Source organism: Cibotium barometz, chromosome 38 (assembly GCF_041138505.1).
Source record: "Cibotium barometz isolate CiBa-2024 chromosome 38, ASM4113850v1, whole genome shotgun sequence".
Taxonomy (NCBI): domain Eukaryota; kingdom Viridiplantae; phylum Streptophyta; class Polypodiopsida; order Cyatheales; family Cibotiaceae; genus Cibotium; species Cibotium barometz.
Genome location: NC_141083.1, coordinates 9,564,170 through 9,708,348, shown reverse-complemented (window position 1 = coordinate 9,708,348; position 144,179 = coordinate 9,564,170). Strand labels below are relative to the sequence as shown.

Below are 144,179 nucleotides of genomic sequence, written 5' to 3'. Positions count from 1 at the left end.
TCAAAGAGAGATATTTCCAAATCGACCGTCCACTTCCAAAGTAGTAACGCTGAAAGTGATAAAAGAAGAAGAAGAAAATGGAAGAGATCTACTCCACCTGCGAGATGAGGACATCTGGCGTTTTTTAAGTGGGGTAGAATGTAAGATTCCTCCCCAGCCCCTCAAGATGTCCAGTTTCTCCCCCTGTAATCAATCCCCTTTCAGAATAATAACAAATCTTGTTACTATCTATTTTGGCTTGGAGTGAGAAAATGTCTGGAGGGAGGTAATTCAAAATTGAGATATTTTTGGATATAAAAATCCTCCTAGTGTCTAAAATGATTTTTCCTAAAACAGAAATTCAAAAAGAACTTTCCAATGTGCAATTAGAATTAATTAAAAATAGGTATAAAGGACCTTAGCCTAAGGGTTCAGATTTCAAAAAATTTTGAATTATGCTCCAATTAAGGTTCCTATGGACCAATAAGATTAATCCAAATGTAGGGAGGAGATAAATTGAAGAATAAAAGACAATCCCCCAAAAATGAGTAAATACTCACATAAGATGAAGAGTTGACTAAGGAAATGATGCATTTTTGACACCTCAGTGTGGGGATCTCCCCTCATGAAGGAGGCACCTATTTCACATGTGTGGAGGAGTTTTAAACTCATAAAAAATGAGATATTTTCATCTCTCTTGTTTCAACTAGATCCAAAAAGTAAGCTAAACTGACCCAAAAATGATCAAAAATTGACCAAACTGATCTGGAAAATTCTAGAATCAGTTTGCTTCGTTAGAGGCTCACTTTTTCCTATAAATAGAAGCCTCCCCCTTTGTAAAAGGTCAATAGTGTTTATGCACTATTACCCAGAGCTAAATACATTGAATTCACTTGATAATTCATTTTTTTTAAAACTAAATCCTCTCCAAAAGAATTGGTGGCCACTCTTGATCCAAACAATAGTAGAACCCTCAATCCCTCAAGCCAAAGGAAAGCTCACAAAGCTCCATGTAACCTAGAAATTCTACTTTTTAATTTCTAATCTATGGTTTTCTGATTTCTTTGCCCTTTTAGTTGATTAAAGTGAATCTTGATGTTATGCCTTGATGAAAAGGCCACCCCCTTCTCTTCCTTGATGAAAAGGCCACCCCCTTCTCTTCCTTAAGAATTCAGCCTTTCTTTATCCTAGATTGTGTAACAAATAGATTGATTAAACTTTTCTTATTGTTTACTCACTACAAAGTGAAAAGTGAGTAGATTAGAGTACTTTACCTAAAATTGGGATTAATTTTAAATTGATATTAGAATATAAAAATTGAGAAATGGTCAGCCATACAAAGGAGGTTATGGTAAAATTTTCTTGCATTTTGTGGAAAATAAAGTTTATTCTTATGTTATTCTAAAAGAGTAATCCCCACCATTTGTGCATTCTAAAAGGAATTTTTTATTTACTCCATGTACAGAATATGCATGGATATCATTGATATTCATCATTAAAATTGATTTTATGCGCATAGAAAGATGCATAAAGGATTTATTTTTATTTTGAAAGTGTTATTCTCATTAAAATTGATTTTATGCATAGAAAGATGCATAAAGGATTTATTTTTATTTCGAAAGTGTTATTCTCATTAAAATTGATTTTTTGCATAGAAAGATGCATAAAGGATTTATTTTTATTTTGAAAGTGTTATTCTCATTAAAAATGATTTTTTGCATAGAAAGATGCATAAAGGATTTATTTCGAAAGTGTTATTCTCATTAAAGTTAATTTTTATGTATAAATAGATGCATAAATAATTTTTATATCAAAATTAGAATTCTCTTAAATTCTATGTTTAAATTCTATGAAATGATGTGAATCAGGTAGATGTGAATGAAGGGATGAATAGATGTGATGTGAATAGAGGCGATGAGATGTGAGATAAATAGATGTGATGAGATGTGTGATGTGAATCAGATAGATGTGAATGAAGGGATGAATAGATGGGATGTGAATAGAGGTGATGAGATGTGAGATAAATAGATGTGATGAGATGTGTGATGTGAATCAGATAGATGTGAATGAAGGGATGAATAGATGGGATGTGAATAGAGGTGATGAGATGTGAGATAAATAGATGTGATGAGATGTGTGATGTGAATGAAGGGATGAATAGATGTGATGTGAATAGAGGTGATGAGATGTGAGATAAATAGATGTGATGAGATGTGTGATGTGAATCAGATAGATGTGAATGAAGGGATGAATAGATGGGATGTGAATAGAGGTGATGAGATGTGAGATAAATAGATGTGATGAGATGTGTGATGTGAATCAGATAGATGTGAATGACGGGATGAATAGATGTGATGTGAATAGAGGTGATGAGATGTGAGATAAATAGATGTGATGAGATGTGTGATGTGAATCAGATAGATGTGAATGAAGGGATGAATAGATGGGATGTGAATAGAGGTGATGAGATGTGAGATAAATAGATGTGATGAGATGTGTGATGTGAATCAGATAGATGTGAATGAAGGGATGAATAGATGTGATGTGAATAGGGGTGAAGAGATGTGAGGTGAATAGATGTGATGAGACATGATGTGAATCAGATAAATGTGAATGAATAGATGAGATGTGATGTCATGTGAACCAGGATGAATAGATGTGATGTGAATAGGTGTGAAGAGATGTGAGGTGAACAGATGTGATGAGACGTGATGTGAATCAGATAGATGTGAATGAAGGGATGAATAGATGTGATGTGAATAGGGATGAATAGATGTGATGTGAATAGGGGTGAAGAGATGTGATGTGAATAGGGATGAATAGATGTGATGTGAATAGGGGTAAAGAGATGTGAGGTGAATAGGGGTGAAGAGATGTGAGGTGAATAGATGTGATGAGACGTGATGTGAATCAAATAAATGTGAATGAACAGATGAGATGTGATGTCATGTGAACCAGGATGAAAATGAATGATATGGGATGTGAGTGGATGTATGTGAAAGAATGGATGTGAATGTATGTAAAAGAATGTGATGTGGTTATGTATACAAAAGAATGTGATGTGACATGAATATATGTGGATGTGAAGTGATAAATATGAATGTATGAATATATGTGGGTAGTCGTACAGGTGAACGATTGGATGGATGTGTATGAATGAGATATGATGTGGATAGAAGTGATGTGATATAATGTGGATAGAATGTATGTGATGGGATGGTTATGAGAATGTATGTGGTGGGTATGAATGAACAAATGTGATGGATATGAATGAATTGATGTGATGGGTGTAAATGGATGTGATGTAAATGAATGTGATGGACGTCAATTGATGTGATGTCATGTGAATCAGGATGTGAATGAATGAGATGTGATGTCATGTGAATCGGGATGTGAATGAATGAGATGTGATGTAAATTGAGATAGATGTGATATGTGATGTGAATGATTATGATGTGATGAGAATGGGAATACAGATGAAATAAATGAGGATTGATGTGGAACAATGTGGAAAGACGAGAGTTCGCTATAGAAACTATATTTATGACACATTTTTAAAATGACTGTTTTATATCAAGAATGCTGGGGAAGCATTTTGACCGTCTTGTGAGTGAATAAGGTCGTGGAGACCTAATCTGATAAAGTTGCAAACAACTGACGGAGAGTCAATGGAGGACGTCTCGCGTAGCAAGGTCGGCCAAGGTCTTGACCAGCCTCGGTTTGATTAAAATGGTAAGCTTCCGGTACGGTGGATGAGGGACCAAGGAAGCGGCCTATGAGTGAAGCGCTAGGTCACCTGCGAAGGATCCTAGAGGGTGCTGACCATACGGTGCTCGGGCTCTGGGTCACCGAAGATACCCACACGTGCATCGTGGAAGATATTGGAATAACGAGTAAGAGTTGTTTTCTGAATTCGGGCATGGATCTGGTTGATTGACCTTGCTGGTCCTCAACAGATGAGTCCATGGCTCTTTTATATGGACTCGTTGGTTCATCTTGCTGATCTTCAATGGAGATTCCATTTATATATGTAAAAATATTGCCAGTTACTGTGAGAGCTGCTATAGGAACTATTGAAAAGGTCCCTGAGTGGACACGTGGTGAGCGTTCTGGTTGCCAATGATGCCATAGGTACACCGATGAAGGAAAAATTAGAAATTAGGATTCAGCCAGATATTTTGGAGGATTATGATCAGTGACACTATGTTTCATTAAATGATTGTTTTAAAGACAGTTGATTCTGTGAAAAAAGGCAATTTCATATTGGGTGTGTAAGTGGTGTGACTAATTTTAAGTTTGCATGAATATCCGGCTAGGGGGCCTGGGAACTCTTTTCCCTGGTATTCGGGACAAAACCTAACCAAATTCTTAATTGGATCCCATCACTACAGTGGTTGGGCGGTTGGCTAACCCACGGGACTATGCTGGACTGATGGATCCCTAAATTGAGAGTCAATTCTATTATGGTACGATAGATGAAGTAAATCCCAGATAAAAAATTATTCTATGGAAAAGAATCAATGGCTATGCCTCTCAATGAGGAAAAAAGTGTTGGTCTCTATGATCCAAGTGTAATCCCTGATCTGACTATGGGACTTACGGGTTCAGTCAGATCAGTTCAGTTAGTTAAGGCTTTTGACTACATTAGAGAAAAATTATCCTGGAGGAATCGCTCGTGCTTTCCGGGCAAGGGAAGTTTTTTCTGGGCTCGTTTGGAAGAACCGATGAATTAGTCTCTTGTCCGGATATCCGTGGTGGGCGAGGCCCCGAATGAGGGATCCTGCCCCGTGCAAGAAGTTCTACTTCCGCTGCTAGCACCCCTGAATTCGTTATGCGGTGGGGACAGGGATCTTTCATTGATGATGATCTCGTTGACTTCGACACTATGGATGTCCCTCCACAAGTAACTGAGATTGGCTGATACAATGGCACGAGCATGGATGATGTCTCTACAATCATCCACATCCAAAGAAGAGTTGCAGAAGCTGCTCTTGACTATGATATCTCAGATGGAGAATTTGAGAGGTTGCAGGAGGAGCTCTTTGGACCTCGACCACGCATTGACCTCTTGGACCCTCTACATGGTGATAGAGCGATCACTGTGGATAGACCTAGATGCACTAGTCGGGAAACAGAATGATGAGGCTGAGAAGGTACATAAATTTTTTTTAAATCTTCTTGAAAATTTTGGTGCGGGGCCTCGGGGAAATGGGGACCCCACACATGTTATCTGGCATGCATCGGGGCCCTCCAAGCATGGAAACCAAAAGGCTCGCAAGGATGGCACTGATTCTGCAGAATCAGGACCATCCTCGCCATCCTGCGAAATCAGGGCCATCCTCGTGCCAGTCAGGGATTTCATTAACGTCTTCACAATTTCGTGATCACGTTAACAAAACCTATTGTTAACATATTAAAACTTGTGATCACATTGTATATTCACATGACCTGAGCAATGACCTGCCAGAACCCACTAGTCCCGTAACACCTGCGGGCTTTTAGCTTTCCCGGCGGGCCCGTCGGGAAAAATAAAGAATATCGGCGGGGTACTATTGTGTATATAAACACTGCCATCGTACAACTTTTGGGGAGATAGTCCTTGTTTTGGGGGCGTGATATCTCTCCTCAAAGTACTTGTAGAGCTCTCGAGTTGCTAGAAGTGTCCTCTTGGGAAGAACGTCCTTATCTTAGGGGCTGTCGTCTTTCCTTGTAGGCACTCCTAAGGCTATTGAGCCACTCGTCCTTAGTTCTTTGAACTGGGGGCAGGGTGTGGTTCGTAGCTAATACTTGCGGAGATTTAGGGACAAATTTGGAGTCATTCAGCTTTGCATTTGAGCCACGTACGTAATCTACCTCATTCTGCTTTATGAATGGTTTGATGGAGCCAAGAGTCCTGCTTAGGGGCTTGTATTGGTTCTTGATACTTGATATAGTTTAGAGTAGACAAGGGTCTATTGTCCTATACTAGAGTATTGGGCAAGCATAGATCTTTGATTTTCTTTGTGAATGTTAGAGAAGGTCTATTGTCCTATACTAGAGTATTGGGCAAGCATAGATCTTTGATTGTGTAAAGTATCCTTAATTGGGTACAAAAGGCATCCTTCATTGGGGGTGCAATGTGCATGATAGTTTCGAAGTAGTTTTGTAGTAAGACCTTGCAAGATAGTTTGAAGTAGTTTTGTGTTATGTGATGATCTTTTGTATTTGTCAAGATAGTTTCGAAGTACTTTGTCTGCTAATGTATGTTTTGTAATACATGAGTGATTTGTTGTTTTTTCATTTGTGTATTCATTGTTATATGCTTGGTTGAATAGGTTATTTGTTGAGATGGAGGACAATGTTGGATCCAGTGATACCTCCAATAGAGTCCAAATTTCAAATAGCAGGAAAAAAAAGGCACCTGGGATAGAGTGGCAATATGCAATTAACGTTGGTGATCGATTCATAGATTGGGAGTGTAAGCTATGCCATGCAGTAAAATCAGGTGGGGCGTCTCAACTAAGAGAACACTTTTTAGGCGGACCGAAGAAAAAGTCATGTACCCACCCCTCTGCACCTATAGTGGCCAAACGCATAAGAGAAGAAATTCAAAAGAAAGATTCAAGAAAACATGACACTCCTACCGTTAATGTATCAAGGCAGCAAGAACACTGTTGTTCTAATCATCAAACTCCCGCTACATCGCCTACTTGTACCCCGAACGGCAATGTGCAACCAGAAAGTAATCTACCCAGTGCATCTTCCTGCAAGCGAAACTTTGACGTAGGAAATATACCCATGCGTCAAACTTCATTGCAAGAAAGCCTACGTCAAGGTCGACTCGATGATGCACAACTCGCCCTTGCTGAAGCGATTTACTTTTCTGGGAGTGCTATGATGATGGTGGACAGTGAGCATTGGAAGAGAGCATGGAAGAAAATTAGTGAGTTTGGACCAGGGTTTTCACCGCCTACGTACCATGCTATGCGAAATGATCTATTAGAGAAATGTTATGCGCAAGTAAAAGAACGTGTACAAAGAATAATTCTTAGCAATATAGAGCTTTCTGGATGTAGTATAGTAAGTGATGGATGGTCTAATGTGCTCTGGTGAACTCACTGAATCTGAAGGGAACCTTCATAAGAGTATCACCAAGAGAGCCGCCATTATAGTACGGGAAAATAGTGATCCAAGGCGCTTCTTTTGTAAAGGCAATACACCTGACAATCGATGGGTGTAGAACTTGCATGCCCTGCTCTGCCTGGAAGCTCTCGAACTTGGCGCTGCCTTCTCCTTTGTAGTGCTTTCCGCAAAAAGTAATGTGCTCCGGTAAAAATGATATACCTTTAGCTGTATACTCTTTTACTGTGCCAAAAACACCGGAGCCTATTGTTCGCCCTTCGAACAGAGCCTCGTGTGGGATGCCAATGAGATGTGTGCACATAGAATTGTAGATGGTACGATTAATGACACCTATACCACTTGCATCTGCCTGGCTGGACGTTGCAGCGACGTCCTGGGCAATGAACACTCTTTTGGGGAGGGACTCTGCATCCAATGCCTTCATGCGCTTGCTCTTGGCTCTTTGCTCACTCCATACAACGTCCCATAACTATAGACGTTGCATATTAGCTTCAGGCGGGGCAGCATCTCTAAGATCACTGCATGCTACACGCATGCTCCCCAAAATGGTTCGTGTTATATGTTGATGGTTGAAATCTGCTATCTTCTGTCTATCAAGCAACTCAGCGTTGCCTCCGCTTCGAAGCCGACGCTGTGCATTTTCCCATATCTGGTCTATTAGATCTCGCATGAGTATCTCAGACTCATTGATTTTTTTGACGACATCATCAGCACATTGTGACACTGTGATGATGCGAATTGCTCGTAGAACGATTTTACGCTCTTCGGGGGAAAGCATGTTGGTCGTCTTCGTAAATCTAGCAAATATCACTAAACACAAAAAAATAGAATATCAAACATTACTGAAATCAACATCAAGCAAACGTGAGAGAACAGCAACAAGTGTATCATTACTTATCAATGTTCAAACAAAAACGGAATATCAAATAATTTTAATGAACTCTACATCATCCAATACATCATCAAACGTGAGAGAACAGCAACAAGTGTATCATTACTTATCAATGATCAAACAAAAACAGAATATCAAACAATATTACTGAACTCAACATCATGCAATACATTATCGAACGTGAGACAACCGCAACAAGTGCATTATTACTTATGAAGTGTATACATTATCGAACGAGAGAGAGAGAGAGAGGGGGAGGAAGAGAGAGAGGTGTGACAGATAGAGAGAGAGGAAAAATTAAATGACATTTTTAATAGTTTTGTGAGTTCCTAAAGAGAGGAAAATAATGTTTTGTAATCCTAAAGCACTCCTCATCTACACACCTATCGTGATAGAGAGAGAGATGTGAAGTGTATCATGAGAGAGAGAGAGAGAGAGAGAGAGAGAGAGAGAGAGAATTGTGAAGTGTATCATGAGAGAGAGAGAGAGAGAGAGAGAGAGGAGAGGAAGAGAGAGTTGTGACAGATAGAGAGAAGAAACATTAGATGACATTTTTAATGTTTTTGTGAGTTCCTAAAGAGGAAAATAATGTATTGTTTTAATTTTTAAGTAAATAGAGGGAGAAAATAAAATTATTCGGAATTATGTATATTTTAAGAGAAATAAAAAGAAATCCTTATCTACACATCTATCGTGTTGTGAAGTGTATCATGAGAGAGAGAGAGAGAGAGAAAGAGTTGTGAAGTGTATCATGAGAGAGAGAGGGGGGTAGGAAGAGAGAGATATTCATATTTTTCGAGTTACGAATCACGATATTATAAAATAAAACGTTTAGACAATATGATGTAAACTTTGATCCATGAAATACTCATGCCGCGTTAGCAACCAAGTATCGCATGGATCAAACACAATAAAAACAATACAAGTCAAATCAAACAAATTTACGACATTTTTTCGACCGCGTTAACGATCATATGCCGTAATATGCAAGAAAATTTACGACATTTTTTCGACCGCGTTAACGATCAAATGCCGCAATATGCAAAAAACAATTTATGCACTAGCGGACGACACCAACTTGCCGCGTTAACGACAAAATACCACCCGGTTCTATGGGAATACGAATAGGATACGAACACACACTGGCCGCGTTACCGACCATATGTCCGCATTTGACAAAGGGAAGGGAAGGGAAGGTGACATCACCATAACGATACTATGCTTGCCGCGTTACCGACTAGTACCGCTACGGCGTGCCATACTTACCATAGGACACAGACTAGCTGCGTTACCGATTAAGTGCCCCAGGGTAAGCACCATTCCGAAGAATGGCCTTCCACACACACCTGTCGTGTGTGGCGGACCACCCACATCTTGCCGCGCATTGCGACAATGGGCGGCTTCCCACACGAACACACACCCACACACACATCCCTCGTGTGACGGACCACCCACATCCTGTCGCGCATTGCGACAGTGGACGGCTGTCCGCACGAACACACCCACATACACACACACACACACACACACACACACACACACACACCAGACACACACACAAGTTTCATTACCTGTGTATGCTGTCAGCAATGAACTCCCAAAGGGCCCCCCGGGCCCATATATATAGAAAATTGTACCCCGCCGGGCTAGATGACGACCCCGCCGAGACCCGCCGGGGTTTCCTTTTCCCCGGCGGGACCGCCGGGTATAGCAAAAGCCCGGCAGGATTTTATCCGGTTACCAGGTCGCTTGCCACCGGCTTTTACATGTTAACATGTTAACATGTTAACACATGTTATTAACAAAAAAAAAATTGTGATCACATGAATATAAAATCATTGGTGCCAGTCTTCAGCTTGCATGCCAGATTACATATGTGGGGTCCCTAGGCCCCTAAGGCCCCGCACAGACCATTTTAACTCATTTGAAAATATCTTCTTTCATTCAATTGTATTTTGGAATAATTTTTTATATTTTATTTTTGCATGCAAATATTTTCTTCAGGAAATTGTATATGTCAATGAGTTTGCATCAAGAGCTGGTGAAACAAGGGGTGGTAGAGGAAGAGTCTAGGATGTAGCTTTGAAGGAGTATATTGGCAAGATCTTCCAATACATCATTGTCTTTCACAAAGTATGCTCCCCTGATGGACAAGTCTCTCTCATGAAGATCAAGACTTTAACAAGGGTGCTACATTCAAGTCCATGCCTGTGAAATCAAGCTTAGAGAAGGTGGTTCTTTGGAAGCGCTCCAAGTTCCTATATTTGTTTGAAGCTCAGCGTGGAGGGAAGATTCATTCACTTGTTGGCGTAGGCCTTGCTACTGGGAAGATTGATCTTCATGCTATCCAACTCGAGCTAGATGGAAATCTTGTTGTAATTCCTTCGCTTAAAGCTCCTACTGACTCTGTTGAGCCTAGTACTAAGAGGTGCAGAGTTTAGGGTTTTTGTACTTGCTTCTATGTCATGATGTAACAATTTCTATATTAATAAAAATATATTTTTGAAGTTTTTTTGTATTCGTGCGATCGACAAATAATATTTAATCACATTAATTTGAAATTGAAATCACAATACAATTATGATTGCCAAATATAATCAAGTAGACACTTGGCAAGGATCAAAAAAAAATATTTTCATTAAGTAAAGCATTTACATCATGATCACATGACATAACGTTGTGGCATATACATGAGATTACAAGATCTCCCTAAAACTGTGGCTTATCACCATAATCTTCCCTCCACTTCCGCATGCGTAGAACTAGATGCATATCTTTGTCAGTGATGGTGACTCTCTTGGCATGGACTATTGCGTACATTGTGTCACCATACATGTCTACCAAAAAAGCTTCAGCAGCCTCTTGAAGACCTTCCAAAGCTACTGTTTTCAATCGTGTGGGAGCCTCACTATTGCCGACCCGACGATGCCATCGAGATATCCGGCTCTCGTTCAAATCATACATGATCTCCATAACAATGAGGTGATGAAGAGGTCTCCTCGGGATAAGAAGGTCTGTCATCTTCTGATACTTTCTTATTTCTCAAAGATCGACAGTGCCAAATCTCCACCACTAACGTTTGCGATGTGTGGGCGGTGCTGGGGACCTGACCTTCACGAGATCAACTCTCCTAGCAGTCTGCTTGGTGTGAGCCATGCTCTTGAAGAAGATAAAACAAGAATAGAATGAAAATGAAAGACTCTAAACTTATATTTATAGCTTCAAAAACTAAAAATATAACTTATATTTATATTTTTATAGAATGAAAATAAATAACTCTTAAATTTTTTAGTAATTTTTATTATATTTAGTAGTTTCCTTATTTATAAGAGCCCCTCTGATGCAACATCTCACTAATTCCCTAAACTTATATTTATATTTTTATAGAATAAAAATAAATAACTCTTAATTTTTTAATAATTTTTATTATATTTAGTAATTTCCTTATTTATAAGAGCCCCTCTGATGCAACATCTCACTAATTCCCTAGGATTTCTAGAACTTCCTTCCATGTTTAAAGTAATCTAATTTTTAGAGTAATTTTTATTATATTTTTTTAGTAAAGACAAAATCTTAAAATTTCTAAATTCATTGAAATTTTATACACTTATAGTCTTTCATGCATACATGTGTGAAAAATCCTAAATCCATATGAGTCCTATGAACAAAAAAATAATGCTTTCGATAAACTTGAAAAACTATACAAGAGAAAAAGATAATAACACCCAAGATATTGAGAAAGAAACATCAAATTGTACTTGTATTAAAAACACTTCTCATAGATTACAATTACATTGAAACACAGATTTACAATGCATCATATGATTTACTCAAATCATATTATCCATGTTCAAACTTAAGGCATCGCCATTATTACCAATCCTTCATACAAGTCTCAAATCCTTGTCCATAAGAGTGATGCACTTTGCATGAATAGCTGACACAACTGACCATCATGCATGAGGTCCACTACTACTGAATATGCCTCAGCTGCTTCTTGAAGAGCTAACAATGCCTAGGCTGATCATCATTGCACATTGTTGACTGTAGAACTACGTCTTGCATAGAACTTATTATCGCTGGAGATCTTGCAATATCTCTCTCACCAGTCTTGCAAATGGCACCCTCGATATGATTAAGTTTGTGCTTTTCTGATACTTCCTTGTTTCTCGAAGAGCAACAATGCCTGGTCTCCATCTATGTTTCTTGTGAGGTGGCGGATGTGGATGCGTTGTACCTGTAGCAATGCCTCCTAGATTGTCAAATTGAGTGTGCTCACTATCAGCCTCCGTTGGTATATTGACCTAGGGCTGTGTTGGGCGAGTCTTAGTAGGGTCCCTCTTAGCACTTTGCTTGGTGTGTGCCATGCCTTGAAAGCTATAAGACTATAAAATGTGAATGTCTCACCACTTATAAGCACTTATAATAAGTAATAGTTTAGTCAACTTTAAAAATAACACAACTGTTCACACACAAGTATGTATATACTCTCACACATAAAATCATTTAATATTATGGTTATAATTAGTGAGATTACGGGTGATATATCACATTGGTTTTACAAGCTCTATATGAAAGCCATTTTGGTTTAGTAGAGTAATACTTGCATCAAAAAAAAATTACAGAGTTTCAACTTGCATTTTCTCATTTGAAACACTTGACTCTCAGGTTTCCACTTGCTTCCCTCTCTTTCTTGAGTTCTCAACCATTCAACATGTTTCTCTCTACTTAATGAATTCTCAAATCATGCCTTTCTAACCTCACATATGACTCTATGTATTGCCTATGATCCATTGAACATAGGTTTCTTCTCCTCTAACCTTATTACTATCTTTCTATACCACCATAGAAGTAATTGTTTCATTGGATTGACATCATAGATTCCACCTGCATGAGCAGTTGTCTTTTGGAAAGCACATCATGCTTGCCAATGAGACCCCTCTGTGCCCTATGTAGACCATATTGCTAAACTTCCTTCATTTGCAAAGTAAGGACCATGAGCATTCAATATATGCTACATCAATAAACAACGTAATCATAGTTAGTGTCTAAAACCATATAAATTAATTGTAATGTCACACTTACCATGTAATGTGTTATACTACTTGAAGTCCAAGCTTCAACAACTGATGCATAGAATATACCAACCTCCTTAAACTCCTTGGAATCATCTGGTCCAAATGGCATCTTTTGCAAAATCACTACCAATTTGTCAAGAGCAATCCAGACATTTGCTTTTGCTACTCTAGTCTTTCCTCCATTGCTTTGATTAGGAACGGCCATATGTAACTTTTCCCATGTTTCATATTTCTCTTGTTGTTGTACTAGTAGTTCTCCATTTTCATTTCATGGTGCGCAGAGAGGAATCTCCTTGCTTTTAAGCCGCCAAAAGAAGGCTTGTCTAACCAGATCCACATCACATCCATTCACATCCAATTATATCACATTCATATCTCACCTCATCCACTCACATCCATTCATATCCATCACACCCATTCACATCTACCACCCAAGTCCATATCACATCACATCTCATCTATTCACATCATATCTAACCAGATCCACATCACATCACATCCATTCACATCTCATTACATCACATTCATATCTCACCTCATCCACTCACATCCATTCACATCCATCACATTCATATCCATCACACCCATTCACATCCCACATTCATTCACATGCATATGTATCACATCACATCTCATTCTCATCCATTTACATCACATCACATCCTTTCACATATCATTACATCTTATTCATATCGTTTTCTACTTTCGATACTACTGATAGGACTTTTCTAAGTTTCTGCCAATTGCATGGCCTAGTTAAAGGTACTTTTTCTCGATGGATATTTTCATATTCTTTCTCCAATTTCTCAAGTGAAATATATTCAATATTCTTCTTTTTTGAGTAAAAGATTCATGGGATTTACAAAAAATAATTCTACCCATATTTTCCAATAAAATTAATAATGCTTAAAACTCCACTTTTGATAAATACTCATAATTTGAACTATGCCAAAAATCCCTCTTTTACCATTTAATTACTTGGATCTCAAATATCATGGGAATTCCTCTTTTGCATAAAAATAAATTTACCAAAAATTCCTCTTTTTGCATAGAAATAAATTTACCAAAAATTCCTCTTTTACCATTTAATTACTTGGATCTCAAATATCATGGGAATTCCTCTTTTTGTATAAAAAATAAATTTACCAAAATTTACTCTTTTCTCATAATCAATTAATTATTTATAATTATAAAAAAAATTATTTCTCATGAATATGATGAAAATTATTCTTTTTGCACAGGATGTCCAATCCTAGTCCTCTTTTAGAATTATGCATAAAAAAAAGATATGTATTATTTTCAAAAAAAATGCCATAGCTTCGTTGCTATTACTGATCATTCTCAATTTTTTTCTAAAGAATAAAAGCTTGTAAGAAAAATATGATAGTAGTTCCTCTTTTATGCTTAAAATCAAACTATGAATTTAAATCATAATTTTAACCATAATCATAAACTTAATTATGAATATCCCACTAGATTAAGCTCATTCCATTATTTCTCTTTTCCTAAATTGAAAGGATAATCTATTTCTTATTTAGAATCAATCAAAGTAGTTTTTAACTACTTATAAATAATCTAAAAGAAATAACCATTATTTTGTTAACACAAAATTATAAAAATACCATTTTCTTAATCTCTAGCTTAACAAGCCTAGAGTTTAGCTTTGAATTAAGAGACTATCATTGAGAAGCATCCTTTTTCAAGGGATTTAGCCATAAAGATGGCTATTCTTTTAGAGAGAGAGAGAGATTTACTTAAAGAAAGCATTACAAATAAGCATAAAGATTAACTTTCTCTTAATTAAGCATTAAGACTTTAAGGGAAAGCTTGATTTGAATTAAAACAATTATTTAGAAAGCTTCTCAAGCTTGAGAGGGGTTGCGAAGAAGAAAGTCATTGAGATAAATTGGAAAAAACCATAAAATTTGATTTTACCTCCAAGTTTGGCTTGGTTCTCTATTAGCAGTGAAGCCCCCGACCAATCAATTGGTCCACCAAGAGGAGAAGAGCAACTCCAAGAGTTGTTGTAGAGAGAAAGAGCTCCAAGCTCCCAAGAGAGAGGAAAATATAAAGGATAATAGAAAATATGATTATTTTAATAAATACTAGCATAGTATAGCTCCAATATTTTAATACAAATGAGTGAGGGTCTATTTATAGGTGAGGGAGGCCACTAACCAAGTCCAACTAGGTTCTAGAAATTTTCACGTTCAGTTTGACTCAATTTGGACAAGATTTGGACCAGTTTGGCTCCCTTTTTTACTTGGTTTGATCCAGGAGAGAGGAGAGATAAAAATATCACAATTTTTTTGAATTAAAAACCCTTCCAAACATGTGAAAGAGGCGCCTACCTCAAGACTCCCCCTTTCCTTACTAAGGTATCAAAAAAGCATCATTATTCTAAAATATCTCATTTTTTAGATAATTCTGAACTAATAAACCTTGTGCTCAGTCAACTCTTCATCTTATGTAAGCATTTACTCATTTTTGGGTATTTTCTTTTATTCTTTGGATTTATCTCATCCTAATATTTGGATTAATCCAATTGGCCCATTGGAACCTTAATTGGATCATAATCCAAAAAATTTTGAAAATGTAGATCCTTAGGCTAAGGTTCCTTACACTATTTTAAATTAATTCCTGAATTCTAATGGACATTAGAAAGTTCATTTTGAACTTCTATTTCAAGGGAAACCATTTTAGACACTAGGAAGATTTTTATATCCAAAGATATCTCAATTTTGGATTATCTCTCTCTAGATATTTTCTCTCTCTAGGCCAAAATAGGGTAAAACAAGATCTTTCTTTTATTTCAGAGAGGGGAATTATTACAAGAACAGAAGGGGAGGTTCTTACACCTTTACACCTCAAAAGCTGGAGGGAGAAATCTTACATGCTTGGAGTTCATGAGATGGAGTTAAGCTTGAGGGAAAGTGTTGAGATGTCAAGCTCAACATGAGCTGACACTCACGAGGCGCCTGCATGACCGTTCGACATATATATCACTGACGGGTTTGGTAGTTGGCACCGACATATCTTTGCCAGAGATTCTACAAGTAGACTACAGCAAACTAGTCCACACCTATCCACTCCAATTAGCATGTTCATATCATGGACCGCTTGTATATACTCTATTATGTGTGTTAGTCACTTTATATTCTTGGTAGACCTCTTTTGTTGTGTGAAGAAGAAGAAGAATTTTCAGCCTCTCACCTTGTGTGTTCTCTTCTAGGGTTTGTGTGAGTGTGTGTGTGCTTGTTGCAAGAGCTCAAGCTCTCTTTTCCTCTGCATCTTTTCACAATTTTCCAAAGTTAGGAGTCGGCTCCAATTTGGTGATGGTAAGGTGGTGACGTCCGATTCCTGGGGGGGTACAAAGGCTAATGATAAGGAAGTACCTGAAAGTGAAGAGGGTGGCAATGGTTTTGGAGTACTCCGAGGTAGCCTTACCATAACGGGGGTAGGAGTTATCGACATTGAGAGTATATCATGGGTAAGGTCTATCGACCCCGACGGTAGAATGTGGGTTAGAGTGTCTTTGTGAAGCTTCTGCTTTCCTTTGTCATATGCAGTCTTTGTGGCAGAGGCCACCTTGGGTTTCCATTAGAAGGTCAGTGATTACTGAGTGACACAAGGTGGGAGTTGGTGTTGGGGTGATTTGGGGATCCAAATATGTCAATTACCTTCATAGAAGTGTTGGGCTTGCAGTAGAGGTTTGGGGATCCACCTGAAGGTTGGTTTTGGGCACGACGGAGGGTTGGATTAAGGATGGATATGCTATGGAAAATGTTTGGGCCAACATCTGTTGTCCAAACGAGGAGCAAATTGGTTGTCTGTGAGGTAGACGAGGAGCTCTGGATGCATGTGAATGAGGGTGAGAGTTAGATCATCGGGGGATCCATAATGTAGATGTTCCCTCATAAAAATCTTGTATGATTAGGGGCTTCTTAGGCACTAGATTTGGAGAAGGCATGCCTATGCATATGTTAGTATGGTTAGGAGTATTAGTATGGTTAGTTTTTGGTGGTGGGCCAACAGCTTGTGTGATTGTGGATATGTTAGAGTGGGCTATTGCCGAGTGTGTTGGTGGTGAGGTGTGAGAGGCAATGATGTGGTTGGAAGTATGTGCGAACTCTTCTTGAGTGGGATGGATTTGTGGTGGTGTGAAGGTGGAATGATGGTGGGGGGTGTACGAGGAATGCCTTCTTGGAATACAGGAGCAGCGGGTAGTACGGGCTCTTCATCTGTCTCATGAGGACCGTAACTTGGCCAGAGGCCAAGTTGCCGAGATGGAGGCCAGCTATAAGGTAGTCGTCCTTGCGTCCCAATCGATGTTGCACCTATTATGGCCCATCCAAGCTCGTCCAAGGAGTATTTCCTCTCGCATCATTCCTACAGGCATCACATAGAACTTCCCTTCCCACCACGGATTATTTCCAATGTGGAATAAAAGTATGAATGTGCCTAAGCAGTGAATATGTTGTGATGCCACTGTTGTGACTATGGAAAGGGTATCTTTTAGTGAAGGTACCCCAAGGGAACTCCATGTTTCACGAGACATTAAATTGTAATTAGCCCTTGTGTCGACAAGAGCTATTTTTTGGACAAATCTCGTGAAGGTGGTCATTCCTAACGGCGGCAATCAGGCAAGCTTCACCTCCCATTCTTCTTCTTCGAGGTCAACCACTTGGGTCATATGGACCATGATTTGTTTTTGAGGAATCTTGGCTTGCCTCGCCTTGGCCTCTTGCTAGGCGGCTTGTTTCATATTCTCATGGTCCTTTTTGCATTGTTTTTTATCATGGATGGCTCTTAAGGTGGCTTCAGTGAGAGGACCATAGTAGCATTTTAGTTTGCTACCGTTGAAATAACCAACCATTTCGACACCATCAAGTGTCTCGATGCGCACAGTACCTTGTGGGGTTATCTCAATGACTAGGAAGGGTCCTAAGCCTCTAAGCTTGAGTTTCTTTTTGTGCATCTTCCTGCTGAATAGGAGGACCATATTGCCCTAATTCATTTGTTTGTCTTTTAGAGCTGGTCGCGTCGAGCCATTGTTTACACCTTAGCTTTTTAACAATCATGCTCTATACAGCTAGAAGGTGTGTTTCATCAAGCTTTTCGAGCTCAAAAAGGTGATAGCCTAAGACATTTCTTGTGAGATTTTCTTGTACTACAATGCATAAGCTAGGGACCAAGAATTCCGTTAACATGATTGCTTCAGTACCATAGGTTAAATTGAAGGGGGTGGCATTGGTAGCTGCCTTCTTGTAGGAAGTTCTATAACCCCAAAGTGTTGCTGTAAACTTTTATTCCCAATCATTGCACCTGGCCTCCACAGCTTTAGTTAGAATGGCACACAAAACTTTGTTCATGCTCTCAGCTTGGCCATTCAGTTGTGGGTAATAGGGGGAAGATTTTCTGTGAGTGACAAGTAACTCTTGCAAGAGGAATTAGATTGCTTCATTAATAAAATGTGTCCCATTGTCGCTCACAAGCTCTAGGGGGCAACCAAAGCATGTGATGAGACTGATTCATAAAGGAATTTGGCAATTGATCACGCATCAGCTGTACGAGTAGCCCGAGCTTCAACCCACTTTAGTCTGTGGTAGAAATTATATATCTACCTTGAGTGTATTTGGCTCTGCTGGATTGATGGGTCCAATGAAATCGATGCCCCATTTTTCAAATGGTTACAAGGACACTATGGGATTCAGGGGCATACTGTCCTTAAAGAGCGGGGAATTTTTGCACGCTAGCACTCATCACACTGCTTGGCATACTCTATTGTTGCATCCGCCATTAAGGGGTTGACCACCATAACCTGGCTTAGTAATAACTTGCGTCGTGCACTAATATCTACTGCAAAGTGCCCATCAACATAGGTAGAGTGAGCCTGTTCTAGAAGGAAAACATATTCGTCTTCACGGACACATCTAAGAATCTTGTCCTTCCCCTACCTATAGAGTTGCCCGTGTAATGAGTTGGTAGGGGGCTTCATGTTTAATTAGGTGATGGGCACGGTCTTTGTTTAGGAGGGGGTCCACTGGTAAGCCGTTGGCTAAAAAGAGTGCTACCTCCTCGCCCTAGTTAAGAATTAAGCATAGTTGGAATAGGGCGGCATTTGGTAAATCATCTTCTACTCCCATGGGTGGTTCGCTGTTAGGCATGTGGTATGCCAAAACATCCTAAGAGCCTTTACTCACTATAATAGTGAAGTCAAACTCAAGCAAGATAAGCAGCCTTCTAGTGATTCTGCTTGTCATACACAAGGCTTGTTTACTAGGTAGAGAAGAGCTTGATGGTCCATGAAGAAAATGAACTTGGTCGCCTAGAAGATAATGGTGAAACTTCTTAACAGTGTAGACCATAGCCAACCCTTCCCTTTCGGCTGTGGTATAACTCCTCTCAGCTTCATTGAGTTGGCAGCTAGCAAAGATGATGGGGAAGTCCATCTTGTGTTCACCTGGTTGGGCCAACACACATCCAACAGCAAAGGCGGAGCCGTCGATGTGGACATGATAGATAATGTCCCAATTGGGGACCTAAGAATTGGAGCACTTGACAAGGCTATCTTGAGAATTGTATAAGTTTGTTGGCATTCCTCCATCCACTCGAAAACTATCAGATTCTAGAAAGAGGTCTAGTTATATCAGCATACATACAAATGAATCTCCTATAGTAGCCAACATGTCCCATGAAGCGTTGGACTCCTTTAAAGTTAGTGGGTGGGGCAGCCGCACTTTTCTATCATCTGTAAAGATTCCGTGTGCTTATAAAAACAATGTAAGGATGTTGTATGGTATGTTGATTCAGGTGCTTCGAACCACATGACAAGTCATGGTGAGTGGTTCAAGGAAATGAAGAGTCTTGAAAGACCAAGTTTTGTCGAAACAGGGGATGAGATTGCTCATCCAATTGTCCATGTTGGAGATGTGTCCAAGTGTTGATCGACCCAAAGGATCAGCACAAAACAGCCTTCGCCACACCGAATGGGACACATATGCATACCATGTCATGCCCTTTGGGCTGACCAATCCCCCTAGCACCTTTTAACATTTAATGTGCACTGCTGCCTACAAGGAATATCTTCGTAAATTACTAGAGGTCTTTATGGATGACCTTTTTGTCAACTTCTCCAAGAAGGCACACCTTGACTGTTTGCCTAAGGTGTTAGAAAGATACATGTTGTATTGCATCTCATTAAACCCACTCAAATGTCAATTCTAGGTTAGACATATGTCAAGGAAGTTGTAGGCTTCCTTTCTTGCTACTCATTCTAGCACATGTTCTGTGAAGGGTAAGGGGTAATGGTCCCTTATGGTGGCGCCATTGACCTTTTTGAGGTCTACGCACACTCTAACTTTCTCATTTTTCTTGGGCACTATCACAATGGGTGATACCCATTCCGTATGTTCTATTTTGAATCTAGCATCAATGAGTTTTTCGATCTCTTCTCGGACCATTTTGGAATATTTTGGGTTTAGAGGATATGCCCTTTGTTTAACCAGCCTTGCTCCATTTGTGTAACGTGCTGTGGAGTGTCTGAGGGCATGGCCTGTGTAGTAGTGGTGGGTTGCGATGGCTGCGCAAAAGTGCCAGCGCCTCCCCCAAAGTAGGCTTGAGCCATATCCTTTTATCAAGGCTCATCTGCGGACATGAAATGATAAAATTGTATCGGGGACATTTCATGTGGTGTAGGCAAGGTGGAAAGATTGGGGTTATATGTGGGTGTGTCATTGGGTGTACGATCCATGGTCTACACGCATACCATCACAACAAACACAAGTAAAACAAATCATATTAGCTACTTTTGAAGCTCTATGAATCAAAAACATTAAGCTCTATGCATATAGCTTAATCTATGCATGCATTAAGCTCTATGCATAGAGCTTGATGCATATATTAAGCACTATACATAGAGCTTAATGCATGCATGCATGTATGCATAGACCTTTATGCATAAGTCCTATGCATAAGAGCATAGAGGTAAACCTAAGCTAAACCTAGACCCAGCACCCAAGGGAGCAATAAAGAAAAAACATGATGTAAGCAATCAAAAGAAGAAGAGTTTACCGCTCGTATATGAAGCTGAAAGAGAGGATTAGTGTAAGATCTACAAAACAAAAGAGGTAACAAAACAATATGCAAGCTCTATGCATAAGCTTCATGCAAGCTTGCAAGAATCCTATGCATAGAGCTTGCAAGAAGCCTATGCAAGATCTATGCATGCTCTATGCATAAGCTTCATGTGAAAGCTTGCAAGAAGACTATGCAAAGAGCTTGCAAGAAGTCTATGCATGAGCTTCTTGCATAAACTCTATACAAGGAAAACAGCCTATACATATCATGCTTTATCTACCCACCTCCCCATCTTGGGGCCTCTTGTATACAAGTAAAAAAAGAGAAAAAATAATAAAAGCAACAAGGGTTTACGGTCCATACTTGGAAGTGAAGAGATTGTGTGTAAATATAGGCAGAACTACAAAAACACACAACACAAGCAAACCAATAAGCAAATCATACCATTAATAGAGCTAGGGAAGGCAAAGGAAACAAAGGACTTTGCATAAGCTTGAAGCTTCAATCTCTTTGCAGCTCTATGCATAAGCTTCAATCTCTTTGCCTAAGCTTAAGCCTTATGCATAGAGCTTGAGCATAGTTCTTAAGCTTATGAATAAGCCTTAAGCATAATGCTTAAGCTTATGCATAAGCCTTAAGCATAGCCTTAAGCTAAATGCATGCATGCTTAAACCTAAGCTAATCCTAAACCCCAACACCCAAGGGTGCAACTATCAAAAGCAAGGCAAATAAACAAACAAAAATAAACGAAAGGTGAAGGCCTATCTAGAATCTCAGCAAATTAGAAGCTACAAAACAAACACACAAAACAAGTTGCATATTAGAGACACACATATACAAAACAACAAAATTAAAACAAGAAAGGGATGAGGGAAGGGAGAGGAGAGAAACTACAAGTTTTTGGGGAGTTTGGACAAGCAAAACTAGGTTTTGAAAACGTTAATAGTGAGGCGCTGTGGTTCTGTTAATAATTCCCATAGTCGAAAATAGACGTCGAAATAGGTGTCGAAATAAGCGTCGAAATAATCGACAAAATATGCATTGATAAAACCTATTTTTGACGGTTAGATGCCCACTCTAGTTCATTTTTGAATTCAAATTTTGCTTTTTTTGGCGGCCCGACACCTTTCCATAAAAAACAAGAATATACCCGCGACGATGACTAGGCCATGCATCAAGTATAAAAGAAGCTCCACCTCCCCCTTGGACCCAAATTCACATGCGTATTCAACATACATGGAGGTCGTGAGTTCTCTAAACCTTTCAAATTTTATCAATTTAGAGGAGAAAACGATGTGACCATGTAGTCACTCTGCAAGTACCAAAGTTGCGCAACATCGAAGAATTTGCAAACGAAAAAATGGGGCGTATTTTCAATAGAGCACTTGCAACATCTACTTACTAGCCTCAATGTTCACCCAGACAATAATGAACCAGTGGATATCCAACCTAACCAGAGCAAAAGACAAGGGCAGAGGGAACCTCGATGAGATTGGAACACAGGCAATATTTTACAGACTCAGATCAAGTTCCAGAACATGACATGGCTGACATGATAGATGCCCTACATGATACAAGCCACGGAGTAGATGATCATGATTCGGAGCATGCAATGGACCAAGAAGTAGAAGACATCAGACAACGTGTGGAGCATGCTTCTCAAGAGGAGAAAGAGCTATGTAGGCTTGCCCATCTACCACTTTACCATGGAGCACGTGTTTCAGTTCTCCGCACTTGTCTCTCCATATTGAACTTGCAATCAATATATGGGTGATGGTCTAATACGAGCATTTTAAAACTTATGGGGTATGTGTCCCTTCCCATCTCTATGTTTCACATGCTTGCATGAATGTCTTGTCTTTCTCCTTTACTATTTCCTTCTATTATATGTAACAGGTTATTGAAGAATCAAATTCTACTAGAAGACAATGAGATGCCTTCAAACCATGCACGAGCAAGAGAAATGTTACACACCATAGGGGTGGAATATAACACACACCATGTTTGTTTGAATAATTGTATTCTCTTTTGGCATGAGTATGCCACTCTTTAGGAGTGTCCACATTGTGGTTCATCGAGATATAGGCAAGATGTCCAAGGACAATGGGTCCCTCCTAAAGTCTTATGACTTTCCACATATTCAAACAATGTTCAGATGCAAATCCATTGCATCTTTAATGATGACTTGGCATTGAAACACCAAATCCATAGATGACGTTATGCGTGTGCCCCTGCTGATTCTCCAGCATGGAGACATATCGAAGAGAAGTGGGTGGACTTTGGGGACGAGCCTCGTCATATTCATCTCAGACTAGCAATGGATGGAGTCAATCCATTTGGTGTACGAAGTTCATTATTGAGTACATGGCCCATTTTCCTAATGAATTATAACCTACCACCATGGTTAGCGATAAAGAAGGGGCACCTTTTACTTTCCTTGTTAATAGTTCCACAGAAGTACAAGGTTAAGAACATGGACATCTAATTGGCTCCATTAGTTGACGAGCTACACACAATATGGGATGGTATCCAAGTTCATGATGCATCTAAGCAGTTTGGAGAAAGGGCTACAGTGCAAGGAATACTTATTTGGACCATGCATAATATGGAGAGTGCTCTGGTAAGTTAATTATTCTAAGATTTCTTGATCTGATTTAATTTCACAATTTTGATATTTTTATATTATTTACATATCTCATCACGTATTACCATGTAAGTGAGTTTTTATATGTACACAAGAAACTGTAAGACATAGTCTTGTATAAGTTTTTGTTCTTGATACAATTTCATGATCTTCTTTTACTTGTAATATCGCAAATTTGGTGCACTTTGGTCACACAGTCGTCACTTTCGAGTGGAGCGAATAGATAAGAAGAGAACAAAATTTTATTGCGGTGTCAAAGCAAATTTCATGCAAGAAAGTCATCCAAGTGCAAGTGATCTAAGTCATGAAGTTGGCATGCTTGATTATTGTGGAACGATACAAGACATTATCAAGGTTGGGTTTTGAAAGTTTTTTATGTGAAGTGGTTCAAGGTAGTGACTCAAGGACCACAAGCAACCATGCTCAGAGATAAGAGTGGATTTATTCAAGTAGACTCCACAAAGATATGGACAAAACAAAGGGACACATTTGTGCTACCAGAGCATTGTGAGCAGGTCATCTTCAAGGTGGATTCGAGAGATCATAGGTGGTCGTTTGTAATCCAAATTTATCCACACAGTAAACAAATATTGGAAGATAGGCAAATATAAGATGAAGTAGAGGTGGGAAGCACATTCTTAGATGATACAAGGATTGATAGGGTGTTTTCCCCTTCATTGAGGACGCTTGGGAGGATTTAGCCAATGTCAAGTCAAGCGAGCCATGGTTACGGATGATGTACTATTTAGCCAATGTCATGTCAAGCGAGCCATGGTTACTAACATTCATTACACTTTATGGCATTGTATGGCTTCCCACATATTTGTCTATTGCTCTAGGGTCATGTGGATTTATTCCATGCACATCTTCACATAGATTTACTTTATTTTTGACCTTTGCATTGCTTCATCGCTTGAGGTCACATGGGTTTTATCAATGTCACTTTTTTTTTACCTGCATCACTTGTCAGACCACATTATGGTGCATCACGAACGAGGAGTTCCACATACCCCTTATGGCCTCATCTTTAAGCTTTCTATCGCCACATCTTGAGCCTTGGGGGGAGCCCCTATTACCTCAAATATCCTTGCCATCGAGCATTGTATCCGAGCATCTGCTTTCTCTTATTGAGAAGGATCTTTCCCCTAGCATCGCCACATCTTTTTTGGGGAAACCCTTTCACCCATGTGATTCCTATCACCATTCGAGGTGCATGAACCACACTTCCATCATCATTCGTTGCCCTCATGTCGTATGGCTCACACTCATCACTTACATTTGTGAGAGCATCCATTTCTTAGCACTTACATTTGGGATCCAGGCCTCTCGAGTTTCCCATTCAGATTTAGGATCATCCCGATAGATGGGATCAACACCCCTTACTTCCTCGATCTACTGTCTTGAGGTGGGGCAGTCCCTCATTGCTTCATTTTTTATTGCATAAAGGATCCTCTTCATCGACACATCTTACAGATCCTTGGGATTGGGTCATGCTCTACTTTGTCATGATCCTTTTTGGCTTCATCTACTTTATGTCCTTTTTTTGTTCCTTCCTCCCTCCATTTTTGTACTCATTGCCATCTCATCTAACTACATCCATGGGATCGGGTGTGTATTAGAGGTGGGGGGATGTTAACACCTTTCCATACATCATAGCCTAGCCTCTCCACATGATAGTGTACATGCACCTATACATATCCCATATTATTTTCCATAGGATACTTGGGGGTAACATTGAGCTTCATGTACACCATTTTGTGGACTCACCATATCCATATATTTTAGGGGGTACCATGGCAAGCTTTAATCCAAACAAAATAACTATAGGTTTTAGCTTAGTGATAGACCCATTAGGCCCTAATAACAAAGTTTTGAAAATGGAACCTACATCAAGTAGAGGGGGCATTAAACCATTTTGGGGTCAACAAAAGCGCCCACATACAGGAGGAGTAATAAGTGCCATGAAAAAAACCTATAAAAATTGTAATTATTATGAGAAAAGATGACCATAACCAAGCTTATCTAGTTAGTCCTTTAAGTTTTGAGTTCCCAAGTGTGAATGATGGACATATGTATATAAGTCATTTTCTCATAATGTAAAGACACAATCCCTAGCTTGAGCCCTTGTCATAACCTGCAATAAAACTTCCTTTCCTTTGTCTAAAGAAGAAGATAAACTTGTCACACTTACAATCCCCAACCCAGTGGTGGTGGTGGGAAATGGTGTATTCATTGGAGGATTTGGATTTGTTGCCTTAAGAGGGAAGTCTCACTGATCAAATGATCACTACCACACTTCATACACCATCTATCTAATGGAGGTTGATTATGTGTTTATGCTTGTGGTGGGTGGTTATCATTGTGGACAATCGGTAGCTACTCTGTGAGGGCCTTGACGTTTGAAATATGCTAAGGGAGCTCACCTTTGCGAATTGATATCCCTTGTTCATCAGTAGGATCTTGATGCTATTTGCATTAATGTTGTCAATTGGTGTGTGTCAAATCATCAACTGTCTTAGCTAAGCCACATGGTGCTCACTTCTTGGAGGAATTCCTATAATTAATTTTGGGTATTCTACATATAAATCTAGTGGGCTAGGAGGTTCATCTATGATTGGCTTAATCTCAACTAGTCTCGTAGTTGGAGTTGTTCCTGGGGGGTAGCGCTAGTTAAGGTGACAACATTGGAGGTGAAACCTCCATATCATAAGGACTCTTAATTATGATTAGGTTTCTGTTGGGATAGACAGCACTAATACCCTTACCACTAGGAGGTGGTGCTATGTGGCAAGGCTATTGGATATTGGCCTCATAGTGTTAATAGGTTCCCACCATTCTCACCATTATTATGGCATGGTAGCACTTAGGTGATTTGTGATTTCCATACCTTTTGCAATATTCACACCATTGAGTCTCTCTTGCTCTTAGATCTAGACATTTGTGAGCTATGTGTTTACTTTTATAAATAATACGTCGTATCATTTCTTGACTATAGGAGCCAAATGAGGATGGCTAGTCTCCTTGGAGCTTCCTTAAATACCCATTTGAGTACTTGATCACAGTATTTGATGTGTCTTTTGCAGACTTGGGCTCTTTAATCTTCTTTGAATCCTAGCTTTTGATGTTGGGCTTAGTTTTGATCAATGGGTCTAACCTTAGACTATCTAAGATTGGTAATATGAACTTGATAATAATCTGAATTTGGGATCGCATGATCTAGTTATCAATGATCGTGAAATTCTAGAGTAAAAAACATAATTTTTTTAAGAAGTTTTTTTAGCTTTTTCAGAGTTTTTCTTCATGTTTTTGGGTTTTTTTGGCATGATAGTGATGCTTAGCAAAACATTTCATAGGCATGCATATACATAGACATGGATATGCATAAGCCTACACATAGACATGGCAATGCATAGACATGAGTATGCGTAATCCATAGCCATGCATAGGCCTTGCTATGGAATTAGCATAACTTTACGTAGACATGGTTATGCATAGGCCTTGCTATGGAATTAGCATAACTCTGCTTAGACATGGCTATGCATAGGCCCTACTATGGAATTGGCATAATTATGCATAATCCATTAGCCATGCATAGGCCACGCTGCGACATTGCAAATTCCATAGCATGGCCTATGCATGGCCATGGCTTACACATAACCATAGCTATGCATAAATATACCTATGAGTAGCCTATGCATGGCCATGGCCATGGCTTATGCATAGCCATCCCTATGCATAGGCTATGCATACACACGCCTATGTGTAGGCTTATGCATAGACATGTCTATGCGTAGGCTATGCATGGTGCAGCCTTTGATGCATAGCCATACATATGCATAGGCTATGTATAGCTTATACATAGCCCATGCATAAGAAAATACATTTGATCATAATACATAAGCAAATACATTTTATCAATGATCATAATGCATGAGCAAATGAAGAGAATGCACATGTTCATGGTCATGGGTACATGAACATGATCATGGGTATTAACCTAAGCAAGTAAACGGGCATGAAAAGCCAATTAATGGGCATATGCATGCACTTTGAATATTAAAAAGCTAATCATATTAAATAGATTAAGCACAAGACTAGTGGATTTATCTTCATGAACGAGGGAGGAAAGACACCCATTATTTTATTTCGGGATATTTTATTTTGGATGTGCCATTTATTTATATCACTTGCCAAGATTAATGTGTTTAATCAACTATGTGTGCTAGTATGATATAGTCAGGAATAATGTGTTTAATCAGTTATTGCACTGACTATATTATTTTGGATGTAGGTGATGATTAAGTGAAAAATTATGTATTAATCGTGGATGGAAGATGAGTTGGACCACTATGAGATATTTTGATAGACATGTGAACACCTTTTATGGTTTCATATTTAGGCATTAATATTTTCGTAAGATTAAGGCCTCAAACCTTTGTACATACCAATTAGTATTTCATACTTTTCGTCGACCCAAGACTTTATATTTATAGCTTGCTACATTTTTGTAAAGCTTTTTTACGCTAATATTTTGAAAAGCACTTGTGCTTTTTTTAAAAGAGTTATTGTTTTGAAAAGCAAGATTTCTAATACATATAAATATGGATGAGTGGTACAAGGTGCACATTCATCCAGGGGAGATTCAACCCAATCTTATCTTGATGGTGAACTCTTTTTTATTCTCTCTAGCTCTCTTGTTTGTTTAATTTTTATTTATTAAGGTTTATGCTTTAAATTTATGCAATTCTATGTTATGCTCTAATTTTTGTGCTTAAGAAATAGAGTTTCTTCTCAAAGGGTCATAAAGGTCCCGACAGTGGTATCAGAGCTTCAAATAGAAGGATTTTTAAAGGAAAAATCAAAAGCAAACTTTACGTAATTATTTGGAGCAAATAAGGCCAAGGATTTGATTTTTGATAAATACTAGAGCTCACCAACCTTGTGGGATGTAATGGTGCTCACACAACCTCAAACCAAATCCAAGATTATCCAAGACTCTATGGATAAAGAGAGTGATGACATCTTGCACACCTCCACAAAGAGATCTAAGGGACAAAAGAAGCAAGAGAGGAAACAACGTAAGAAGTCAAAAACCTTAGTTGAATAGATAGCTAGGGGTAAAAAAGAAGGCAATGTAATTATTGAGAGTCATGATGGGAAAACAAACTTTAAGTCTTCTTCCTCATTAGAAGGAGCACCTAGAGATGGGATTTTCAACATGGCTCAAAAGGTTGTATAATTGGAAGACACAAGTTGACTCAAGCATCACTCAAACTTCCAAAGAAATCGCCTTAGTAGCCCGATCCCATTGATGAAACAACCAAGTCTAAGGCTGCTCAAGAATTGGTGAAAGAAACCTAGATCCGATTAGAGAAACCTTAAAGGCCGGTTCATACGGATTCATATAAATTTGTACCTAGAAGAGTGAAATGGAGTGATCATAAAGCTGAGATTAAGGACAATCACCATGGATTAATATAAGATTAAGATATAATCTCATACAATGGCCATGATGCCTAAATTAACCTCCCACCAAGAGGATAGAAATAGCCTTCCACCCCCACAAGTCAAGGTATGAAAGCCATGAGGCTCCACGAGTCAAGATCACCAATGTTAAAAGATATCAAAAAGTATCAAAAAGCTCCAATAGTAGTCCATGAGCCCCCTTTTATACTTGAGCCCATGACCAAGGTCCTACACCTAATCTAAAGTTGTTGTTTCATTACAAACCATCCCCTCCTATAATGATTTTGTCCTCGAAAAATCAAAGATTGGTGAACTCACTAGCATAAGACTAACCAAGTGGAGTGTGCTTTCCTTTCACACTTACCTTTCTCTTGTCACACGGAACTTGGAGGCTCACCCGCATCTTAAAGAAGAGGCAACCATGTTGTGACTAGCTAGCACTTGAGAAGACCCACCTTTAAATTAGAGTCTTGGATTGAAATCCCGAACGTCCCAAGCCTTACAATGGATTAGAGTGTGAAAGTCCATGGGGATCGTATACAATTGGCTACCGCGTTCTTAAGATGTCCAAGAATTGAAAATAGATCAAATCCATGGTTGACATACAAGAGTTGACCTTGCGATACATAATTGGCTAAACCCATAGTGAATCCTTAACCGATTAAATGGAATCCATGATACTTCTGGGAACATACATTTTTGACTTTCTGATTGATTTTTGACTTTGTGAATTCAACTCATGACAGAAGAGATTAATGCCAAAACCAAGGGATTAGAGAGAATATAACTCTTAAATACATGAACCGACATCTTGCACAACATACCATTAAGCACCATTGACCACTGTTCAAATGTAACAAGAGCTAATATTCATTCAATTGACCATACAATCTAATTTTGATGCATGAAAATGTCTTTTACCTCAAAATACATTAGTGAGAACCAACATTCCAATTTTTATTCATCAACTTTGAAAGTGTGCAGTTTCTCTATTTTTATATGTGTGGTATCGCCACAAGTGAGAAACTGCAGTAGTTCTGGTTGATAGGGGACTGAAATGCTGCCTGTAGTTGTAGTTTGGATGTACAGAAGATTCTGAGTATCTTCGCTACCAGTGTATGTACATCCTTTCTCCATAGACTGATTTAGCTTTGATCTCTTTGGCTGATGAGTAGGGTTCTCAATAAGATGACTTTGAGTTTGTCTGCACTGACATGCGCTTGGCCAGCCTGCGTGTTTCAAGGTAAAGCATAATTAAACAGGGGAGAATTGCGTTCGAAAGATGCAAACGAATCACATCTGATTAAATGTAGAGTGCACGTAATAATGAAGATCACACTTCGCTAATAGAGTTAATCCCTCTTACCGTCGTAGTAAGAGCGTCTAATTCGAAATTTGCGCCTTCGCTTGACACGTTCAGATTGTCAAGCACGAGTCCTAATCCTTCTAACAGAACTAGAAGATCACCCAGCAATCCTGGCCTTTTCTCACACGACAAGTGAATTCTCAATCCTTGCCCTAAATTTTCCACTTCCACCTGTACACAACGTTTATAATTAAGAAGGATCTTAAGATAATGTGTTCGGCCTGTTGAAATTAATTAAGAACATAATCACTGTAGCCGTTCGAACACAAGAAACATCTTAACAACCAAGATAATGTGCTCCAGTTGACACTAATCATGTAAGTCGCTAGTTATTATGATCCACTTGATACTAATCTATACTTTAAGTTCACACAAGCACCCTCTGACAGCTGAGTTCCCATCTAAGCTTAAACTGAATAAGGTCAGTCTCAAGGTGAGTGAAAAGAATCTTCCCACTGGCTAATTCCACTTGCATAGGTTTCCTTGATTTTTGATTTAGGACTAATTTACACAGACATCCTGGGGAAACAAAAGAATGAGTACTGCCTGAATCAATCAAAAGCTTGAATTTCTTACCCTGGTACTCTGCTGGAGTCTGGAGGACTGAGAATTGACGGTTATTTCCCTGATGCTCAATTGCTGCATAGATCTGTCCTTTCTCTTTCTCCACTTCCTCGACCATGGTGACTGCTCTGGCTGCTGCAGTCTGAGGTGGAACTCTCTCTCTTTGGTTATTCCAATTCTGGGAGGAAGTTCGAAGACTGCTTTGCATGGAGGCTCTGCAGGCTGAGCTGGCACTCTTCGGGGGTTACCCTAATTTTGGCGCTGGGGACCCTGATTGGACTGATATGAAGGAGTCTATCTTGGAACTCTAGGACCCTGGCTTCCTTGGCCCACAGAAGGAGATGGGCAATCCTTGAGCTAGTGCCCAAGTCCCTGACATCCGAAGCATCTGTTCTCGCTTCAAGGAATGTACTTCGTGGAAAAGGTCTTCCCTTTGCATTCTGGAGTTCCTGAGAATGTACTTCGAGGAAAAGGTCTTCCCTTTGCATTCTGGAGAGAGCCGGAGTTCCTGAGAATGTACTTCGAGAAAAAGGTCTTCCTTCATTTCTGAAGCTTCCCATCTCCACATTCTGGTTAGGACCTTGGTGTCTCTTTGGAGGCAAAAAGTTGGAAGAACTTCTCGGTGTCTAAAATCTCTTGAAGGATGAGGGAGCTGGCTTTGGCGGGACTTTTACGATGAAGGCTTTGGCAAAGTCCTTCGCCATTCTGACAGCTTCTGCAATGGACACTGGCTTGGCATTTTTGACCAGTGTATCCAAGGGTTTGTTCATTCCCCGAATGAACCTGGCCATGAGTTGCTCTTCATCTAGAGGTGTTTTCTTAAATTCTATGTTTAAATTCTATGAAATGATGTGAATCAGATAGATGAAAATGAAGGGATGAATAGATGTGATGTGAATAGAGGTGATGAGATGTGAGATAAATAAATGTGATGAGATGTGTGATGTGAATCAGATAGATGTGAATGAAGGGATGAATAGATGGGATGTGAATAGAGGTGATGAGATATGAGATAAATAGATGTGATGAGATGTGTGATGTGAATCAGATAGATGTGAATGAAGGGATGAATAGATGTGATGTGAATAAAGGTGATGAGATGTGAGATAAATAGATGTGATGAGATGTGTGATGTGAATCAGATAGATGTGATGAGATGTGTGATGTGAATCACATAGATGTGAATGAAGGGATGAATCGATGGGATGTGAATAGAGGTGATGAGATGTGAGATAAATAGATGTGATGAGATGTGTGATGAATCAGATAGATGTGAATGAAGGGATGAATAGATGTGATGTGAATAGGGGTGAAGAGATCTGAGGTGAATAGATGTGATGAGACGTGATGTGAATCAGATAAATGTGAATGAATAGATAAGTTGTGATGTCATACGAATCAGGATGAAAATGAATGATATGGGATGTGAGTGGATGTATGTGAAAGAATGGATGTGAATGTATGTAAAAGAATGTGATGTGGATGGGTCTTCATATGGAAGTACCACAACTATATGGAATCCCTGACTTGCTTGAGGCCTAGACATGATGGTATTTACCTTATAGTTCCAAGGACTGTGACTACCATATATACGAGGGTATAACTGTAGCTCTTTATTGGCAGTATATACAAGTAAATCTAAGATCTTGAAATAATAAGCAAAAAATACTATCCAGATGATGAATTCGAATGTGGTTGATGATTTTAAAATTCTAGTTGTGTTGATTTGGATTCTGATTGAAAAATGATGATTCCTGAATTTTGGTTGAAAAGCAATAAGTTGAGCAAAACCACAATGAGGATGAATGGGATGAGTCCCTGTGATGATGTTCGTAACTGGAATGATGATAATGACTTAAGCAAATAACTATGAGATTAGTGGATTGTGCTGACAAATTGCTACTGTTAACACTTGACCCAGTGGATCAAGTTAAGGGATGACAAATTAAAAATCTGTATAATTGAAATTCCCATGGAGGACTGTTTAGATAGAAATCTCGATCTAATGGACCATTATTGTGTTAAAGATATGAATGATATGTTCTGAATGAATTGTTATCTGATAATGAGTTATATATGAATATCTTATCCCATGATTCTGTAAGGAACTGACCAATCTAAAGAATCCCATAATCAGTTGAATCTAAAATCGAATTTAAAACATAAATAAAGGGACTTAACAAGAATTTTCATATTGATAGGAGCATGGATCGAGGTCGTCGTGGTAGAAATGATAACCCCCAACTTGATGAGGAAGAGCTCGACTTGGATGTTCGTAAAACTCTTCATAGATCGCAACCTGGACCTTTCAAGGGTGAAGGGAAAAACTTGGGTGAGGATGTGGAAAAGTGGATCAAAGCAATGGAAGAGTACTTCAATGTCACTGGGCACAATGAGAAGAGCAAAATGTCTCTTGCAAGGCTGAAGATAGTAAAAACAGCCAGAGTGGCATGGAGAAACCACTGTGAGACAAACCGTCTAGATCGAAATACCCAGACATGGAATGATCTCAAAATTTACCTAAGGACGAGGTTCTGTCCTCCCGACTTTTTGGAAACAAAGATGAACGAATTCTTAAAGTTAACCCAGGGAAGCAAAACTATTGAATTATATCACCAAGCGTTTGCTCTCCTCCTCACATACTCGCCACTACTAGATGAAGAATAGCTGATGGCCAGGTTCATTCGGGGACTGAACGAACCTTTGAATATCTTGGTGAAGAATGCCAACCTAGTTTCCATGGCTGAAGCAATGCGGATGGCGAAGGATTTCACCAAGGCCTTTGATGTCAAAGTCTCGCGCCGAAGCCAGCACCATCACCTTTCAAAAGGTTTTTAATTCCATTAGGTGATTCCAACCTTCCGCTGCCTAAAAGATATCAGGGTCAAGCCCAGGATATGGGAGGTTCCAGAATGGAAGAAATGTTCTTTTCCCAAAACCCAATCCCCTGGAATTCAACTTCAGAAGCTCCACCCTAGAACAAGGGAGTGAAATGCTATAACTGTCAAGGATTTGGACATCACAGTATGGATTGCCCAACTCCTTTTGGATCAAGGTTTTCAAGGCAGGGAAATGAGGGATCAAGATTCCAGACTCCAGCTCCTTCCTTCTAGAGTAATAATCAGGTTTCTTTCCGCCAAAATCAATGAAATCCCAAAGGTAGACCCTCTAACCAACCCATAGTCTCAATCCAAAGTAATGCAAGACCTCCGCCTTAGAATAGGGGAAGTCAAAGAGAGATATTTCCAAATCGGCCGTCCACTTCCAAGGCAGTAACGCTAGAAGTGATTAAAGAAGAAGAAGAAGATGAAAGAGATCATACTCCACCTGGTGGTGCGAGATGAGGACATCTCGCATTTTTTAAGTGGGGTAGAATGTAAGATTCCTCCCCAACCCCTCAAGATGTAGAATGTAAGTGGGGTAGAATGTAAGACTCCTCCCCAACCCCTCAAGATGTCCAGTTTCTCCCCCTGTAATCAATCCCCTTTTTAGAATAATAACAGATCTTGTTTCTATCTATTTTGGCCTAGAGTGAGAAAATGTCTAGAGGGAGGTAATTCGAAATTGAGATATTTTTGGATATAAAAATCGTCCTAGTGTCTAAAATGATTTCCCCTGAAACAGAAATTCAAAAAGAACTTTCCAATGTGCAATTGGAATTAATTAAAAATAGGTATAAAGGACCTTAGTCTAAGGGTCCAGATTTTCAGGCACGGAGCAGACCTAATGGGGAAGGTGATTCTCCCTAGAGCACCTTGGGTCTTAACCAAAGAAGAGCAACGGCATGTAAAGAAGTGCATCAGTGAGTTTTGTACTCCCATTGGTTGTGTATGCATTGCTTGAAGGGAGAATTCACAAAGGATGAAGAGCTTAGTGGCTTGAAGTCTCATGACTGGCATAAAATCTTATAGTTTGTGTTGTCAATAGCCATTCATGATTGCCTCAGTGAAGACATAAGAGAGATAACACAAGATTAGTGCAGTGGTACGGTGGATATCAAAGAAGGAGATTACAAGAAATATGTTGGAAGCAGCTCGTCTAAACTCCATTGAAGCAGTTACAATGGTGGAGAAATTATTTCCAACAAGGTTCCTGACCATTCAATTGCACCTACTTATTCATATGGTTGACAAGGTTGCTATAGCAGGTGTTGTTCATAGCCGATGGATGTTTTTCCTCGAGAGATTTATGAAGACATTGAAAGGTTTTGTTCATCAAAAAGCTTTCTCTAAGGGTAGTATGGCAATGGAATGGCTTGTTCAAGAATCTATTGTATACATAACAGATTTTCTTAGTACGTCAAACCGAGATATGCCATGATTATGGACACAAGAAAAGGATGATCAGCTCATTGGGGAAGAGCCTCGAGGGACAAGGGCTTTAGAGAACAATGGATAGGGCATTGCAAGAGAAGATTAATAGATTTTGCATCCTCAACTCAAGTGCTATGGAGAAATGGATCAAGAGGTATAACCTTGAAAAGAGGGAAAGACACCAAGATCGTTTAAATTTTAAAAAGAGTCGAACAACTAGAGCATTGCCATACCTAGATTCACTCGCTCAACTTCTAGAATTTCCTTCGTAGTGACTAGCCAACACTTGAGAAGACCCCCCTCCCATTGTCACCTCGAGAGTTGTCTATGTAGAGCTTGTGAGCCTTAAGAGAGAAGAGACCATGCTAGCCTCTCAAGACACTCATCTTCTCGTGCACTCACACATCCACTCATACGCAAGCCAAAGAAGGGCAAGAAGGCAAGTGCATCACACACATTCATACACACTCTCACACACAAGTAATAATAGCATCCACACAAAGAGGCAAGAGGATAAGAGAACTTGGACACAAGGAAGCAAGAACACTCTCATTCAGTTGATGCATGTGGGTGGTCCTAATTAACCCTAGGTTAACACACATACACCAACCCCTTGTCAACACACAACACCATTGCACACATGTTCATTTTGCTACATGCATGACCACAAACCCCTGAGACCTCACACACCAACCCCTAACACCCTTGCACACATCAAGTTGATTTTCCTACATGCATGACCCAATCATGATATAAGATGGAGAAATTGGCACACTTATTCAACTTTAAATTAGAACCTTTGTTAAGAATCCACATCACCATGAGTCTTGGATTGAAATCCCAAACTTCCCAAGCCTTACAATGGATTAGAGTGTGAAAGTCCATGGGGATCGTATACATTTGGCTACCGCGTTCTTAAGATGTCCAAGAATTGAAAATAGATCAAATCCATGGTTGACATACAAGAGTTGACCTTGCGATACATAATTGGCTAAACCCATAGTGAATCCTCAACCGATCAAATGGAATCCATGATACTTTTGGGAACATACATTTTTGACTTTCTGATTGATTTTTGACTTTGTGAATTCAACACTCATGAAATAAGAGATTAATGCCAAAACCAAGGGATTAGAGAGAATATAACTCTTGAATACATGAACATACATCTTGCACAACATACCATTAAGCACCATTGACCCACTGTTCAAATGTAACAAGAGCTAATCATTCATTCAATTGACCATACAATCTAATTTTGATGCATGAAAATGTCTTTTACCTCAAAATACATTAGTGAGAACCAACATTCAAATTTTTATTCATCAACTTTGAAAGTGTGCAGTTTCTCTATTTTTATATGTCTGGTATCGCCACAAGTGAGAAACTGCAGTAGTTCTGGTTGATAGGGGACTGAAATGCTGCCTGTAGTTGTAGTTTGGATGTACAGAAGATTCTGAGTATCTTCGCTACCAGTGTATGTACATCCTTTCTCCATATCCTTTCTCCATAGACTGATTTAGCTTTGATCTCTTTGGCTGATGAGTAGGGTTCTCAATAAGATGACTTTGAGTTTGTCTGCACTGACATGCGCTTGGCCAGCCTGCGTGTTTCAAGGTAAAGCATAATTAAACAGGGGAGAATTGCGTTCGAAAGATGCAAACGAATCACATCTGATTAAATGTAGAGTGCACGTAATAATGAAGATCACACTTCGCTAATAGAGTTAATCCCTCTTACCGTCGTAGTAAGAGCGTCTAATTCGAAATTTGCGCCTTCGCTTGACACGTTCAGATTGTCAAGCACGAGTCCTAATCCTTCTAACAGAACTAGAAGATCACCCAGCAATCCTGGCCTTTTCTCACACGACAAGTGAATTCTCAATCCTTGCCCTAAATTTTCCACTTCCACCTGTACACAACGTTTATATTTAAGAAGGATCTTAAGATAATGTGCTCGGCCTCTTGAAATTAATTAAGAACATAATCACTATAGCCGTTCGAACACAAGAACTATCTTAACAACCAAGATAATGTGCTCCAGTTGACACTAATCATGCAAGTCGCTAGTTATTATGATCCACTTGATACTAATCTATACTTTAAGTTCACACAAGCACCCTCTGACAGCTGAGTTTTAAGAAGAAAGCTTGCCTGGCATGCTGGTTTTGCGAGCTCATCGAGTCGCTTAGTAAGTTGATCTAAGTAAGCCATAGCATCCGCGATGACACAAGAATCTCGTCTCTACATGTATGCAGCACAGCTCGTCAGATGGTATAATGAAGGGATCAGAGGAATTAGACAAAGAATTAACAAAAAAAAAAAGACGTTGTTTTAAAGAATTAAATGAAACGGGTGAATGCAGGCGCAGGAGCTGTGAAAAGGGCTGATGATACCGTGCTGCTGTATGGAACAAGGTTTCGCAGGCATTTGAGCTGGGTGAAGAGAGGCTGTTTTAAAGATCCACGCTTCGACGTATGGCCGCGCTCTTCCTTCATCATGGCTTTGCTAGCTCGTGCTACTAGCTGGAAGCACGCCATTCTGCTTCTCATACGGAGATCAGGCGCCCCGGTTATTATTCTTCGCTTTAGCACGTGCCCAGCTTGCAATCTTGCCGACTTCATCAGCTCATTATCGTCATCTGCAACCCGCTTACCTTCTAAAGCAGCCATATCTAGCAATAATTAAACCAATTAATCAACGTACCGTGTGTTAATGTGCGCAAGCCCTGCAGCTATTAATCATCCCTTGAAGATCTACCCCCCCCCCCCCCAAAATCTCCAGAACAACTATACCTAGCACTGATTAAACACCCGCCTAATCATCATAACCTCCCCGATACCCTCTAGAACAACCATATCTAGCACTGATTAAACACCCAACTAATCATCATCAGTCGTGTGCGTTAATGAGCGAGCCCTCCTAATCAAAAAGCTTCCGCTTCATTCCTTTCGGATACCTTCTAACCAGCTAAGATCTAGCAACGATTAAACCAACTAATCAATATCAGTATTGAATAAATGACAAAGCCGCTGCGCAGCCCTCCTAATTTTATGTATAAAAAAAAGGCTTCTGTATGGTCATCCTTTGAAGAGAAGAGAAGGCTAACATAAAAGCTCCTCAAATCGACACATCTAAAACGTTAACGAGGGGCTACTTTATAGACAAAGAGAGCCACCATAGGTACAAGCGTCCACAAGGGTTTATCCTGACATGTGATATTAATATACAAATTATACTAATAATTTTTGGCGGGGTGAAGCTACAAATGAATAGACGTTGAGATATGTGAAAGCAAAAATCTCGTCTGGAATGGAGGCTCGAAGCTCGTGGGGACGTGAAAAGGAAATGCAAGAGGAGGTGATGGACCATGGGTGGTGTAGATTTTGTGATTGTGTGTGTGCGCGCGCGCGCGTTTATAAATGGGTGGGCAGGCGGTGTAGATTTCGTGATTGTGTGCGCGCGCTTATAAATGAATGGCAGAGAGAGAGAGAGAGAGGGAGAGAGAGAGAGAGAGAGAGAGTGTGTGTGTGTGTGTGTGTGTGTAGTATTCACGTGGGGCGCCTTGCCATGCACAATTCAGTTACTTGTGGAGGTGACAAATGGAAACTCCACGAGAACCGCGTTCCCTTTACTCCCCATTCTAGGTGTTAACTAATTGCATTATATCCGTTTCATGCCTCCTTTTCGAAACTTTAGCTTTTTGGGACGAGTGGTCCAAAATCAATATATATTACTCCCTCTATCCATGGTGCTTGAAAAAGTTTACCTTTCCCCCAAATCTCCTTGACCTGGTTAATTTTTTTCTCCCTCACTCTATTGTCGTCTCATCGTCGTCATCATCACAATGCTCAAAAAAGTTACATTTCGCAAATCAATCAAAATAAAGGCAGCTCAACTTCCCCAAATCAATCAATGCTTAAATCTTGTACTAAAAAATAGAGCAAATCAGAGGATATTACAACTGAACTATATGATTTATGTTCCTTGGAAATAAAGGCAATGCCGACTTTCAATCAATAATTTCAAATGTCAACTAAGACAAATCAATAATTTCAAATGACACCACATCCGTTTAAACTACTCATAGTTAAAACATAGACAAGAGAAGAGCCAACATTATAGCTAGCCAACATCATATTCATCCCTCATGAGTTCCTACAATACACATAGTTAAAACATAGACAAGAGGCAAGCCAACATATTCATTCCTCACATGAGCTCCTACACAATACATAGACTATCTTTATCCCAACTCAAAGAGGAGTCTATGCAAACCACATAACTTGCTATTTTCATCTCTAGGGATGGAGCCCTCGTGTGTAAGTGGGCTTTACCCCTAAAGAAAGGAATAGCAGGTTGTGTGGTTTACATCTCCTCTTTAACCACACAACCTGAGAAATTCTCGTCTCTAGGGGTTGAGTCCTCTTATATAGTACACACATTGTGCACTATATATAGGCTACAACACACATTGTGCACTATATATAGGTTACAACCTCCTCGTAACACCTTCTGCGCTACCTCAATATCCACACTTGTCATGATATTTATTACAAAAAAGATCTTCTGATCTAAAGTCCATCAGAGAAGGGGAGATAGTCCTCAGTAAAGATCTCCCCTCACCTTTGGAAATGGAGATAATACATTGAGGAAGGGGTGATAGTCATCAATAAATATCTCCCCTCAGCATAAAGTCCGTTGAGGAAGGGGCGATAGGCCTCAATAAATATCTCCCCTCACCTTTGGAAAGGGAGAGGGAGATAGTGTTCTAGAGAGATCTCTGCTCAATCTCTACTCACCTTGGGAAAGGGAGATGGACATAAGAGCCTTGAGTAGCCTAGTATAATGTGTCCATGCACATCATCTCACGGCACATGATTGCATCGGCAGAATTGGGAAAGGGCGGGGGATGTATGAGGCTTGAGTACCCTAGCCCAGTGGCCATGCATGTTGTGAGGCAGCATGGTCTTATCAGTGGACTTGGTGGCCAAAGAAGTCTAAGGGCACATGGTTGTCGGTGAACTTGGTGTGTCAGAGAAGTCTAAGGACACTATTGTGGGGTGAAGATAGAGGAGAAGGACAAAGAGCTCATAGAGAACTTGCGATGGTGGCAATAGTGAGGTTGGAGAGCTCGGAAGAGCACCAAAGATGGCATCGAGTAGTGAGGTCGAAAATCTCAGAGACCACCAATGTGATGATGGTAGTAGAGCCAATGAGTTCAAGAGGTCGGTGAAGATGGTAGAGATAAGGATGGAATGTGGAGGACCTAGTATAAGAGGAGAAGCAACATCATATTCATAAACAAGAGGCAATACAACATCATAGCCAACATCATATTCATCCCTTATAGTCAAAACATAAACAAGAGGCGAGGCAACATCACAACCAACATCGTATTCATCCCTCATAAGCTCCTATAATATGCATAGTTAAAACATACAACATATGTTTTAACTACTCATAGTTAAAACATAAACAAGAGGTGAGGCAACATCATATTCATCCCTCATAAGCTCCTTAAATAATACACATAGTTAAAACATAGACAAGAGGTGTAAGGTGACCCTCACCCCCTTCATTATATGCAATGACCTATAGGAAGTTTTACTTTCTCCTGAAATATATCCGGCCCAGCAGCTTGGTCACGATGGAAGATCATAGGCGTCTGTGAAGAAGCCCATGTCGGTGATGATGATGGTCATGAAGAGGGAGCCCTGTGTCTAATTGGCTCTGTCCAACGTCGCCAGAACTTTTTATGTGAAGACGACGCACAGTAGACGCACTACAAAAAGCAAACTCTATTTATGGCAAGAGGTGAACTTTTTGTAGCAATTTGGATGTTCAACACCCAAATTGCTATAATAAAAAAAACAACAAAAAAAAAATTGAAACATAATGGATGTTGGACATCCAAATGGAAACAAAATGGATGTTGGACATCCAAATTGAAACATAATGGATGTTGGACATCCAAGTTAAAACATAATGGATGTTGGACACTCCTCCAAGAACTAGTCTGTTGGTACTTATAGATGTGGATATTTTAGTTTATGACTTTACTCTCACAAAAGCTAGTTACTTATGGAAGTCTACAGTATCAATTCTCAAGCAAAAAATTCATGCTTTGAATGTTCAGAAGCATGCAAACACTTCATCATCTAATGTGCCACTTACACACCAACGAAGTAGTGGAGTTCTGCCTCCAAGAGTTCACTTAGAGGAGGAAAATATACTTGTGGTGGATAGTGAGGAGGAGTACACATCATCAACTTCCTCAGGGGATGAGACTGCCATTAGTGATAGTGGAGGACTCTAGTAGTAGAGAAGAATAAGTAGTGTGGGAGTTGCACTGAGCAGAGTATGGTTTTTTATTGGCATTCCAATCGTTAATGTAAGACTCCAAATTATGGCATGAATTTGTACTTTTATTCGTGAAGAAGTCTACTTTTCAAGTAACATTTTGTAAAAAAATCCCAAATTTTTAAGTCTATTTATCGTTTTGTATCATGTCAAATTTGTACACAGTGGCCAAAATTTTGTCATTTTTTGGACATGTTTTACTCATGAGTACAATGTTTTCGAAAAACCCCTTAAAAAAAGTCTTTTTTGGAAGGAATCTTTGAAATATGCCAAAAATTTCTTTTTTTAGAAAATATTACATATTTTACTCGCAAACGTGTTTTCATGTAAAAGATATGGGATGACTGAGATTATGACGTGTAATGCCGGCCATGAACTAGAAAGCCTAAATGTACATAGAGCTAGATAATTAGTTTTCGGCCCCTAATTGTCAAATGGGTGGTCATTGGAAAAAGTGAGCTCTTATATATAAGTAACTTGAATAAATATACCAAATGTTTCTTTTTTTAGAAAATATTACATATTTTACTCGCAAACGTGTTTTCATGTAAAAGATATGGGATGACCGAGATTATGATGTGTAATGCCGGCCATGAACTAGAAAGCCTAAATGTACATAGAGCTAGATAATTAGTTTTCGGCCCCTAATTGTCAAATGGGTGGGTGGTCATTGGAAAAAGTGAGCTCTTATATATAAGTAACTTAAATAAATATGAAAGGATACAATCCCATTATCACATTTGAGTTTTATCTTCCACTTACTCTCTTATGTGGGGGGGGTGATGGTTGTGAGCTTGTTTGCTTATGCATGCTTCTTTCTTGATTGTGTGCCTGCTTGTAGTATGCTTTCCATCTCCTCTCCTTTCCCTCCTCCTCCTCCTCCTCCTCCTCCTCCTCCTCTCTCTCTCTCTCTCTCTCTCTCTCCTTACACATATAAAGGTATTAAGGTAGAGGTTGAGCTTTCCATAGCTCCTTCCCTCTTTGATCTCTACCTAGCACATGGAAGCTCCATGTGAGTGACACAAGTGATGGTGGAGTGAGTCCCTAGTGGCTTCACATCCAAAAGTTAACCCTCAAAGGATTAGCTAAGTGCATGCCCCTCGACGATCGACCCTTGCATCTTCACTTCTTCTCTCCTCATGCAAGGTTAGTGTTCATTTTGGTGAACACCCACCCCCACCATTGGCAAGGAGTTATAATTGATTAGAGTGTCAGGTTGGCAGTTGAATATAACAGTCACGCTTGAGGTTTATGGTTGTTAACACTTTGTTTTATTGTAATGGTGTGAAGGAATATTTTATGATGCCATGTTTACACATTTAATTTCTTCATTTACTTCACATTGACATCATCACAACTATCATCTCTGACGGTGGAAGTATGGATCCTACCTAGGTTCAAATGGGTCACCTCACGGGCGTGAGCCTCACAGACTGTTAACTTAAGGTTAACACGGATGTCCCACATGCATCAATAACATACACAACTGCATCTATGACAAGCTAATGGAAGTGTGCATTGGTCATAAGTGGAGAGGAGCCATCTACAACAAGCCAAGAGCATGCACAAGCAGTGCGCAGAGTCACCAAAGGATGAACACACATAATGGGGGATCGCCTAAAAGATCCTTGTCAACCGTCACTTATGTGTTATATCCACCTAAGCAGGAATTAGTGACTTGTTCCAATCATTATATTTAATTACACTTAATGATGTACTAAAAGGGATGATCGAGCCAAGTGAACGAGTCAATATCCACCCAATGTGTGCTTAGACTAACCTAGATAAGGTTAGACAATAAGTGGGCACCCAAATAGTTATTGGGTGTGGATGCCGAAACTTATACTCCCTTTTATATAACTTGTGAATTATCTAATAAGAAAGAGACATTCCCTTGAGTCTTAATTGAGAGTGTGATCTTGCTCCTTGTTCTCTAGCTCTCTACCCTACCCTCTTTCCCTTTTAGTAGTGCTTGTGTGCTAGTGAGAGCGTGTGTGTGTGAGAGAGAGAGAGGGCTATGTGGCACGGGTGGAGCATGGTCTTGCCACACTTAGGAGTTCCAAGCTCTACATAGAAAACTCTTGTTGGTGACAATGGAAGGTGGGTCTTCTCAAGTGCTAGCTAGCATCTTTGTAGTTTTCTCTTCTACACAAGATGGCAACGGACGGCAGGTAAGCAACCAAGTTCCCCATTGACACATGAAAGGTAAGCTCTCTTCATTTGGTTAGCCTTGAGCGAGTGAGTGTGTGGTGGGTTTGGGATTTCCATTGTCACTTGGTGCATGCTAGGGAGCACGATTTCTTTGCCTTAACATTTGAGTCAATTCTTATGTAGGGCTTATTCAGCCACGTGGTGAGAAAGACCCATATGTGGGGCTTGTTCATCCACGTGACGAGAAAGACCCATCTATGGAGCAAATCTAGTGCCGATGGTTAGATCAGGTTGATGTATGGTTATCATGAGGTGTTTTGGTTGGATTTGATTTATTTTGGTTGATTTTGTAGTTAGAAATAAGTTTTAAGATAAAGTTTGTATTGGACTAAGGATTAGAGAAACTAGGATTCGTCCTTTGATTGTGTTATTTTTTGTTATTTGTTGATTTGTTAAACGAGCTTTAATCTTCTTCATCATTAGGTTAATGTTTTCAAGACTTGGATTATCATTAGTGTAGTTATCTTAATCAATTTATTGGTATTTATAAGAGTTAATATTGGTATAAGTGTTATTAGTATAGTAGTAAGGCTAGTTTAATCAATATCTAGTTAGTTAGTGTGAAGTTAGAATTAAATTAGTTACTAGTAGTTAGGTTAGATATTAACTAGTCAATTAGGTGGTTAAGGGTCATTAGTGGGGTTAGGATAAGGGATAGTGTGTGTGGCCAAAAATAGCACAAGTCAAAAAAAAAGAACCCATGTAGGGGCAAAGAAAGCAATTGGGGAGCAAAACAAAGAAGGAGACATCATCTTGTATAGTCCATGCTTTGCATAGCAAGGCTCAGCATGGCATGGCGCATAGCAAGGCTCAGCATGGCACGGCCTTATGGAATATTTGCAAAAGCACGTCTCCTTAGCCTCGACCTACTCAATGTGTTCCTCGTCATTTGCCTCATCCTCACACAACCTGGCTCCCACTGCTCATCTCTCCCGTGCCCACCTCAGAAATAGCTGCCTTCTCCCTACCTTGCCTCGCTTACCATCGCGCCTGGCTCACAAGGCTTACCTTTGCCTATACCAAGCTACGCCCCACCATTGATAGCTTTTAGCAATTCTACCCTCCAAATCAGTATACCAGACAAGGGCTTGCTCTACAAGGTGTGACTATCTCTAATGTCATGTGCTAACAAGGATAGAAATCATCACTAGAAGGCTTGCTCTTGCCTACAATTGGATGCGCCTTCTTCCCTTACCTAAAATTTGTTGCGCCTTCTTCCCTCCAAATTTGCGCTACAAGTCTTGCTCTTGCCTATAATTGGATGCGCCTTCTTCTCCTTACCTACAATTGGTTACACCTTCTTCCCTCCAAATTGGTGCTGTAAGGCTTGCTCTTGCCTACAATTGGCTATGCCTTCTTACCTCCAAATCACTGTTGCAAGGTTTGCTTTTGCCTACAATTGGTTGTGCTTTCTTTCTAGGCTACCATCAATCTACCCCAATGCACAATGTCTATCCTCACATCTGGGACAAGGCTACCAACACCCTCCTCAACAACATGGGTTCACCTACAAAAATTAAAAAATTTAAGGTGTAAAGTATAGTACAACTTATGCCAATAAAAAAAAGCATTAAAAAAAACAAAATCAAAAGAGACACTTTGGAAAGAAACAGGAGCATGAAGGGGTAAAACAACAAACTTAACCTCTGTTAGGTGGAACATGGAGCCACACTCCTATTTTCCTTAACCTTTCCTTTAGAAGAACCAAAATTTCATCTCGCAACCACCCTTGACTATGAGGAGATATCTTTGTGAGGAGGTCGATTGTATGCACTTGCATTTTGGGAAAGTGATCGTGTCAGTTTACTACTAACCCTCTATTCAAAGACAGTGAGAGTGAGGTTTCCTCATGTTCTCTTCATGATGATTTCATAGAGCCATCAATGGCTAACGAAGTGGGTCATCAATGAATGCTACTTGGACAGGAACAGTGGTCTTGAACTACCCTCGCTTTAAGAGTAACAATCCCACTCTTAAGTGGAAAAATGTTGACCTTTAACATAGATATTCTCCCTCCTACTAGATCAGAGGAATCCCATGGAGCCTCAATGTCCATTTATGGGTGGTGTATTGGCATCCTTAAACAGATGATCGATCCAATCACACATGAATATGTTGATGGCCACCACCAGATCTATGAGATCATGTAGCCTAAAGGGGTAAACCAAGAAAATGTAGTTGAATCTTTAAACCCCAAGGTGCAAAGATTCACAAATAGAGAAGGGTGTAGAGTATACATAGAAACTTATGGGAACATCTATTACCCCAAGATTCTCACAAGAGAAACCCCTAAGCCACCCACCCTTGGTCAAAGATTATTCTTTTGTGGAAGTGCCAACTATTCACAACACATTACCAAAGAATCCAACCATTCCATCAAGTCTGGAAATGCCTCATATGTCTTAACTTAGCAATGAGCCTTTGGACTTCTTGAGAAACCTAGCAAATGCACCATCACATCAAGATCCCATTATGACTGGGAGACCAAACCTTTCAGAGTATTTTGGGGCACTCACCCCTAGTTTGGACTCATGAGAGACCTAGAATACCACCATTTATGCTAAGAAGTAGCGTGGTTGTCCCTTCACCAAGGACGGTTGTTTTCATGCCTCAACAAAGACCACCACTTGTTATACCATTAGTATAGCCTATAGTATCGACCCCTCTAGTTCCACAAGCACCTTTTATGGCTCTTCTTGGACCAGTGGGGGTATCTCCAAAAATGATGACCTTTACCGAAGCTATGGGAGAAGGTTTAAGGACAGAAATGATACCTAGTGTTCCTAGAGAACCTTGCAAACAATTTTGATCCAAGGCCCAACAAGTTCAAAGATTGAGGGAACAAGTACGATAGCAAGTATAATAATAATACATATGATTATTTGGATCATTTAGAGGTCGTTGAGAAAATGTGCAAAGGAGTAGGTATCAGTTATGATGATGATCCTACTCAAATCTTAGCTTTTGGATTGACTCTCAATGGAGTAGCTAGACGATGGTTCTAGACCCTATAGCCTCCTTATAAGGCCACCTACAATGCCTTCAACGATACTTTTAGGGTAGAGATCTCAAAGACAGGACCCAAATGGAGTCATGTACAATAGCTAAACAATATCAAAAGCAACAAGAAAGTGAGTCAATATGGGAATACATTCGATGCATAAGATATTATTACTCTTGCTATTGAGTTGATGAGAAACGAGTCAACCTCGATTGATTTTACTTTTTTTAGAGGGCTTGAAAGATCAAAACATACATAGCTATTTTTATTTGCAAAGGAGAACAACCTTTTAATGAGCGCTGCATAGATGCCCTAGACTTTTATGGACCAAGTCATCGTATGCCTATACCAGCTCGTCCTGCCACCACCCAACATTTAGCACTCTCCACTCCACATGAAGTGGGTAGCGGGGAGGAGACCCCATGTCCCCCACTAGGAGGATGAATTATAACAATATCTTAGTTTACATTTACAGAATGTCAACCTTTGGCACTTATGGTTGTGGGCAACCAATGGGCTATAAGGCACGAGAAATGAATTCTGCAACCCTTGGCAACCCTTAGCTTGCTATACTTATGGTGTTTTGGGGGTACATACCTCAAAAGGGAGTTCCCACATGGAGTCATAGCAGAAGCTACCCAAAAGCATCTCAACATTGTCATGATGGTGTCTAAGTTATGGCACAACTCACCTAATTTAGGATTGCCGAACAAACTTTCCCCAAGAAGTGATCAGGGACCCCTACCATCTAATTAAACATGCTGAGTGCCTTGAGAGAAAAAAGATCTTCAGATTGCTAATGCACTAGTCCTCACATGAGCCTAAGCCAAAATGAAGAGAAGACAAGACGCTGAAGACAAAGAAAGTGAAAGGTTTCACACACATCTTTAAAAAGATTCAAGGGATAGAAAAAGAGAGAAAGGAGATAGCATAAAAAATCAAAGTTTTGAACAAGATAGATAGTAACATGAAGAAGAAGGGTAGTGTAGTCATAGAGAGTGATGATGGGGAAATTGAGTTGTCTACTTTATCTAATGAAGCACTTAGAGATGGAATTATGAACTTGGCTCAAAGAGCTCTAGCTAGAAGACCTTGGTGGAATGGACTCTAGGACCTTCCAAAGAAGCTGACACAATATCCCAACCCCATTGAGGAAAAAATTAGGTTCATAGTTGCACAAGACGTGGTGGAGGAGACACAATACCCATTGTAGGGACCTCGAAGCCTAGTTTACCTCAGATCCTTATTGTGCCCAAGGTAGCCCTTGACCTTGTAATATAAGGATCCAAGGAAGGGAGTGTGTTATCTCCTCCTCCAAAGATTCGCTTTAAAATAGCAAAATTTGTGACCAAGCCCATGGTGGAATTAATGCAAGCTTGGGAACTAAGATAACAAAGGAAGAACCCAATGGAGGGAAAGATCGAGGATCCAAAAACTTAGACAAATATCATTTAAATGACTAACTCAAAGAGAAAGCCAAAACTTATGCTGCTTCAATATCCAAACAATTGAGAGAATCCATACCAAACTCCTTGAAGACTCTTCCTTCCTATTTAGGTTTGGGAAGGAGAAATCACTTCAATGAGAGTGCCTGTCTCCAAACATGCAAGAAGACAAAAAGATACGATAGGAATGAGTGCATTAATGTCTGCTCTGATTACACTCACATTGGGCGAATTCCTATCAAGAGACCCAAGCCTTTGGCAAGATAGAAGAGAGTGGATGCATGCAAAATTCGACCAAAACCCTATAGACGTGTTAGACGTGTTCGACCAAAACCCTATAGACGTGTTAGACACAGAGTCTGAAGAGCATACTACTAATGAAAATCCTAGTATCACCTTTAAAGATGTATGGGGCCAATGGAGTTGAAAGAGATACTGCTTGATAAAATCCCAGAAAGACTGAAATCCCTTTCCAGTCCACCCAAATTCAAGAACCGATGAAACTTAGTCATTCGTCTAGGTGAAAATGGAAGAAAGCATTAGTAAATGAATGCCCAAGAAGCCAAGGCTAACATGTTTTGGCAAAAGAGGAAGATAAAGGGAACAATAGATGAGTTTTTGAGCATTTTTGCAACTATAACATAGGCGACGGATTCATTGAAATTGACAAGGCGAATTGGTCCCCTGGTGAAGGAGGTCTTTGAAGGACATGTGGACATTAAGGAGGTGGACTTAACTGAACCTGGAGAGCAGCCTATGCCGGTGTACATTGCAAAAGAGGTAGCCCCTAAGGATAAGGGAGACTTAGTTTGCCTCCTCAAAAAGTTTTTCAACATGTTTGCACGGTTTTATACAGACATGTGAAAGGTGTGCATCCTTCAATTGTTATGCACATGATTCCCAGGGTGGCTGAATCAAGGCCAATCAGACAAAGACCACACAAAATGAACCCAAAATATGCTCAGCTTATCTAATAGGAAATTCAAAAACTCTTGGATGTATGGTTCATCTATGATATCCAACCTTGGGGGGGTGCACTATGAAGAAATCCTATGTATCACGTGTGTTCAAGGAGTATTAAAAAAACCACTTGCACCTATATAGTTTTGTGAATAAAATGACCCCTTTTGCTTCATAAACTTATGGTTTTTTTTTCAAAATTGGTTTTAAAAACCCCTCCTATAAGTGTAATTCTATAACTTTTTAAAATAAATATACTCCTCCTGATGAACTCACATGCTAAACTAACATATTTTTAGGTAAAGCCCTCACGGATCAAACATACCGAGTGGGTGTCTCCGATTGTGATGATGATGAAGAAGAAAAACGACAACCTTACGGTTTGCATTGATCATAAAAAAGTAAACAGTGCCACAGTAAAGGATAGCTTCCCACTTTCTTTCATGGAGCATGTACTCAAGAGATAAAAGGTAAGGAAGCTTATAGTTTTCTTGATGGATTCTCAAGATATAATCAAGTCATCATTGATCATAAGGACCAACATCATAAGATAGCCTTTGCTACTCAATGGGGCATTTTTGTTTATAAAGTCATGCCCTTTGGACTAACCAATGATCTGGCGATGTTTCAAAGACTGATGCGTACATCCTTCAAAGAACTCCTTAGAAAATGTTTGGAGGTATTCATGGATGATCTGTGTGTGAATTCCTCTTGGAAAGAACACCTAGCTTGTCTGCGAAAAATATTTAAACTATGCAACTTGTGTCGCATGTCTCTAAACCCAAAAAAGTGTCAATTCATGGTATGCCATGAAGTAATTCTTGGACACAAGTTGCGACACACCATCCCGCACGATAATCTTAAAGCATTTACTGATGATACCATTTTGGATTCATTGTCAACTGTAGAGTATGAGGGGTTCATTGTCAGCTGTTGCAGAGTACGAGGGGTTCATTCGTGCAGCAATCCTCTTTTGAAGCTAAAGTTAATGTTCAAGGTACTCATGCAAATCATTCCATTTGAACCCACACACCGAATCATGCCAGAAGAATATTCAAAAATCACTCCAACAAAACAGCATAATTTACCATACCCTCTCACGCCCTGACTTAGAAAAACTACTTCCATTAGCCAGAGAGGGTACATTATGGGCGAATGTGGCAAAGCACACAAAGCTGGCAAATCCTTAGTTAGCTGATCTGATGGAGATACGGATCGTTACATTTATGATCAGATACTGTTTCCGCAGGTGGAGAAAAGTAAACCCTGTGCACACACGAGGTGGCTACGCCACCATAGTCACCATTGAAGAGCACCCCTGACTAGACGATTGTGGAATTCAGCCAAACTGGAGAAAGGAGTACCTGGCGATTCCGGAATACACCCGTGTACATGAACGCGCCACCAACACTGCGGGTCGATCCATTATACATGCCAATTAAAAGAAGATGGACACCGCTGGAATTTCAAGAAGCGAAAAGGCGTGACTCGCATGTGTGCTACAACTTCCCCATTTTTATACCAGCAACATTTGCACACTTCCAGGAATAAAGACAGCAGATACTTACATGGATCAGGGCATCGCGCAGAATTCCAGACCTCGCTATTGTAGCTAGCGTCAAATTTTTGAAATTGGTGGTGGTGTTGATAGACCAACCAAAGGAGCCCTATGATGACTATGACGTAGAACACTTGAAGTGCGACATGAACCAAGGGCCATCAAATAGGGGAATCATGCTTTACTACCACCGACTCCGATGTCTTCTAGGCTACATGCATATCACTTTCGAAGACATGGTGGATACAAGATTCTAGAGATCACATTGAGCATTCTGACACACACTCAAGAAGCTCCAATCCAGGAGAAACTTCTACCGACATGAGTTCAGTGACCGGGTATTTAGACCTCGGTAACAGGTTCTGCAGACAGAACCTACTTTAGGAAGGAGGGGATGTTAATTCCATTTTGGATTAACAAATATGATCCTCCAATTGAGGACATTAATAAGTGTCATGAAACGGCACTATAAAAGTTGTACATTATGAGAAATTGACCACCCAAAGCCTAGTAAGTAAGTTTTGGGCACCCAAGTGTGAATAAGGGCCAAATGTATATAAGGCATTTTCTCATAATGAAAAGACACAATCCCCTTGTGTTATAGAGAGCTCTCCCTTGTGTCTTGAGAGAGATTGAAGGAGAGAGCATTCTAGCATTGTTCCTCTTTTATGCTTGTGTGATTCATGCTTGTGTGAGAGTGAGAGAGAGAGTGATTGCCTTATGCGATGGTGCGAGTGACTCTACGATGACAGCGTGGAGGTGGAGATTGGAGATTGGAGATTGGAGATTGGAGCTTAACAAGCGAGCTTGGAGGCCTCAAGGAACTCAAGTTTGAAGCATTGGTAAGTGTCCTACGACAGTTGTGATCTATCGCTCATCCTTTAGATGAATGTGTAGAGTTCCCTCTTGGAGGTTTGGTAGCCCATAACAACAACGTGACAAGGATCCAACAATTGGACATAATGACCCCTATCATGAGGTTGACCTTAAAAGCCTCTATTCTCTTATTATAGAGAGGAGCATACTCATTATCTAAAACCACATGTATAAATCGCTTCTTAGACTTGTTTCTAATGGTCTACAAACCATAAAACAATATTGAAATTGTAATTAACTCCTTTCTTTGCAAAAATATAAGTGTAGTAAAACATTATCATTAATTTCATACACTTGAATTTCAAATAACATAAAATTAATTCCCTTTAAATATATCCATACCTCCATTAAGCATTGTAACAACACTTCCACTTGATGGCACTAGATAATCAAATCTCTCTTCATTGTTATCCATGCATAAATAGTATGTGAGGAAAGAGGAGATTGAGGTGAAGATTTGAATGGAGAAAAATTCAAATAGAGGCTGGGCCAGAAGAGTGGCTATTGAATGAGAAAAATCCGTCTAACAACAACCACCATACCTTCATGAAAATGCACTAGAATAGAACTTAAGGTGTTTATATGTGTTGAAAAAGAAAATCAAACAACTAAGTTTGCTTCAAGATATATTTGAGTTATTTTTAAAAATGCCACTTTTTCCAATCGACATCTTTGAATTCTGTATTGTACGTGAAGTTACATAGCTACTTATGTTAGAAGTATTCTTGTACTTGTTTTCTTACTTTATAGAGTACTAGCTCTTCACATTTATGAATTTTGATTCATAGTGGTTGAAGTTACGTGCATTTATTAGAATAAAATATACATTGAATCTCTTTAAAAAATATAAAAAATGAGAATTTAGATTCTAAAAGAAGAGAGAGAAACCCAATATAATAATATTATTATTACACTTTTCCTAGATTCTAAGAAGAGAGAGAAAGCCCTTAAATGACTCATTTGGAACTCGAATTTACGCTAATGGTGATGTACACCACGAAGATGCCCAATCTCTAGATATCATTGCTATGAGCTCCGAGTATAACATCATATCGCAACCAACGAGATCCAAATTGCCATCTACCCATGCAAATCATTCCATGATAGTCCTGGTGCTCATTCTGCCAAGGTGCGGACCACTTCTACCAACTATCCAATTTTAAAAGATCCGAGCCATTTCCACAATAGGAGGCCTTGCATGAAGAATGTCTACATCGCCTATACTCTTCTCTACTCTTGCTTGCATGTGCTCTATTGAATCTTGCATGCTTGATGAATGCTTACTAGATAGGATTGTTTGCACATTTTTTGTTGCATTAGCTTTATCTTCTTCCCTTGCCTTTTGAGAGAGACAACCATCGTAAAGGACCATCTCTATTTCCCTCCATCTAGGCGAAGAGAGCTCTCCCTTCACCCCATCAGCAAGGAGCATTCCATTGTGACAACAAATTGCGAACTTGCTAGTGCACCCACATTGAGAAGTTGCATTTGTGGCTCTAAGGCAAAGCCCAATGACACATGCTTTGGCAAGGCTAAAGTAAGCTCTTGACTTGAACAACCTTCCGCCAACCTTTCATTGTATGAATGAAATATATTTGGACATCTTTAATGCAAAAAGAAAGAATTCAATGCTTCCACAGTCAAGTTAACTTGGTTGTGAAGATGGTGTTATTCTGCCAAAGGGCAGGACCATCATAACCATGATGACAATGAAGACCACTCAAATCTCAATGTTCTCAATTGCCTTCAAAAGCTTTTCTATATTTAAGCATGTGTGCCTGCTAGGCACCTATTTCTCTTCTTTACTTTTGCTAAAATAAGCTTTCGTTGGCCCTTGACACCTAAGCATGCACATGGATTTGGTGTTTTTCATACTTTCCACATTGCATTAGAAGCTAACATATGTATCAACCCTCAACTTTGAAGGTTGTTGAGTACCCTTCAAAGGAAATTTTGCCTTTCATAGGGAGGATAACATCTATCAAAAGAAGGGAAATCAAGTGTGTATAGGTTTACCCTTCTATCCTCCCTTCATAGTAAAAACAAATGAAGAATTAACCTATCAAAATGCTTTCGAAAAAAAATTAAGTAGGTATCTATGTTTAAAGGGATCCGAATTAACATTCGGAAAAAAGGTGGATTAAAATTTGTCTTCAAAAGTCTTACCTTCTAAAATGGAGGCCTAAGTCCTGACGTTTATCAATCAGGGGCGCGCAGCTCATTTGACTGCAAAGAACCACACAGACCCGTATGAGAGCGTATATAATTTATCACATTTAGACATTTCCTTTATAATACAAGCACTAACCAGTCCTTTCCACCGTCCCGGAAGCAACTAGTGTGTTGAAGTTAATGGAACATTCAAGTTAGGGTGGCCTCCAATTTAAGGTTTGGTTTTAATGTCATGGAGGTGCTTAAGTGCATTTGTCTATTTCTGATGATCTTAGGCTTTGGGATTTGAGTTACCCTGTCATTGAAAGTAGATATAAGTGTATAAGTGTGCATATACATAGTTAAGGCGTGTCACATAAATGTAAAAGGCTTTGTCGCTCCTAATGAACAAACAATTTTTCACATAATACAAATGCTGGGAGAAATTCCTAAAGTTAGGGGTTGCATGCCTAAGGTATCACAACTACTTCTATGAGATAGACATTGATGTGAAATTCTCCAATGGAAGCATTTCACTCATTTGAAAATTAGTCAATTTCATTTTGATTAGGAAAAATACTGTAACTCCATATTGGATATAACAAATCATCCACCATGAGAAATCGAGTTTGTGTCCTCATCTACCCCTTAAGCCCGCAACAAGTTTCCCAAAATGAAAAATTCAAAGCATGTCGTCCGCGAGTTAGTGGAGCAGTTAAGATGGTTCTTGAGAGTCCCGAGGTCATGGGCCTCTCTGCAAAAGCGGTGGCATGTAGGGCGTGTGTGTTGTTCTATCTAATTCCAGCCAAACTTTTAAAAAAAGAAAAATTCAAAGCATATTTGAAAATAACCTTTAAACGAGATAGCGTTTTCTCTTGAAGCCTGAATTTATGGTCAGACAAATTACCACTTCAAAAAAAACAGTGTATATATAACAAAATAAATATATCCGTTGGTCAACCAGACAGTTCAAATTCAGAATCTCTGAGTCCCACAATTTCAACATAGATAAATGCTAATGTTGTAACAAGCCTTGTGCAATCAAGGTAGGGATGCCCTCTCTTACCTTCATCTTTTTCTGTCATTACTCATCCTCTAATTTTGGTTTACAGCCTCTTCATTCAAATTTATCCTTTTGTCCTTTACATCGCGGAGCAGTTTAGAGCAAAGAATACAACATTGTGTTAATTGATTTTAGAGCTGTATGCAGGCTTTACAATCATGAAAGCTTGTGTTGCTGCTGTGAAGTGCATACACCTTACTGCCCAGAGGGCAAAACATTTCACCCAACCCATTCAAAATACTGGCAACTGTAGCTCGGATTTAGAAGAAAGAATTGCAGTATTACATCTTCATTATACAGGGGATATACATCCTCCTTTGTGTTGTATACAGGTGGTTTTATCAAGGTGTTTGAACACAGGTGATAGGCTAGGTTTTGAAGGCTGGGATTTGAATTGCACCCTTATTTAGATGTCCAACGGTGACCTGATGCTTGATAGCTGCCCAAGCCTAGGTCACTGCCCTCGCCACTGCTGTCACTATTCCCATAGGTGTAGGAGTATCTCTTCAATTTCCGTTTTCCCACTATCCCACTATCACTTATACTCCCAGTTAACAAGGGATCATCACTCCCCCTTATGGTAAGCCAAGTGTCGTCTTTTGTTTGCTTCTTTCGATCTCTGTGCTGCATGGTCGCTTTCAGGCGCACAAACCCTTTTTCAACAGGTTCACGAACTTGTCCTACTGTAAACTTTACATCATTGAAAACCTGCCAAAAAAGAGAAAAAGATGGGCATGTTAACTGTCTCTTTGCTGTCTAGAAAACGCACTTAGCCTTCTGTAACAGAACAATAACTCACGCAAAGGAGTCCCTTCAGCTTGATTCTAATAAGGGGCCTGTTCTCGTGTTCATCAAGGGGCCCAACTAGCTTCTGCCGATACAGTTCATGTAGTGAGGGAAGATCCAAAGGGCTTAGGGGGTGGAAAAAGCCACATTCCGGGCCTGTAATTCTAGATCAGGCCGTCGCCCCCCGGGAAAGAAAGGGGCACAATTGCATGGAGGTGGGCATGGCTTTATTCTTCGAGGAGGATGGCACAGGTCTCGGGACAAGCGGAAGGGAGGAACAAGGACAAAGCAACGGATGGCGGGGTGGGAGAGAGAAAAAAAATAAGGGCAAGGATGAGCAAGAAAACTACAGGGGAGGCAGGAAGTGCAGAGGAGAGCCCAGATGAGTGTAGGATGCGAATCAGAATAAAAACAGGAAGGAACAGAAGGCTGACGCAAGGATAAAACTGGGCGGGGATGAGCTAGAGGGGCCAGAGGCCCACACGCGAGGGATGGCACACGAAAGATGGCCAGGTGGGGGGTAAGAAAAAAAAAAGGAGCAAGAAAAATAGAGGGGAGGCAGGAAGTGCAGAAGAGCCCAGACGGGCAGCACGAAGTAGAAGCGGAGGGTGTGAATCAGAATGGAAAGGGGGAGGAACGTAAGGCTGACGCAAGGATAAAATTGGGGGGGATGACCAAGAGGAGCCAAAGAAGAGACATGAGGAGATGAGGCAGGTGTGAAGCAGAGGGAGAAGACATGAGGAGATGAGACAGGTTTGAAGCACACATGAGCAGATGAGGCAGATGTGAAGCAGAGGGAGAAGACAGGAGGGGGGCGCGGTGCTGAAATGGAAGGGCGGGGACTGGCGCATGGGCAGGTGGGTGCATACAGGGGCTCATGGAAGAGGGGGGACTGCTGCAGGACTAGCCGGAGCTCTCGAGATGACCTGCTGGCTGATTTACACCCTAGGTAGGGTTCGGATGCACTTTTGGCCCATTCAGCTAGGGAAGCGAGGTGATGGTGAATTTAAGCAGCCCCACGCTGGGTTAATTCAAAACCCCACTGATGAGAATCTGGTGGCCAAGTTGTACATCCAAACTAATGCGCATGAACTATCTGGTTGCCATCCAACTGAGCTCCAGCTGCCCGCCACCCATGTCCTGTGAACAGCTCTTGAGTGTATCCAATTGACCAAGGTGGTCAGAAATGCTAGGCACGATGTGTGCAATACATGTACACAGTATGAAAAGGACCGATCAGAATAAGGTACAGTAGGTGCATTGCCTGAGCCTGAGGTGGTCAGAAATGCTAGGCACGATGTGTGCAATACATGTACACAGTATGAAAAGGACCGATCAGAATAAGGTACAGTAGGTGCATTGCCTGAGCCTTCAACTAAAAAATACATAAACATAAAAGTTAAAAATAACTGCACATGGAGGATGTGTATAGGATGCAGAGAGAAGCATATGGGCTGCATGCCTCATCCAGTCCAGGACAAACTCTGAATCAAAATATTTAATAAGCTAATAAAGCCTCGCATTCTGCTTCTTCCTAAGATTCTACATCACAGGTTGCAGTCACGAGGTTTATTTACATAAACAGGAAGAAAAAGATAATTTTTTGGTATAGTGGAAAAGGAAGTCTTTAAACAATCAAACCTTCTAAGAGAAGGTAAAAGAAAACCATGGTGAGCAAATTAGGGCATTTTTTTGCACAAATCATTACCAGCACATATCCACCGGGATGCGCTGTGTGTAGCCACTTAAGCTTTTCTGACAGGATTTTGGGTACGACTAAAGATCTTTTATACAGATCAACCACCTTGTAGGCATGTGTTGCCACAACTATCTATATTGAAGAGGGAGGCTATTGAGGGCACGCCGCTTCCTCCTGTGTCCTCAATCCAACATTTCTCTTTTGTTTTGCGGGGATTCATAAGTGTCTGCTGATACAGCTCCCCACTTTCATCTGCTACAATGTGTTCAGGATCTATCATGTTCACACTGCGCAGACAACTAGTATTGAAGGCCCACAAATCCTGCCAGGTCATAAAACCCGGCCACAGCACGAACAGTGATAATCAGGCCCAGCAAGAATTGGGATGGACAACACACATGCAATATTCGTAGCTTGAGCTCCTAACACTCAGTTCATTTGTTGGCCTCAAATATCAGTAAGTATGGGTAAGCACTGATGCAGGCTTCCAACTTCACACCCTCCATGCCCACATACCCTAAAGGCACATGACCCAAGGACAAAATAAGAACTTTTTTGTCCATTCTGGACAGGCAGACACCTGGGGGACAACTAAAACTTTTTGTAAGTGGGCCTATCAAAATTCAAACTCTCGACCTTGGCCTGAAAAGGCAAATGCTTTATTCACTAGGACCAAGTTGTGCTATTGAAGATGTACAATACGTTCAAAACTTGAAACTTTTGAGGCCTCCAGCCAAAAAGAGAGGGGATACAGACAGGCACCCAAGTCATCCCATATGCAGCCTCCATGGGACCTTTTCTGCCTAAGGTGTTTATTAACCTTCACTCAAACTGCACTAGGTGATGGAGCCTCTCAATCAAACTGCCCACTAATCACTGTCTGCCACTGCACGAGTGAAGTGAAAAAACCATAGAGAACTTGAAGAAAATAGGCCTTTAAACTTTACAGAGTCACTAATTTAAAATGAGGTGACTCATTGATCATATTGCACGCTGCCATCTAGCATAGACCATGTTAAATCCTCTCTGCTTTGATGAAAGCACTCAATTCTGAAGAAACCTGCACAGCATGATTTGATTACCAATAAACACAACCATTGGTGAGGTCAATCTATATTTGAAAAAGAACGTGTTATCAATAAACACAATCATTGATTGGTTAGGTCAATCTATATATTTATTTTATTTTATTTTTTTCAGAAAGAGACTTCTATTAAGTATGAGAAAAACATACAACAATCACTGCTATAAGCCGGAAGAGAATAGAATCACCCCAATATGTAAGGTGATTTCAACCACTGAGGAGCATCATGATGCCATGTAAGACCTGTGGTACTAGAGGAAAAGAAGATGCCATGGTCCCATTCCCGCAAAAATATCACACGCTTCGCCTGCGCAGAACGAGAGGGCCCCTGAATGCGAGCCCAAGTAGCCATAAGAGCGTGAATGATATCACCCCATATAGTACTAATGCACTGAGACCCAAAAATCTGGACACCCTCAATAGCCTCCGTGCATCTAGCTCTCCAGATCTACCATGCTGTAATACTGGCAATAATCTCCCAATTGGTGTCAATCCTCTGTCTAGGGGGTGTATAATCAGAGTGAGGAACATCCTGCAATAGACCATGCTGGGCAATACCTCTACGAATGAAAAAAACAGAATCTGTACCACTGCCCTCATAAAAAAGTTGCGGACCGGACTGGGAGAGCCAAGCAACTGCCCCCCAAGTCACATGCATGGCTCGGCCACTCAATTTGCCCATAAGTTGGGCTACAGGACCCCAAATCTGCTGTGCAATGCTGCACCCCCATAGACAATGTTGTACGGACTCAGAATCTGCCGCACATCTAGGACAGGAAGGTGCTACACCGAAAACTGATCTCCACTGATTGGTAGGGAGACCACCATGTAAGAATAAACAAAAGAAATGAGAGATCTAGCTCCTTCTGTATGAGTGCCAAAGTCTATGCCAATATCTGCGCTGTATCACTGGAGAAATATCATAGCTCTCCCAATGAGGCCTAAGAGTAGGGATCCTATGCATCTGTCGAGTGAGGAGAAGCCTAGCATTCCGAACAGTGAAACTGAAAAAAGGAAGGCTTTTCAAAGGATCGAAGGCATCAATCCACTCCCACTCTCCTGGATCCCACTGAAGATATCTGATAGGACTGCCACCATATAGCCACAAACACCAAGAGCCATGAGTCACTATCTGAGGAGAAGGGTCAATGAACCAGTGCTTCCCCGAGTGACCAACAATCCTCACTAGACTAAGCCTAGTGTTTGGTATGATCTCCTCCATACTATATCTCCTCAATCTCCCACCAGGCATGATAGAATACATGAAGAAATCTGTATCCTCCTGGCCTAGCAGAGCAATGACCTGCAGAGGTATGCCTATCCTCGAAAAAACTCCCAGCCAACTCAGATGATAGTCTCCGTGAAAGGTCCCAAAAAGCCACTCATGCGGAATAGCTGCATCAATCTTATCAATACGAATGCGAGAGCCCCTAAGATGCTGAGTGGATGCAACTCTCCGATCCTCCGGAAGACTCTTAGAGGTCTTCCAAGCAAGAACTGTGTATGCGCATCTCTCCCTTCCTGACCATTGCATATAACGAGATGCACCAAGTGGCCGACCAACCTCATCCCAAATGAACTCGTTCCACATAATAGGTTGTCGGTCAGCCTCGTCCAAAGACCTAGGAAGCCTTTGTCGCAAAAAATATCTCATGCTTCTCCATGCTCTGACAATGGCTGCAATAAGAGGGGAAGATGGTGCCCTAATATCAGCCGCTGTGAACAAAAAACGTGTGTTGGGCATCCAGTCTCTCCCGACCCTGGGTGTACATCTGAAAATCTGAGACAAGAAAAAATCCTTCCAAGGCTCAGTGCCTGGTAGGAAACCTCTGACCACAAGTTTGCAAAGCAACGCCCTGCATTGAGCATCCGGATCGATAATATTCAAGCCCCCCTCTCTTTTGGGCTGAATAACTATGAGCCAAGCTACCCTGGCACAAGTGTCTAAGGTGCCATCCAAGCCCGACCAGAGAAAATTGCAGATCAATCTCCGCAATTGGCCAATGCACGCACGAGAGAAGCACCAATAAGAGGCAATAAACCAAGCTGAGGCAAGCAAAACCTGATTAGCCACCAAAGCTCTGGAGGCTAAATCTAATCTCCTGGAGCTCCAATGGAGGAGCTTCTTCCGGATACTCATAAGTACCGGAGCAAACTGCTGTGCGGGAGAAATATCAATCCCAACTTGGCATCCCAAATATCTAGCAGTACATCCTCTGCTGATCCAAGTAAAACCAAGCTCTGCACCCCAATCAACTCTCGGTGAATCACTAACCCAAAAACCAACAGATTTGTGCCAATTAATGAGTGCCCCTGCTCCCAAACAAAACTCCTCTAGTGCTACCCGGAAGGAACATAAGCATATATGTGAAACCTCCAAAAACAGGGCAGTGTCAACAGCTAACTCAGAGTCAACCAACTCCTCATGACTACGAAGAGGCAACCTCAATCCTAAAATACCAACAGTGCAGCGGAGAAAGATGCTCATGGCCTCTGCAACTATGATATATAATAAAGAGGCTAATGGGCAGCCCTGTCATACTGAGCGAGAAATCTGAAACCGCTCTCCTCTATCACCGCAAGCAAGAACTCTACTGTGGGCATCACGATACATGCATGAAACTCCCTTGATCCATCTCTGAGAGAATCCCATATGACTAAGAGTACCCTCAAGAAAGTCCCAATCCACTCTATCATAGGCCTTCTCAAAATCCAAGAGCAGAATGGCTAAGGGCTGATTGCTCGCTTTAGCCCATTCGACGGCCTCCCAAAAGAGAAAATGTTATCAAAGATGCTCCTGCCGTGTAAGAATCCATTCTGGGTATCATGAATAACATCCTGCAAAATTGGCTGCAATCTGATGCTCACTGCCTTAGCAAGAATCTTATAGGCAGTCCCAAGTAAGGTAATAGGTCTCCACTGGCCAATCAATGTCTTATCCCCGCTCTTAGGAATAAGATAAATAAGCCCCTCAGTGAGAGAAGAAGGCATAGAACCTGTGTCCCACATCTCCTGCAAAGCCAATGTTATCTTAGCCCCAATCTCATCCCAAAAAGTAGTGAAAAAAACAGGGGAGAGGCCATCCTCCCCTGGACACTTACCATGAGGTAAGGCATGAAGAGCATGACTGAACTCTTGCATAGAAAAAGGGGAATCCAGAGCGGCACACATCTCCTCGGTGATCAAATGTGGCAATGCATTCCAAACCTTCCTCTGTGCCCTGTGTCTCAGATCAGAATGCGGCTCAGCACTAAGAAGCTGGCAATAGAAATCGGTGGCAATCTGTCTAACCATGAGAGGATCTGAGTGAAGAGTGCCATGTGAATCCTGCAACAACTGCCTGACACTATCTCTGGCATGAGATGGGCCGTGAGAAGCAAAGAAATGTTTGTTACATCTGCCACCCATCTGTGTCCAAAAGGATTCTTGGACATGGAAACGATACTCCGCGCGCTGCTCAAGAGAGTGATGAAGTTCTGCTCTAATAGTACATAAAGAATCTGCAACCCATTGAGCATGAGGATGTTTCTCATGCTCTTTCTGCAAGGCAGCCAATCTACGTCTAATAGCCCTTTCTAAGTCCAAGGCCTCTTGCCTCTTAGTACCCTGCATAAGAAGGATCCACTGCGCTCTCGCAGGCAAAATGACACCATGTCCAATGATGCAAGGCAAGATCAAAGCTGAAACAGAGATGCAAACACCACCCTTGGTACCAAGGGCCGGTGACTAAAAGGTGTGTCCCGAGAGAAGCTTGCCTGATCTCCCACACTGACTAGCATCCAATTTATGCTCTTGCAAGAGCAATATATCCATAGGTCCACCTGTGACTGCAAAAAGAAGCTGGGTTTTTACAATTTGTTTATTACTGGTCTGCCTGCAATCTCCATCCTCTAGCGGAAATGAGATCCGTCAGGTCTCTGAAGCATAACATGATCATCAATAATCGATGGATCAGGAACAAGCACAAGGACGGGGTACACCATCAAGAGTGGCGGTAACGGCCGCGGAAGCTGAGGCGGGAGAGCTCGAGAGGATTGGTACCTCTAGAACCTGGCCAAAGGATGCCCCTATGGAAGCTAAAAGCTTCCAATAGGACCGAGGGAGAGCAGGGAACCGTAGTGAGACCGGGGTAAGGCGCTGATCCTCCACCACTGGATCAAAGCCCACCTGGTACTGAAAGAAGAAAATCTTCCTAGGACCAAGAGGAAAGGGTCTGCTAGCCAAAACCTGAGAAGTAGCTTCTGAAGAATGAAAGTCCACCTGGAAGAAGCTTACCAAGTAAACGAGAATCCTGAAAGTGCACAATCAGCTCCAAAGGGAGAGCTGCTAGAAGCCATTCACGGGCCTGTGAACGAGAAGGGTGGGAACCATAAACTCTCGCAACAAGGGTAGTCTGGACCTCAAGGTCAATGTCGTGCTGAAGAGAGGTGAGCTCGTCTTGTGAAAAATTGATGATTCTCCTGGCCAGTGGGGGTGATGAGAGATTGGCTGCGGGGCAGAAAAAGCCATAAGACCAATCAAGAAAAGTGGGCGGCCGACTTGAATCTAGATAATATAGCTGTTGGGAAAATGAGAGCAGAGGGTCAATCTATATTTGAAAAGGATATGTTAATCAATAAACACACTTGATTACCAATAAACACAATCATTGGTGAGGCCGATCTATATTTGAAAAAAAACGTGTTAATCTCCATGACAACAACAAAAACTTACATGTTCACCACCTTTGAATACAAGATCGTGCATGCTTTCTTTCAAGCTCGTTCCAACCCCTGAAATATCAGAGCGTGCTAGACGTCTAATGGTAGGCCGCTCAACATCCTTGACCTCTTCTGGATCAGGAGGCGTATCAATGCAAGCATAGTCTGATAAAACAGAGACACTCCCACGCTTTTGTGCGCCCATAAGTTGATACGGTTTTGCTGGGAGTACATAGACATGAGCAACAGCAGCAAATGCCATCTGCAAAATTGCAATTAGTCTCTCTCTCTCTCTCTCTCTCTCTCTCTCTCTCTCTCTCGTGCCTTATAATATGGTGCCTAGTGCCTATCTTCTCCAATGCCTCCGGGATCTAGGGGTCCCATCTGACATGCTTTGGGGTGCCATCGCCTTATATGGGTCAGTCATTGGACGAGTGAGATGCCCAAGAGGATTATCAAAGGAGATCTTCAACACCATTGGGGTGAAACAGGGCTGCCCACTGTCCCCCACCATCTTTGGCCTTTACATAGACAAGATATGAGACTTCATTGACAAGGCAGCAGGAGGAGCATCACTAGCCGGCATACTAGTCTCTATTTTACTATATGCTGATGATATTGTTCTTATTGCAGATCCTCTGGAGAGGCACTTGGATGCTCTACACGACTTCTGTATGCAACGGGACCTCTCAGTTAACCCGTTGCATCCAGGATGAGGTTCACCTACATGGGCAGTCCAGTGGACATTGTCTGATTCTATGTATACCTCGGGGTCACCTTTTCTGCCCCACGATTTGTCATGCTCTTGAAGAGTGCCTCCACTACCATAGGAGGTGCATCAATCTCTGCCTGAATAATCTGAAGTGGGAATGATGGTTTGCTGCAGATCATGCGGGAGGGCATCATGACCTGGGGCTGCTCTAGTCGCTGCCAGGTGGCTGCTAAAAGATCTGGTGCCCAGAAGGGCGCTCCATCCATCAATGCTGGGGTGACTAGGGTGCCAAAAGCCAACCCTTCGTCCTCGGCCTGGAAACGTTGTCTTTCCATGAGAGCTATCGCTGTGTGTCCTTGGGTCAATCTACCACATCTGGGACATGCATCCCTCACGACTTCCACGGCTTGCTTTACAGTCATCCCAGCAGCTAGCAGCCCAGGGACAACCCTCATGATATGCTGCTGTTGTAAAATAAATGGAAAAGAGAAGAATCACCAACTTACTAATGAATTTGAGAGCTTTCCTTTGGCTTGATGGTTTGAGGGTTCAAGGAACCGGGTGATCCGATATGATCTACTCGGACTTAACATTCACGTTAAGTCCAAGTAGATCATATCATTTCTTAAGGCTCACAAATGGATTACACCATTAGAGCCATTGCACACAAAGATGCAGTACTACAGTGATCATTTCTTAAGGCTCACAGATGATGGCTTCATCCAGAGGCCGGGATACTTTGATATATACATGTCACACGCCATGTGGATTGTGGTTGGCCAGCTATGGGTATCTTGACACCACCTTCAGATAGAGACATGGAGAGCCGAGAGTATACCCTGGGAGGACATCTATTCCAAATTTGAGGGTAAAAAGCACTAGTCTTTTGGGTGTGTGTACAGACATGCTTTTAGGTGGAAATGTCACAAAATTCCTCATTGCTTCTGTTTTCTATTGTTCATGTGTGGCATATGGAGCCATACAAGACATACATGTGTGGCTTGTGGAGCCTGACATGGTGTGTTTGTATGGCATATGGAACAACAATACATGTATGGCTCATGGAGCCCGACATGATGTGATTTTCCGGGACTCGTGATGATTTTTTGTATATGAAAAGCATCCACATGCTTGGGTCCACTCTACCACCCGCTTTCCATGTGTTTTATCCTTTTTTGACTTACCCAGATCCATAGACTCAGCCTAGACCCCATCCAATTCCTATGGGCCTAGCCTGCCATCCTACCATTGGGCCTATGGAGTCACCATGAACTCACATACCCAAAATTCATATTCCTTATTTATTACTCACGCACCCAAATGAAAGCAGTAAAAATTGTTCACGCATGCACTCCACAGTATACTTTTCTTTTAAAAACCAAACATTTAATTAAACTTTTAATCATCTACTATATCAAAATGCACTGAAAAACATACATACTGAAACCATCTAGTTATCACATATATCAGCATATCTCCTAGCACCACGACCGTGATCCTTGGACCAAGAACGTACGCACTACTGAGCCTGAACATTTGAAACTCGCATGTGACTCGCCCGGGGGACTAGGGCCTTTGACACACTTGTTGATACCATCAATGCATATTAAAACATTTAAAAGTTGGACAAAACATCCACAAATGCTGAAAATGGAGCTTGCATGTGTGACACTGCATAGAGGCCGGAATGGGCCGACCCCCCCCCCCCCCCCCCTTGGAGTATTTTATTACCCAAGGAGAATAATATCATGTACAAGCTTTGAGGGCCTTACTCTCCCCACGGGAGATGACGGATTATCCATATACAAATGCCATAACACAGCCCAACACGAGACTACCAAGCCGGAACATAGGCTGTAGAAATGCCGAGCCAACAATATAATCCATATACCTCCGTGTGGGTACTGATTCTTCCCCAAAAACCACGGGTCTTCATGCAATAGAGTTGGTACACTCTCCATTCAGCCAGTATGGCAGGTACAATGGCTGGTACAGTCGGTACAGTGGCTGGTACAACAGGTACAGTGGCTGGTACAGCCGGTACGATGGCTGGTACAATAGGTACAACAAGTACAAATGCTGGTACAGCATGTACAGTGACTAGTACAGCATGTACATTAGCTGGTACAGCAAGTATAGAAGCTGGTACAACTGGTACAATGGGTGGTACAACAAGTACAGAAGCTGGTACAGCGGTACAAGGGTTGGTACAACAAGTACAATGGCTAGAAATCATAATAAATGATTAAATACCCTTGCCTTCAGTATTTCTTCGCGATGGAAGCCTCCAAAACAGTCCCCAACAGCCGGTATTCTTCATGGGCAGCCTTCAAGAGAGAAAGAAAGAGAGTATCCATCATTAGGGCAGCCTGTAACGGTGGTAGAGGCCAGTGTGCAGCAAGAGAGCCTCTATTAATGAAGAGAGAGGGCTCCAATTTATAGATTTGGGCCTCCCATGAGCTAAAATGGCAAGAGAAGGCTACAATGACAAGTGGAGAGCCACACAATAGCTGAAGTGACAAGTGTGAGACCACTTGTCTCACTTTGATCCACTTTCTAACGAGTGTCACGCCACTTGTCTCACTTTGGTCCACTTTCTTGCCACATGTCCCAATCTAAGAGATGGGTCCTTCCATAAACTCTCTCTCTAAAAATATCCCAACTGGTAGACATTCTGTCATAGGCACTTTGCCAACTCTTGGTATCTGCTCAATTCTAGATGTAATGACGCCAACATAATTTCCATCGGAGTCGGGCCAAAAATAGCAACTCTCCTAAATTTTAGGAGTGTGGTCCTTTGTATTCTAGGATAATCCCCCATTCCCAAAGCTTGTACTTTGCAAATATTTAGACATCCTAGAGTCCACCAGACCCCTTTCATACTGGGAAATGTCCACGCTAGTGACAACATTCCGGAACCACCATGCCGTCCAGCGAGACGAGGAGCCCATAAGTCTCACACCCAAATCCTGCAATCGTACAAAACCACACAAAGCCGCTTCTGACAACCATACCACTCCCAAGGCACAAATGCTCCGGCCAACCAATGCGCAGCAGCTTCATAGTGACTGCACTCGGTCCAAGTTCCCAGACACTCACACTACCCAATACAATGAAGCCACCTCTCGTCCATCACACCAACCAAGTCAAGGGAACACCCACGTCCATCGAGATGGGTCAAGGTCTTGGACGACCGTCTTCACGACAAGATTACCACTCAGATGACATCCATCCGGCAACACAAATGCATGCATGGTACCTTCACAAGCTTCCATAACAATACATACAATGAATACTTCGAAAACAATCAATATAGAACACATGATCAAGTAGTGATGCGTCAAACATGTGCTGACACTAAGTAAACCTTCATAAGCTCGACGAGGCATTCTCCTCTCCATCGAATCTCCAACGATATTTCTCTAGTCTGTCATGATCCTCTCGATAACTTGATCCAGTATCATTTTAAATAACGTGCCGTGACTTGCTTTTGGAATGTCTTCTAAGGTCATAATAACTCTAGGGACTCTTTTACCTTCAAGAGCTAATTCATCTCTTAGGTTTTTGGATACAAACACTTGTTCCGCTTGTGTCTCTTGATCCCAATTTTTAACCTTTGCCTTAAAGTTTCTCAAGCTTTCAGTTGGAATTCTATATATCCTTGATTCGCATGCATTTAGCTATCTCTTTTGTTTAATTCTTTATAGCCTTGATATGACTCGGAAAAAAATCTTACTGTTCACCTAAGAGAACCCATTTCTTCAATCTCTTATGTACTACACTTGTGTTCCAAATTGTTTCTCCTAGCCCAGAGTGATAATGTGGCTAGAAAGCCCAAACATTCTGGACTAGGATTACTTTATCTTCTTGTTGTTGCTTCTTGTCGTTGGAGGTAGAGGAAATGGAGTTTACAGAGTTTTCATCAACTTTCAGCTTTGCAAGCCTCTTCTGATACTCTTTGATGCCATGCCTTAGCTTGTGGCAGTAGTGACACTTTCCTTTCTTCTTCTTGGTGTCACCCTGTGATGAGTCCGCTTTGCCTTTGCCCATCGAGAAGTAGGCCTGGTCTCCTTTGCTTGCATCATCCCTAGATCTATTCTTCCTTATCTGCTCCTCTTGGAGAAGTAATCCAATCAACTCCTTAAAGGATATAGACCTCTCATAGATCCAAGTGGGTTAAGTGACACATACCGACACCTAAGGCTTCAAATATCACCTCCATAGTTCATGCCTGACATGTCCCTAGACTAGGGCTCACAATGGGGTCATGACATACGACAAATGAATCCTAAAATGGGTTCTAGTCCTTAAGGTTTTGATGGTCCTCTAGTTTTTTGTCCGTAGCAAGAGTGTGTATAGATATTCACACTATTCCAAGTATACCCACCTATTCTTATACCAAGACTATTGAATGATGGTTATTCAAGAATTTTATGTGCATAAGTTTTTGGAAGCAAGTTTTGGTTTCCAAGATTTTCTGGGTTTAGACAAATGCCTGACTGGGACACTGGTCAAGGTTGTTCTTCTTTGTGTACACAGATGATGTCTAATGCCTGGACCGAATTATGATCACTAGTCTTGTTTGGAGTTCTTCCTTTCGAGAACTTGTTTCAGTTTGTGGCACATGGTCAGCCACTGGCATTTATTGTTTCTAACAAATCGCGAAAAATCCACAAATTGGTGTTTTGTAGTAATCGTAGCACATGTATGGGGTGTATCATGGTGGTATGGGATGCCATGGTCCATCGCATGTTACGAGGCTACGCTAGATCGTCAAGACTTCATTCGGACTCTGTGCCTACAAACACAAGGCTATCTCAACATTTTTGAGGGATAGATACTTTACTTTTGATACAGACAGTTATGATAGATGCTAGCTTACGTCATAACCAGCTCTGTTGGAACAGTTGTTCCTTTCAAGTCCACTCATAGACTTTCTGAGGTCTGTTTGGGAAGTTAGACTTCTGAGGTGACGTAGTACAGATTGATGATCTTTTCTAGAAGATCAGTTCTTCTCTTGTTTGGGAAGAGACTACTATTGTGTTCCACTTGGTTCAGGCTTCAGTAGTAGGTTCTAGGTTTTCCTAGTTTTGTGGTATTCTTCCATACCAGATTTATAGAGGACATCAAGATGAAAGCATGTTAGTCAAATGGAAGATACTTCTGATTTCGAGATAACTCTTTAGGACAGCGGTTGCTTACCTTTGGTAGCATGGTGAGCTTCGAGTTAATCAAATGATCCATTTGCTCCGGATTTGGCTTTTGTGACTAGGAATTGACGCTCATGTCATGTTACTTGAGAAGGTCGATTTCTTTAGTCTTGCGAGTGTGACAACTTCTCCTTGACTTCTTTTTCTTGAGCTCAAGGGTGACCTCTTTTGAGAGGAAGGGGAGTATGTCATGTGCATAGTGGTTGAGTACTTTCGGTACGGTGCGGTATGGTAAGTGTACGGTACGAGTACGTAAAGTACGTATCAAGATAAATACTTTAAGTACGCTCACGTTTTTTACTATATATATATAATATCTAGTAGAGTAAAATAAGGAATATCTAGCATCCATACAAAAATAGCATGGAAGAAAATGGTAATGCTAAAGTGAAAACTAATCTATTAACTACTGAGCAATGACCACTGACTAAATAATTAAAAAACAGGCCAAATAAATGTTGTAAATTGAACCTCATTTTTGGTACGCAGACCTTATCCGTACGAGGTACGGTACGTATGGAGTGGTACATAAAGTACTGAAGGTACACATCGGATGAGTAATGGTACGGAATGCAACTATGGTCATGTGCACGCTAGGGGCAAGCAAATTGGCAAGCAAGTGTGATATGTTGTGGGTGGACATGTGCTTTTTGGTCCGCTATTGATAGCGTGTGCTTTTTGGGCGTTCCTTCCCTATTTATTGGGGGGAGGGGTACCAATTGGACACACACCGACGGATGGAGCATAGGAGTGCAGAGCGCATGGAGCAAGAGCACCATTACGCAAGAGACCGTCGTCCTTGGGGGACAACCCCAGGTGGTAGAGGACACCGGATAAGGACGATGGCAGGGCACTCACGAGAGCATGACGCTCTAGCTCATGGCTCGGTGGGGACGGCCAAGATTGAGAGCCTCGCTCACGGCTATCATGATTGGGTGGCGAGTATGCCTGCACCCCCTTCATGGTTTATGGTTTGTTTTTGTAGGTTTGCCTTACGGGGAGATCCTGGAGGCTTGACACCGTGACTTGCTTGGAATGTCTTCTAAGCTCACAATAACTCTAGGGAATCTCTTTTACCTTCAAGAGCTAATTCATCTCTTAGGTTTTTGGATACAAACACTTGTTCCGCTTGTGTCTCTTGATCCCAATTTTTAACCTTTGCCTTAAAGTTTCTCAAGCTTTGGGTTGGAATTCTATATATCCTTGATTCACATTCATTTAGCAATCTCTTTTCTTTAATTCTTTAAAGCCTTGATATGACTCGGAAAAAAGTTTTACCAAAAAAAGGCAAGGAGGGATCTTACACGAAGGCAAGAGGCTGAGGTGGAAGGGACGGGCATAAGATTCCCTCTTACACAAAGGCAAGAGGCCAAGGTGGAAGGGCAGGGCATAAGATGGCAAGGCAAGAGGCGATAAACTGGTCATTATACCGAGAAAGGGCGGAGAAGGCGTAACGGGGAGATCCTGCACGTTGGGTAGGGGAGGGGAGAGAAGATAGGCGAATGACTAAACGCGGGACTGGGGGGAGGAAGGGGGAGGAGACATGCACTACAAGAGCCAAAGGTCAAAACAAACACAATCGAGTGTTGCATCTGACAACACTCTTTTTTGAATGTGTTTATCAATCAATTGTAATCAGATAATGCAAATGAGCCAGCTGCCACTAGTATGATCGTGTAACGTGCAGGCTTGCAGCAAGGCCTTCTTTATGTCTTTTCTTTTAGTGAATTTAAGCAATCAACTTTAATATTTATACACATGAAATACAGCTGTAGAGATCGACACCAGATTGGATCATCCCAACTAACCACTTAACAGCGCCACCCCCCCCCCCCCCCCCCCCCCCCCCCCCGCCCGCCCGCGCAAGCAAGAGTATTTGCTTTATTAATTTGAAGAAATTTACAATGCAAAAAAATCCTCCCACAAGCAGGAGTATTTGCTTTATTACTTTGGAGAACTTCTTTACAATGTAGAAAAATTACTCATGACGGTTGCCTGTGGAAAGCCAAACCCAAGGACGAGATAGACCAAAGGCTAAACCATCAAGCAGTCTGTAAACAACTTAGAAGACACATCGGGAACCAATATGCACACCCAGATCTGCTAAGGGCATACGGGACTGTTGGCAAGCAGGAGTATTTGCTTTCTTAATTTGGAGAACTTTACAATGCAGAAAAATTATTGATGACGGTTGACTATGGAGCCAAACGTAAGGACGAGATAGACCAAAGGCTAAACCATCAAGCGGTCTTTAGAAGACACTTCGGGAGCCAATATGCACACCTAGATCTGCTAAGGGGATACGGGACTGTTGGCTGAATGCTGAAGATGACTTCTTCGCACAATGAAGTGCTCTTGCTGAACATATATGCACAAGTCAGAAGACTATGTTTCACTGCTGAAATATTGAGAGAATGAGATGATTTGAGATGGGACTGAACGTGCCTTATATAGGTCCCTATATGCTGGTCTGGTTTGCTATCACGCTGCCGGCCTATTGATAATTCTCACGACTTGCTGAAAATAGACATTTATGCAATCGCTTCACATGTGTGGCCCTATGAGTCCTTAACTTCTCACCAACTGGCTATTGCTGGGCTGAATTGGCTGCTTATGCTGCCCAACAGGCCCTTCTACTGGCCAACGGGCCTATGGGCTGGCCTATAGGCTAGCCACCATGCCAAAGCCCAAGTGTTGGCCCCTTTTGTGGCTATTGGTGGCTCTTTTGAGAGCCCACCTATGGCTGGCCAAAGGCTAGCCTAAGCCTTTGTTAACTACATGCTTCTACAATGCTTCTACCCTAAGATCCTACATGATTTGTTCTCCAAGTGGGTTAAGTGACACATACCACATAGCAAATGCCTGACATGTCCCTAGACTAGGGCTCACAATGGGGTCATGACATACGACAAATGAATCCTAAAAAGGGTTCTAGTGATGTACAAATGTAGCACTAATGATGCGCCAATGTGTCACATAGACCTCAGAGCTGGATGCATGTGACATTACATCCAGCTTAGCTTGGCGGCAGTTGTAGGGAGTCTACCAAAATCTAAGGGTACTCTTCGAAAAACTCCTCCAAACAGTTTCATGAGTGCCTTGGTCCTTGAGTTAGGTGTAGAATTGTCTGAGTCTTCGATCGAAACATGTTTCCACTTGTGAAGGAGAATCTGATCGGGCTTGATTGCTTCTCCCTTGTGTCGACCACTTCAAGTTGTCGCTCATCCGCAACCTCTTGCAAAGATGGTCCAACATAAGGCTTCAACCATGAGACACGGCAGACATCATGCATAGTCCAACTGTATGGTAACTTCAACTTCAGGGAGACATCATTGATCTTATCACAACACGAAATGGGCCAAGGCTTCAGAAGAGAGCTTGGAACAAACCTTGCCCACTTGATTCAATCAATGCTTCACTTGACTGCAAAGAACCAACCGTGTCAGGAGCACACCCACGTCCACCGAGATGGGTCAAGGTCTCGGACGACCGTCCTTGCAACAAGATTCACCACTCAGATGACATCTGTGCGGCAACACAAATGCCTGCATGGTACCTTTACAAGCTTCCATAGCAAAACATACAATGAATACTTCGAAAACAATCAATATAGAACACATGATCAAGTAGTGATGCATCAAACATGCGCTGAGACTAAGTAAACCTTCATAAGCTCGACGAGACATTCTCTTCTCTCCATCGAATCTCCAAACAATATTTCTCTAGTCTGTCATGATCCTCTCGATAACTTGATCCAGTATCATTTTAAATAATGTGTCGTGACTTGCTTTGGAATGTCGTCTAAGGTCGCAATAACTCTAGGGACTCTTTTACCTTCAAGAGCTAATTCATATTTTAGGTTTTTGGATACAAACACTTGTTCTGCTTGTGTCTCTTGATCCCAATTTTTAACCTTTGCCTTAAAGTTTCTCAAGCTTTGAGTTGGAATTCTATATATCCTTGATTCGCATGCATTTAGCAATCTCTTTTCTTTAATTCTTTACAGCCTTGATATGACTCGGAAAAAAGTCTTATTGTTCACCTAACATAACCCATTGCTTCAATCTCTTATGTACTACACTTAATTTATAATTTAAGTGTTCCAAATTGATTCTCCTAGCTCTAAAGTTAAATTTATCTCAATTTCATTGATGAGCCTTCTCTTATTCTTTAATTGTCTTCTCTCTTTAGGGTAATTCCTATATTTTGTATTTAATTATGGGATTTATTTTCTCAAATTCCTTTAAGATCAAGGTGATTTTACACTTATGTACATAGTTACATGTGCACACGGCACCTCACTTGCCCTTTGTTAATTTTTATAAGCGGTGCACCTTAGGTAAATAAATCAACTTAAGCTCGGCATAAATTCTATTTAATTTTTCTCTAAATCTTCCAACTCATTTTTATTCAATGCCATTAAAGAGTATATATATATATACCTAGATGAATCCGGGAACATGCCCAAATTCACCTTTTAGGAACGGGCATGTTATATACTCATAGTAGTCAACCCACAAGACTATATAACTATCAACTCTATCATGCATAGTATGGACTAGATACTACGACATCCCCACTAACGTCATCAGTGCCCAATAGTGGGTGTAGAACCCTGTATCAAGATATGCTCTCACACACGCACTCCACACACACACACACACACACACACACACACACACACATAAGAGCATATATTCACACAAAGCCCTTTGTACTGAGTTTCTATCAAACCTCCAGAGATGCAGGGCAGACTCAGCCATAATGAAGCCTAGCACTAAGGGAAGTAGCAAATAGAAAGAATTAGTACAGCAAATAAGTAGTTGATAGGGCAAATGCACCGCTAAAGATAGAAAGAATTAGAACAATATGAACTGGCTGCAACTCGGACGAAAAACTTCACAATGTGAAATCTACATGTCCGCTATTACGGCTGAATTATACACCTAGATGAATCCAAGAACATGCCCAAATTCACCTTTTAGGAACGTGCATGTTATATACTCATGGTAGTCAACCCACAAGACTATATAACTATCAACTCCATCATGCATAGTATGAACTAGATACTACAACATCCCCACTAATGTCATCAGTGCCCATACGTGCTTATGCCTAGATTGTGCAAAATTTTCTCCTCTCATAAATGCACAATTTCATCTATATTTTTTTTAATAATTTCTTTTACCAAAAAAAGGCGGACAGGGCATAAGATTCCTTCTTACACGAAGGCAAGAGGCCAAAGAAGGGCACGGCATAAGATGGCAAGGCAAGAGGCGCGAGATACGTGGTAAAAAAGGGCGACGACGGGAGGCGCAGGCAGCTGGTCATTATACCAAGAAAGGGTAGAGAAGGCTAATGGGGAGATCATGCACGTTGGGTAGGGGAGGGGAGGGAAGATAGGCGAATGACTAAACGCGGGACTGGGGGGAGGAGACATGCACTACAAGAGCCAGAGGTCAAAACAAACACAATCGAGTGTTGCATCTGACAACACTCTTCTTTGAATGTGTTTATCAATCAATTGTAATCGGATAATGCAAATGAGCCACTGGTATGATCGTGTAACGTGCAGGCTTGCAGCAAGGCCTTCTTTATGTCTTTTTTTTTTGGTGAATTTAAGCAATCAACTTCAATCTTTATACACAAGAAATAGAGCTGTAGAGATACAGAAGCCACACATCCCAACTACCCACTTAAGAGCGCCCCACCCGCCCCCCCGTGGCATGCAAGCAAGAGAATTTGCTTTATTACTTTGAAGAACTTTACACTGCAGAAAAATGCTCCCACAAGCAGAAGTATTTGCTTTATTACTTTGGAGAACTTCTTTACAATGCAGAAAAATTATTGATGATGGTCGACTGCGGAAAGCCAAACGCAAGGACGAGATAGACCAAAGGCTAAACCATCAAGCGTTTTGTAGACAACTTCGAAGACACTTCAGGAGCCAATATGCGCACCCAGATCTGCTAAGGGGCTATGGGACTGTTGGCTGAATGCTGAAGATGACTTCTTCACAGAATGAAGTGCTCTTGCTGAAGTTATATGCACAAGTCAGAAGACTCAAGCACACATGATAGAGGCTGTGTTTCACTGCTGAAATATTGAGAGAATGAGATGATTTGAGATGGGACTGAACGTGCCTTATATAGGTCCCTATATGCTGGTCTGGTTTGCTATCACACTGCCGGCCTATTAATAATGCTCATGACTTGCTGAAAATAGACATTTATGCCATCGCTTCACACGTGTGGCCCTGTGAGTCCTTGACTTCTGACCGACTGGCTATTGCTAGGCTGAATGGGCTGCTTATGCTGCCCAACAGGCCCTTCTACTGGCCAACTGGCCTATGGGCTGGCCTATAGGCTAGCCACCATGCCAAAGCCCAAGTGCTGGCCCCTTTTGTGGCTATTGGTGGCTCTTTTGAGAGCCCACCTATGGCTGGCCAAAGGCTAGCCTAAGCCTTTGTTAACTCGGCCCCCCTAAATGAGATGTGCCGCCGCAAGGTGGACTTTGTTTTGAGTATCTGAAATCTTAGCAAATGGAAAATATGCAACAAATTGATCAATAAACTAAGTGACTGCAGAATGATCACACTAACCATCATACTTACTGAAGTTCGGTTAAGCACGGATGACGATGGTGGATGGGATGGTGGAGAAATTGGGACCCCATGCCAGTTTGGGAAGTGCCAATATCAAATTGGCCTGTAAAGTTGCCAGAGTATGCCGATGCTAGAATTTCACAGCTTCCCAATCTAGCTTGTGTTGATGCTCTAGAGCTGCAAGAATCTACAAGGCCCCGGTCTTCTTCAACCATGCATTTGGCTTCCTTGGCCTTCTATTCCTACTGGGAGAAGAACACGTTCGAATCATATGGGACCCTGCTCTTAAGGCTGCTCCTTCAAGCTTCCCTGCCTCTTTTGCCTGTTGAAGTTGTAGCTTGCATAGTCTGTTTTGCGCCATCAGCTCTTAAAGGAAACCTTTAGTACGTACCGGAAGCGTTTCTTCTTTGGTGGTGTCTTCTTGGACACTTTCTTAACGGTGGTGTCTTCTTTGAAGCTTCTTTCTTCTTCTCGTGACATGGTGGATGGCTGGGTGGTTTTTAAAACGACCTCAGTTTTACCATCCACGGAATGCTCTCACTATAGGTAGCCAAGCTGGATCACAACCAAAAGCACTGATACTTGTAGCATGCAACCGGTATGATCATGTAACGCCCAACAAGGCCTTCTTTATACCTTTTCTTTTAGTGAGTTTAAGCAATCCACTTTAACAACGTTTATACACAGGAGATAGAACTGCAGAGATAGAGTAAACACCAGGTTGGGTCCCAACTACCCACTTCAGGGCCCCCTCCTGCAGCAAGAGTATTTTCTTTATTACTTCGGAGAACTTTACAATGCAGAAAACTTACTGATGACTGTTGACAGTGGAATGCCAAACGCAAGGACGAGGTAGACCAAACGTTGGCTGAACCATCAAGCGGTCTGTAGACAACTTAGACGCCACTTCGGGGAGCCAATATGCACATACATATCTGCTAAGGGGATGCGGACCTGATGGCTAAATGCTGAAGATGACTTTTTCTGATGTCTTGGACTGTAGCACAATGAAGTGCTCTTGCTGAAAACGTATGCACAAAAACTTAAGCACACATGAAGAGCCTGTGTTTCACTGTTGAAATATAAGAGAATGAGACGATTTGAGATGGGACTGAAGGGCACCTTATATAGGTCCCTATATGCTGGTCGGTATCATGCTGTCGGATTGTTAATAATGCTCACGACTTGCTGAAAGAAGACATTTATGCCATCGCTTCACACATGTGACCTGCTGCTGGCTGACTGGCTATTGCTAGGCTAAATGGACTACTTATGCTGGCTGACAAAGGCTCTTCTGCTGGCCAACTGGCCTATGGGATAGCCACCATGCCAAAGCCCAAGTGCTGGCCCCTTTTGTGCCTATTGGTGACTCATGAGAGCGCAAGTTATATAGGTCCCTATATGCTGGTCAGTTTTGCTATCATGTTGTCGGCCTGTTAATAATGCTCACAACTTGCTGAGAATAGACATTCATGCCATCGCTTCACATGTGTGGCCTGTGAGTACTTATCTGCTGGCTGACTGGCTATTGCTAGGCTGAATGGGCTACTTATGCTCGCTGACAGGCCCTTCTGCTGGAAGACTGGGTTATGGGCTAGCCACCATGCCAAAGCCCAAGTTCTGGCCTCTTTTGTCTATTGGTGACTCTTGTGAGAGCCCACCTAGGCTGGCCAAAGGCAGCCTACGCCTTTGTTACCTACATGCTTCTACCCTAAGATGACCTACATGCTTTTTTCTCCAAGTGGGTTCACTGACACATACCTACACCTACGGCTTCAGATGTGACCTACGTAGCTCGCGCTTGACATGTCCCTAGACTAGGGCTCACAATGGGGTCACTGCGTACGACAAATAAATTCTTAAAAGGGTTCTATTGATGCACAAATGTAGCACTGACAATAAGCCAGAGTATCACATAGCACCTCAATGCATGGGTGCATGTGCCAACAGGCACTGAAGATGCGATCCGCTCTTGATGCGAGCTAGGAGTTATGAGAGTACAACTTACTCACGCTAAGAGAGGAGGACGAAGACCATCCTCTTCATCGAAAGCCAGATCTCAGTATTTGGTATTGTTTGATTATGCACAACACAGAATCTGGCATGGACATTATGACTCTCCAAAGCATTGTGCCAAAGTTTGGGAATAAAGAAATACCTAAACAGGGGACCCACCCATCTTTCAGTCCCAAAGGCTGTGCACAAAGCACACATATGCATGCACTGCAACTTACTTTTGGATCTAATTCCTGAATATTATACAAACCATTAACATCTTAAGGCCAAACCTGTTACTGTCAATAGGGGAGTTATCAACAATTTTGGATAGGAATTACCTCAATACATATTATAAAATCTTGTATCCGAGCTTGTAGGGATTCTTCATTCTGTATCTTGGCCGATTGCATCGCAAAGATGATTGCTATTATGAGTCCCTGCCACCACGTAAGAAAGACTATAGCTTTGAAACACAAAAACTTGGCCAATGGTCGGATTGGTGCAAGTTCTTCCTTTGTGATGTTGTAAAACTGCATTAAGCAGTACAGCGCCCAGGATTGACTGAAATTAATAACCACAGCAATATAGATGTACCTGAAAAACACATAGAAACATTCAATCACTAATACAGCCACAAATTATTGCTATTTATAGATATATGTCACCAACATTCAACAGCGGTAGACATCTCTCAAAATGATTTAAACTCAAGGGTATTACATTAGAAACACTCCTGGCCAAAGCTGCTTTAAGGTTAGACAGAACCAAGAATTGACAATTGTTACATGTCATATACTTACAGGATTCCCCTAAGGGCAGATAAGTGTCTATGAAATCTAGAGGACTAGGCCAATGTGAAGAGGGACGCCCAAGGAATACCTGAGACATTTATTAGAGTGCCAAGGTGGAAGGCCCAAAAGGGGGTTAGGACATAACTGCCAATTGGGCACATGGCAAGCACTGGACAAGGAGAGATTTGATCTAGCATGTGATTAGAAGCCTCAGAGAGGAAATACTGTATGGGGCTTGAAGAGGGTACATGAGGGTTAGAGCAAGTCAAGGCTGGGATTTAGGGTTATGTCAGACACAAGTGACAAAACCAGACATTTCACACGTGCACAAGTTAAACGCCTTAAGAAAGATGTTAAATATACCCCCGGTCCCATCTGAACTCCCCTTCGCCATAAAGGTTCCACCACTGTAGGACCAGTGAGATAAGAGCACTGACAGTCTTCAGTATCATCTGCAAGATTACAACGCAGTTAGCTTAGAAATGAATACACTTTGGCAGATGGGTGTTTTTCCAATGATAAACAACAAAGAACTAAGATTGCTCTGCAGAATCACATACGAACTGGACGATGCCAAACTTGAATGCTATATAAAATTGTTTTCCAAGGTCCCAAGGCAGTAACAGATAATTTAGTGGAAAACTATGCTTGACGGCTGTTCTGCCTTGGCTCTGAACCAAGAGTGGTGTTCGAGGCCCTCCAACTGCCTGCCTCTCCATGGATTGCATCGTCTTGTCTTCTCCTCCTGTATGAACAACACGAGATTTACATAATGGACTGCATACGGACGAGACTGAATGAGAAACTGTTCGTGTATGGTAACACACTAGAACGCTGTGTGTTGAAAAGAAAAGCAAAAAAATCATTTAATTTGCATACTACAGAAAATTTGTATTAAAAATGAGTCTTGAAACAGTGACTAAGAGGCTTTACAGACATAATCCCACCCGATAAAGTAGCTGAACACTTGGATTGGTGGACCCTTGTGGTATGGAAAGTCACATGTCAAGTGGGTGGCATATGAAGTGGTGTTTGCATGTTAATTTGTGTGCCATTTGGTGGTTGAATTTTTGTTTGGAAGCTTGTTTTGGTGTGTGGCTGTGATTGGGGCAGATTTAGAGAGGCTCTATCATACACACACCCCTTTCCACATCTTTTAACTCACCTCCAATTGGGCACCCCTTTCTGATATACCTCTCTCTCTCTCTCTCTCTCTCTCTCTCTCTCTCTCTCTCAAAAAGAAAGAAAGCCGGCAGTCTACCGCGAAGGCAGAGCCCTTATTAAAGGATTCTGCAAACCAAACCCAAAATTAGACCCGACTTTGAGTTGAGGTGAATGTATTTGATGGCTAGCATCGTAGCTTTATAGATGATTAGTAGGACTTGTGAAATTTTTCTTTTGCTGGACCATAGTCGGCTTAAGACCTTCATGGTTTTCGTATTGTGTATTTGGTCTCATAGGCCATTTTGGCCGATGTTAATATAATTCATTAGCCCCATGCTTGATATTTTGGAGAGTGTTATACCATCTGTTGGGGGGTGATGCTCCTCTCATGTTAATATAATTCATTAGCCCCATGTTAATATAATTCATTAGCCCCATGCTTGATATTTTGGAGAGTGTTATACCATCTGTTGGGGGGTGATGCTCCTCTCATGTTCCATGTTCCTGGTATTCCATGATGAGATTTCATGGACAGTTTTGTATCACCCCACTAAGATAGCTTTGTTTTGTTTCTATTTTATTTTCCGTTCCATGATGAGATATGCCATGGACATTATTGTATCACTTTGGTGACTGGTCTCATAGGCCCATTGGGTCTTTAGTAGACTCTCTCTCTCTCTCTCTCTCAACTGATCAGCATACATGGATCTACCTGATATACATTTTTCAGTATTTTCCAGTATTTTCTACTCAGTATCATCTCGGAGTCTTACAGTTCTGTTCTTATAATTGTAGGACAACCAGTTTATTGTACTTTTTAGTCTCATTTAGTTGTTCTCTTTGATGAGACACCAACTTCAGATGTACTCTCAGTTTTGGTCTCATGCCTCATAGTGACGTTAATATATCATTTCATTTCTCTCTCTCTCTCTCTCTCTCTCTCTCTCTCTCTCTCTCTCTCTCTCTCTCAGGAACCCCGCACGAAGGGGTGGCTCTTTGATATATTAGTGACACTAGCCTTGATGTATGCAGCAGCGGTTTGGACACCAGGGCTTGTAGCCTCCACATGGGTACAGCTAGAGAGACCACAGATCTTGATGCTCTCGAGGATGATACGCAGCAAACCATCCATCCCGCACGACATTGTTCGAGCTGAGTTTGCTGCACCACCTATGGCAGTGGAGGCATTGTTCCAGACGATCTCCTTTATATACAGGATGAGGGAGATGCCCATGGAGAGATTATCCCACCGAGCTTTTGAGGCATCCAGCCAGCTGGCCAAGGCTGGACACACTGGATCTTGGTATGCACAGATGCTACAGTGGTTCTCACATCATGGGATAGACATTGAGCGGTTGCCACCTTTTCAGTATGATCAGTCTGCTCCACGGGGTTACCTCTCTCTCAATGAGAGGAACAGAGTGATGAGACACGAGAATGGTAGCTTCTTGGACTGCCTGGATGCTGGACTTTCGACTGAGAGCATCTGCTACTGGGTTATGCTTACCAGGGATGTATTCAATCATACCTCCAAACTGTTGGAAGATTTGACTCCACCTGGCCTGTCGATCACTCCACTGGGCACTTGGCATAGTCTGAAGCCACTTGAGTGCTTGGTGGTCTGTTTTCACTATGAAAGCCTGTCCATAAAGAAAAGGCTTCCAATGTTTGAGCGCTGTGATCACACCCAAAAGCTCTTTGTCATATACCGAATAATTCTTTTCGGCGACATCCAACTTTATAGCATCTACACAGATGGCAGCCACCTTGGGCAGATTGGGGACATGGGACCCCAGATTGAGGCAGAGGCCGCTTTTGTTGGCAAAGAGGTGCAGGTGACTCCTCTTATTGGGAAGTTGCGCAAACATATACAGGGTTATTTGGATCATGAGCATTTCTGGATTGCTCCTCTAAATGGATGTGATGTATTGCTTGGTAAGCCTTGGCATCATAGACTTGAGCCCTGCAAAGAATATAAAACCAACAGGATCACTTTTATGCATAAAGGCCGCATGCATGTCATTGATGCTAGCAAAGGAGGAGATTCCATCCCAGTTGTATCTCACATCCAAATTAATAAGGCAATGATGAAGAGTCTTTCCGCGTATTTGGTTTTTGTTCGTGACAAGATTGAACAAAGTCATGTGGATGTGGCTGTATTGACTCAAGATAGGCTGAATTTTCTTAATGCAATTGCATATAAAGATTGTTTTGCCAATGCCTTGCCAGGAGAACTACCTCCTGAGAGGCCCGAGGATCATCGCATAGATCTTGTGCTAGGTAATTCCCCACCTAACAAACCCGCATATTGTGTGAGTACCGCACAACAAGAGGAGATCATGAAGCAAGTTAATGAGCTTTTAGAGAAGGGTTTGGTTCAGCCAAGCTCCTCACTCTTTTTTTCACCTGTGCTTCTTGTGCAAAAGAAGAATGGATCATTCCGCATGTGTGTGGATTATCAAGAGCTCTAAACAAGCTCACCATCAAGAATCGGTTTCCAATCCCACGCATAGATGACATCTTGGATAAGCTTGATGGCTCGACTTGTTTCAGCCATATAGACTTAAAGAGTGGCTATCACCAGATTCGTGTGGTACCCCAGGATGTCCATAAAACCGCATTCAAAACAGCTTTTGGATTGTATGAGTTTTTGGTGATGCCTTTTGGCCTTACCAATGCCCCGGCAACATTCAACCGTATGATGGACACGATATTTCGACCCCATCGTAAATTCACAGGTGTATTCTTTGATGATATCTTGGTTTTCTCCAAGAATGAGAAGGAGCATAAGACTCATTTGGCTATAGTGTTTGAAGAGTTACGAAAGCATAAACTCCTCATAAATGCCAAGAAGAGTGAGTTCTTTCTTTCAAAGATACATTATTTGGGCCACATTGTATCCAAAGATGGTGTAAGAATGGATCCTGCTAAGATTGAAACCATTCGCAATTGGCCAGAGTTGCAAAATGTACATGAAGTGCGTAGCTTTCTTGGGTTATGTTCATACTATAGGCGATTCATAAGGCATTTCGCTAGGATTGCCTCGCCATTACATGATCTTACAAAGAAGAAAGCCGCCTTCAAATGGACTTCGAATGAGCAAGATGCCTTCTTGCAACTCAAAAATGCTATCATTTGTGGACCCATGTTTATTTTTCCCGACTTGCAAAAGCCATTCACGGTGGAATGTGATGCATGTGGAAATTGTATAGGGGATGTCCTAAATAATCAAGAGGGTCATGCAGTTGCTTATGAGAGCCGTCGATTGCATGATGCCGAGATCCATATGGACATTTATGAAAAAGTGCTCTTGGCTGCAATTTATGCCTTAAAAATATGGAAGCATTATCTTCTCGGGGCTGAATTTGTAGTCAAGACAGATCATCAAAGCTTGAGGTACTTTCTATCTCAAACAAAGCTCTCTGTGAAGCAAATGAGAATGGCAAACTTTCTTTCGATGTTTCATTTTCAGATTGTATACTCCAGGAAAGAAGAATGTAGTGACAGATGCTTTGTCCAGGAGGCCTTATGTGGCTGCAGTTTCAGTGGCCTCTCATGGGGACTTATCTACCATGCGTGATTTGTATCATTTGGATGCTAATTTTTCCCATATATGGGCTGATTTGATGGCTGGTCATTCGCATGCCTCTTATGTGATCAAAGAGGGTTATCTTATGAAGGATAATTGCTTATGTGTTGTAAAGGATATGCGTCCAAAGGTACTAGATGAATGTCATGCTCCACCCTATGCTAGTCATAGAGATATTATGCCTACGACACGCATGATTGAAAGATATTTCTTTTGGCCAAACATGCGTAAGGACATTGAAGCTTATGTACACGCATGTATCACTTGCCAAAAAGTGAAATTTGATAGGCAAAAGCCTCCAGGTTTGCTTCAACCTTTGCCTATTTTCTCGCAGCCATGGGAAAGCATTACTATGGACTTCATTATGGACTTGTGGCCAGGCCAGTGTCCCATGTGAAAGGGTCAGTCATCTTGTGTCACATGGATGGGAGCCAGTTTTGTGCCACCCGTGTGTAACCAGTGTTGTGCCATATAGATGGGAGCATGTTTGTTACCACCCATGTATAACCAGAATTGCGTCTTACCCATGGGACCGTCACTCCATGGTACTGATATTTGTGCCGAGCTTTGTCTATGGGATTGTCACTCCATAGAAAGGCCCGTGCCAGGATTTGTGTTTTGCCTATGGGACTGTCACTGCATAGAAAGACCCATTTCTGTCGCGCTAATTTTGTGCCTGACAAGAAATTCTTGTACAAGTTTTATGAAAGGGAGATTTCGTCTATTACATTCATGTTTGCATGAATAAACTTGTTTTCGCATGACTTGTTTTCATGTGTTTGCTTGCTATGACGTGCCAGTACACTAAACGGGGATGCCGCCAGTGTACCGTGGGTGTGTTGTCTGCTGACGAGTTGGTGTGGCGTGTGAACAGGTGGTAAGTATTGCCTTATTGGCCTTTTTCAATTGTAAAATCTATAAAGTAGTGTAAACCTTAATATTTATAAAGTTGGGTGTTCACACATATTTAAATTTATGACTGGATACCTTTCAATGTGGGTGCCCAAGGATTAACCATTGCTTAAGACCTAATAATATTTAGACTAAGGATTGCATGGGAAAAAATTCCCTCTAGCACATGGACGGTGGTATGGGAGTGGTTGATGGAAAGAGGGCGCTGATTGGATTGGAAGAGGGCGAATGGTTTTCTCCTACCGGCTGCTGCTACTCCTGTACCTGCCACCAACCTGGCTGCCGGCTGCTACTCCCATACCCACTACTAGCCCTTCTACCGGCTGCTACTCCTGTACCAGCCACCAGCCCTACTACCGGCTGCTGCTCCTGTACCCACCACCAGCCCTGCTGCTGCTGCCGGCTGTTGCTCCTGTACCCACTACTAGCCTTGCTGCCGGCTGCTGCTCTTGTACCCACCACCAGCCCTGCCGCCGGCTGCTGCTCCTGTACCCGCCATCAGCACCGGCTACTACTGCTCCTCTACCCACCATCAGCACACAGGCTGTTGTTGCTCTCCTGTACCCGCCATTAGTACCCACCATCAGTACCCACCGACTTCTATTGCCTGCACCAACCAGGACCACATTAAAGGGGATAGTCTCCTCTCCTTAGATCCTAATTTGAATCTCAATCAGGTACTTGTTTCTGTGATTCAAATTCAGATAAGACTAAATTTAAATGTTGTTTCTCCAAGTCTTGTGTAGGAAATCATCACCACAGGTTTCCTTCACCATGGAATGCCACTGGGATGGTGATCTTTTTCCGTGAGTACTCTGACCGTGCCCTCACATTCAGAGAAGCCAGTGGAGGTCGATGGGGTTCGAGGGAAACTGGGAGCAAAGCTTACTTAGGAGCACCACGTATCACTCCCTCCGCGGTGCCACCCTACCAAGTGTTAGTACGGGTGTGCCTGTTGGTGCACGGTCCCGGAAGACCAACGAGGAGCGGGTGTTCACCCAGTGAAGATAGGAGACTACCTGTGATTTGGTCTACTCCGACAACCGATTCTTCATCGACAGAAATCTTATTGTTTTCAGTTGTATTCATTCCATGTTATGGAGAAATCTAGCCTTGGGGCCCTTGAACACTTGTACATATAAATACTCCAAGAAATACAAACTGTATTGAGGGGGGGGGGGGCTTTCCGGCCCCAATGATTGTGTCAAGTGTTCTTTGTCATTTCCAGTTTTAACGTTGCAAGTATTGTTCCATTGTTTGTATTGGTTAAGTGATCTAATAATGTGTATTTTATCTTCTGATTTGTAGGCCTCCCGTAGGGAGCGGTTACAGAGTTGGTGACAGGGAGAGTACAGGCACCCGGAGAGGTAGAAGAGATCAAGAGTACTTTTGGGGTGAAACAAGGATGCTCCCACTCTCTTTGGACTCTATGTTGATGAGATTGAGAACTTCATTGACAAATTGGGAGGGGCTGGATCTACACTGGCTGATACACTTGTATCCATCCTCCTCTATGTGGATGGCATTGTCCTAATTTCAGATTCAAAAGAGGGACTGCATAGGCATTTGGATGCTTTGGGGGCTTTTTGTGAGGAGTATGACCTCAAGGTGAACCTGGGAAAAACCAAAGCCGTGATTTTCAACACATCTAGGGCAGCAACAAAAAGAAATCGGTTTACATATGGTGGTGGATGGGTGGAGATAGTCTCATCATACCTATATCAGGGCATTAATTTCTCACCACAACCGATCTTCACAATGAGGCCAGCAGTACAAACACAGATGGCACAAGGGCATACAGCTTTGGCTAGGTTCGAGAGGCAATGTTTCCAGGCCCACATCCAGGAACCAAGCACAAAGACGTGAAATATCTCTCTCTCTCTCTCTCTCTCTCTCTCTCTCTCTCTCTCTCTCTCTCTCTCTCTCAGTGGCATCCAGACATCAATTCACCTACATGAGTGATACAGTAGATATTGTCTCCTCTTATGTAGACATTAATATTACTCTCTTCCACATCAGTACCAAACCCTATTATCCACGTGGAATTCGGAGCAGCTCCTACGATGATAGGTGCACTCTTCCAGATAATCACATATTCTATTGCAAGGGAATGATAGCGTATTGCTCATTGTCAAAAATGACTGATATACAAGTGACTAGTTTTCACACTAGGTCGGCCAAACTTAAAAATGGTCCAGCCTCTATTGCTAGTCTTAAGCAAAAATGTACACAAAGTCACTTTCCCTATTTGACATTAAGCACAAGGCACGGCCGCTTTATATGTTCATGTGCCATCTTACAAAAGATAAGCGCCCGTTCGAGCCGGTAAGAAGATGGCAAAGATAAGCGCCCGTTTGAGCCGGTAAGAAGATGGCAAAGAACCTTACGGTAGCTTGGACACCTTGGATAGTCACATATTACTGAGGCTTGCATGGTAGTCTTCTCGACAGCTAGCAGATCAGGATCATGACCGGGTATGGTATGCAGAGTCTTCCATTGGTTCCTTACATAAGTGCTCCAGATGAAATCGATCTGAGATCTGCTCCTGCGAGCTCCGCCTCTCCCCCTCCCGCTGCTTCTCGCCGTCGCGCCCCCCTCTCCCCCCCGTCTGTCCCCCGCCTTCTCCTCCGTCCTCTCCCCCGCCTCCTTCCTCGCACCCTTCCTCGCCATCTCTCCCCCGCCTTCTTCCTCGCATCCTCCCCCGCCATCTCTCCCCCGCCTTCTTCCGCGCATCCTCCCCCGCCTTCTTCCGCGCATCCTCCCCCGCCTCCTTCCTCGCATCCTCCCCTGCCTTCTCTCCCCCCCCGCCTTCTCCTCCTCCGCCTCCTTCCTCGTTTCCTCCCCCGCCATTTCTCCCCCCCCCGCCTCCTTCCTCGCTTCCTTCCCCCGCCATCTCTTCCCCCGCCATCTCTACCCCCCTCGCCTTCTCCTCCGCCTCACTTCTCTCCCCTGCCATCTCTACCCCCCCCCCCCCCCCCCCCGCCTTCTCCCTCTCCTCCCCTTCCGTCTCGCCCCTCCCCCCACCGCTAGCTCCCCCGCCTCAGCTCCCCCCTCCCCCCCCCCCCCGCCTCCGCCCCCGCTATCCTCTAACCTTCCGCCTCTCCGTTTCCTCGTAGGGCTGTGTCCCTCCCGTTGGTGACCCCGGTTTCTGGCCTTTTCCCTCTGGAGGACTCCATGGAAGCCGCTCCGACTACCCCTGCCGATTCCGGTCTCCGTCTGGAGTTCACAGCTGCAAATCATCAGTTGTTTGTTTCCACAGTATCCGCTCTTGAGGCCTCCTCCTTGGTCTCCAAGATAGTGGGTAGCCGTCCGATGCGGAGAGAGCTTCGCGACCTTCTGCAAGGCAGTCTCGTTGGCGTGCCTGCCAAGATCGTCAGCGTTGATTTTTTGGGACGTGGCTACTACCAGGTGGATTTCGAGCCCCCCCAGGCAGCTCAGATGGTGCTGGCTCGGAGCCCCATTGCCCTCCGCTCATCTCGGGCGTTCCTGGCGCGATGGACTCACGGTTTAGACCCCGCTTCTAACCCGCTAGCAGGCGCGACAGGTTTTCCCATCACTATCTACTTTCCTGGACTCCGTAGGGAGTACTTGCCCCTCTTGTCATCCATTGGCAAGGCGTTCGGGCAGGTGGTGGAGACGCCTCAGACAGCGGCTTCAGTGATAGCTCGGGCAGCAGGACTCCCGGCCATTCGTGTTGTGGTTCCGTCACCGGAGTCCCTCCCGAAGACGATCCTCCTCCCTTGTCTTTTTGGAGGACATCTGATACAGCGCGTGAAGTATTCGGGCCTCCCCGGCCAGTGCTACACCTGTCGGGAGATGGGCCATCTCGCACGCGCCTGTCCCCGCAAGGGGGTTCATCCTTCACGCTCTGCCGCCTCTGGACCCCCTGCAGGAGACCCGAGGGGTGGCCATCCACCTCAGAGACCGGACATCCCTGGCTCGTCTCAGCAGGCGCCATCATCTGACGAGCAGGCCCCGGCGGAGGATGCCGCGCAGACCCAGGAGGCTGGCGGATGGCAGGAGGTTCGCCGGCGGAAACGCCCGGCCCGCAGGGACCGTCGCAGACGCCAGCAGGCAGCACAGGCTGGCGGACAGGCGACTCCGGCTGGCGTCCAGGCACCTACCCGCACTTATGCTCCAGTCAGGGATAGGCGGCCAGCAGGTCCCACCCCGATGGACGAGGATTCAGACTCAGTGCCCGTTGAGGCCGCCGGTGGAGCCCCCCACATGGAGACCCCGCTCCCGCCTCCCCCCACGGGGGGCCCCGCCCCCTCCATGGAGCAGATTCCTGAGGATCCCGGGCCGCACTCTGCGACCCCCGGCTCCTCTTCCCCTCACTCGGAGAGCACTCCTTCCACCCCCGCCCTCTCCCCCCCCAGCCCCCCCCCTCCCGCCTCCCCCGGCGGCCCCCCCTGACACCTATCCTCTGGCAGATGCCTCTCCATCCTCTCCTCGCTCTCCCCCCTCCTCTCCGCGAGCCCCCATCCCTCCCTCGGCCTCTCCAGGATACTCCGCCAGACCACCCACTGCCCCGGGGTAGCGCAGCTGGGTAGGCCAGAGTTCAGTCCAGCGGCTGTTCCACCGCCACTCCGGGCTGGTGGAGATGGCGATCCTAGCTTCGCCCGCCACAGAGTTCTCTCCACCCAGCCTCCCCTGGGGGGCCCCCGCGAGTGATGGGGCTCCCAGTGGATTACGGTTTTTTCAGGTGCCTCCAGAGCTGGATGCTGGCCCGTTCGAGACACTGGTCGCGCCCTTGCGAGTTTGCGTGGTGTGCCATCCCTCTCGTTCTCCTTCAGTGGTGAGCAGCATGGTGGCCTTCTCCTTTCCTCTCAGTGTTGCCCCAGACACAGCATGGGATTGCAACTCTGTAGAGGAAGTTTTGCGTGATCAGATACTGGAGTTTTCTCACCACTTCAGTGACCTGGGGCTCACAGACCTATTGCAGACCCGATTACACTCAGCCCGCATGAGCTTGTTTGGTATAGGAGATTGGCGGGCGGATCCAGTCCACACCTCAGTTGAGGCGGTGCTACTGATTCTCCTCCATGCCGCCCCGAGGGTGCAGCCTACCTTTAGATACATATATGCAGAGGATTGGTCTCACGCCTATGCCCTGGACAGGGCGAAGGCGGAGTGGGGCTGGACACAGAGACAGGTCACCCTCTTTTTGGAGAGACTCCGCACCCGGACAGACAGTGACTATTCTCCCTCCAAGCCGGCGCCCAAGACTCACAGATCATCCGGGCCGGCTGAGAGGGGTGAGCCAGTGGCGGCTGCTTCACTTGCCATAGCTCATCCATGAGGATCCTCTCATGGAACATCCAGGGTCTCGGTGGACATCGCTGCTACATTGGTCGGGGCAGACTTCGCCAGGAGATCCAGAGGGCTCTCGTTGGAGGACCCATAGATATCCTTTTCATCCAGGAACACCACCTTTCTGCCGGGCGTACCCGCACCTGCGGGAAGATCTTGCCAGGCAGGAGTCACACTTTTTGGTCACTGGCATATGGCTCCCAGGGGAACCAGGGTGGAGTATGCATCTCAGTCAGCGACGAGCAGCTTCTATCCGAGGTTGTGGATTCTGGCACTCTGGTCCAGGGTCGAGCGCAGTGGATCATCCTTCGGGTTGGGGAAGACCGCATTGGCTTCCTCAACTTCTACGCCCCTAATGGGGCGACCGGGAGAGCCGAGTTCTGGAGCACCATTAGGCAGTCCCTCCCCATGGCAGACCATTGGTGCCTAGGGGGGGATTGCAACATGCTGGAGGATGCAGAGGACAGGATGGGGGGCAGCCAGGAGACCATTCATGGGCCGGAGCTCGCTGCCTGGGAGGAACTAGTGCTGCAGGTGAGAGGCCACGATCCGTGGACTCTCTCGGAGTTTGGCAGGTTGCAGGGGAGTTTATCTTTCTCGCGCTTGGATAGACGGGCCACAGGAGTTAACCTTTCCCGCATCGACAGGTTTTACATTGATGAGTGGGCTTGTGATAGAGGTGGCACTGTGGGCATACTTGCAGGCTCCTCGTTTTCAGACCACTTTCCAGTGCTTCTCCAGATCGAGGACCCTACGAGAGGAGAGCGAGGCCAGCGTCCGGATTCCAGATTGTCTCCTAGAGGAGCCCGAGATTGCGACCAAAGTTGAGCAGGTCTGGCAGGAGCTGCAGTTCAGGAGAGGATCGGCAGCCAGCGATCTTGCCAGGGGCTTGCAGGAGATCAGTAGGATGCTCAGGCAGGCTGCCCTGGACCGTCTGGAGGCCTTCAGAGAGCAAGAGAGGAGCCTGCGGAGGAGTCTAGCTTCCCTTCAGAGACTCCAGGAGAGGGATCCTACGAGCCCTTGGATTTCAGAGCAGATGGAGTCAGCTCGCACAGAGATCAGATCCATCGAGGAGAGGAGGGTGGAGTTCCGATTCCATGCTCGGGCTTCTTTTTGGACACAGGCTGGAGACAGAGTGACTCGAGATTTCTTTGAGGCGACAGGGCCTCGCTTCAGACGAGAGGGTCTCAGACGTCTTCGGCAGGCTGATGGCCAGGTTGTGGTGGATCCCCCCAGGGTTCGGGCGATAGCCACAGATTTTTACAGGGATCTGCTCTCTGCTGAGCCAGCAGATGACAGGGTGAGAGAGGCTCGGGAGGCAGTCTGGAGCTTCACGAGACCGGTTGTGCCGGCCCATTTGCAGCACTCCCTTCTCTCCCCCTTCTCGGATACGGAACTGGAGGAGGCTCTTCAGGCACTTCCTCGGGGCAAATGCCCAGGAGAGGACGGTCTCTCAGTGGCTTTCTTCCAGAGGTACTGGGGTCTCTTGCATAGGGGTTTCAGATTGGCATTCCAGGAGATTATGGAGTCGGGAGACATGCCGGACAGCATGGCAGAGGGGTTGATTCACTTGATCCCCAAAGAGGGAGGAGACAGACTGGAGATTAGACAGTGGAGACCGATCACCTTGCTAGGCATGGCCTACAAGGTCCTAGCTAAGGCGATCAGCAGGCGGCTTCAGCCTCACCTTCCGCCGGACATCATCCACTCCACGCAGACAGGCTTCATCCAGGATAGGAGCATCCTGGATAACATCTTCTCTTTCTGGGAGGCTACGGCTTTGGCTAGATTTCGGTAGGAGGATCTGGCAGTGCTTCTTCTCGACTTCGAGAAGGCATATGATCGGGTGGACTGGGCCTTCTTGGAAGGCACTATGGAGAGGATGGGCTTCCCCCCTCAATGGATCCGTGTGGTCTCTGCACTCTACACATCGGCTCATAGCCAGGTGCTGATACAGGGCGTGCGCGGAGAGAGGTTCCAGCTCTCGCGCTCGGTGCGGCAGGGGTGCCCCTTGGCGCCCTTTCTTTTTCTTTTTGTGGCGGAGGCCATGAGCACTTTTTTGACGGCACAGGATACAGGTTTGCGGGGCCTCCAGCTCCCCATCCGCACCTCGGAGGAGCTCCTAGACTCGGAGTTTGCGGATGACACTGCTGTCTATCTTCAGGGAGGAGAGGAGAACCTCCGCCGCTTCGCCTCAGCCATGGACAGGTTTTGCAGAGCTTCGGGCGCTTTGATCAACTGGCACAAGTCGTGTGGGTTGTGGGTCAGTTCTGTGCCCCCCCCCCGACTTGGAGGCCAGTTGATGGTTTTCAGTGGCTGCCCCCCGGCACTACAGTGCGCTATTTGGGATGCTATGTGGGCATTGACATATCTCCGGAGCAGCAGATAGCCCCCCTTCTTCTGAGCATTCGGAAGAAGCTTCTGTATTGGAGTACCGCTCGTTTATCTCTGGCTGGCCGAGTGGTTGTGGCCAACCAGGTTCTGCTTGCTACCATGTGGTACATCACTTCTTGCTGGGCCTTCTCTCGGGCGTGCATTGGCCAGGTGCAGAGGCTCATCAGGAACTTTCTTTGGTCCGGTGGCGACGGGCGGCCCGCCAGGGCCAAGGTGGCATGGGCTGTGATCACTCAGCCGAGGGAGAGAGGCGGCCTGGGCATTGTTGATCCTATTTGCCAAAGCCGAGCTTTGCTTGGCAAGTTGGTGGTTCGTGGCCTCCTACCAGGCACTGAGCCGTGGAAGGAGTTTCTTGTTTCCAGGATTCTCAGCCGCACTCCTTCTCTTAGCGGCCCCTGGACCCCCAGCATCAAGTGGATCTTCACAGAGCAGCGATCCAGAGGAGTGGGCCTTGGCTTCGAGGAGCGTTTTGCAGCTAGCCTTCTGAGGGCCTGGGCGCATCTGAGGCCGTCACTCTTCCAGACTCCCCCGGGCACCGATGAGGAGCGCCTGAGGCAGCCATTGATCTGGAACCCCTTGATCCGACTTCCCAGTGGTCATATGGTTGGATCGCGGTCTCACGTGTCGTGGGGCCCGTTGAGCTCCGGCCCAGCCCAGTCCCTAGACGACTGGATATGTTTTCAGCAGCTGCCTCTAGAGGCTCAGGAGAGGAGACTCAGCGGGATGAGGGCAGAGAGTTGATGAGGCAGGACATTGAGGCGGCCATCCCCCGGGAGTGGCGGACCCCAGTACAGGACCCTCCACCTCCACAGTGGATGGGCGTCTTTACTCAGCATGAGATCCTTCTAGCGGTCTGCGGCTCAGCAGAGAGTCGCCCCACTCACTTTCGAGGTGGGAGAGGGTGGCCAGCTTCAGAGGACACGACTAGATTTGGATGAGCTCCAGGGTTGTATTTTTCAGAGGGTGCGGGTGGTCGGCTTTCATCAGAGACAGTGGCATGTAGACCCCTCACCGGCCTCGATAGGGGAGGACTTTTCTTGGAGATTATGGGCTTGGGACAGCAGGCCTCTTATTCGCCTTCAGTGGGATCCAGGTGAGTGGTTTTGGCGAGATCCCTACTCGGCCCCTACCAGCCCAGGCATCCCCTTTTTTCAGTACACAACGAGGCTGGGGCGGCGGATCCAGAGGCACAGGATAGCAGGCACCCCGGCGGCGGCCGAGCATTGGCGGCGACAGGGGCTCTCCCCTGCCTTCCTTAGGGACTTCTAGCAGCGCCTTTGGGCTAGCTCCCGGCCCCGGAAGGTGACGCTTTTTCTCTGGCTTACAGCGCATAGAGGACTAGCTGTGGGGGCCTGGCTAGCTTTTGGCAGACACCCAGCGTCCTGCCCTCGGTGCGGCCATGCACAGGAGTCGCAGCGGCACTGCTTATGGGATTGCCCACAGGCACAGCAGGTCTGGCAGCGCGCTCTCAGGATGGTTTTTGCAGGCTCGCCAGGTGAGATGATGGTGACGTGGGGTGCGGTGGCTTGGGCCACGGACAGCGGCCCGGCCCTAGGATACGAGGACGTCCCTGGCAGTGCGACCATCCAGGTCTCTGACAGGGCGATGGCGGTGGTTCCGACGCCAGACTTCTCTTCGGCAGTCTCCCAGGAGGGGGACGGGCACAGATGGGAGATGATCAGCAGCATGACGGCTTGGCACATATGGAGAGCCCGATGCAGGGAGGCCATTGACCGCCAGGCGACTCCACCGGCGGAGGTCATACAGGCCCTCTGGGTGGACATCATTCACACCTTGAGAGGACACTGGTGGGGGAAACTTCAGGGCGACTCGGATCGCATGAGAGGTCGCCGCAAGGCTTTCCTTCGCACTTGGCAGCCTGGCCCTTTCCTCATCGCGAGGGGCGAGGATGTCACTTGGCACTATAGGCCTCCAGTTTGGCTCTTCTCACCTCCCACATGTACTACTAGGTAGCCCCCCCCAGAGAGCGGCCAGCCACGGGGGTGGAGCTCAGGTGTTCACTGTGTTTATTATCCCTCCTTGTGAGGTGAGCTTTGTAGCCTTATGGCGTTTTCTCATTAACTAATAGGAGGATCGTTTTTCCAAAAAAAAAAAAAAGTGCTCCTGATGAATTGCCTACCACCTTTCTAGTATAGTTCAGATGCCCCCTTCCTCTGTCTCGCCCATTAGAACACTAACGCATCATCTGGTCCGATCTCATTAGCCCACACACTCACACCACATGGATTGTGCCCCGGAGCTTCCCACGAAGATGCTGTTTTATAGGGACTCACGATAGTACAGATACGGGTTTCATCTCCCCGCCTCAGAATGGAGACATGGAGAGCAGAGGACATTGCCAGAAGGGACAAGATCTATAGACTTTGCTCCACGGAGATTGAGACAAAGGAGTAATATCTTTGCAAGTGTCCAGTATATTATGAGATCCAGGGGAAATTCCTTTCTCTTTGGTCCACTAGCCAGAATCTTGGATTTCCTTGACCAGAGATGCATGGGTCTTTATTTGCTGGAGCTCAGCAGACATAGACTCCCTTCTCAAAGAGAGCAGAGCTCAGACCCGGACATTTCACAGCCAACTATTCCAGATACAGGATGACAGCACACATGGGCGATCCCAATAGGCGCCTAGCCCAGCTGAAGCATCCAGGTGGCCAACACACCACAGTAGCAGCTTCGTGGAGCACCTTGACCCTCTGGAGTCACACTGAACTGCACACTTTCTCCAGCCCGTATCAAACATTTACGTAACCACAAGCGCAAAGTGGGCAAATATGTGTCCATGGTCAGGCTTCCACACAGCGAGCAGCAATGCTCGTGTAGTTTGTTTGCGCACATGCTAGGCTATGTAGGCGTCCAAGGGCTTTCAAGGAGGCACACAGCATCATGGTAGTGCACAGCACCATAGTTGCACGCCAGCCATGCCATGCCACGGCCACGCTTCAGCCAGGCCCGACATACACGTAACCTTTGCTAAGGTGTTTGGGATTTCACAGATGACCACGGCAGCACCCAGCGCAGCCCTTCAAACGCACCTCTAAGCCCTGTGACACGTGGCCACAGAGAGCAACACCTTTAGGCCTCATACTTGCACAGCCGGCGCACACATAACTATATCCAGCTCGTATCAAGCATTTACATAACCACAACAAGCCGAACACGACTTTCTTGCCATGAACAAGGCAAGAAGCACTCAGCCCCCGCATGCGAAGCTTGCGCCAGAAGCCACACCTGTGCACAGCACCCAAGTCCACACACACCTTGGTCTTTTACACACAGCCAGAGATCTCTCTATGACACACGTGTCTATGACCTGCCCGGAACCAGGCACCCAAGGTTTCTGGCACACAGCCTTGTCACCACCACCACTAGCCCAAAGGCTTGGCACTCACAGGGCTTCATGCCACAAACCCATACCACCAAAAGCTCAGGCAAAAAAACATACGTAGATTAAGCATTGTACAAAAAGCAAAAGCATCACCTTGTTCTCCTCATCTCAGAGCAGCTGATGATCAGCCCAAAAAAACACGATTCTTCTACGTGCAACATACATACTAGGATTACCCAAGATGAAGCTTGCATGTACGACAATGCCCAAGTGACTCTAGACCTTGCTTGGGTCCCAATCCCCCACGAGGGAATCTGGATGTGCACTTATTATGAGCCAATACCTCACTTTTTTTTTCCGAGAAAAGATCCTTTCAAAAAGCGCCCACTGGGCTACAAGTGGTGTGGAAGGCCTGGCACCGCAAGATCGCTCGATCCGAGTCACCCCGGATGCGGTCATACTGTCCTCGCAGGGTGTGAATCAACTCCTGCCAGATCCCCCGACCAGTCTCTGCTCGTGGCTCCAGTCACCCCTCAAAGGCCCTGAAACAACGGGCTCTCCAGGTGAACCATATGGTGAGGCTGCTGAGGAGCTCCCATCGTAGATCCCTCTCCTGTGTCCAGCTAACGGACGAGAAATCCGGTGAAGGAACAACGCGAGGCTGGCCCCTAATGAATCTGATGGCTTGGCTGTCCTGCTCCGTCTCATATCCCAGAGCAGGCCCTGACGAAGTCGACCAAGCAGCGGCTCCCCACGTATACATACCCTCTGGAGAGAGGGGGGCCAAAATGCGCAGCATCCTCAGTCAAATCTGCTGCGCCTGTGGTGGACAGTCCCATAGGCAATGTCTCTGTGTCTCCAATGGGTGGCCGCATCGGACGCAGGCCGACGGAAGGCCACTGTAGACAAGCCACGTGCCAACTGCAGAGCCCCTGTGGGCAACTAGCCACTGGAAAGTCGAGATCCTGCCTGCCTGTCGGCTAGCCCAGAGCCTGGTCCAGAAATCCTCTAGAAACTCCTGTGAGAGTCCCTGTAGCCGCCTATGCTCCGATGCAGCTGGAGAGACCATCCTCCTCGCAGTCAAAATATGCCTCCCCAACCGAACAGTGTACTAGAAAAAGGTGATCTCTATGGCCTCGGGGGACGCATAAGGATCATGCCACTCGTACTCGCTAGGGTCCCACTGGAACCGGGCCAAGGGACGCACAGCATATGCCCATATCCGCCAATCAGAGTCCACATCTGCAGGGTCTGGATCAATATGCCACTTCCGAGAAGCGGCGACCACTACCCGTATCCTCTGAAAGATGCACTCTGCAACCAAAGGCGACTCCGCCTCCACTCTCTGAAGTCTGCCCTCATCCTGTTTCTCATAGTAGAGGCATCTACCATCCTCAGTGCAAGCTCTGACAGCAATCAGGATCTCCAACTGTGTAAAGGCTCTCATCCACCGTGGGGCCGCTGGCTCGAAAGGCGTGAACCACTCCTCAGTGTGAGTGCCTCCTGAATGTCATCCCTCATAATCAGCCCCCCTCTGAAATGACTCAGCCTCTCCGCCTAGATCTCCTCCGGGAGACTGCAAAAGGCCTGCCAATCTCCAAAACTGCGTGCTGGGCCTGCCGCCAATGGTCCCCAGGCTAGACGAGGCCGAGAACCCAGCATACGACCCTGCTCTGTGCGTACCGCGGGGCTCCAGATGAGCGGCTGTCTGGCCCGCTCCTCATCACAAGTGGGAGGTCTCTGAGAAAGCCCGGGTCTCAGCAACTCCCAAGCTCGCAGGATGCTCAAGGCAAATCTGTCCTCCCATCCTTTACTGAGGCCTGTCCTCCTCATCTCTATAAAGATCCACCGTATCTCAGGGGCCCAAGTGCCCCCTGCTGGGGGAGCTCTAGCCTGCAGCCGCTGAAATAGAAGCTCCTTCCAAGGCTCAGCGCCTGGAAACAGCCCCCGAACAATAAGCTTCCCCAACAAGGCTCTACTCTGATTAGCTGGATCTATAATGCCCAAGCCCCCTTGGGCCAACGAAAGAGTAATAATTGCCCAAGCAACCTTAGCTCGGGCCGACTGACCATCCCGCCCAGACCAAAGAAAGTTCATGATCAGTCTCTGTACCTCGCTGATGCAAGAGCTCGAGAAGATCCAGCAAGACGTGATGTACCACATAGTCGCTAAAAGCACCTGATTTGTCACCACCACCCTCCCAGCCAAGCATAGCCGAGCTGTACTCCAATATAAAAGCTTCTTCCGAATACTCAAAAGAAGTGGGGCGATCTGCTGCTCAGGTGACAAATCAAGTCCAATCTGGCATCCCAGATACCGCACTACTGTGCCAGGAGGAATCCATCTAAAACCCGGGTCTGGGCTCCATGCTGAAGCGGGAGCGCTAGTGATCCAAAAAGCCACAGTCTTGCGCCAATTGATCAATGATCCCGAAGCCACACCAAAAACCTGTAGCGACTGCTCTGCCCTCTGTAGATTGGCCTCCTGCCCATGCAGAAACAATCCCATGTCATCAGCAAACTCAAAATCGAGCAGGTTCTCACCCCGGACTCGAAGATGCAGTCCTCTCAAACCAACCTCCTCTGCTGTCAGATACATGCTCATAGCCTCTGCATAGAAAAGAAATGCTCAGAATAACATAATGTGCTCTCAATGACCCCGCGATCCACAATGGCCTGCCGCCATACATCCGCAATGACCATACATACTCCTCCCTGCCCACCCAAGGGGCCAAAACCTGCAGACCAAAATGTGTCCCATCTACCAGGCATCACCGAACCATATCTCCGAATCCTGCTCTCACTCAAATGGTGCTCCTGCATCATCAAAATATCAATACTGCCCCCAACCAGGCATCTCTGAAGCTCCTGCCTCAAGCAACCACGATAACGTGCATAGTGTGCGCCGCCCACGCCCTGTACATTCCATGAGATGATCCTCATGGATGACCTGCTGAGGTGGAGGCTGTCTCAGCCATACGGCGGGCCTTCGCAAGCCGCTTGGATGGAGAGTAGTCCCCATCCGAGCGGCTACGAATCTGCCCACCCGGTGTGTTGCAAGAATCTCGGACCAGGCGCCAGTGGCTGTGTCCCATGGCGACTGCCTCCCACTCAGAGAGAGAAACCTCATGTATGCATACATAGCCAGGGTCTCGTGCTAGGTCTGCCACTATGCGAACCACCAAATGTCGAATCCCGGAGGCATCCGCACTCCCGGTATCAAAGAAATGTGCCAACTCCCAAAGTCGGCCTATCACGTCTGTCATCTCCAAATCGCTCACATGGTGAGAAAACTCAACTGCCTGAGTCTTCAAAATACTAAGAGCGAAATCCAGAGTCCACTCCTGGTCGCTAGTGCCGCAGAGAGGGAAGGAGAAGGCCACCGCTGAATCAAGTGCCTCCTCCCCTCGGGCCAGAGGTATCACCACATGAACTCTGATGGGTGCTGGCTCATGGGGGCCCTCCGCTCCAAAAAGGCGTGTAAAGGAGTAGTCGAAAGCCTCCGAGCGCTGTCTAGTGTCGAGACTACTCAGCCGACTGCGGATAGAGGATATCCGTGAAGCACGAATCGGCATGGTAGGTCTCCTCTGCGGTGCTCGAGCAAGGTCGGTGCTCAGTGCCCGCCGGACTGCAGGTGAGCGCCAGGGTACTGCCAGTGCCTCCCGGGGAGCTGAGGCGAGTGGAGGGGGAGGAGGGGGGGGAGAAGGGGGTGGGGAAGGAGCCGCTAAAAAAGCGGGAGCAGGAACGGGAGGAGGCGAAGGTGGAAGCGAGGCGGGAGGGGGGGACGGGGGACGGGGGACGGGGGAGGGGGGGCGAAGGGGGGGGGTGCTGGCATCTCCTGATCCTCAGTCTGCGCTGGGGTCTCCTCCTGGAGGGGAGCAAAGCTGTTCCTCACTGGAACCCAGTGATGCTGAGGCTGTGACTGCTGCTACGTCGGTCTCTGGGCATGCTGCTATGGCTGTCTCCCTCTACGGCGCCCCTATCCAGGCTACCAATCCGATGTCTCTGTGGGCTGAGCAGGTGTCCCAGAGGCTGCCTGCCGAGCCGCATCTGTGGGCGGGCCATCGGGGGTCTACTGCTGCAGTGAAGGTTTGGGTCTCCTGCGAGGGCAGGCCTTGGCCAGGTGGCCGACCTGCCTGCATATAAAACACTGGTTCGGGAGCCCCGAAAACTCCACTCTCTGATCGATCCATCCCCCCCCTATCCTAGGTAGCTGAATGACCTTAAGAAGGGAGGAGATGTCAAGAACCAAAACTCTTGACCGAAGGCAGGCCCAGCTGCTCTAGCCACCACTGAAGCTGCTGTGGGGCCAGTCTCAAGCACCGAGCCCACCAATGATCCTATCCTAGAAAGGAGCGGCAGGTACTCGCGGCGGAGTGCAGGAAAGCAAACTGTGACATGGAATAGGCGCTCTCCTTGCTCGGCCGCTGCTGGGTCGAAACCATGCTGCCAAGGTCTAAAGAAGGCCCGAGCGCCCCTGATGTCAAGGGACTCATGGCTAGGACCTGGGCCACGCTCTGGGCTATCTCGAACTCAATCTGGTAGTGTCCGCGGCCCAGTAACTGAACGTCCAAGATCTTGCCCACGTCTGCAAGAAGGCAGGCCTGGAGAAGATCCCGGATCTCCCCTCTGCATGGAGACTCCTAAGGTAGAGGAGTCAGGACATCTTTTCAGAGAGAGAAAGAGAGAGAAACCCCACAACCCAATGTAACCTACCCTCGGGGTATCCTCAGGGGCGGTCGAGGGGGCTGCGGAAGAGTCCCTCTGAGGTGGGGCGGGAGGAACCTCCATCAGAGTAAAGCTGAGTCGAGGGCGAAGCGAAAAACGGAGGGTCCTGCAAGAACCGAGCTGCACAGAAAAGGCGGAGTGGGGAGGGGAAGAGGGGGAAGGGCGGAAGACAGAGGGGGGTGGAGAAAAAAATAAATAAATAAAGAGGGGGGGGGGGGGGGGGAACGAAAGGGGGGGACGGGGAAAGCGCAAAAGGGGGGGGGGGGGGCGGGGGCGGGGGCGGGGGCGGGACGCGCAGGAAGGGGGGGGGGGCGGGGGGGCGCAGGGGGCGACGGGCGTGAAAGGGAGGGCGGGGGGTGCGAGTAGCACAGGGGCGTAGAGGGGGGGGGTGCGAGCAGGCGGGGGAGAGGCAGTCACGAGGGCGGGGAGGGGGGGTGCGAGCAGGCGGCAGCTCGAGCCGGGGGGGGGGGGGGGCGAAAGCTTCAGCCGAGCCAATACCTCACTTATACAGGCTTGGGGCTAATAATAAAGCAATATTAATATTTTTAGTTATAAATAGGCTTTTGAATGCACATGCTATAGACGGTTTTTACATAGTGAACCCCCTAAGAATAGGTGTTTGGCTATTTCACATTTGCTTGGGTAAGCCAAAGTGAATCTAAATGACTCTGCAATGCCAAGGTGTTTTGGGGGGGTGAATCTAGATGACCTTGCAATGGCAAGACATATTATAGCATTTACTAAAAACTACAACAACATTTATAGCAAATGAGATGACGAGATTTTTACCCAAGCAAGCAACAAGGTAGCGTCCAAAGCAGTAAAGTGCAAAGGCTTCATAGCAATCGCGTGCAATCTCAAATACTAAAGCAGCTTCTGAACTGCATAAAGACAAAAACTGCATGTGCAACACGTTAGTAAAACACAACCTCTACATTGCAAGACATATACATTGCATAAGGTGTGTGCGTGTGTCAGAATGTACAATGTGCACTTGCAAAACAAGGACAAAAGCAAATTTGGAGAAACATAGAGAAAAATATGTACTTACAGATTCCACTGCATATATCGGAACTATCAAAACTACTCCAATTAACCATTTTTGCTCCTGCCAGATTGAAAAAGGGCAAGTTAAGTGCTTCCATAATCCTTTCATGTGGCAAGACTCAACCTCCTAGGTGCCAAAACAAAAACAGGTAATGCAGTACTAGGCATCAATAAAAGTTTGACGTGAAGATAAAATAAGAGATTGATGATGACACCAATTGTTGCAGCAATGCAATCCCCTTTCAACTTGGACACCCAGACTCCATCACCACTTTTCCTCTTCCGCTTATATGCACGGCAAGGGATTCCCCATCTATCATAACCAGAAATTCAGAAGAAAATTCTTTGTGTATCGCTTTGAGCATAGTCTTGAATACATAAATATTTTGGGCTTTGTGTAATAGATACCACATATACTTTTTTATATGGTATTAGAGCTTAATTAAAGATTTTGGGCTTTGTGTAATACATACCGATATACTTTTTTATATGGTATTAGAGCTTAATTAAAGCTTTGGCTTTTTCCATCTACAAAATTTGGACGAACAACCCAAGAGCCATGGCCATGGTGATTATGGGAGGTTAACTAGTCCAAGTGCTACCAAACACACAAGTGGCAATCACACACACTGAACCAGGAGTGAAAGCGAAAAGATTCCGATGCCCCTCTGAGTCTTGGTACCTACTGGAAAGGAAAACACCCTGACAAGGATAACACTAATCCACATCACAAACACAGCCAAATCTTCATCGAGATGATGAACCCAACAAACCTGCTGGGTGATAATGAAGCTGTAGAGATTTTCCTCAAAGAGTCAAAGGCATATGTGGTCAAGGGCCTGACCAAGATGAGGAACCAAACCTCTTAACTTTGAGAAGTTAAACACACCAATCCCAACCGTGGAGGAATGGCTATATAAAACTACAAGCTAGATGCAAGCGTTAAACAGGGAGGAAAACATGGAAGAAGAACAAGACACAAGCATTTCTAGTTACCTATGACTAATCTCTATATTAACGTGTGAGCAATGCTTCAAAATGTTTCAAAACTAATTGTGAACATAATGCAAAGGGTGAGTTGTAGATTGTATCCAAGTTGATGAAAGCCCAAGCTTTTTCAAAATACTAGCTGTCTTCTGTTGAACCGGCTCTTCAAACGCACGCTTCTAATCTCTCAAGCTCCTAGATTGCCGCAGGAGAAAGGCTGATGATTGATGACTCGAGTCAGGTGGTATAAGGGATTCGCGCGATGGAAACCGAGTTCCTTGTCGCAATAGAATCCCACCAAGATCTTCTTAACACGAGACACACAAGTTAGTAATCCAAATTCAGGTTTGCAAGCTCAGGCTTACCGACCAACCATAGATCCCACCAAAAGGATCACCCTCGAGCAAAGAGCTAAGGTTGCCGTCCATTACACATCCATGCCTGTCGAACCTCGTGTCTCATGGGGAAATTACTATATAAGTGGGATGAGTGGATCTATTATGTGTGTTACTGTCTTGAGGACATGATTGTCTATACCTAGACCTAAGGATTGATCCACTCATGGATATGTCTATTCTAGATGCAGATAGTTTGTTGAGGGCCTTGGCTAGGCAAACCTTGGTGGTATAAAATCATAAAAGCAATCACTTATGGAATTATTAACTTGTAAGTGTTTATAACCTTAGGCTGCTATAATCAGCCTGCGTTTCTAATCTTCTCGGCCCTCTAACCCAAGGTTAGATCAACTAACCATATATTTAGCATCACGTACGTAACATACTTCCCTCTTCGAACATTTTTACTCCTCACAATGAGTCTAGGAAGATTCTTCCAAACTAGGAGCAGACTCCATTACAACAAGTTATCAAGAAAACATCATCCCCCCATTCCCTTGAGTCCTTATGGAAAACTGAAATCAACTTGGATTCGCAATCATAGCACCGAGAGGATACATACTCGTAATATACATGAAATACTTCCCTATGTGAAAGATCAATGGCAAAACTGACCCACGCATCTAGCATTGCTACTAAGGAGCGCTTCATCGTCTCTCTAGTTGCCAATCAAAGCTACTTCAAAGTCTCATCACGACTACGTCAAATGGTAAAGTCAAGTTAAAAGCATTGTGATCTATTGGTCCCTGGTAGACCTAGGGTAACCATTGTCATGTGCACGCCCGTGCCATGGCTAATCCTCAGCATGAACATCATAATCCCTTGATTAGGACATCAGTTAAGACAGTAGATAGACAGCATTTAGGACATCATCACGATCAGGTAGCATCATCATCATCAGTATCATCACCATCAGCAGCATCAGCATCGTTACCATCAACATCATCATCATCATCAGCATCAGCAGCATGGAAGGGCTTGGGTGACCAGTCAACAGCCAGCCATGCTGTCCTACAGCAGTCGGCAACCAGCAAAAGACCTAAGCATGCAGGTGCTAGGTGCTAATCATTCGGCCAGTAGTATGGGATAAGCATGGAATTAAGCGTTCAGCTAAGTTGTTCAAGTGTTTTGACAAGTTCAGTGACAAGTGTTCATTGACACATGTTCACTTGACAAGTCGAGAGCATCCAGCACCCACTTGCAGGCTGCAGCCCTCTCCGTTGGCTACCTACTTCTGCACTTTTACTGGAATCAGCTTTGCATTCAAGCAACTTGCGTGGTGGCGCCTAGATTGGCAATTAGCAACAAATGTGCAAAAATAATGCCTTATTCATTGCCGAACAGTGTGTTGGAGAATGCACAGGCGGAAGCATAAATTGAACAAGAGAGAGAGAGTAGAGAGAGCTTGTGGACAAGATAACCTTTTACATTAGCATGAAGGCTTTACAATGGCAATTAGAAAGCAAGAGATGTTGAACTTGTGCAAAGGAATGGATGAATAAAGTGTACAATGGGAGGCCCTTTATATAGAGAGGCCAGAAGCTGGCCGACTGTCCCAAGACCAATAATCGTGAGAAAAATAGGTAAAATCCCATAAAATAGGTACTGGCCAAATACACTGAGATACACTAATTCTAACACCCCCTCTACAGCTCATAGTGTGCAAGAGTCTGAAGAAGATAAGCTAATGAAGATGCAACCATGGACCCTCCAGCACCGCGAATACTGGAATCACCTCGAAGAGAGAACCCGCCAACCTGTTTCCTCGAAACAAAATGCCACCACGAACAGCAAGAAACCTTGCTTGGCTACGAATTCTCACACAAGTGTGCAATGAACTCCAAGAATAGATGATGAGCTGCTGGACACACCACGCCCATAATCCCCAATAGTGGACGGAAAACACATCATGTCCCAAAAAGCCTCGAACAATAAACTCATAACAGATCCAGTTCATAATCTCTGCTACACAAAAGATAACCATGTCCTGCCAGATGTCTAATGCTTAGAACTCCGAATCATGGTTCCCATGCACCAGTAAGTGAAGCTGCAATCAGCCCCCTCTCCCGCCCACAAGCCTCCTCTGGCTGGAAGCACATGGGGGAAACTGCATGTATACTAGAGAAGTCCACCATCTAGGTCCCCCTGAGCCGGAAGTGCCCTGGGAGCCCTAGAAGTGGTGCTAGAAGAATCAGTATCACTGTTGTGTGTCGTGTATTTGCCCTTTCTCTGAGATGAAGCCTTGCCCTTGGTCTTTTCTTCTTCTTGGACAAACAATCCTTGGACAGATGTCCTCTCTTCCCGCAAGAGAAGTAACGACTCCGACCTTTCTTTTGAACAGAGGAAAGTGCCTAGTCAGAACTGTTGACAAACACCTTCAACTTACCCTGTGAAACAAGGATGGACTCTTCCTCCAAGAGTAGTAGGAAGCTAAGATAGTGCAGCCAACTGAGCAAAGGACAAAGCAGCACCCATAGCCAGTAACTGGTCATGGATAACCTTGGTCTTCATGAGGAAAGACTCCATGGAGCTGCCTGCAAGAAATAACAAACCGTAGAGTTGCCCTTGCAAGGTAACTGCCCTCATCGACGAATCTCGAGCAAAGAGATCCTCCAATTTAGACCATACCTGATGAGCACTGGTGAGAGTTTACACGGCTGGTGAGACCACCTCTGTGATGGTCCGCACAAGCACTGAATGCGCCTTCGAATCCAAATTCTCCCAGTCTTGTAATTCCGCAATGAATTTATCCTCTTGATCCTGAGTGCACCTCCTAGAGTTTTGAGGACGCTTGGGCTTCCTCTCAGTGCCTTGAACAATATCCCACAAACCCTTGTGGATAAACCAGATCCACATTTGAAGCTTCCAATGGGCATAGTTGGGTCCTTTCAACTTGTCATCCTTGTTCGTAGAGGGGGGAGCCATATCCACAGCAACAAAGAACACAAATCTCTGCTCTCCAAGACTCCTCTCAAGTGCTTTCCAATGAAGCGAGGCTCCAAAACCAATCAGCCCCCTCTCAAATCTGAGAGAGACAGAGGCTGGACAGCAGCAAAACAGTCCTAGAAACCACCGGGAACCTCCTACCGGAAGGATAGGGACTCGTGGAGGAAACATGTACAGCCACTTGTCTGGCAACACCACATGCAAGAAGCTCACCACAACTGATGCTGAAAACAGAAAACACAGCCAATAACTCCACAACCTGCCTCTGAAGAGCAAAACGCAGCCTGTAGGGCTGGCCGACAGCAGCAACAGGGCTGGCTGGACCAGAAAACGCAGCAAGTCAGTGAAACGCAGCCATTGTATATGCTGATCTGCAGCTAGAGAAGCTATGGAAGCAAAACACACAGCAGAATGTAAGACGGCAAGCAGTTTGCGGAAGGATAGAGCAGCCTGAACCTAAGCGAATGAGACCATGTTAGAGAATGCACAAGAGGAAGCATAAATTGAACAAGAGAGAGAGTAGAGAGAGCTTGTGGACAAGATCGCCTTTTATATTAGCATGAAGGCTTTACAATGGCAATTAGCCAGCAAGAGATGTTGAACTTGTGCAAAGGAATGGATGAATAAAGTGTACAATGGGAGGCCCTTCATATAGGGAGGCCAGAAGCTAGCCGACTGCATGATGAAGTTGGCCGACTAGCCCAAGACCAATAATCATGAGAAAAATAGGTAAAATTCCATAAAATAGGTACTGGCCAAATACAGTGAGATGCACTAATTCTAAGACAGTGCACCTACCATGAGATGAATACTTGTATATACATGTAACTCTAGGATTGCCAAAGAGTGACTTTTAAAGAATCAAAGTGTCCGCTCTCATGTTCTGTACTCTCTCTTGAATCGCCTTGTTGATTGTCTCTTTCTCATGTCATTGTGTAGTCTTATAAGCATAGTGTCTTGTAAGAAGTTGTAACTCCAAGTGGGGCAAGGGGAAAAATATCATGTACAAGCTTTGAGGGCCTTACTCTCCCCACAGAGATGCCGGATTAGGGGCAAGGGGAAAAATATCATGTACAAGCTTTGAGGGCCTTACTCTCCCCATAGAGATGCCGGATTATCCATATGCAACCATCATTAAACTATACATGGCTATCATGAAAAGAAGCCCCAAAATACCATGAATGTGTGTAAAGCACCTCTTCCCCTGAGGGTACTAATCCTCCCCATCACCACGGGTCTTCAAGATGCCATATGTGATAGGAAACTCAAGGTAAGCAAAAAATGCTTCCACATATACCATAAATCCAAAACACCGGTGAAATACAAACTCGGGTAGCTACTATAGAATAGTCAAGATAGCTTTAGGCACCATCCCAAGCACTATAAACATGTTGGGTAGCAACACTACAAGCAACCAAAACAAGGCGGGGCAGCACCAATAGAGCTAGTTACAAAAGGTACAGAATCTGGAACAGTAGGTACATGGTCTGGTACAATAGGTACATAGGCTAGTACAGCAAGTACAATGAGTGTACAATATGGAAAATTGGCTGGTACACTAAGTATAGTGGTTGTACAAGTACAATGGCAAGTACAACTGGTATATCATGAATGCCACCACAGAAAACCTAGAGAGGTAGACTATCCTTTTGTAGAGGAAAGTGAAGTTGTGTAAAGACTCTCTATAGAGTGTTGTAGACAAGAATGTGAGCAGCCAACATGGTAGAGGCTAGTTTGTAGCAAGAGCACCAAGAAATGAAGAGAGAGGGCTCCAATTTATAGATTTGGGACTCTCGTGGCAAGAAAAAGCTATCATGACAAGTGGAGAGCTGAGGTCACAAGTGTGAGACCATTTGTCTCACTTGATCCACAATCCTGCCACATGTCCTAATTTAAGAGATGGTCCCCCCAAAAACTTCATCTCTAAAAATATCTCAACTAGCTCCCTTGGCTTCACACCCAACTCCTTTTTCATGGAGTCAGTGTGTGGTCCACCATAGATTCAGCTTTTGTGGCTTCTATGAGCTTGTGAACCTGTGGGTTCTAATGTAAAAAAATCTTGCTGCATGATCTCTTTGCTTTTAGACGGCTGCCTAACCTTTGCATAATCAAGAACACGTGATGTAGGTGCATATCTGTCGTGCATAGATTCCGAGGCATGTGTATCACTTGAATTCGGCACTTCACCACGCCTTGCTTGGCTGCCCATAATGCCAAGTGCAATATTTATGCGGTGTCCAAGCCCAGAAGATCGTTTCCCCACTAATGAGAGGGAACCAGATACCAATGTAGTTCACCCAGTCGGGTGTGAGCACTAGTTAGGCACCGTCAATTATTAAATGGATACAGCACAAGACAAAGGCAATGTTGAAAATAAACAACTGCATAGTGGCCCCTGTATGAAGAGTAGCCGTTGTGGTGAGCACCGGTGCATACCTGGCAATTCAAAACGCTACGGCCGAAACCGGGGCGACCCCCCCTCCCCCCCCCCCCCCCCCCCCCCTCTCAATACCAAGTATATTATTGGAGAATTTAATTTTGCCATGACCAAAAGAAACGAATACATGTAACAAACAAGATTGTATGGCGGAGACCAATTCCATCGGTGTAGAGGCTTTCCAACAATCCCCACCTCTCACTGGAGAGAAGCAGCCACGAAGCTGGTGTTCCAACTCCCCAGACATGACACTGGTGTGCCCATACTCGTGCTTGGGCTGCAACCTCACGATGTGGAGTATGCTGAAAATGCAAAAGTGGCACCTAAGGTCACTCCTCCGCACAAATCCAAGCAGCACTGAAGTATGTTGGTGAAGTAGAGCGCATAGGACACAACAAGTCAATCATCACAGGCATCGTTGTGAGGATTACTGTTATTACTTAGTATTTCATCCACTTATCTGTGTATTTAAGACTGAAAGTAGACTCGAGAGACTTCAACACAGATGTTTGATTGATTGATTGAAACTGTGATACAACAGGCTCCTTATATAGGAGTCCAAGAGACACGAATGAAAAGACACATCCCATGACCAATAGTCATGACTCTAGGTGAAGAGACACATCCTTTGGACGAATAGCTGCAACCATTGGGTGAAGAGTTGCAACCCTAGAGTGAAGGGGTGTGACCAGTCGTCGAAGGAGTGTGGCTCTTGATGAAGAGGCATGTCTCTAGAGCGAATAGTCGTGACCATCCGAGTGTAGGGGTCCTCTGTAATCATGGCACTTCAGTATCTGTAACCATAAGGAGACTGTGTATAATGAACTAAGTCACAATCGTGACATTCCCTCCCATTTAAAATAAAACCCATGTGATTAAATGAGAGTCGGTCGTCTGCCAAAGAATTCTTGGAGGAGTTGAGGATATTGTTGCATTTCTTCATCTGTTTGCCAAGTAGAATCTGACTCATCCAAGTCCATCCACTTAACAAGAAATTCTGTAGTAATCTTCCGTCTTGTTTCTTTCTGACGAACGTCAAGAATCTTCTCAGGAACAAGAATAATGTGATCATCTTCAATCTCAGGAGCATAGAGTATCGCCATGTGAAAATTCGCCAAAAATTCAACCCATCGTCCTTGACGAGGATTCATCACTGGCTGAGTAAAGATGTAAGTCAAAGACTGATGATCTGTCTTAACCACTGAATCTGCACCAAGAAGATAATGCTTCCACGTTCTATAAGCATGAACAATTGCCAAAAATTCCTTGTCATAAACGGGATATCGCATTTGAATAGCTGAAAATTTATGACTATCAAAAGCAATAACACGATCATTCTGCATAAGAACGCCTCCAGATGCTCTATCCGAAGCATCTGTCATGACGTCAAACGGCTGAGTTGGATCCGCAATAGCCAAAACAGGCGTAGTTGTCAACGCATGCTTAAGATCATTAAAGCACTTTTCAGCTTCAAGTGACCATTGCAATTTATCTAACTTTGTAAGGGCCGTCAAAGGAGCAGCAATATCTGAGAACTTGTGAACCTTGGTGTGGTAAAAATTTGCTAATCCCAAGAAAGATCGCACATCTGAAATTGTAAGTGGCAAAGGCCAATCAACAATGACCTTTATCTTCTTAGGATCAACTGCAATACCATGTCCAGAGATGATGTGTCCAAGATATTCCACATGATCTTTGAAAAACTGACTCTTCTTCTTGTTGATGTACAAGACATTCGTACGGAGTACCTCGAAGACAATCTGCAAATGCTGCTTGTGATCTGCTAAAGTCTTACTGAAGACCAAAATGTCATCCAGATAAACGATGACAAACTTATCCAAGTAAGGACCAAAGATGTCATTCATCAAAGTCATGAAAGTAGCTGGGGCATTGGTTAACCCAAAAGGAATGACCAAAAATTCATAATGTCCATACTTTGTTCTGAAAGCTGTCTTATACTCATCTCCAATTCGAATCCTGATTTGATAATAGCCTGACTTCAGATCAATCTTCGAAAATACCTTCGCACCAAGCAACTGATCAAAGAGCTCATCGATGCGAGGCAAGGGAAACTTATTCTTGATTGTCTGCTTATTAAGGGCACGATAATCAATGCAAAGTCGCATAGATCCATCCTTCTTCTTGACCAATAAAACTGGAGCACCAAAAGGACTTTTGCTTGGACGTATATGACCTTTATCCAACAACTCGGCCAATTGTCTCTGAATTTCTTGAGATTCTGAATAAGAAACTCGATAAGGAGCTCGAACTGGCGGTGGTTGTCCAGGGATTAGATCAATCGTATGATCTACAGAACGTCGAGGAGGCAATGTCATTGGCAGCTCGTCAGGAAATAAATCCATATAAGGTTGAAAGAAGGGCTGCTGTAAATAAGAAATATCTGATGGCGAGGATTCCGATTGGTCAATTGTATTGTCTTTTGCTTCTCGCAACATAACTAAGGCAGAAGTGCTGTCGCGTTTACGCACTAAGCGTTTGACTTGCATAGCAGAAACCACAGTAATCGGCTTAGAATTAAACAGACCTCGTAATTCCATTTCTCGATGATTATGATAAAGTCGAATGGAATGATCTCGAAAGCTGATCAAAGGATCATACTCATATAACCAAGACTGTCCAAGAATCATGTCATAGTGTGACAAAGGCATAATAGAGAAATTCAGCTGATCTTGATAGTCCTGAATCTGAAAATGCAACTGCTGAATCCGTTTACTGCAATGCAAGAAAGAACCATCTGCAAGTTCCACTTGGAAAACTTCCGCACTCTGCTGAGTAGGTAATCGCAACTTGCTGACGAGAGTAGTTCCCACAAAATTAGTTGAGCATCCACTATCAACAAGAACATTGATAGGATGCTGGCCAATAAATCCCAATAAGCTCAAAACTTGATTGGAAAGGTTAACAGGCACTGAAGTATGGTTGTGGGCATTTAACATTAAAGCACTGACAACTTTAGAAACTCGCACTGCATGAACCACGTGCTTGCCTTTTTCTCGCGCAGAAGGATGATGATGTCCATGTTCACCTTCTGGGAAACATTCCATGTTGGAATTCTGGCGAGAATTACGCTTTGGGCACACATACCACCTGTGTGGTCCATTGCAAATTGTGCAAAGACCTGGAGGGTTGTCTTGAGAGGTTGAAGGTGCCGATGTAGAGGCTTGCTGACCTGCTGAGGTATCGCGGCGAAAATTGCGGCGATTGTTGGGTCGGCGACCTTGCCAGTTACGTCCTCGATTCCGATTGTTGTTGTTGGAAGAGGATCCTGTTTGTGAGGCTGCTGCCTGACCTGAAAATCTAGGCCGAAAGAGCTGTTGCCGAGTAGATTGCTGACCAGAGGATTGGGAATATTGAGACTCAGGTTGAGATAAATTTCCTCTGCGATTGTGCTGGGAGAAACGAGCACTGTTTGAGGACCGATTGCCGAAGAAGGATGTCCTGGGTTGTCGTCGTAGATCTCCAAGGCGCTCTACATAGGCAATGGCAGCATGTATGGTGAGAGGGTTAAACTTCTGCACATCTTCCTGTAAGTTGGGTTCAAGCCCATCGATGAAGCTGTGTAGCTTGTCAGCGGGTCTGAGGCTCTCAATTTCCAGAGTTAAACGTTGGAACTCTGTGATATACGCGGCTGAGGATCCTGTTTGCCTCAGGCAGCGGAGAGCAGACCGGGCATGGTAGTCCGCACTGGCAGGTTCAAAGGCCTTGCGGAGGGCGCGCCGGAATTTATCCCAAGTAGGAGTGTGCTCACCATATGCAACACGTCGTTGCCACCATAGAAGTGCTGTATCCTTGAGTAGTGAACTGGCTAAAGCCACCTTCTTGCTTTCGACCAAATCGGTATTGGTCAAATATACCTCCATTTTGAATATCCATTGGTCAAGCACGCGCTTGTCGCGGCGACCATTATAAGGGGCAGGCAGTTTGACATCGAGTTTCTTTTTTTGTGCAGCATTAAATATTTTATAAAGAAGTTGGAGTTCTGCATTGTTTACCTCGGCAGTTGGATATGGTTCATCTTCATTTTCTGCTACCGAAGTCTCTGAAGAAGATGGTTGTGGATCACTGGCTGGTGTGCGCGCTGGATGGGGCCGCTGCAACTGGTCGAGTCGTCTGCTGATGGTATAGAGACTTGTCGAAAAAGTCTGCTGAAGTGTCTCCATCTGCTCGCGTAATGATGTAATGGCCTGCATTTGCTCGTCTTGTTGCTGGCCCTCCTCCTCTGAGATAGATGGCATGTTGGAGCTGCTAGAGTGAGTAGCGCGGAGAAGTTGGTGAAATATGTGGTACTGCTGGAGGAGAGAGTGACAGTGAATCGTCTCCCAATTCTGCTAAGAAATTGGAGCCTAACTCCGAAGGCTCGTAGTCTTCCACCTCGTCGAGAGGAGGTGTCTCTGCAGGGGTTAATGGAGTGTAATCTGGCACAATGAGCTCGCTGTATACTCGAACCAAGGGCTGAAGCGAGATGATCCGGTTTACTGCATCCACACGGCACTCATCCAGGAAATATGCAAGATGTGGGTACCGTCCCAAAATAAACTCGTAATGAGTAAGATGGTGTGCTGGACACGTCAAGTAAATATGCCAGATCACCCACGCCTGTAACTGAGTGGCGTGGCGGACTGACGTATAATAAATAGTCCAGGGGACCTGGTACATGAACTGGAGCCGGAACAAGTTCGGGTTCGGGTAATGGGGCGGGCTCCGGTGTGGGTGTATCGGGTATTATAATTATTTCCGGGGCTGGGCGAGGATTTTCGGGCAAGATGGCTTCCGGGACCTCGTCTATGTACGAGATGTAAAGCTCTGGCTGATTGCTGTTGGGTTCCATTGGACGCCTGGTTGAGAAGATGAATGTGTGCCAGAGTGGAGAGAATTCCCTGGCGTGACAGCGTGGGAGAGGAGCGAACCTTCCCTGGAACAGCGTGCGAGAGGAGCGAATGGGCTGGCCGGCGGACTAATTCGTTGCGCTGGCCCCATATTCGCTTTGTTGTTTTTTTTTTTGACTTATCGAAAGGGCACGTGGGTTTAATAAAAAGGGCCGCCCAAGTTAATTAATGGGCTGGCCGGCTGGTAAGGTCGCCGTTTAGTAAACCCACGAAGGGCTGCGCTGGCTGAATTGTGGAACATAGCGCTTATGCACAGGCGGCCAAGAGGTGCACAGCCATGGGGAATAACGAAGAGGTGCCATGCGAAGAGGTGCCATCTCTTGGTGCCACCGTTCGTGTGAAGGGATGCGAACCCATGCACGAAAGGGCACAACCCGATGAAGAGGCACACGAAGGGCTACCAGCAAGAAATCTCTGCACACTCACCGGGTATGCCACACACACATCTGTGCATCTGTCTTCTATATGTGAATTGAGAAAGAAGGTTTAGGTTACCTCATACTCGTAGATGTAGGTTCCATCTTTCTTCTGCTTCCATACAACGCCGGGTAGAGGAGTAGAGCGGAGAGGGTGAGAGGCTCACAACCGTAGGCCCGGGAAAAAAATTTTGCTCTGATACCACTGTGAGGTTTACTGTTATTACTTAGTATTTCATCCACTTATCTGTGTATTTAAGACTGAAAGTAGACTCGAGAGACTTGAACACAGATGTTTGATTGATTGATTGAAACTGTGATACAACAGGCTCCTTATATAGGAGTCCAAGAGACACGAATGAAAAGACACATCCCATGACCAATAGTCATGACTCTAGGTGAAGAGACACATCCTTTGGACGAATAGCTGCAACCATTGGGTGAAGAGTTGCAACCCTAGAGTGAAGGGGTGTGACCAGTCTCGTCGAAGGAGTGTGGCTCTTGATGAAGAGGCATGTCTCTAGAGCGAATAGTCATGACCATCCGAGTGTAGGGGTCCTCTGTAATCATGTCACTTCAGTATCTGTAACCATAAGGAGACTGTGTATAATGAACTAAGTCACAATCGTGACAATCGTCGACGAGCACAAACAGGCCCATAGAAGGCTCGGAATAGCTCCAAACAACGAAACGCAGCCAAGGGGGCTCTCCAAGAATAGTAGCCTCTCGGCAGGTTATATTGCACACAAAATGACACAATTCATGATTCATATTACAAAAATAGTGTACTACTAACTGTGTACACAAAACACAATACAATTGTCGAGACTCACGGCTGAAGCACAGTGCCATAGTCTATTGTCTCTAGAATGCAGATACTAGAAAATAAACCATGTCTACATAAATATAGCTTGGGTAGAGGGCCCTAAAGGCTGAGCTGCACATGTGACATCCAAGGTTGAAGCCTACGGCGTTGCGCTAATCAATCAAAATCCATACTGAAGGAAACACTGGCCTCATTGTCATGAGCATCAGTCTCTGTGACCTCAACCTGCTCATTCTCCTTCTCTTGTTGCTGCTCCCACTCCACAAAAGGATCAACTTTTGCAATCACCCCCTTGCCCAACATACGCAAGTTGACACTTACACAAAAACCAAATCACGGGCTTTTTCTACACCAAGGCAGTTTCTCTTCTTTGATGCAATGTGACTATAGGAGCTCCAGAGTTGCTCCAAACAAGAGGAGCTCACAGCCTGGCTGAGAATGCAAATAGCCAATTGCTGTAACTCTGGTCCATTTGATCCAAAATCCTCCCACCACAAAGCTGCCCCAACCCGAGTCCAATCCTCATGTGCATCGGGGCAACCATACATGCCACGAAAAGATCTCTACTCTGCAAGTGAGTCTCTTATTTTGCGCCTTGCACTAGGCTTTGGCACCAATCTCTCTAAGATAATCCGCCAACCATTATTCACCTCTCGATCATTTTCTTGACCCTTGCCTTGAAACTCGGGGTCCAAAATGTGTGCTGCTGCATGCAAAGGAGAATGATATGCATTCCATCTTTTGACACAAAGATCCTGAACCATCTCATACTTGCTCTTGAGAGTGTCCTCCTCATCCTCGTCATCACTATCAAATTGCTCTTGCTCTTTAATGAGCTCTTTCAAATTCTCAATCATCTTGTCCATGGCCTCATACACTTTCCCAATGCATGGCTTCATGCCATCCACAAGCCTCAACAAATGCATTATAGGCTGCACCATTGCATCAATGCGACGCACATGCTCCCAAAACTCAAGATCTTCAGCATCATCTTTGCATTTCCACCCTCCAGTAGTAGAGGCTAATGGAGATGTAGTGAACTCATCACTAATGAAAACCTGCCTCAATGTGGCACTACATGTACTCAGCCGGCCCAACATCAGAAAGTTATATGCAAACCGTGTCTCCGAGTACTTCAAGAGCTGCTTACTTGATTTCTTATGAAACTCATGTAGTAAGAATTGATGATTCAACACAAAAGTGACCATGTGACTTGCCCTCTCAATGATGGGCGCGATCCAAGGCAACTTCCCTATATCCTTCAGCAAATTATTGAGGCAATGTGCCATGCAAAATGACACTGTCACATGTGGATACATCCCTTCAATAATGGCACCTGCTGCCTTGTTGGCGGCCTCGCCATCCACAACAAATCCCATAACAAGGTCACTACCAACAAACTCTATTGCCTCTGTCCACTCGAGTGCAAGCACATCAGCACTCTTCCCAGTCCCCAATGCATCATGCAATGAAATGAAATACATCTCTCCTCGAGAATAGGCCACTACCCCATGGATAGACCTCTTTCGTGTATCGCTCCATCCATCAACGATGAGAGACACTCCATTCTTTTTCCACACATGCTTTGTGTTCTCTGCACCTTGCTCTACAACACGCCTCTCTTTCTCAACAAGAGTCGTACGCAAGGTCTCTGAGGATGGGGGAGTGTAAGATGGACCATACTCGCCAATCTTCCTCACCATAACCTTGAAGTACTCAGATCTGGCAGCATCGAAGGCAATGTGATCATGAAAAAAGAAGCGAGCCACTGCCATATCAACATCCTCCTTTCTCTTGGGATCCCATTTCTGATCAAGGGTGCTCTGTCGACGTGCAGGAACTGTGGATGGCATGCAAAAGGACGCATGTGGTGTGGACGATGTATGGCTAGCTGATGCTGATGCAGAAGCTCTAGAGGCTCTACTACATGCCTCTGATACAGGTGGCCTGACAAATGCTGCGGGGTCAACTGCCACAGGACGTGCTGCCCTCCTTGCTGTAAAGAGAGATGCTTGTGCTGCAACCCGCTCTAAGAGCTCCGTCCTCTTCTCTTGGCTTACATTTGGGCAAAAATGCACCTCATGCCCACACTCATGGAGAAGGTGAGCTCTCACCTTGTTTGCCCCACTTGTTCGTGTGTATGGGCATAACTTGCAGCGCCATTGACGTGAACCTCCCCCGCTTCCTGGTCTCTGGGCATTCACCTCTTCCCACCAAGACCAATTTGAACCCTTGCCCCCAACACGGGCTACTGGTGCTCGCGAGGAAGAGGCCATTGTGATTGAACTTTGAGCTTTGAAGACTAGCCACTGATGGCACTGGGGCCTGGGGGCTAGGGGCTGGGCAGCTTAGATGGAGACTGGACTCTGGAGTAGTGAGCTGTGGGCAAGAACTTGTGTTGCAGCCTGCATTGCAATCACTGCACACTGCAGAGCAAAGATGGAGGAGCAGAGATGGAGGAGAGATTGAGAGCAAGTGTGCACAAGTGATAGCACAGATGGAGGAACCTAGAAAGTGCACAATAGCGCAGACCCGGACGGAGGAGAGTAGAGATGGAAGAGCAGAGGAGGAGGAGGCATAGGTGACGGGTCACAACAAAGACGGAGGAGTCTGTACTCCGGAGAGCACTCGATCGCACACAGCAGAGACGGAGGTGAGCAGAGATCGCTCAGCACTCGCACGACTGGGCCTTCTTTTTTACCCAAAAAAAAACATAAAATGAGGCGATCCCAACGCTCGTTCGTTTTTTTCCCTTCACGTCCCCAACAAATCGTCCCACATGTTTAAGGTGTCCCTTGATAGGGGATGGCCATCCCCTGGTGAGGGACGTGACATGGGACATCCCCCCTGCACAGGGACGCGTCCCCGTGTGAAAGGAAGGCCGGGACGGCGTTCCCCCGTCCCCAAGGCCTAGGACAGGCGTCCCCTGTGACACTGATTTTTTTACCCAAACTAAATTGTTAGAGAAGCATATGAGGATGGCCAACTTCCTCTCCATGTTTCATTTTCAAATCTTACACACCCCAAAAAAGAAGAACATAGTGGCAAATGCATTGTCAAGAAAGCTGTATGTAGCAGCTATCTCAATTGCCTCTCATGGGGACTTGACTGCCATGCGTGATTTGTACCATACAGATGCTCACTTTGCCACTATTTGGGCTGATTTGATGGCTAGTCATGCACGTGCCTCCTTTGTGATCAAAGAGTTATCTTATGAATGATAATTGCCTATGTGTGGTGTCTAACATGAGATAAAAGGTTTTCCATGAGTGCCATGCTCCTCCATATGCTCGTCATAAGAGGCATAATGCCTACTACGCACATGACTGAGTAGTATCTCTTTTGACCAAGTATGCGAAAGGACATAGAGACACATGTATGTGCATGTATCACTTGTCAAAGAGTGAAATTTGATAGACAAAAGGCACCAAGGTTGCTTCAGCCATTGCCAATTCCCACGCAGCCATGGGAAAGTATTACAATGGAATTCATTATGGATTTACCACGGACCTAACAGGGTAATGATACTATTTGGACAATTGTGGACAGGTTTAGCAAGCAAGCTCACTTCTTGCTAGTCAAGAAGACCATCAAAGCTGAGCATATGGTTAAGATATATCTTGCACAAGTGTTCAAACATCATGGAATGCTGAAGTCCATTGTAGGGAATAGAAATCCGAGGACCACAAGCCTCTTTTGGAGGCCTTGTTTGATAACATGGACACCAAGTTGGACTTCTTATCAACTTATCACCCTCAAACGGATGGGCTGCAAATTCAACCGTGTTGGATCTTTTGAAATGTTATGGGGCGGATCAAAATTCTTCTTGGGAGAATTATTTACCGCTTGTGGAAGTTGCATACAACATGTCACGTGCACGCCCGTGCCATGGCCTAATCCTCAGCATGAACAACATAATTCCTAATTAGGACAACATTTAGGGCATCATCATCATCATCATCATCATCATAAGCATCAGCATCAACATCATCAACATGTTAAGCACATGGAGGGCATGGGAACCTAGTCAACAGCCTGCAAGAAGGCTCAACAGTAGTCAGCAACAGCCAGCAGGGGACTCAGGCATGTAGGCAACCACCGGCATTCAATCGACCAATAGTGTGAGCAGGCATCAAATGAAGCGCAGCATTTAAAGGAATTTTTTCATGATTATTTGTCCAGAGCAGGCCGACCAGCTACCTCAGCATCTATATAAGCATAAGTCATCATTTGCATAAAGCATTCAGCATAATCACCATTTTGAAGGAGTACAAAGCAATAGAAGTATGTAGAAGGAGCTAGAGGTCACCCTAAGGGATAGACCAAGGGCCTAGCATATGTACAGACTCTTAAGTCACCTTTTTGTACCATAATAGAAGAAAACCCTCACATCAACTCTCTCTCTTCTTCTCTCTCCTCTGTCTTAATCATGTTTAATCAGCATCTTCTTCTTAATCAGGCTCAGGGCTGTGGATCAGTACAGCAAGGCTTCCGCGCATGCAAGACAACACAGTGCATGCATCTACGGGCAAGGTCCCATCTAAGATTGTTTATGGTAAGGTGTGAAGTTCAAGAACTATCTTTAGAGAGGAGTGATGCTAAATGGGTAGATGAAGAGTTCTTTAGAGATTGCCCACACTTGCTTCAGACATATTTGGATGCTTTTCAATTTGGACAACTCTTTAGAAGCCGGGAGGAATGTCATCATTTGGCCACTCAAATGGTCCACCCTTGCTTTCTCATTATGTGTATACACTGGACTAGCGTCCATGGCTATTATGTAGGGAATTGATGCCAGTCATTTGATACTGTGGATTTGGCTTTCCGCTGGGACTTGTGCCTGTGTACATGCCCGGAGGATTGGTGTTCCACTAGGTCTGATACCTCGTGTACTTGCTTGGAACATGTCTATTTTGGTATAGTCACATGAAAGGGGATTGTCCATACCAATGTTGCATTGCATAGCATCTTTATGTGCTTGCCTGAATTGAATTTGCATGTAGTTTTCATGCTTGCTTGACCACTGTGTAGTTCTGGATTAGGAGAAGCCCGCTTGTGAACCGTGTGTGTAAAACTATCTTCTGGCATGGTTGTGTTATGTGCTATGTGTTATGTGGCATGTGGCATGTGGCATGTGGCAAGTGGCATGTGGCAAGTGGCAAGTGGTAAGTATTGGTCAAAGTTGAGCCTTAGGATCTAGTACTAATTTATAAGTGAGTGTATACACACTTTATTAAGTTTTGGGCGACCAAAGCTCACTTATAAATTATGACTTGCCTTGTGTTCGCACACACTAATGTCCCAAGGTGGACAAAGCTCAATGTCCACCGCCCTGACCTTATCCCCTTTGTTCAAAGAGAGCAATCAGCCATGTGTCTTTCCTAGCTTGGACCCCAACTTACTTTCCCTCTCTGCCTGACACCCAGGGTGGACACGTCATCATCTCTCTCTCTTTTCCTTTCTAGAGGTTGGCGCCCTCTTCATGAGGCCTTATGGCTATATTTTTCTAAACTTTCTCTTTCCCTACACCATATCCAAGCTTGTTTGAGTGTTTCCCAAGTATCTAGGGTTGTTTCCAGGTCCTTTTATTTGCTGTGATTTCTGATCTATTGGCTGAAAACCCTAATTTCAGCCTTCCTTTCTGAAGTTGAACCATAGGGGAAACTTTCCCAAGGTTCCCTGCAACCACTTGGAGACTTTTGTCGCAAAGGATCGCGACAAATTGAAGACTTTAGCATTCCAGACACTTCCATCGTGAAGACTACCGTTGACATCGACTCTACTTGCAATTGGTAAGCTTTAATGATCAATTATGGAAGCAAGTAGCAAGAGGGAGGAGCAAGACTCCATGTTCTTATACCCTATGTAGCGTTCTCTTGTCGTACATGCTCTCCTGAAGATTGTTTCTACCATGTGTGGGTTGAACAATAGAGAGCAGATGGTAAGGAACATGGGCGCTTGAGAGGGTAGTGTCGGTTACAAATCTTCACCCGACAACCGTATTGTATTCGTATGCCTTGGTCTAGAAATCTGGTCAAAAATGTCCATGACACTATGTACTTAATTCTCCCAAGATCAATATTTTTTTTTTATTTATTTATTTTGGGGGGGGAGGGGGGAGGGGGTTCTGTGGGAGGAGGGGAGGCGTTCCAGCTCATTGTGCACATCTTCATCGACAACCATATTGCAATATTGTATTCATATGCATTGGTATGGAAATCTGGCCAGAAATGTCCATGACACTATGTACTTGATTCTCCCAAGATTAATAAATATTATTTGGGGAGGGGGGGTGTGGGGGGCAATTGTGCGTCTCTTGTCAATTGGGCAAATTACATTTTGTATTGTGCTTGTTGTCCATTAAATCTTAGTGTCTTTAAGTGTATTGATTAGCATTGTATTCAACCAAATATTCCACACCGATTGGTGGAATTACAATGATTCTCTCCAAGTTTGATTAGGTATATTCTTCAAGGTGGTGACCAAGTCGTCATACTTCTCAAGCATGCTTTTGAGAAGCACAGCCATGGCATCTGGAGATTTGACTACGGCTAGTTGAGTCATGAGACTCCTCATTTTGTTGACATGTGCAGCAAGTGACACTATTGTCTTCAATTGTAACTCAGCAAAAGTAATTTCAAAGAAAGCTTTGATTTTTAGCACTAGCACCAAAAAGCATATCAAGTTTAGCCTAAGCTTCAGCAAGTGATTCAAGATCAAATATGTGTGCAAATAGTCATCACCTAAGCCAAGAGCAATGATGGTATATTCCCTCTCAGCTCTGAGGAGTTCTTGTTGTATTCTCGCTTCTTCTACAATGGTTGTACCATCATCGGAGGAAGAGTCAGAGGAAGAGGCTGTATGGTAGTGCTCTTCACCAATCTCCACAGATTTTCTTTCATCAAATGAAACTTTATCTTCATTTGCCAAGTGTGGAAACCTTGGCCATTAAACTTGTCTATGAACATGTGAGAGCTCATAGTTGCAGAGAAAATAAAAGATTTTCACTTCATGCCTGGCAAAAATTAGGGTTTCCAAGAAATTAGGGCATTCTAGAAATGATGATATAGGAAGTTGTAGCAACACTTTAATGCTTCATTTATGCCCTCAATTTTGAAAAACGATGAAGTAGTTAAGATTAATTGCCTGATTAAGCAAGATTTTGCAAAAAATCAAAAAGCTCCAAATTTGCTTTGTTCCTTCTAATTAGTTAGTTTATTGAGCTTGCTGACGTGATGAAGTAGCTTTTGATAACGAGTTGCTCTCAGCAGCACACAAGTGGCGGGTGTGGCAGCACTTAGAGATGTAGGTGTAGCATCAGGTGACAAGCCAGATTGTGACCTCAACAGCACCACCAACAGCAACGTCAAATGTTCAGAGCAACAACTTCAGATGGACAGGTGGCAATAAAGGTGAGGTTGTCATCATTGGAACATGTTGGTCAACAACAGTAGTCGTCGCTCGCTAGTGGGCCACCATGGATGGGGCATCATAAGGGTGGCGGGTGGCGTAGGCGGGCAACGCTGGCGACGCACACTGCAGTGTAGACGTATGGTTGGAGAACGAGCAGAGGCAGCAATAACTGTGATGGGCTAACGATGAGTAGATGGTCGCGTAGCACTACGGAGGTGGACATAAGTGGTCCTGGTCGATGGGTAGAGGTGGCTTTGATACCAAATGTTGAATCTAGGGTTAGGGTTTACAGCACAGAGAGACCATGGTGGATGGAAAATATCCATAGTGTGTAGAGAGAAAGAAAGAAAGAAAGAGTTATTAAACGTCTTCAAAAGACCCAGTGGGTCTATGAGACCAAAAGTGATACAATAGTGTCCATGTAATCTCATCATGGTACAAAGAAAACAAAGACTAGAGCTATGAGCTGGACTCAAGGAAGTACATGCACCTTATAAGTACAAAGGTTGCCCCAATGACATCACTGCTTATGTCAAACACACAAATAATATCTAGATATTAAGCTAGCCCCTCCTAACACTGGATTCACAAACACACAAACATAAGTGGCTGTTTACTCCTTTGTAAGAGAATGTTCACAAACACACACAAACAAACACATAGGCAAGACCTTGATCCCAACATTTGCATCCAATGCAAAGGCCCACATTCCGTCCTCGTCGTGCCAACCCAAAGACCTCCAAGAAAACCTGCTGACAATGACCAACTCTTGCCTGATCCAACACTTTCTGTTTGTTTGACAGTCTATGATGAAACACTACAGATCGCTAAGTATTCTTTAGTAGCCCACGGGAAGAACACTCTAGAGAATGGCCCGGTAAAAATCCACTATCCACACTCCAATCACTATTGCATCGACTTGGATGGATCAGAATACCTACTTACATCGACTCCAATGCACCATGAAGCATAGTCACCAAAAATGTTTCGGGGTTTTTGACGTTTCGGAATTTTTGAGGTTTCAGGGCAAAACGTTTCGGCCTTTGGCTAAGAAACACCAAGGTTTCGGATTTTTTTCTATATAATTTTGCATTGCTAAAAGTTCCAAAAAATAGAAACTTTTAACTTTGAGAAACTTTTTTTTTTTTGAGAAACCAAAAAAATCTCGAGTTTTTGAAACGTTTCAAAATGTTTTGGGGTTTCGGGGTTTCTCACTCCAGAAACACGTTTTCATGTGACTATGCCATGAAGGAAGAAAGCAGAACCTTGAACAATACTTCGCAGAAGAGATGCACCAAATCTGTCTTCACCGTGGAATCATCATATTTGTCCTCTTCTGGTGCCTCCTATCAGAATGCGCAGCGGAAGACTAACACACGTAGGAGACGCATCACCATCGAGCACCACGAACACCCCCAACGGGCACTGCAGCATCCCTCCACCGGGCTCCCATCTCCCGGTGAGCTGCCTCCCAAAACACCGGCCGGAGGAGATGACTACGACAAGGTGCCACTCTAGCCTATATATGGCTCTTCAACTTCCCATGCTTCCACTTATAGGATAATCCAAGGCACCTTCTAGCCATAGATCACACGCTCGAAATCGCCAACCTTCCAACACCTCCATGTCATCACATACTAAAATATTCCACCGAATGCAAACAGCAGGTGTGAGAAGAGTCCTCCTGAACGATCCCAAATATTGAAGTAACCGCCACTGAAGCCAAAGATTCTCCACCTAGTGCAAGTGGCAATTGCGAAGACTCTCCCTCGAGAGATTTGGCCTGAAAATGTCATGTGGCCTGATGCAATGAAGCACCCTTCATGTGTGCTCAACCCGAGAAATGGAAAAAGCTCAAACGTGCAAACATACATCTCCTTCACACTCATTCTCTAGTTCTCTAAAGCCTCCTCCAACTATAGAACATACTCCCGTCCAAGATCACTCTGGTAGAGAACACTCTTGAGCTAAACTCGGGCCACCTATGAAACTCTACATATGGACCACCATCCTTGGCTTCTAGAAGCCCCACATGCCTACCAATGAATAAATCATACATCAACACTATAACTAACAGGACCTCTAAGCACTACTATGCTCAGACCAACATTTCCCTACTTGTTGGGCACCAATTCTTGGTCCTCCCTGCGGACACCTCCCTGTGGAACATACTTCAGATAATACACCCTGCCATATAATAAAGAAAACACTCCATCCTCCGTTTGACCAACCACTGATAAATAAAGCTGTCTCCGATGAAATCTCATCTTCTGGCCAACCTCATGGTGGAGACATATCCACTAACATGTCCTATTGTGGTGCTATTTGTGTAAAAATCACCTCCGTTGGTGAAGAAAGTGAAGACTCTTCAACCAACGCTTCCGATGGCTTTGAAGAATCCTCTCGGGGAACCTACTTCTTAGCCACTATTGCAAGACAGAAACGCTACGATAGAGCCTGGAACTCCTTGGACCAATTTTCACACTCTGGATATGCCTCAATAAATGACAACATTGACGTCGCTCCCTCACTGGAAGGGACCTTACTTGTAGTGTGTTCGAAACTCTCTCCTGTTTGACTGTCCATACCTTTGTACTGCTAGTGACAACTGTCTTGAGAGCTTGGATGCTTGCTCTTGTGAAACTCTTCCCTGCTGTAGCCATGGCAATGATGCCTCTCTAGACTATAATCATGGCAATGCCTACTCTTGCAACACCTCTCTAGATTGTAGTCAAAAAGATGTCTATTTGCATAACAATATCAAGAAGAATACTCACGACAATGGACATGGTGACCTTGCGAATGTCCCTCATGCTGACTATCATGGCGACTTTGGTGTCGACTTTTTGTGTCCATGTGAACCAATAAACAGTGATCATAGAGGGATGGCAAGGGCTGCAGCCCTTCACTCTGAGGAAAAACGGGTTGGGCTGGGAACACCAATTTTCACAACCCCAGAGAACCCAAACATATTGATTTTTTCCAACCTCAACTTGTGCACTCTTGGAAGTTGGAACCAGGGCTCTACCCTAACCAAGCATCCAATACACAAGAGTGATGAAAAGAAAAAAATTGGCAATTCTCCCTAGGCTTTGATACCAACTGTAGAACACTCGTGTCTACGTAGCAATTCTTAGGGAAAGTCAATGTTAAAGGAGATTTATCCTTAAAATCAAAATGTTTTCTTTTCCTTGTTTGGGAAGAGGGGGAGGGGCGTGGGGTGGGTGTGTGGGGGTGTGGGGGTGGGACTACTGCAAAAAAAGGTGCCAGGTACATGCAGCTTCTAAGCGGCCCAATTGTCTACCAGTCCAGGAGATCAAAAAGCTCTTACAACAATCTTTTGCACAGTGTCTGCAATGTACTAATGCTATGTGATAGTATTACTTTGTTTAAAGTGAGAAAAAATGCAATACTTTCGCTACAAAATAGGAAGAAAGAAACTCACCTCTGGATTGTTGTACCATGAAAGGTGTTCAAATATCAAAAACATGGAAAGAGCAACAGCAAAGAGCACAAAGGTGCCTGCTATGGCCACAGCAGCTGTATGGACTTCACTCGAAGATACGGCTACTCTCACAGGGCTGCCAATCATACCCAAGAGACTGACGAGCAGATCCAACTCTGTATCTCCTGGCATTAACTAACAGCACAATGTAATAGAGTGATTATTCATAGTTACCACACACGTTTGCACGTATGTATGCATGTAAAGCATGTATGTGTATATATGCATCTAAGCAATTATGCATGCATAGATGGATAGATAGATAGAGAGACAAAGAGAGAGTTATTAGCATCTACGGATGGCCACAGGGGCCTATGAGACCAAAATAGTACAATGTGTACAATGTGACAATGCTTAATCAATAGGATCCTATTTAAATAAATGCATACAGCCATTGTTAAATGCAATACGGTATCAATACACCACAACACCATGCCACATCATCATCAACATGTACAAGCATTAGCTATAAGCTTATTTGCAAGCTAAGCACAAAAATAACCTGCAGATAGGTGTGAATAATGGGCCAGGTCACAAATGTATGCTTTGTGGCAGGTTACAATTCGACTAAACGAGATAACTATTCAATTTTATACATCTTAAGGATGGCCCATGCTTTGCCATCGACCATCATCATTTATTTTTTGTGATATCTTTGTATGTGTGTGACGCACACACATATATATACACACATGCATGCATAGATACATTCTTTGTATGTATGTATGTATGTGTGTATGCATGTATGCATGCATTTTGCCTTGTCCATGTTTTTTGGATGTACATAGACCTGTGGGATTTTCACGGGCAAAATTAGATGTTTTCCCCATCATGTAAATCGGGTTAGATGGGTAAAGGTTTCATTTGCTAAGTAAGAAGCCTGGTTTTTTCTCTTAGAATACTATGCTTTTCTAATAAGAAGAAATATATGCTGTCTACACATACCTTGAATTTCTACAACTGCGAAATTGAAAGAAACTTCAAAACCAAGGTCTTCAATCTCTCCAGCTGACTTCAAATTTTGCGTTCTTAGCAAGTACTTCATTCAAGCGTACATATGCCGTCGAATATTTGTCGACGACGGCGACCGGATCCCGCGATCCTCACGTCATTTATTTGTAGGTTTTTTTTTTTTTAAGAAATAGCACTGATCGATTACTACACAAATCAGTGTACACTCTTATATTTGAAGCCCATATTAGGCTTCAAGGCCCCTTTAGGCTTAAAAGGATGCCTAAAAATTTACTAAACGTTGCAACTATGAAGTCTCAAATAATTACCAAAGCATCGTATTGAAGCCCAAGAACAACAACAATTAACTAGAGATTGCGTTGATATCACTGTTAAAACCCTAAGATTTCTCTAGATAATAAACATGCATAAATTAGGCATAAACTCTACCACCCAACCACCCCCGAGCCCAAGGGTTGCACACATGAAATATAATGGAGTACCACATACCTTAACCTTAGTATCCCATACCACCAAAAGGTATAACTCCAATACAACAGCACTTAGCTCTATAGTGAAATGGCAAGAATGTAGATACAATCCTCTACACAAGAGAACCTCCCTTGAGTGTGCCCCATGTCCCTATTATATAGGAGGGCCCTCAAGTGACTCTTGACTCTCCATTTCCCATGTATGACCCTTGGATGCCTGACCCTAACCTTAACCCATAAGGTTAGTTCTAACCCATGCTCCACTAGAGCTTGTTCCCATGCTCCCATGCTCACAAGCCTAATGTGGGTTAGCCTCTTAGAATATGCACATATAATGTGTACATAACACCTAGGGATAAGAAACTTATTCTTAATTGTTAATTGATTCAATCCTCGGTAGTCAATACAAAGTCTTAACATTCCATCTTTCTTCTTGTCATCCTCACATAAGGATGTTGCATCAGGGCGCTTCCCAAAGACAATGTACACAATGATGATGTATTGAGTCATAGTGATGAGTTTGCAGAGTCATCCTCACATAAGGATGTTGCATCAGGGCGCAGAATGACTATGTTGAGTCCTCCTTGCTTAGGATGGACAATATGCAAGATGCACTTGGTATGGATACACATGACATGTTGCCATCTTGGTATGGACAATATGCAAGATGTACTTGGTATGAATAAACAAGACATGTTGCCATCTTATAAGGCCTTGCAGCAGGATGTGCAACAAGATTTAGGTCATGATGTCTCGCAGGGCACCCATGCATTGCTTTGGTATGTAGAGACTGTGCAGAGTCTAGGACAAAGTGAACATACGGACATTAGACTCTGCTCCAAGGATTTTTCCCTTCTACAGCATTATAAGAGACGGGTCTAGACTCTAGCCAAGCATTTGTTCAGGTCCAAATCCAAATCACTCTCTTTACCATGAGGATTATCTCATGGAATGTGTAGGGTCTAGGGAGGCTTCCCACGCACAGTAGGAAGCTCCTTGTTAAGGATCAACTCCACCCTGCCATTTTTGGTAGACCTATGAATGTGTTGCTTCTACAAGAGCACAAATTTTAGTGTGGTAAAACTGGTAAGATCCTCTTTGGACACACTTTTTGGTCTGGTGCACAAGGGACCAAAGGTGGTGGGGTATGCATCTCACTGTCAGCATCACTTTTGCTTCATGTTATTGGGAGTGTGATTTTTGAGGGAGCTTGGTGGAGGGAGCTTTTCTTGGTTGTCCTCTCTCTTTACTTGAACTATCTCTCTCTAACTATTGCCGCTGCCATCTCCACCCACCACCGCCCAACCCAGCCTATCCCAGCCCAGCCCGCCCTCCCTCTCTCTCCTCTCCACCCTCTTCCCCAATGACGCTCTCTCCTTCTCTCACACTCCCTCTCTCTCTCTATCCTTCTCTCACACTCCCTCCCCCTACCTCCCTTCTCTCTCCCACCCTCCCTCTCTCCCACACTACCCTCTCTCTCTTTCTCCCATCCTCTTCCTTGCCTTTCACTCTCCCACCCTCCCTCTCTCTCTCTCTCTCCTTGTCCCACCCTCTTCCTTGCCTTTCACTCTCCCACCCTCCCTCTCTCTCTCTCTCTCCTTGTCCCACCCTCCCTATACATAACCTCTTCATCCAGATGTTATTACATGTGGATGTTATTACATGTGGATGTGATTACATGGTACTCTATGCCCTTTGCACATGACTTTATAGTATTTAAAGCTTTTGCATGTGACGGCATATCTTTGCATGTGAGTACAATTAACAAGGTGAATAATTTCAAGATTATTACATATAAGCTATCTACAATGCCTTGTGTAAGAAGCAATGAAGAATGTAAATTTATTAGGGTCAATAATTTTTCAATTATTGACAAAGATCGTGGCCTAATTCTTTGAGAGGAAGAGGGAGTGAGAGTGAGAGAGTGAGAGAGATAAGAACATGATGCTGCTATTCAAAACATACAATAAACCTAAAATCTAATATAATTAACCATAACAACAACAAGTCCACAATTAATACAAAAGACATGGCGATCTAGAGTTGAAGCCGCTTTATTCCAAAAAAATGTTATTACATGGGCTACTGTAATCTAACATTGTTTAAAATTGAAAACATACTATAACTACCTACGGATCCTACACCTATACACTCTTTTGTGCTACTTTATTCTTCAACTCCTCCCATAAGGACTCCTCTGCCTCTTCTACAATATATCAAAAACTTCGCCAAGTACCGATGGTGCTTCCAATTTTCATTCTCCACACAAACAAATCTCCAGAATCAATAGGCTCATTTGCTAGCATCTTTGTCCAAATTGTGGGCCTCTACCATGATTATGAGATGTTCTCTTGCATCTTCACCCGTTTTATTGCATAAATTTTTGCAAACCCTTTCCAGGGTTTCCTTCACAGTATATCTAGGGACATTAGAAGAAGCCATTGGAGGTGAACAAAGGTACTTGATGGTCTTGAGGGTTGTAAGGAAGAGAACAATAGAGAGGGAGAGAAATACAATGAGAGGGCGAGGGAGGCAACAAGAGGGAGAGGAAGGCAACAAGATTTGGAAGTGAGGATTATAGTAAGAGACAGGGGTCAAATTTATAAATGCACAAAGAAAAAAGCTACTTTGCATGGTTATCCACTAAATTTAGAAAAGTAGATGCATGTCTATCCACTTTTTTTTGAAAAAGTAGATGAATGAAATGAACATATTTAAGGCATTGACATATAACCATGCTGAAACATTTTTAAAAAATGAAAAGTAAATAGTCGGACATTTTATTATTGCAACATGAAGGATCTTTTCAAAACTACAGTACAATGTCATGAACAGTAAGTACTAGGTCCTTTTCACATTGTTCTCTTGCTGCTTAACATTCTCATTAGGTCCTCCTTTTTTTTAGAGTGGGTTGATGTATAAACATATTATGGTTCGCATCTAACCCAAAGATATGCAAATATACAAAGTAAAGGTGCTTGCATGCACAATATGGTCACCTAGCACCTACCTTGATTTGAAAATTGGGACATGTGCATGATGGGTTCTTTCCCATAGTCACTCCGTATTTTTCATTGTGCACTAGTGATTCCTCAGTCTCAATTACTAAAACTTCCATCTGCTCAACTTTAATGACCAAATGCTCAAAGATTATAGCTGTACTTGAGACTGTCGAATCTATTCACTTGGCTGCCATATCTGATATGCCACTTCTGTACCTTGTTGGCCGTTGGCCCACATCATTTGCTTCCTAACGTTGTCTCTTTTGCAACACAAACCCACCAGCCCGCCAATTCTCGAATCTCATCCATAGTCAGGTTTGTACCACGTCCCACTGGCCAAACAACTAGGGGTCTAGCAGGTGATTGACAAATGGTGTTACATACTCTCCAAGTATGATCCACGCTGATGTTACAAAACCACATGAACTGATGCCTTTGTGAAATGGATCTAGAGTAAAATATTGAATCAAACACATCAAAGCAAGAATCTAGTATCCATTAATCATGAGATTAGTTATCAAATGGCTCATCACATGAATATAAAAGAGAGAGAAAATCTATAAGTGTATGTAGCAAGAGGAGATGCACAAATAGCCTAAGTGTGTTTAACCTCTCACCAAGAGGATGGCTTTCAAGTTAGCCATGAACTTGACCATGGAAGGCCAAATCTCCATTGATGGAGCCCAAAGGTACAAGATGACCAAAATTAATAAAAGTGTCAAAAGATCCTACCAATGTACCCCAAGCCCTATTTATAATCACTTTCTCCTTTTGCCCATGGGCCTATGTACATGTGGAAATCAAGGTCTATGGCTTCATGACAAACCATCCCTTCCCAAAGATTTTATCCTCAAAATCATACAAGATATTTACAATTGAATCGCAATCTCAATGTAAACCCATGGGAAGTAGAGAGGTCTTCAAAAATGCGCCTCGAATACATTTGGAATAGGGAAACCAAATGTAGTGAAGCCGGCGAACTCCTTCTCCAAAAATAGCATGTAGGACTGTTATGGCAGCCATGTTGTCGATGAAGTTTCCCTTGAAATTCTTCATGAAACCTCCATAAAAATGAGCTGCAAATGATGCGTAGCCGCACCCAAAAGGGTCCCACATATTTGTCATCAAACCAAATGATCTTCCAACAAGTGTATTGGAGTAGATTGGTAACCCCAACAATAGATCCAACCGAAGCTGTCCAAAAATTACAGCATATATAAAACCTCATGATATGCCCATTCTTCACATAATAATCTGCCACTTGATCAAGGAATACTTCCATCAAGTAAACCATGTTGTTGAACATACTCCATTGATTGCCAAGTAGCCTCATTTATGGGCAAGCGCTTCCATTTCGCTATAGACCAATATGTCATCAAAGAACACAAGTACAAATTTGAATAAGAAAGGAGCCAACACCCTATTCATGAGTGCTTGGAAGGTGGCCGGGGCATTCGTGAGACCAAAAGGCATAACCATGAAATGAAACAATCCTCTTTCGGTCCTAAATGCCGTCTTCTCTTCATCACCCTCCATCCTTATTTGATGGTATCCAGATCTCAAGTCAATCTTGTTGAAGAACTTTGCCCCTTTTAGCTCATCAAGAAGATCATCAATGCGAGGTATGGGGTATCTATTCTTGATGGTTACCGTATTCAAATCATAGTAATCTATGCACATACAAAAGGAACCATCCTTCTTCTTCACCAATAGAACGGGAGATGCAAACGGAGATTGTGAGGGTTGAATGAGACCCATGGAAAGCAATTCTTGCACTTGCTTTGCCACTTCTTCCCTTTCCACCTTTGACAACCGGTAAGGAGGTTTGTTCACAACCTTTGCATTCGGCTCAAGGACAATGGCATGGTTGATTTCCCTCTTTGGTGGCAAACTCTTTGGCACTTGGAAAATGTCCTCATAATCCTTGAGAAGAGCTACCATATCCTTGTCTATGTGCTGTCCATGGCTATCCATCCCTTCTTGAGTGACATGCAACACATAGACTGTACCAAGAGTTTTGAGTTCCTTCTTGAGTCTCTTTGGAGTGATCAAAGAAAGCTCTTTTGGTGTATTTCCAGCCAATACCACAAGCTGTCCATCAACACCTTGTTGAAGGTTCATGTGAAAATCACCAAGAGAAGCCAACCAATCACATCCCATAATCACATCAATGGGCCCCATGTCCAATACTACCAAGTCACCTTCCCAAGCATATGAAGAGGATAAACTCACTCTTGTTGAAGGGCAAAACAATTTGGCTTTTTCATTCTCTCCATTTGCTCTTGTACTCGGAGATAGTTTGAGAGAGTTGAGGGATTTGGAGTTAACAAAACTATGAGTACTCTCTGAATTCACCAAGATGTGTGCAACTCTCCCATTAATGGTGCCCACCAACCTCAAGGTGTTCGGACTCTTGCAACCCGCCAAAAGCTCTTGTGAAATGGAACATACATGAGCTGCATTTTCTGTATTTCCTGCACCTTTTAACATATTGTCCCTCAAAATGCATGCATGATCCCTTCCACCGGGGTCGAAAGGAAACTCATCCTCTTCTTTGACAAAAGAATGACCCTCCAAGTCTTCTTCATGTGTCTCCTCGCTGCAATCTTCAAACTCTTCCACATCATGAGATGACTTGGAATTGTCATCCTCATCCATAATGATCATAGTAGCCACCACTTTATTTGATTTGCAAATGTTCCCGGGTGACCACTTCTCTTTGCATTTAAAACATAGGCCTTTGCTCCTCAATTCCTCAATCTTAGGATCATCCATCCGTTGAGTCTTCTTGAATGGTTGAGGAGGCTTCTTGATGACAAACCCATTGCTCTTCTTAGCATCATTATGAACTCCACTTGTGGACTGTCCACTTCCAAAAGATGTATGGAATTTGGAAGTGTAAGTGGATGTAGAAGAAGGTAGACTTTTCCTCACATTTGAAGAAGTGTGAAATGGCTTATGGAAAGGTACATTGGGCTAAACCCTCTTATACTTTGGCTCATATAGCTCCGCCAACCTCATAGCCTCTTTGATAGTGCTTGGTCTTTGTGCCGAGACATCCGCTTTGATGTATGAATCTAGACCATGCACAAACTTCTTCAATCGCATGCCTTCATTGAGTCCATCCACAAACATAGAGAGCTTCATGAACCTCTTGATGTACTCCCTAACCGACATGCCCTTTTGTGTGATTCATACCATTCTTCATGGTATCGGTCAAGAACTAAAGGCGATACAAATGTCATATTCATTTCATGCTTGAGTTCTTCCCAAGTATGTGGCATAACTCCTTCCTTGAGCATATGTCTCCACCATTGATGTGAATAGTCTTCCAAATGCAAGGATGCAAAATGTACTTTGTCCCTTTCACTCTTCGGATAGAGCTGAAAGTATGTATCCAACTTATTCATCCATTCTTCCAACTCATGTGGGGCTGAACCATCACCCTTGAACTAAGAGAGTGAAATCTTGTCCTTTACATCCTTTGACACGGTTAACGATGCATTCTCATGATGGTGCGAGGGCTTGTGCTTTTGCATTTGCACAAAAGATCCAAGGAATTGTGCAAAATCCTTGTACTCCCTCTTGAGGAAATTTGGCATTTCCATCCACCTATCATGAGCTTCTCTTTGTCTCTCAATGAATGACATATGTTCCCAATCAAGCTCAACCACATCATCCATATCATACACCTCCTCTTCAAGCATGGAGAACTGATTTGCTTTGGGATGCAAAGGTACTCTCCTCGGATCCCCAAAATTTGACTCCTCATGTCTGAATGTAGGTGCATGTTGCTTTCCATCCAATTGAGAAGAACCCGCTTGGAATGTAGTAGGCTTCATCTCCCGCATAGAAGGCCTCCTAGCATCCACCATGAATCCGAAAGTGACATTCTTGGTGGAATGCTCATGTGTTACCTTGGGAGAAACCTCTTGTACCATGGGTAGCTTGCCTTCCCTGCGGCCTTCAAAACCTGTCCCAAATTGCTTGCCTTCATGTAAAGCACCATGACCACTATCATAGGAAGGTTGGCTCATTGGCCGAGCGACCCTCTCTTCCAAAACTTCCATCCTTGTAGCCATAGTGTCAAGCCTACCATTGACTTCCACCCTTGTAGCCATCGTGTCCATCTTAGCATTCATTTCCATCAGCATTTGCATGATCGAATCGATGGGGATGGCATGCGAAGATTGTGGGGTGTGCTTATGGGCACTTTCGACATTCAACTCCTCATTCCCTTCTCTTGAAGTATGCCCAAAAGTATCCCCTTCTCTTGAAGTGTGCCCAAGAATATCCTTCGGAGCATCCAAAATTCCTTGTTCCATCATTGCCTCTTCACCCTCTACCTCGTCGGAAGCCAAAGTGTTGCGCCTCGGTCGCCCTTTTGGCTTCGGCTCCATGGAAACCTTCGGTTTCAGAAATTTGGCTCTAAATTGAGGTAGGGATGTCCGTTGAAGTGATCTAAAGGTTTTTGGAGAGCTAATGAAGTGTACTAGACCACTATGCAACGATCCGTAAGAGATGAGGTGTGCTACTATTCTATGTTTTAGGGTTTACAGGGTTATAGGTTGAAACGGTATTTTGGGTACAACTTGAGCTAGAGATATCCAAATGCAAAACTTTTTAGCTCAAATGGAAGCCTTCGATGAGTACTACAAGCCTATGTAATTGGATCTAGACCCCTGTGGTGACTGAATTAGGGTTTACTGTTTCTGTAAAAACCCTAAATTCTACCCTAAAGAGATATCGAAATGCGGAGATTAAGGGCTCGTTGGGTAGCTCTAAGGAAGCACTAAGAGCTCATATGGTCCCTTTTAATTCAGTCCAAAAGGGTTGGGACTGAATTAGGGTTTTTGTGAATCTGCAGATTCTTGCCAAAGTGACCCTTTTTGTGCCCAATTGATCTTTGTTTGCTCCCAAACCAATGTCAACACCTTTCGCACCTCATTGGCATCCCAAGGTCAATGGTATTCCGAAAGCTTCAATGGTTGGATTGTTGCTTGATAGAGCCTCCAATGGATCCAAATCTTGAAGATTTTTACAATTTCTGAGGGCTACTCAAACCTCCTCTTCTCCCTCTCCAATAGCAATGAAGAACTCCCCAAAATCCACAAAAGAGATGCCAAACATCTTAGCTAACAACCAAACTTCATAAACCTTGGCTTAGGCTTGATGTATTTGACCATCTACTTGTGATTGCAGGTCGTGAGGCTGCGTGCGAAATCGGCGCAGCCACGCCTAGCCTCATGGGTCAAAAAGGCAAGATCAACTCCAAGTTTAGCTCTCATTAGCAATAGGATAACATTTGCAGCCATTTAGAGTGAGTGAAATGGGACAATGGTGAGCTATGTGAGAGAGATTAGGGTTTGGAGCAAAGGGAAAGAAAAGGGAAAAAAAATTTCCAGAAATTTTCAGAAAAATGCATGTAAATTGGTACTCTATGTGTTCCTCTCCTCAAGATCAACAAAAGCCCTAGCGAATGGGAGCAAAACGGGGGAAAGATGAGAAGTAATTGCTATGGAAAGCTTGGAGTAGAAGCACAAAAAGATAAACATGATTAACAGAGAGATTAATTCAAATTTTTTTCAATTTTGTACCCCGCCCCAAATAATTAGTCCAAGGTGCCCAAATTAGGTCCAATTGAGCTAAATCTTCATGAAATCACATGAAATGATGCCTCCCCTCCACTAATCTCAAAAGATTAAGTAGAAATTAAGCATGATTAAGCTAAAACTCCAAGAAGTCAAGAGAAAATTCAGAAAATTATCAAGAAAATGACTAATCTCATGCCCAAAACCTTGATAATGGATCAAAATCAAGGCTCTGATACCAAATGAAATGGATCTAGAGTAAAATATTGAATCAAACACATCAAAGCAAGAATCTAGTATCCATTAATCATGAGATTAGTTATCAAATGGCTCATCACATGACTATAAAAGAGAGAGAAAATCTATAAGTGCATGTAGCAAGAGGAGATGCACAAATAGCCTAAGTGTGTTTAACCTCTCACCAAGAGGATGGCTTTCAAGTTAGCCATGAACTTGACCATGGAAGGCCAAATCTCCATTGATGGAGCCCAAAGGTACAAGATGACCAAAATTAGTAAAAGTGTCAAAAGATCCTACCAATGTACCTAAGCCCTATTTATAGTCACTTTCTCCTTTTGCCCATGGGCCCCTATGTACATGTGGAAATCAAGCTCTATGGCTTCATGACACTTTGCCCCCCAGACCATTCTCTCATACCATAGAAAGAAGGAGCTGGAACACCTTGCCCACAATTCTTGATGCTCTTTTTGCACTTGCCATCTTGGCCACCTAACCATCCTTGGCAACTTACCCTGCTGTGTAGAGATGTTCAACGTATAGCCCACATTGAATCATGTATGTCACTCTCCACAATTTCCTGTATCTTTGCTTCACTTATCTCTCCCTCTGCATTTTTTTAAACCACCTGTAGTTAAAGGAATAGGGGATGGAAAGCTTAATCTCCTACCTTGTTTCTTACGTGGCTGGTTTTCTCTGACATACTCTAGATGATATGATGAGTTATCCTCCTCAAGATTTATAACTCTGGATTTTCAACGCTGGCTCTAACAGTAATGTTATCACCAAAAAAGTTTGGTTGCACGTGCATTGGTGTGCCACTCACCTTGCTTCCCCACCAATCTACTAGTGCTTGACGGACTTGGAGCCTTTGATGTTTTGGCCTTCTCCATCAACTTTGTTATTGTAGGGCCTGCTCCGTGATATTTGCCTTGCATGAATGAATGCTTCTTTGTGGATTGCAAGAGGGAATTGGCGAGGTTTGAAACAGCTGCATTATATAAAGAGATGGTTCCATTGAAACCCTCTCCTACTAACCAACTTGCATGCTTCGTTTCTGCTAGATTAGTGGTGGTCAGCATGTGCGGCACGCAAGCATCATCAACATCCTACAATAGGAAATTAGGTTAATTACGTCATTCAACCGCATTCTATAACAAGATAGTTAAGTTGACAATTTAGATTCAAAATACAAGCTATTCTTTTCAAGAACCAAGAAAACAATACTTACCCCTACAAGATGTTTCCTCTAATGGGGATATCTAGTATGCCACCAACTAAGCCAACAATCCATAGCTTGTAAGTTTGAATTAGTGACTTTACCATTTATCCACCACGATCTAATGGGGAAAACAATACTTACCCCTACAAGATGTTTCCTCTAATGGGGATATCTAGTATGCCACCAACTAAGCCAACAATCCATAGCTTGTAAGTTTGAATTAGTGACTTTACCATTTATCCACCACGATCTAATGTGTCTGTATTTTAAAAAGTGCCTCTTCCTCACTCAATGCATAACGCCACTGACGACATAGTTGCTTGTGCTCTTCCTGAAAATTCCTAGCTACATATTGTACTGTATAGATGTTTAAGCTTTGTTCCTAATAAAAAAGACACGAACGCTCACGACCTTCCAATATATTCTCTAGTCCATTGTTATAGACATTCCTAACTGCCCTCCTGTTGGCTCCAAGCTCATCAGCCATGAAACCAAAAAAATCTGGCTTGGAGAAGCCTTTTTTTACCATAACATTGTTAATCATCTCCCAGAAAAGCACTTGTGCCACCCTATCCTCCTCTTTCATTTCACAAGTTACAATTGTCATGGGCTCTTGCAGGTTGCATTTCACAAGTTACAATTGTCATGGGCTCTTGCAGGTTGCATGCCATCATACGACAATTGGAAAAGTACTAAAATCAAAATCAAAATTTTTAAAGAACTTAACAAGACCAAACTCTACCTTGGATCATATACATGTGCAGCCATTATTGTCCATCCTTGCACATGCCTGACGTGATCAAAATAAACCCAAGCCTTCCTCAAATCCCCGTCTCCTATTTGGCGCATACAGTTCACTAGATCTAAACCTGATATGTAAGCCCTGTGGTTGACATTTTAAACACATAACACCGGTCTGACTCATCCAAAGCTTGCCTAAGAAAATGACTGCCATGGAAGAAGTCAAAAGCACATTGTCTCTTCAATTCTAGAATACTTGGCTCTTCTTCTTGCAGTGAACTGTTGATCCTAGAAGCACACACCATCCTCTTGAATCTACAAGAGAATTGGACCAATTAACAAACTATGTAAACATTCGATCACAAGAATTACCAAACAATTAAAATCAATATGGAAAGAACATTACCTTTGACATTGAATTAGGGGATGCATGTGTTCTAATAATAATGGCAACTCCATGTTGCTATTATTTGATTCATTCTTCGTATGCTTCTTGTTGACAACTGCATCCAATATGAGCTATTTGGTGATATCTATTTGTACCTTCCTTGGACCACTTGGAGTATACTTTTTTGGCGAGCATTTTTGAGCGAGCGCTTTTTGGTGTATAGGCGAGTGCTTTCTCTCTCTACACTTCTAACTGTCTATCAACTCTCTATGGTTTTCCTCATTGTGGTTTTCCTCATTATGACTCATGGTGACAGTAGAGGAGAGGAGTGGATGGATACAAGAGCACTATACACATTGCAACTCATTTATAATTATCAATGCATATCAAGTTATAACTACCATTGCAACTCGTTTACAAAGTCACCATATTATGATCTTAAATTTCCAAGGCCACAACATTACATGGCAAACACCTATGCCTTTTCCATCTACCCTAGCTTACGAATGAAGGTGGAAACTTCAGCTCTTAGAGGATCCTCTGCCTCTTCAATGATGCCGAAAGCTCTCCACATCCCAATGGTGGCTGAAGCTGCTTTCACCTCTAGCATGTTCTTGTCTGCAAGGGCTACCGCCGCTTGGCATGTTTTCGACTTCTTGTAGAGCTCATTTCCTTCAGAAGTTGTTGTCCATGCCTCCTTTTCTTTGAGTTGCATGAAAGATTGAAGAGCTTTACTTAAGATGGTTGCAAACGTTGTAGTATTAGAGGGATTACTAGATGAAGCCATAACCATAGAGTTCACAAGGACTTTGTTGCGATATGAAGATATAAGGGGAGAGTGGTATGTGATGTGTCTAGAAGAAGGCAATCTCTACTGTTTTCATAACTTCAAAAGGAATAAAAATTTACTTTTTCGAGCACTAGAATTCTTGTTTTAAGCATAACAAAAAATACTTTAATCACAATTGTTATTGTTTTAATGTCTCCATCATACACTCTTTCCCTCTCTCGGTATGGGGTAGGGACCTCTACCAAATGATGCAAGTGCGGGTGGAAAAAGTGACCTTGCAAAATTAGGCTGTGGTGCCCATGAGGGAACTGTAAATGAAGCTTCAGGGGATGTATGTGGCAGGACGTCGATATTGGGACTCCATTTGGAACACTAAGTGACCATGAGACGAAGCACTAGACTGTGTTGGGCTCATGGGTATTGGGAGGACTTGATGATATGGTTCCCCCACGTCCACCTGTTGTTCTCGTCAAACAATCTCACTGACCTCACCCCTGAAAGACTGGTTACCTAAATCATCACAATCATCAAGTTGTCTTCTAACTGGATTGCATTGGCAGTGATGACTGCTTCCCACATCGTAAGACCTCTAATGACTAGGCCATTGTATTTGTCCTCGTGGCGCAATTCTCGGATGAATCTATCAAGAAGTTGGTTGTTATTGAAGCGCTCATCGCGAGAATATAGCGAGAATTTAGATGCTTTAGTCGACTAATAAAGTATCTCATTCACTGACTCTCCTTCCTCGCGTTCAGCTTTTTGGAGTTGAGATGCTACACCCCAAAGCACACCCTCACGTATGTATTCTTTCAAGAACAATCTCTTGAGAGTGGGATAGTGAGTACGCTCTTCAACCCTTAAAGTTCGATACCAATCTCTGGCTTTTCCACTCAAGGTTAAGCCTAAGGCTTTACACTTATGTAGCTCATTGTGCTCTTCCAAGGAATCACACACATGTTCAAAAACTTCAATGTGTTTTTTCCTAACATCTTCGTTACCCCACTAAAGTTCTGAGTGAGCTTGGCAACTTGTACCGCCTTGCTTCTAGGCTCTCTCTCAGGTATGCCACGCATGTTTTCCGCAATAGATCGTCCGATCGTTTGAACAAACGCTGCTAGATCACCTAAGTGAGCAGGCATAGTTGGTGGAGGCATTTCTGGAATGGCCAGGTTGATAGGAGTTGGCATTGGTCTTGGTATGTATGCAGCTGATACACGATATGATATGTGACTAGGCATAGCTCCTCTTGGATAAGGGTTCTGATAAGGCATTCGTGGAGCATACGCCATTGGCATAACAGGAGAGGCATTTCACGCCGTGAAACGATCCGCCCGCATGAAATAGCGATAGGTACATAAGGTTGATATGCACTGGTACGCACTATTGCAGGTACTGTACCACTAGGTAGCGGTGTTGTACTAACTACAGTGGTAACGGGTGCACTTTCTGTCATGCTCATCATCAGAGTAGGCATTGTGGATTCCCTAATGGAAAGTTGAGCCAAAGTTGGAAAGCTAAAGTTACTGCTCGTGGGCTCAACCTGCATTGAGATTCCAGGCAAAACAACATACGAAGGATCTACAGGACTCACCGAGGGAGTCTCCAATTGCGATAGGGTTGGTTGTTTAGCCTTGCTCGTATCCAAAAATCTCATAGGGCCAGTTGAAACTAGGTTCACCCGTGTATAGGTCAGTCAAAGTCTCCGTGTGTAGGTCATATTCCCAATTTTCATTGAGAAATATCCCATCCAAACTTGGCGTTCCAAAAGGTTCTCTCGAAGTGGATGCAATGTCACTTCTTGTGGTTTGACTTCTAGGGGCCTCTACCTTAGGAAGAGCGTCAGAAGGTGGTAGCTCAATAGGGCCTTCATTAAATGAAGTGGGTAGAATATCCACATGGACACTATTTGGGAGGGCAGGGTCTACATGAGATGTGAATGGCGTACTTCCCCACCTCCTTCGTTTACTTCACTTGTCGCTGTGCAAGTTCAGAGTGCGTAGCTCTACTAAAAGTCTCTATTAGACGACTAAACATGCTAGATCCGGGTTGTGGGGCCCAAACTGGCATGTTTTGGCTTACTTCCTCAAAGTTCTGGGTAGGATGCCCTTCCTTGACTTCAGAGTCAGAGGACGAGTCACTAGCCGCTATTCGTGGGTCTTGGGTTACACTTCCTTGGGTTCCAACTGAAGGCCAAGATGCTAACGTGGAGGGATGGTGTGAGCCTGCGTAAACTAAAACGCTTTCTAGTTGCTCAGACTCTAGCACCCGGCCAGAGCATAGATGCATGTGACATGGGTATCCTACGGGCGTTGGTAACTACCCTTGAAGCCCACACAAGTGGCTTCTCACATGTTTCGCACCCCGTTTTTACTTATTTTTGTCTCGTTTTCAACCCGTTTTTACCCCCTTACTTATGGTCAAAACTGGACTAAGGCATGTGATAGCTCAAGACGAGCGCATCGTTCAAGGGGTCCTAGAGTGCTTTACAGCAGAGTGTTCGCCTATCCGGAGCTCTCGTGGCCCTCAGAACACTCTATTTGTGCCTGTGGGGGGAAGGGTGAAGGCTTTGTCCCACATGCCCACTCCACTCCTTGGGGGGTAGACTATATAGAGAGCTTCACTCCCCTTAAGCTTTCACTTGAGAGAAAGCTATGGAGGCTCACTCTCCTATATACATATATCAAAAGACCCAAGCCGGGGTCGGGGTTTTTTCTTTTTCAATTTTTTTTTCAATGAAAAATTTCTTTCCACACAGGACGCGTGGGTTGATTTAATTTTTTAAAATATTTTTTATTTATTATTATTTTTTTGGAAAAAAAAAGCTTTTAGAGATAAATAGCACTACCTAGCTTACTAACTTACTACTCTAACAGCTAACACACAGAACTGAAATGTGCAGAAAATGAAGACAACAGAACAGAAAAATGACTGAAAAACAGCAGCAAACACACAAACATGCCTCTCTCTGCCTTTCCTGCAGGATAAAATAGACTTAAAAAACAACAGCCCGAGCTGCATCTGGAGCTTGGTGCAGGAGGGCAATTCCCCGACAGCAACGCCAAAAATGTGCGCTTTTGCCGCACGTGTCGGAGCTAGGGACTTGCCAAGCACCGTGTGCGAGCCACGAATGGCTGCAAGCACACAACCAGAGAACCAACAAGCTCAAAACAGGGAGCAATGATGTGTCACTCACCGCTCAGACCGCCGTCTCGTGAAGGATTCTCACGCCGCAATGAAGAAGGAGCCGCCGTCGCTGCTATGTCGCCTTGCCGCCGCGCAGCCATGTCACCATGCAATGCTCGATCGCTACACACACACACTCTCTCTCTCTCTCTCTCTCTCTCACACACACACACACACACACACAAACGCTGGAGAAGGAGATGGAGAAGATGAAGCAAGAGCACTCCTTGTATTCCACACTTAGAAAATGAGAGGTTTTAGGTTACATTTGACTTTTATATGTGACCTGGCCGTTCACACATGGGCGCCTACACATGGCCGGCCGATCCTAATCCTTATCCTGATGAAATTTGAGGTGCGCCTCTCATCGGCGATCACCCAATCCCCTTACCCTTTACATGTGGTGCCAAGAAGCCTAGCCCATGACTCAGAATACGTAAAATAATTATATGACCTAAAAAGTAATATGTCTCAATGTCTGCCATAGGTTAACACACTCACTCTTTCTGTCCTTCTCTTTGCTTACTCTCTCTATATTTCTTTCTCATTTCTCAACAAAGCTTACTTAACTCATGTTTTGCATACACATCCTCAAGTGTACAAATGCTTCACTACCTTATTCATTCACACAAAATAGAAAATGTCGATTCTTCATTAGTTTGTACAACATGTTGTATATAAATATTGTTTGCAGAGGGGAATGATGTCTTATTTGCAAAACCCCAACATGCGTTGCTCTCACCCTCTTTCTCTCTTTTTTAGCATAAAAAATAAGATCATGACACAATCATAAGCAATTGCTACAAATAAGATCATGACCCAGTCACTTGAATATTCACAAATAAATATGTTTACTGCACTACAATGAAATCTTCATCAACCACCCTCCACTACATCTTCTTCGGGATCAATACAAACAATATTCATGCCTAGTTTACATGCTACCATAGCACAATCTCCACATCCAGCATAAAGCTCTACTAACACTTGCCCTTGCTTTACATGACGCCTCAACAAGCTATCCCAAAAGTCATATCCACACTGAGATCCACTTGCAAAGAAAACATCTCTCTTAATTCCACCAAAAATGTAAGGCTCTTGTTTTGGAGCACATGAAGAGTTAACTCCTTACCTCACCATGCTGTCCCATTTGGGCGTCTGCCACCCCAGTGTATCATGTTACAAGGATCAATGATATAATCAGGTGAGAAAGGTTGTGTATGGTTTTGTCCAAGGCAGCTTGTGAAGGTAGCAGCGAGACGAGGGTATGTATCTGCACAAGAGTATGAGATGATTTTTTGTAGCAAAAAGTGATGCTCGATGGAAACCTCTATGGTTAGTGTTGCTCACCTCTTATCCAAAGGCCCTTCCAATTTGCGTTGTACATCGCACATTCACCAAGGTGTCCAAGGAGAAGCCAGAACGCTTGGCATGAGCTATAATGGTTGCCACTTGATACACAGTACCGATGACAATAATAGAGCCATTGTCGTCTAACATGGTCTCACAAATCTGAAGCAATGCATGCTCCTCCCCATCTATGTGGCATTAATTAGAATGGCATACACAAAAAACGTAAGCATGACATACACACACGCAACATATGCACAACAACACACAAGGTCTTAATGAAGGAAAAATAATCTCATCACTCACATGTGCAGAGATTCCATGGTGGGACAATGTCATTGGGGAAACCATAAATAGAACCTCTAGTGGGGCAACCTCGCTACAATACAATCACACGCTATGTTTGTATTAACACCTTTTATAGTAAAGGTCATGTCTCCCACGTTGGCCTTCATCAACATATCAAAGACATGTTCTAGCTCCAGTGGACACGGTTGGTTCAGAAGTGCACGGCCTATCTTCAAAGGATCCCTAACACATGCCATCATCTTTGTAGAACGATGTCCTGCCACACCATGTTTAGTAGAGTTATATATCAATTGTCATTACAGGATATAAAAGACACACCTTTACAATCATTTCACATGTGGTCACAATTGATTATTACACCTATTAACACGTCGAGGCTTCTATAACGGTAGAGGAATTGGCACTTTGATGTTTGCTGGGAGCATCGAGGACTACTGTCATGGTACGTCAAGACACTCCTATAAAGTGTACATTTTGTAAGTGCATGCATCACACAAATACTTTATCATTACCAATGAGTAATACCATACCTGGCAAATTCATTTGGATTGGAGTCAGGTCACCTAGGCTTGGTGGAAGAATTGGTCGCAATGGTGCATTTGGTGCTTCACCTCTTGCCAAGCTTATATGAATCCATAACTTAATCTATATTAGTATGCAAACAATGTTACAATAATATCAATGAACCACAAGTAAAAGAGTCCCCTACCTGTGTTGCTGCATGACCAACTTCTTCAACTTTTGGAGTTGCCTCAATCTTGCGTGTGCGATACATCAGAATCGCTTTCGTCATATTCTAATGGAGAGGTATCAAAGTCATCCTCTTCCTGTACTGAGTTTCCTTTTCCCTTCGTTGTATCCTTTTTTGGCACTTTTGCCCCTTCAT

The 144,179-nt window shown here is 43.6% G+C and overlaps 3 protein-coding genes, 1 long non-coding RNA gene and 1 pseudogene across 6 annotated transcripts; all 5 read right to left on the bottom strand.

Annotated features, from left to right (window-relative positions):
* Positions 1-30,106: 30,106 nt before the first annotated feature.
* On the bottom strand, positions 30,107-30,797 carry LOC147616323 (uncharacterized). Its single transcript, XR_015262482.1, has 2 exons — positions 30,627-30,797; positions 30,107-30,489 (listed from the first exon to the last, which is right to left on the bottom strand). It is a non-coding gene; the product is annotated as an uncharacterized LOC147616323 (long non-coding RNA).
* A 5,912-nt stretch (positions 30,798-36,709) lies between these two features.
* On the bottom strand, positions 36,710-38,287 carry LOC147616322 (transcription factor TT8-like). The gene is made up of 4 exons (XM_086777390.1): positions 37,899-38,287; positions 37,657-37,746; positions 37,244-37,414; positions 36,710-37,106 (listed from the first exon to the last, which is right to left on the bottom strand). Exons 1-4 carry the CDS (start codon positions 38,172-38,174, stop codon positions 37,023-37,025), a joined length of 621 nt encoding a protein of 206 aa, XP_086633516.1. The 5' UTR covers positions 38,175-38,287; the 3' UTR covers positions 36,710-37,022.
* Positions 38,288-55,106: 16,819 nt separating this feature from the next.
* LOC147616319 (protein LAZ1-like) lies at positions 55,107-126,204 on the bottom strand. Of its 3 annotated transcripts, none has more exons than XM_086777387.1 (9): positions 125,984-126,204; positions 124,979-125,173; positions 101,211-101,267; positions 100,949-101,057; positions 79,275-79,459; positions 79,078-79,166; positions 78,262-78,517; positions 63,413-63,661; positions 55,107-55,838 (listed from the first exon to the last, which is right to left on the bottom strand). In XM_086777387.1, exons 2-9 carry the CDS (start codon positions 125,168-125,170, stop codon positions 55,533-55,535), a joined length of 1,443 nt encoding a protein of 480 aa, XP_086633513.1. In that variant the 5' UTR covers positions 125,171-125,173; positions 125,984-126,204; the 3' UTR covers positions 55,107-55,532. The 3 variants fall into 3 exon arrangements, with proteins under 3 accessions (XP_086633513.1, XP_086633512.1, XP_086633514.1); XM_086777386.1 differs by having other exon boundaries at positions 124,979-125,163; positions 125,984-126,200; XM_086777388.1 differs by lacking the exon at positions 63,413-63,661 and having other exon boundaries at positions 124,979-125,163; positions 125,984-126,200.
* On the bottom strand, positions 112,238-113,082 carry LOC147616321 (uncharacterized; annotated as a pseudogene).
* LOC147616320 (uncharacterized) lies at positions 114,684-116,396 on the bottom strand. Its single transcript, XM_086777008.1, has one exon. It carries the CDS (start codon positions 116,394-116,396, stop codon positions 114,684-114,686), a length of 1,713 nt encoding a protein of 570 aa, XP_086633134.1.
* Positions 126,205-144,179: the final 17,975 nt, after the last annotated feature.

Excerpts from the sequence above, each read along its gene's own strand:
- LOC147616320 (XM_086777008.1), bottom strand. The coding sequence starts at position 116,396 with ATGGCCTCTTCCTCGCGAGCACCAGTAGCCCGTGTTGGGGGCAAGGGT.
- LOC147616322 (XM_086777390.1), bottom strand. The coding sequence starts at position 38,174 with ATGGCTGCTTTAGAAGGTAAGCGGGTTGCAGATGACGATAATGAGCTG. Across the intron at positions 37,415-37,656 it reads TCGCAAAACCAGCATGCCAG|GTGGAAGTGGAAAATTTAGG; the intron begins GCAAGCTTTCTT and ends CGTTGTGTACAG. Across the intron at positions 37,107-37,243 it reads TAGACGCTCTTACTACGACG|GCTGGCCAAGCGCATGTCAG; the intron begins GTAAGAGGGATT and ends TGAAACACGCAG.
- LOC147616319 (XM_086777386.1), bottom strand. The coding sequence starts at position 126,083 with ATGAAGTACTTGCTAAGAACGCAAAATTTGAAGTCAGCTGGAGAGATT. Across the intron at positions 101,268-124,978 it reads CATGGTACAACAATCCAGAG|GAGCAAAAATGGTTAATTGG; the intron begins GTGAGTTTCTTT and ends TCAATCTGGCAG. Across the intron at positions 78,518-79,077 it reads GAGTTCAGATGGGACCGGGG|GTACATCTATATTGCTGTGG; the intron begins GTATATTTAACA and ends TGTGTTTTTCAG.